The following is a 136805-nucleotide window of genomic DNA, read 5'->3' as shown; positions in this document are numbered from 1 at the left end:
GATCCAGTGAGTCCAGAGCTGGCTGGAAATAAATCCATGTAGTGAAGAGATCCTGCATCTGTGGGCAGATGTTTGTGAACCAGTGAGGAGAGTCCAGAGCAGTCTGAGAATCACAGAATGGTTTGAGTGGGAAGACAACTCACAGCTCATCCAGTCCCACCACCTGCCATGGGCAGGGACACCTTCCACTAGACCCAGGTAGCTCCAAGCCCCGTCCAACCTGACCTTGGATGCTTCCAGGGATGGGGCAGCCATAGCTGCTTTGGTCAACCTGTACCAGGCCCTCCCCACCCTCTCACATCCTCACCCTCCTAACATCTAATCTCAGTCTCTCCTCCTCCAGTTTAAAACCATTCCCCATTGTCCCCATCACCATCTGCCTGTGTAAAACGTCTCTCTCCATCATTATCACAAGTTCCCCTTAAGTCCCAAAAGGTCATGAGTCCTTACAGACTGTTCACTCAGTCCTTGGCGTTTCTCTCTTGTTTAAGCAGGAAAACACATTTCTCCTGTCTCTCCATGTCACAGCATCTGCTCTTGTGTCACTCTGGGACCATTCCTCACCTGCTGTCATCCCACCAGCCAAGATGCTAAAATAGAGATACAGAGAAGCCTGCAGCCTCTTGTGTCCACCTGATGCCATCTCCCAGATCTCCACCCTTCCCAGCAGTCTGGGAAAGCTGTCCACTCCATGCTGCTCCCGGGGGCTTTTCCCTACTACCCATGGGGAAGGAAAGTTGTTAGGCAGAGCCTGTGGCTTCCCTGGTGCTGCTGGCAGGAGAATGGGACCATGGGGTGGGACACGGTGGGGCTGAGATCAGAGAGCTTGGAGATGTGATGGATGCAGCTGGTCCAGCCATGGGTACCCACAGGGGATTGGGGGTCTGGCCCTTGATACCTGCAGGGGATGAGGGGTCTGGGCCTTGGTACCCCCAAGGGATGCAGGCCTGACCTTCCCAGGCTCTGAAGAAAAAGGCACTTTGAACGCTGGTGGGAAGGAGCCTTTTAGTGAAACCTTAATCCCCTCCAAAGCTTTCCCCAATCCCTGATAATGTGCTGTTCAAAAGCCCATTTCAAAAGGAACCACCACACTTTCTCACTCTCATATCTCTCCTTCCCCAAAGAATTGCCCAAAGGTGTTCCCACTGACTGTTTCCTCTCGTTTCACTCCAATAAATAGAATTAATTCTCTCAAAACATAAGGGAAGGAGCAATTTCTGCAGCAGGTAGAGGTGAATCCGCCTGATTGATTGGGAGAGATTTCTGCTGTCAAGGACACATTTTCACTTCATTCCTCCCCCCTTTCATGGAGGGAATCCACAGCCTTTTCCCACAATATCCGAGTGTAACAGTTGCAACTTCAAAATCAAACCTCAGAAATGTGGAGGAGGGAGAGATTGCAGGAAACCAACATTCACATTTCTTTCAAGAAACTGTTTTTTATTACTAAGATCCATGACATGAGCTGTTTCCTGCAGCCACAGACCTGATCATGGCAGGGGCAAGTTCAAAGTGACTCAAGAGAGGGTCAGTAGGGAAATATTCCAGGGTTAAGAGGTCATGGAAAATATATATGTGTGTGCATGTATGTGGAATTGCTGCAGCACCTTTGCTCAGTCACAGGAGCTGTGAGGAAAGACCAAATGATGCTCCTTGGCCTCTCTGCTCAATTTTCCAGCATTTTGGGGCAGAAAACCATGATTTAGAGCTTGGTTGGGCCATGGCCAGCCCAGCTAACTGCCTGCAGCATGACCTAACCATGGCACATTTGGGCACATTGCTCCATCTTGGTTTATTTTTAATTCCTCCTTTTGGTTCCCTGTCACTGCCCACCCAGTGCTGGCTGAGTTTCACTGGGGTTTGCTGTGGGTGTTCCCAACTTGTGGGGTTACCTGTGTCAGAGCCAGTGCTGCCCACCAAAGAAGGCAGTCAGTGCTCAGGGCAGGACTGAGACTGGGATTTCTTGTTTGCTCCCTTTGATTTTGGAAACAAAACCACAAGTCTTCCAGACTGCCCCAGAGCTGACAGATGAAGGGTGGTCCAGACCCTCACCAGATCTGCCCTGGGACAGAGGAAGGGAGAGGGGAGGCATTTGGGCACCTGCCCTTCCCTCCAGGTCTGGTGGGCCTCTGTGTGGCCCCGTGTAGGTTTGTGTTTGGCTGGTGCCCCTGAACTGGCACCCACAGGTGTACCAGGGGCTGTGTCACCCACGAAGCCCGATGGGTTTCCAATGTGCACTGGGAAAGGTCCAGGGTGCCCAAGGGGCTTTGCAGCCCTTGGCTAGTGCTGGCAGGGGTGACACAAAGGGGTGACACAGTGGTTGTCCCCAGTGTCCTCCCCATGCCAGCAATGGGGCTGAGCCTGAGCTTTGCCCCAGCCTGGCTCTGCTGTGGACAGATGAGAAGCTCCCCAGCACCCCACAGTGCCCCAGGAAGGGGTTCACCTTCTGGCAGATTTTGTGGTGCTGGGGCCTTCCCTCCTGTCCTGCTCCTGTCTTCCTGGATGTCCTGGTGGGAAAATCCCCATCCTCACTGTCTCTGTTTCCCTGCCCATGAACCACATCTGGGGTGCAGCTGTGAGATGGCTCCTCCACAAAAGTCATCACTGCTTTTTTATCCCAGCAGAGAGAGCAGAGAGTGGTGAAACTTATGCCCCACAGGCTCTGGGCTGGTATGGGTTCCTGCCTTGGTGTTGCCCTGGAGATAAGTCCCTAGTCATGGAGGGGAGTGGAAGGGGAAGGGGAGACACAAAGCATGAGGAGATGCAGGAGTGACGCTCTTGGGGCTGGAGCAGGAGGGGGGATGTCCCCTGATCCCTCAACGCTGCTGTCACGTGCCAGAGCTCCAGCAGAAAAAGTATGGAGTGGGTGCCTTTGCTGTGTATGGACACACACCCCAGCAGGCAGCTGTCACCCCCCGTGCACCCCACTGCACACCTGGCACACCCCACACCCCAAGCACACCCCATCGTAACACCCTGCACACCCCACTGAACACCTGGCACACCCCACACCCCGTGCATGGCCCACCATCACACCCACTGCACACCTGGCACACCCCACACCCTGAGCACACTTCACTGTCACACCCTGCACACCCCACTGCACACCTGTCACTTCCCATACCCCACCATCACACCCACTGCACACCTGGCACATCCCACACCCCATGCACGCTCCATCATCACACCCACTGCACACCTGGCACACCCCACACCCCATGCATAGCCCATCATCACACCCACTGCACATCCCACTATACACCTGGCACACCCCACACCCCATGCACACCCCATCATCACACCCTGCACACCTGGCACACCCCAAGCACGCCCCATCATTGCCCCCTGCACACCTGTATGTCTGTGCACACATGGATCTGTGTGCATGTATGTGTGAGTGAGTGCATGTTTGGGTGTGTGCCTGGGCACACGTGCACACATTTTCATGTGTGTGTCTGTGTGCCCCCATGTCCCTCTGTCCCCGTATCTGTGCCTCATTCCCATATCCCCATATCTGTGTCCCCATGTCCCCTTATCTGTGTATCCCCAGGTTCCCCTATGCCCAAGTTCCTGTGCTGCCATATCTGTGCATCCCCTGGTTCCCATATCCCCATCTCCACGTATTCCCATTCCTGTATCCCCATAGCCATGTATCCCCCTCTTCCTGACTTCCCATATCCCTGTATCCCTCTGTTCCTGTATTCCCATCTCTGTGTTATCCCCATTCTTATTTCCCCATATCCCTGTATCCCCATTCCCATACCCCCATACCCTGGCATCCTCGTTTCCCTGTCCCAATATCTATTTATCACCCTGTCCCCATATCCCTCTATCACCCGTTCCTATATCGCCATTCCCATACACCTGAATCCCCCACTCCTGTACACCCCGTTCCCATATCCATGTATCCCCCATTCCCCCATTCCCCGTTCCCATATCCCTGTATCTCCCGTTCCCTGTATCCCCCGTTCCCATATCCCTGTATCCCCCATTCCCGCATCCCCCGTTCCCATATCCCTGTATCCCCCATTCCTGCAACCCCCGTTCCCTGTATCCGCCGTTCCCATATCCCTGTATCCCCCATTCCGGTACCCGCCATTCCCATATCCCTCTATCCCCCATTCTGGTACCCGCCACTCCCATATCCCTCTATCCCCCATTCCGGTACCCCCCGTTCCCATATCCCTGTATCCCCCATTCCCCGTTCCCATATCCCCGTATCTCCCGTTCCCTGTATCCGCCGTTCCCATATCCCTGTATTCCCCATTCCGGTACCCGCCATTCCCATATCCCTGTATCCCCCATTCCTGCATCCCCATTCCCTGTACCCGCCATTCCCATATCCCTCTATCCCCCATTCCGGTACCCGCCACTCCCATATCCCTCTATCCCCCATTCCTGTATCCCCCGTTCCCTGTATCCGCCACTCCCATATCCCTCTATCCCCCATTCCGGTACCCCCCGTTCCCATATCCCGGTCCCACCCCCGCACATGTCCCGCCCCGCCCCTCACGCACGCGCAGAGTTCTTTCCCTTCCCGGCCGCGTGTGCGGCCGCGGATCCTCCGGGACCCCCCGGCCATGAGCGCGCCGGGGCCGCCGGGCCGCGGGATGCAGTTCGCCGAGACCCAGCTGCGGCGGCACGGCTGGCGCCGAGGTGGGGCCTGCGCTCCCCGGGCTGTCCCGCCGTCCCCTGACCCTCCCTGAGCGCCCCGGGCTCCCCGCGAGCGCTGGGACCTCCCGGGCGCGGCACCGCTCAGACCCCCGACCCAGCATCCTCGCAGCCCCGGCACCCCCCGACCCAGCACCCTCCACCCCGGCACCCCCCGGGCCCGGCACCCCCCGACACAGCACCCCCCAGATCTGGCACCCCTCAGGCTCTGGCACCCCCCATGCCCGGCTCGCCCCGCCAGGCCCCAGCCCCCTGCAGCTCCAGCTGTCCCCAGGCCCGTGCTGCCCCCCAGGCCCCGGCTCCCCCCAGGCCCGTGCTGCCCCCCAGGCCCGTGCTGCCCCCCAGGCCCCGGCTCCCCCCAGGCCCTGGCTCCCCCCAGGCCCCAGCACCCCCCAGGCCCCGGCACCCCCCGGCCCCAGCACCCCCCAGATCCCAGCCCCCTGCAGCCCCAGCTGTCCCCAGGCCCCAGCACCCCCCAGGCCCGTGCTGCCCCCCAGGCCCGTGCTGCCCCCCAGGCCCTGGCTCCCCCCAGGCCCCGGCACCCCCCAGGCCCCGGCACCCCCCCAAGCCCCAGCACCCCCCAGGCCCCGGCACCCCCCGGCCCCAGCACCCTCCAGATCCCAGCCCCCTGCAGCCCCAGCTGTCCCCAGGCCCCAGCACCCCCCAGGCCCGTGCTGCCCCCCAGGCCCCGGCACCCCCCAGACTCCAGCCCCCTGCAGCTCCAGCTGTCCCCAGGCCCGTGCTGCCCCCCAGGCCCGTGCTGCCCCCCAGGCCCGTGCTGCCCCCCAGGCCCCGGCACCCTCCAGATCCCAGCCCCCTGCAGCCCCAGCTGCCCCCCAGGCCCCAGCACCCCCCAGGCCGCAGCCCCTCGCCCCGCAGTTCCGCAGCCCGCGGTCCCGCCAGCCCGGGACAGCCCTGCCCGACAGCATTTGTGATGGGTGGCTTTGTCGGCAGGGCAGGGGCTGGGCAAGCGGCAGGACGGCATCGCCGAGGCCATCCGGGTGAAGGTGAAGTGTGACACGGCGGGGGTGAGTGCAGGCCCCTGCCCGGCCCGGGCCCCTCGCCCGCCGGCGGCCGCGGCCACTCCGGCGGCTCCTCTGCATCCCACAGGTGGGACACGACGCGGCCGAGCCCTTCACCTTCCACTGGTGGGACCACGTCTTCAACAAGGCAGCTGCCAACATCGCTGTGGAGGCCAGGCAGGTGGGAGCGCTGGGGGACTGGAGAGGCACCCTGCTCGGGCAGGGATGGGGTGGGAGGCAGGGGAGGGTGTTGGGGTCCCTCTGGCTGTTCTTGTACTGCCACTGTGTGTCCCCGCAGCCCCTCTCGGCGAGCAGAGAGCAGTGACAGAGAAGTACTGCCAGATGTGTGAACCCCTTGGGCAGATCATTCCCAAGCCCTTTGTGTCTCCCCTGCAGGATGGCATCTCCGTGAAGGCACTTTCTGAGCAGGGAGGCAGGATCAGCAATAAGAAGCCACGCAAGGCCAGCAGCACCAGGGACCTGCTCTATGGCCGCTTCGTGAAGGTAACCACCCTGGGGATGTGGCTTGGGCAGCAGCTGGTGGTGACTGCAAAGGCTGTGGAGAACTCTGCACCCACCTCCCAGCACAGCCCCCAGCCCACTGCTGCTGTACCCCCAGGGCCCCCTTTTCCCTGTCCCCCTTTCTCACAGCCCCTCTGTCTCCCTGTGCAGGCGGCCACACTCACAGCCTGCGGCGAGGAGTCCGTGACGCTGCCCACCAGCTCTGAGAGCAGCGAGGAGGAGGAGAAGCTGGACCTCTCTTCGGCCAGGAGGCAAGGCTGAGCCCCATCCCCATGATGTGGAGGGATGAGGACTATCAGGGGGAGCCCTGTGCTGGACTGTGCCCCTGCCACAGTGATGCTGGGGGTGACATGTCCTCTGTGTCCCACAGGCTGACGGATGAGGAGCTGGTGCAGGCGTGTGGGGGCCGCACGGCACACAAGTGAGTGGCTGGGGGGGCTCCAGGGCTGGGCTGGGGGGCACATTCCCTGCCAGGGAGGTACCAGACCCCACTGCCTGTGGTTATTACAGGGGTGCCCGTCATGGCCTGACCATGAGCGCCAAGCTGGCACGCCTGGAGGAGCAGGAACGAGCCTTCCTGGCTACATACCAGCACAAAGAGAGGCAGCAGGAGCCCCTGGAGAGCAGCCCCCTGGCAGAGAGCCAGGCCAAGAAGAAGAAGAAAAAGAAACAGTCCAAGGACAGAACCAACCCTGAGGTGCCACAAAGCCAGGAGCCCAATGGAGAAGAGGGGGAGGTATCAGGAAAAGAAGAGAAGGTTGTGAAGAAGAAAAAGAACCAGCAGTCAGGCAGAGAAGAACAGCTGACAGGAGAGGAAGAGAAGGTCCTGAGGAAGAAGAAGGTCACAGAGCCATGTGGAAAAGAGGAGGTAGCAGGAGAGGAGGGAAAAGTCAGGAAGAGGCGGAAGAAGCCAGACCCAAGCACAGAACAGGAGGTGGCAGGAGAGGAGGGGAAGGCTGCAAAGAGGAAGAAGAAGAAGAAAAAGCAGCAGCAGGAGGAGGACAAAGAAGAGCTTCCTGAGACAGACATACCTCTGGAAGACACAAGTGGGCCAGACCTCAGACACAGCCCCAGAAAGAAGAGAAAAAAGAAGAAAAGGAAGAGGGAGCCAGAGTGAGCAAGTGCCATAGTTGCTGTGTTGTGCAGCTGCCAGTTCCACCTGGCTGTGAAGGTCCTGATCCTGGTGCTTGTGGGTGTCCAGGGGCGCTCCAGGCTCATCCTGGATGGAGCCCAGCACTGTCGCCCAGCTGCCTGGGGGTGCTGGGCTGGGCTGGGTTGGTCTGGACCTGCATCAAGCTTTATTTCATCCCCTAAGCCTTCCTTGGTCAGGGGTGACACCAGTTCTCCCCATGCCCTGGGGCAAGGACCCATTTGCTGTGGGCTCATTGCAGAGAAACACAAAAGGACAGACCCTGCAGAGTATTGAAGTATTTTTTTCAAGGGCACAAATAAATCTTTTATTGCAGTGAGACTACCCTAAGAGTGAGTGGTCCTGTGAGTGGCAGAGCCCAGGATCCCAGATCACTTGGTTTAGGCAACAACCCCAAACAGAGCCCCCCCCCAGCAGTCCCTCATTGCTTTGGTTTGATCCTGCTGGGTTGGGCTGGAGCCCACGAGGTGCTGAGCACTCTCCTAGCAGAGGCATGGGCAGAATTTGGCCTTGATGTGCAGTGCTGAAGCCAAGCCCAGCCCTTCTGACCCCAGCCCTATGTGAGCTGCAAGACACAGTCTGTGCCAGGGTAGGCTGGCAGGTTTAGACCGTATTTCTCCTGGAGCGCAGGGGGCACAAACCTGCCCCCAAGGAAGTGGTACCGCCCAGCAAAATGCATTGCTGCCTTCTTGGGCGCCGTGAGCGAGATGAGCATGTCGGGCTGGAGACCATCTGCCTTCCCCTTCTCCACGTCCCAGCCTGCAACGAGCCCCATGGCCAGGCTGGAGCCGGGACCACCCCGGCTGGGCACCCTCCTGCAGTCGGTGTGGCCATTACTCACCCGAGGGGATGTCGATGCTGGCGATGGGCACTGTGATGTGCTCGAGGGTGCTGAGGATGCTGCCGAAGGGCTCCCGCACTGCTCCCTTGAAGCTGAACCCGAAAATCGCATCCACCACCACACCATAGACCTCGTCGATGAACGCAGGCTGTGGCAAGGATGGCAGCAGGTGAAGGGGAGCCCTGGGCACTGCTCTCCCTGCTCCCAAGCCAGCGGCTGTTCCTCACCTCAGTCGGGAACTCTGGAAGGAAGGGGATGTCCATCTTCTCGCATTGGGTGGTCAGACCTTCAAAGAGGGGCTTGCTGGGGCGCTTGGGGTAATACACGGTTGGCTGGTAGCCCTACAAGAGCACAGGGGACCTGAACTAATCCTGCTCTTGCAGCAGCATCAGCCAGAGGAACAGGACCCCAAAGCCCGTGGGTACAGGGACACATGGGGAGTGGCAGCCTCATGGGGAGTGGGCAGCTCACGTGCATGAGACTCACAAACATCTTCAGGTGCCGAGCGCAGACCAGCCCATCGCCGCCGTTGTTCCCTGGCCCACAGACCACCAGCACAGCAGGATGGCTCGTGGTGAAGGAGCTGGGTGGGTAGGCCTGGCAGGGGGCAGGAGGTACAGAGTTATGATCGGGAAGTGAGGCCACACCATAGGACCAGAACCTTCCCAGGACCCCAACCTTGACACTGGCACAGCGCTGCCCATGGGACTGGGAGCCCTCCTAGGACCCTTCCCAGGATCCCCACCTGCCTCCCTGGTGCCCACCTTGGCAGTGGCACAGCTCAGTACACCATGCTGGGACCCCCCCAGAACCCCTACACTGGCAATGACGGTGGTGCAGCTCAGCCCAGTGCTTGGACTGCTCTCGGCCCAGGACCTTCACCTGCCTCCTGGGCAGCCAACTTGGCAGTGGTGCAGCTCAGCCCATTGTGTCAGGACCCCCACCTTGCTGATGGCAGTGGCACAGCTCAGCCCATGGTGTCAGGACCCCCACCTTGCTGATGGCAGTGGCACAGCTCAGCCCATGGTGTCAGGACCCCCACCTTGCTGATGGCAGTGGCACAGCTCAGCCCATTGTGTCAGGACCCCCACCTTGCTGATGGCAGTGGCACAGCTCAGCCCATGGTGTCAGGACCCCCACCTTGCTGATGGCAGTGGCACAGCTCAGCCTATGGTGTCAGGACCCCCACCTTGCTGATGGCAGTGGCACAGCTCAGCCTGTGGTGTCAGGACCCCCACCTTGCTGATGGCAGTGGCACAGCTCAGCCCGTGGTGTCAGGATCCCCCAGGGACCCCACTCTGGCACTGGCACAGCCCTGCCCACAGGAGGCTGCCCTTCCTCGTGGGAGCCTTCCCAGGATCCCCACCTGCCAACCCCGGTGCCCACCTTGGCAATGGCAGTGGTACAGCTCAGTACACAGTGCTGGGACCCCCAGGACCCCCACCTTGGCGATGGCGGTGGCACAGCTCAGCCCCGCCAGCTCCATCAGCTGGTCCACGCTGAACTTGTATTCCGTGAAGAGCTCCTGGTCGATGGCCTGGGCCTCCTCCTGCCTGCAGGGAGAAGGATGGCACCCCTGGGGACCGCGAAACCCAGCCAGACACAGGCTCTGCAGGGCTGGGGCCAGTCCAGGAGTGCTGTGATCCCCCCGTGGAGGACACACACAGGGTCCCGCTCCCCCCGGTACATCCGCCCCCCAGCCTCACGTCCTGCCCGGCCGTCTCTGCTGCCTCGTGTCCTGCCCGCTCCCAGCAGACCCCCCAAGCCCACTGTGCCCTCCATCCCCCCGCCCGCCCCCTCGGCCCTACCCCAGGAAGCGGAGCCCCGTCGGGGCGGACCCCGCGCTGGGGCCGTGCATGGCGCGGCGGGGGAGGCACCGCTCCCGGTCCCGGTCCCAGCCCCAGCCCCGGCTCCGGCACCGCCCGCCCGCCCGCGCTGCTGCCACGAGCAGCCCGAGCCCCAGCAGTGCCCGCGGACTCGGCATGCGGCGGGCAGGGCCCGGTACGGCTCGGCACGGCTCGCTACGGCTCGAACGGAGCAGGCGCGGGGCCTCCCCCGGGCGGAGCGACCGGCACCGAACGCCGGGGCGGAGCCCGTGCGGAGCCGCTCGTTCATCCTTTGCCGGGACGCCGCCGGACATCCAGTGCGCTCGTCCCTCGACAGTGCCCCCGGGACCTCGCGGGGCATCCAACCCCGTCCAGGACCCCGCGGGCCATCCAGTCCCTTCATCCCCTGCCAGTCCTCCCGGTACCCCGCGGTCCACCCAGCGCCCTCCTCCCCTGCCAGTCCCCCTGGAACCCCGCGGTCCATCCAGCCCCGTCCAGGACCCCGCGGTCCATCCAGCCCCCTTGTGCCCCGCCAGTGACCCCGGGACCCCGCGGTCCATCCAGCGCCCTCCTCCCCTGCCAGTCCTCCTGAGACCCCGCAGTCCATCCAACCCCGTCCAGGACCCCTCGGTCCCTCCAGTCCCTTCCTCCCCCGCCCCCGGGCCCTGGCATGGAAAGGATGGCAGAAACAGAGCAGAGTCAAAACCGTGTTGGCTCAGTGGGCCTCCCTCTCCAGCTTGGGCTTGCCCAGCCCCCTGAGAAATGGCATTTCCCCTGTGCCCTCCCAGTCACACGAGGCTGCAGACAAGGGACAGCGTCCTGGTCCCTCTACGGGGTTCTCGGAGGGGCCAGCAGCTGGTGGTGGCGGCAGTGGGGTCATCGTCAGGGCTGCAAGATCATGGAGGCATCCCGGGTTGTGGGGGTGTCCAGCAGGATGCAAAATGGAATTATGGAATCACAGACTGCTTTGGGTGGGAATGGACTTTAAATCCCACTTCATCCCACCCTCCTGTCATGAGCAGGGACATCTTCCATTAGACCAGGTTGCTCTAAGCTGTGTCCAGCCTGGCCTTCAACACTTGCATGGATGGGGCAGCCGCAGCTGCTCTGAGCAACCTGTGCCAGATCCTCACCACTCTCACAGCTTAGAATTTCTTCCCAGTATCCCATCTAACCCTGCCCTTTCAGTCGGAAGCCGTTCCCCCATATCCTGTCAATCCAGGCCCTTGTCCAAAGTCCCTCTCTAGCTCTCTTGAAGCCTATTTAGGCACTGGAAGGCAGTAATGGGCAGAAGATTCATAATGCGGTGCTGGAAACCACCCTCAGATCTGCTGCCCCGTTTATAAGACAGGGTTTGATGTTGGCTACAAGGCATAAAAACCCCCAGACTCTGTGATTCTTTGCTTGGTGACATGTCCATTGCAAGGATCAGGTGTGTCCCAAGCCCTGCTGGGGATCTCCACCCCTGAACCCTCCCCTCAGAGGACACCCTGGAGCCCAAACCTCCCATGTGCTCCCTTGCCTGCTCCTCAGGGGCATCACCTACCGCTCCAGAGGCCCTGGCTGGAGGGTTTGGTGGTCCTGATGCCCTGTGGAACACAGAATGAGACCCACAGCCCTGGGCTCACCAGGGAATTGATGCTCAGGTTGTGTTCCGTACTTACGTGGCCGGGGGCCTGTGTGGGGCGCTGGGGCCGAACACAGTGGGTGGGTCCCGTTACTGGCAGAGTAGTGAAGCTCATGTGGAAGTGATGAAGAGCATCTGCATGACAAACTCCCCCCTATCACATCATGACCAAGCCTTCCCCAGGTTCCATTCGGAAGTACCCCAAACTCACTCGCCAAAATTATGTATCTTGAAAAATCCCTGGATTTTCACCATTAACCAAGAGCAGTCCCTGGATAGATGCCCTCATTGTTCTACATCTACTGCAGGGGTATTTGGGTGCCAGGGGCTGTACTGAGGTGACTCCCCCTCGCTCACCCACCTGTTAGCCTGGGGCTGACTCAAACACCCTGGAACTGTGCTGAGACCATCCTCATCCTCCCTAGAGGTGCCCAGAACACCATGTGGGCTGTGGGGCTCCAGTGCAAGGCCATCAGTCAGGGCCACTCCTCTGCCTCCGGGAGGAAGGACAAACAGGCAAGAGCACAGTATCAGACTGTACTGAAGCCCCAGCTCTGGCAGGAATCCCCTGGATTGCTCAATCCTGCATTTAGTTCTCACCCTCTCACCTGAATGCCTGGGACGTGCTCCTGGCACATACAGCTGGTCCCCAGCCTGGGCTTTCCCCCTGAAGGATCTGGAGTGAAGGAAGGAAGGTTTGTTTTCTGAGTGGTGCTGGGAATTCATCCCACAGGAAGGAGGGAGAGGACAGCAGCTTTCCTACTCACACCTCGCTCCCCCGGAGCCGTGTCCCAATGGCCTGGGGCAGTGTGGAGCAAAACCGAAGCTGGCTGAGCTCCTGCTGGGATGGAGGGACAGGGACAGCCAGGGTTCACGTGTGGCCCTCTGCCCACCAAATGTGGGCACATCTTGCCACCAACCCCTACTGGGGTTCCCAGTCCCCAGCCCTCCAGTGTGTCCCATGCCCTGGGTGATGCTCACCGAAGCTGAGGTGGGTACCCAGCCCCTTTGGTGGGAGAGGCGGGCACTGAGGCAGAGCTGGTGCTGGATGGCATCCGTGAGCTTGTGCACAACCCGCTTGCAGGCACCTCTGGGGGTGTCCTGTGGTGGACAGAGCCCACATGGATGATCTGTCTGCCCCAAAGGGCTGGGGCTGGCACCTGTGATGCACGGGAGAGTCCAGCCCCAGAGGTTCCACAGTGTGCCTTACCTGGCACTGAGAAAGCAAAGTCAGGGCCTCCTGGTAGTGCCTGATGGCTTTCTGGGGGTCTCCCAGGTGGAAGCAGGCTGTGCCCAGCCCCTCACACACTTGCCACTGCCCCTGCATGTCCCCTGGGAAGCAAAGGGCAGTTGAGGTTATGGGCAAGTAGCATTGCCTGGCTTGAGTCCACCCAGCACCTGGATGCTGCAGACCTGCCCAGGGCAGAGTTTGCTTGTGCCTCCCCTTACCTGAGTCCCGGAAAGCTTGCAGGGCATGCAGGTAGTTCTCTGCGGCAGCCTCGTGGTTCCTGAGCTGGCTGCAGGCATATGCCAGGTTCCCAAAGCACTGCCCCTGTGCCCTCCGGTTCCCCAGAGCACCTGGAATTGGGAACACAGGGCTCCATCCCAAGCTGGTACATCTGGCAAAGCCAAGAGCCAGAGATGGTGGTGTGACTTACCATGCAGTGTGGCTGCACGGTGGTGCCAGCCCAGCGCTGTGCCAAAGCTGCCCAGGGCATTGTGGGCAGCACCCAGGTTCTGCAGCAGTGCAGCCTCTCGGTGCCAGTCCCTCTCCAGTTCCCCTCCACAGAGCCCAAGTGCCTGCTCAAAGCTCTCAGCAGCCAGGGAGAAGATGTGGAGCTGGGAGTAGCCAAGGCCGATGTCGTTGTAGAGTTTCCCTGGGAGCAGAGAGGAAAAGTGGGTGCAGGAGCTGCTCCCCAGGACCCTGGAGAGCAAAGGGTGCAGCGCAGCGTTACCTCGCAGGGCCGGGTCGGGGATGTTCTCACAGAGTGAGCGGCACTGGGCGAGGACCCCCGCGATCTCCGCCGCCTGGAACCGCCGGCTCTGCAGCATGGAGCCACTGGCCCTGCTCAGAGCCACCGCCGCCGCCCCGGGGCTCTCCGCTGCCACGAAGGACTGTGCTGCATCCAGGAAGCAGCGTGCAGCTCGTGCCAGCTCCCCCATCCCCAGGTAGCAGCAGCCCATCTGCATGTGGGTCCCTGCTTGGCTGCCAGCCTCTGATGTGCCACTGTGGCCAGTGGCTTTGTCAAAACACTCCAGAGCCTTAGAAAAGTCCTGGAGCCCTTCCTGAGCTGCCCCAGCATTGAAATAAAGCTCCTCCAGGTGCTCCCTGCTCTCATTGTCTGAGAGCTGGGATTGAAGGAGGAACTCAAGGGCCTTTTTGGGCTTCCCAGTTTCCACATAGGCAGCCCCCAGGTTGAAGGCACAAGCCCTGTGGAGCCGGGGGCTCACCATGTCCCTGGAGAGAAGCAGGGCCTTCCTGAAGCACCCCACTGCCTCCTGCCCAGTCCCCAGTGCCAGAGCCTGGCATCCGGCTCGTGTGAGCCCCTTGATCGCAGCCGCCCGCCCCGCTGCCTCATCACCTCCCTCCCGGGCACCTTCCCTGGCCTCCGCCTTCTCCTTCTTTTTCTTCTGGCTCTTCTTGCAGCTGGCAAGGGCAATGGGGGCTGTGGAGGCTGCAGGGGCTGCAGGGCTGGTGGTGGTCGGGAGGACAGGGTCAACAGGAGCAGTGGGCTGCACTCCCAGGTCAGCAGCCTCCTCTGAAGCCATGGGCAGGGGCAGTGACCTGCCTGCAAGAGAGGCAGACGCTTGGGCAGCTGAGTTGGCATGATTCTGCCAGGGATCACTTCAAATGAGCACTGTTATTTTATATTATTTAAGAAAAATTGAGGAAGTCTTGTAGTTTCTTTGCTGCTAAAATTTCAAGGAGGAAAAAGGCCTTTCCACGGAGGACCCTGCAAACCTTGGTGGCCACTAAAGATGAGAGAGGTCACTGGAGGAGGAGGGGAGGTGCTGCAGCCCAGGGTGGGAAGTTCCCGGGGCACCTTTTAGGGAGGCAGAATAACTGGTTGCACACACTTACTGTTTGCTCTTCAGGTGCGAAGGGTGCTGAGGGTGGGGAGGGGAGGGGCAGGGCATCCCCACCACTGCAGCCTCGTCTCTCTGAAGGGGAGGATGGAGGGTGTCCAAGGGGCCTCTCCACCTGGGCTTCCTGGAAAGTCACCTCAAGCAGGTTCTGAGCGGCAGGAGCGCAGCAGGAGCTGGCACAGGCTGGGACAAAGCGAGGCCTGCTCATGGGGAAACACATCCCACAATGGCTCCGCTGGCTCTGGTTTCATCCCTGTCACCAGCGTGGTGTGCAGTGCCATGGCAACTCCGTGCAGCAGCACCGGTGTGAGTGTGAGACCTGTGATGGACGGATGGCACAACCAGGCGGCACAACTGTGCAATGGATGGCACAGATGTGTGACGGTGTCATGGTTTAAGTCCAGATGGAAATTAAGTACCACACAGCCACTCACTCAGTCCCTCTCTTTTCCCCCCAACCCATGGAATGGAGAGGAGAATCAAACATGAAACTTGTAGGTTGAGATAAGAACAGTTTAATAATTGAAAACAACGTAAAATACAATAATGATAATAAAAAGGGAAAGAAAAAACCCCAAGTGATGCACAATACAATTGCTCACCATCTGCTGACTGATGCCAGACCCCCTTCTGAAACCCAGATCAGCCCCTCCTGGGTAACCCCCCCGGTTCACATACTGGGCATGACGGTCTGTGGTGTGGAATATCCCTTTGGCCAGTTTCAGTCACCTGTAGGGGCTGTGCTCCCTCCCAGTATCTTTCCTGAACCTTCTCACTGGCAGATCATGAGGCACAAAAAACAAAAGGTCCTTGACTTAAGGCAAACACAACTTAGCAAAAACAAAACCATCAGTGTTATCAGCATTATTCTCATTCTGAATCCAAAGCACAGCACTGAACCAGCTGCTGCAAAGATTTCAGCTCCGTCCCAGCCGAAACCAGGACAGATGGATCGTACAACTGCACGATGGAGGGCACAGCTGTGTGTTGGGCGGCACCACCGTGCCATGGACAGGACTCCTGCACCATGGACTACCCAACCACGCCATGGACGGCACAACTGGCCCCTCGCTGCCTTGGCAGCTCATGGTAGGTGCTGGGGGCTTGGTTCATGGCAGGGCAGGTTTGTGCTTTGGAGCAGGTTGATGGACAGGTGCAGAGCAGTGAGGGCACAGGGACCCCTGGGGCTGGCTGGCACATCCTGGGCCTGGCACATCCCTGGCCCCTGGGCACAGCCCATGCTGGGGGCTCCCAGCGGCCCCTGATTGGAGGACCTGGAGGATGTGTTTCACCCACAGGTTCCCCCCTCACCCCAGTGTGTGCCACCCCTCCACCCATGGAATCCCCCCCACCCCGGCGTGTGCCACCCCCTGCACTCATGGGCTACCCCTGCAACCCGGGGCTCCCCTTGCTCCCTGGTGGGTGCCACCCCCCACACCCACGGGGTCCCTCCACTGTGTGCCATCTCCCCAATCTCCCGGTGTGTGCCATACCCTGGTGTGTGCCATACTCTGCTGTATGCCACCCCACCACTCCCCTGTGTGTGCCATCCCCCGGTGTGTGCCATCCCTGGTGTGTACCAACCTCCTTGCCATGTGTCACCCCCCAAACCGTGGGGTTCTGCCCCGCCCCTCGGCAGTGCTGCCACCCTCCCTCACCTCAGGACTTCCCCTGCCACCCGGTGTGTGCCACCCCCAACACACATGGCTCTCCCCTTCTTTCGGGGGTCTCCACGCACTCCACTGTGCACCATCCCCTGGACCACTGGGGGGGCCCTCGCTCCCTATTGTGTGTCACCCCACTCACCCGGAGCTACCCCCGCCCGGTGCCCGGTGCCTGTGCCCGGTCCCGGTGCCAGGTGTTCGGAGCTGGTGCCCGGTACCTGTGCCTGGCCCCCGGTCCGGGTGGCCGGTGCCTGGTGCCCGGTGCCTGTGTCCGGTTCCGATGCCCAGTTCCCGTGCCCGGTGCCTGTGCCCGGTCCCAGTGCCTGTGCCCGGTGCCCAGTCCCGATGCCTGGTGCCCAGTCCCGATGCCTGGTGCCTGTGCCCGGTGTCAGTGCCCGGTGTCGGTGGCCGATGCCCAGTGCCCGGTCCCGGTGCCTGTGCCCGGTGTCGGTGCTCGATGCCCGTTGCCTGTGCCCGGTGTCGATGCCCGGTGCCCAGTGTTGGTGCTCGAAGCCCAGTGCCCGTGCCCGGTGTCAGTGCCCGGTGCCCGATATCGGTGCCCGGTGTCGGTGCCCAGTGTCGCTGCTCGATACCCGGTGCCCGTGCCCGGTGTTGGTGCCCGACGCCCGGTGCCAGATGCCCGGTGTCGGTGCCTGTGCTCGGTCTCGGTGCCCGGTCCCGGTGCCCGTGTGGGTGCCCGGTGCCCGGTGCCGGTGCCTGTGCCCGGTGTCGGTGTCCGGTGTCGGGTGTCCGGTGTCGGTGCCCGATGCCCGGTGTCGGTGCCCGGTCCCGGTGCCTGATGTCCGGTGCCCGGTCCCGGTGCCCGGTCTCTCAGTGCCTGTGCTCGGTGCCTGTGCCCGGTGTCGGTGCCCGATGCCCGGTCCCGGTGCCCGGGGTCGGACTGCAGCGCCCGGCGGCCCCCGCGCTGAGCCACGTGGGCGGCGGGAGATTCAAACCGCGGGTGGAGCCTCCGCTGCCACCGCGGCCATGGAGGGAGCGGGGCCGGGGCGCTGTGAGTGACCGGCACCGGCAACGGGGGGACTGCCGGGGCGGGGGGGAACGGGGAGTGCGGCGGGATGGGGGCACAGGCAGGTCTGGGGGTGCAGGAGGGTCTGGGGGGACAGGCAAGTCTGGGGGTGCAGGGGGATCACGGGAAACAGGTAGGTCTGGGGGTGCAGAGGGATCGGGGGAACAGGTGAGTCTGGAGGTGCAGGGGGTGCAGGGGGTACAGGTAGATTTGGGGGTGCAGGGGGATCATTGGAACAGGTAGATCTGGGGGTGCAGGGGGATCACGGGGAACAGGTAGGTGTGGGGGTGCAGGGGGATCAACGGAACAGGTGGGTCTGGGGGTGCAGGGGGATCAACGGAACAGGTGGGTCTGAGGGTGCAGGGGGAACAGGTAGGTCTGAGGGTGCAGGGGAATCAAGGGAACAGGTAGGTCTGGAGGCTCAGGGGGATCAGGGGAACAGGCAGGTCTGGGGGTGCAGGAGGGTCTGGGGGGACAGGCAAGTCTGGGGGTGCAGGGGGATCAGGGCGACCAGGGGGATGTGGGGACAGATATGTCTGGGGGTGCAGGAGGATGTGTGGGGACAAGCAGGTCTGGGGGTGCAGGGGGATCAAGGGGAACAGGAGGATGTGGGGGCAGGTGTGTCTGGGGGTGCAGGAGGATGTGTGGGGACAGGCAGGTCTGGAAGGATGCAGGAGGGTCTGGGGGTACAGGCAGGTCTGGGCATGCAGAGGTCTGAGGGTGTGGGGACTGAGGTTGTGGGGACTGAGGGTGTGGGGACAGAAGGGGCAGTAGTAGTAGGACCCCAGACACCTGGCGACAAAAAGGGGGACATGTTTTGAGGAGTGGATTGGTGGGCTCAGCCGAGTGCCCCCGGCAGCCATGGGTGCCTCCAGCACCAGCAGTGCCAAAGGATCCCAAATCTGCAGTTGTGTCCCCCTGAGTGCTACCTCTGGGCCCCGCCCTCCCTGGTTCCAGCTCTGGGCGCCAGTTGTGGCCGTTATTTGGGAAAAAGGGAAGTTGGAAACTTTTCTCCAACTGCCAGAAGGGCCTGGCTGATGTCACCGTCATGCTGGTGCCTCCCCCGCGTGGCTGCGGGAGGCTGCTGTACCCAAAGCCTGTCTCCCTTTCCAAAATCTTGGTTTGGGTGCCCATGTGGGCTTCCAAAAGCCCTCCCGAGCAGAGGGCTCTGACGGGGACCCCCATCACTGCCCAGGTGAGCGCCTGACCGCGGCTGAGATGGACGAGCAGAGGAGGCAGAATGTTGCCTACCAGTACCTGTGTCACCTGGAGGAAGCCAAGCGGTGGGGCTGCATCTGGGGAGCTCCTCGAGCTCAGATTTGGGGGGAAAAGGGGTGTGAAAGGGAGGGGATGGGGATGGTTATAATGCAGCAGAATTCTGCCCAGACCCTGGGGCTCTGTGTCCCTCAAAGATGGGTTGGGGGTGGTTTTGGGGGGGTCACTCTCAGCCAAGCACCCAAACTGAGAACCACCTGGTGGCAAAAGGCTGCAGGCCAAATTCCTCTCAGGGAGGATTTACAGGGAGGGAGTTGGGAGGGTCTCCTTTGGGTGCTTTTCCTGCCTGATGGGGTGCTGGGGGTCTGTGATGTGCCCTATTTCTGCCCTGCCAGATGGATGGAGGCCTGCCTGGGTGAGGGGCTTCCTCCCCCCACAGAGCTGGAGGAGACCCTGCGCAACGGGGTCCTCCTGGCCAAGCTGGGCCACTGCTTTGCCCCCACTGTGGTCCCACTGAAGAAGATCTATGATTGTGAGCAGATGAGGTACAAGGTAAGGCTGTGACACCAGGGGTGTGTTCCTTAGGGTGTACCCCAAACCAGGGCTCCTTAGGGTGTACCCCCAAACCAGGGCTCCTTAGGGTGTACCCCCAAACCAGGGCTCCTTAGGGTGTCCCCCCAAACCTCCCCATTGCTGGTGAGTGCAGAGCAAGGAGGGATTTGCTGACAGCATCACTGAGGGACAATTTTGTAGTGAACGGCTGCAGTGGGGTCCTTGAACTGTGCTGCCCAGCAGGGTCACTGAATTTAACCTCCTGCCCTGGCTGTGTGGGTTTGGTGGGGGACCCCAGGGATGGCGAAAGGTGAAGTTCAGCCTGACCCCAGCTTCTCTCTTCCAGGCAGCTGGGCTTCACTTTCGGCACACGGATAACATCAACTACTGGCGTGATGCCATGAGCCATGTGGGGCTTCCCTCGGTAACGTCCCCTCTCTGCTCTCCCCGGCCAAGGCCTTTGCCCTGTGGCAGCACTGGAGGGGCTGCAGGCCACCAGCGCTGTGTGGGCAGTAATGGTGTGGCAGGGGGGCTTTGTCTCTGCCCCTCACCCTTGGACACTATCCTGATGAAGGACTGTCTCAAGGCCATCTCCTCATGAGGTGTCTCTTGTCTTGCTGGCAGATCTTCTACCCGGAGACCACTGACATCTATGACAAGAAGAACATGCCCCGGGTGGTCTACTGCATCCATGCACTCAGGTGGGTGCCCTGGCCTGGCTGCCACTGCTCATGGTTGTGCTCACGAGCCCTTTGGTGACCTCACCCTCCAGCCTGAGCTGCCACAGAAGCATCAGGAGGGAGAAGCAGGTGACGTCATGGCGTGGGTCTGTCTTTCAGCTTGTACCTCTTCAAGCTGGGGCTGGCTCCTCAGATTCAGGACTTGTATGGGAAAGTGAATTTCACAGGTATGCTGCTGTTGGGGGAGGCCTGGGCTGGGGGCTGGTGAGGGGGGTTTGCAACTGATGATCTGGGATCCTGTGGCAAGGAGGGATGTGGAGAGTGAAAACCTTGGGTGAGCTTTGACAAAGCTACCTCAGGGATGCTCACCCCACTGTGGGGATTTTCTGCACCCCTCTGGTTTGGGAGGGGAGCAGGGGCTCTGCTGGCTGCCCCACTCCAGTGCTGCCTCTGTGCTGTGCTCTGCTCCAGAGGAGGAGATCAACAACATGAAGCGGGAGCTGGAGAAGTACGGGCTGCAGCTGCCTGCCTTCAGCAAGATTGGTGGCATTTTGGCCAACGAGCTCTCAGTGGATGAAGCAGCAGGTGATGGGTGACTAGCGAGGTGCAGGGCTGGACATCAGCCTGTAGCAGGATCTGGGCTCAGCCCCTGAATACCAAACCTGGGGCCAGCAAACGGGAAGGTGGTGACCTGGGAGGTGATGGTGCTCTGGGATGCAGTGGAGGCACCTGGTTGCTCTCCTTCAGCCCCACACATGGCTGCAAGGGCTGGCACAGCCCTTTTCCAACCTCATCAAGTCCATGATTCTATTCAATAATTTTTGCAAGATGTTCTCCCTTATCCCCTCACACGCTGCCCTGGCCCAGCTGCTGTATCCCCCCAGATGGATACAGCACATGGAGCACCTGGGCCTCTGCATTACCCGGGCTTGCTGTGAGACACTGAGACTTTCTGGGTGCTGGGGACTGTAGGTCACTCTCCGAGCAGGGGCGGTTCCCACCATCTTGCATGGAGTGGCTCTTGTCCCACTGCATGCAAGGATACAGTGGATGGTCCATCTCCCCGCTCGGTGTCCCATCTCACCTGCCTCCTTCCTGCCTTGCCAGTCCACGCCGCGGTGCTGGCGATCAACGAGGCGGTGGATCGGGGGGTGGTGGCCCAGACAATGGAGACCCTCCGTAACCCCAACGCGATGCTGCTGCACCTGCGTGAGGAGCTGGCGGGCGCCTACCAGGAGGTGCTGCACCAGGCGAAGCTGGAGAAGGGCAGCAATGCCAGGAACAGGGTGAGGAGGGCACGAGGAGCTCTGGGGATGCTGGGAGAGGAGCAGACCCTTTGCTTATGGGCTGGTGGGGTCCCTTGGCCTCAGATCCATACAGTGATTGCTGGGTGAAACAGAGCCTGGGAGCTCTTGTACTGAGCAGAACATGGGGGAAATGATTCCTCTTTGTGGGCCTGGTTGACCCCCAGGGCTTGGGGTTGGGAAATGAGCCCAGGTGTCTGCAGAGGGCCCTGGTGTGTGCTGTGGGGTGAGCTTGGGCAAAAAGCTCAGGGTGGGGCATCCCTCTCCAGTACCTGCAGGTGATCCCTGAGGGAGAGGATGTCTACGACCGGTGTCTGACCCAGGCTGAAATCCAAGGGAATATCAACAAAGTGAATGGTGAGCAAAGCTGGGGCTTCCCTCTGGGGGGCTCTCTAGAGCTTATGGTGGGACCATAGTACCCCAGAGCATGAGAAGAGTGATGGATATAGCAAGAAGGAGTGATATCCTCAGGCCAGGCGCAGACCCATCAGGGATTAGGGCTGGGTGTGCATTTCCAAGGTGAAATCAAAATAATGGGTATGGAAGCTTCAGCCATAGCCACCTTTGCTCCCTGGTGCTGTGGGATGATTGACCTGCTCAGCTCTGGGATGAACTGGCCTCTTGCAGTGCATGGGGCTCTGGAGGAGGTGGATGATGCCCTGCAGAGACAGGATGCACTGGCGCTGCACCGGGCTCTGCAGGACCCTGTCCTGGCCCTGCGCTGCTTCCAGCGTGACAACCTCCAGCTCTACTTGGAGCAGCTCAGCACTGACCGGGAGCAGAAGGCACTGGTAGGGGCTGGCAGAGCCTGTGGAGTGGGGTACCTGTGCTGGGGGTGCTCCCCCATGGTCTGGAAGACAAGGGGTCCCCTGGGCAGGGGTCGCTCTGTGATTTGGCAGCTTTCTGCCAGGGGTCTGAGCACAACTCCTCCATCAGTGTGAGCAGGATGACGTGCGGACCCAACACCCCTCTCTGCCCACTGCAGGACCTGGGCTACCTGGAGCTGCTGGAGCAGGAGGAGGTGCAGGCAGGGATCCTCACAGCGAACAGGAGGGGCGAGGAGGAGAGAGCCAGTGAGTGCCTGTGGGGACACAGTGCTTGTGGTGCTGTGCTGTGAATCCCCGGGAGCTGGTGGCTCTGCTGGCAGCCTGGCCAAAGGGAGACAAGGCACAGCCACCTCCTGCAGACCCCTTGTGCCAGCTCCCCTGCTCTGCCCCTCAGTGCTGCTGGCTGTGAGCCGGATCAACGCTGCCATCCGCCGAGGGATGCCGGCGGAAACCTTGGAAGCGCTGATGGACCCTGCGGCGCAGCTGCCCGACGTGCACCCCCTCGCTGCCCCCTTGTACCAAAGCCAGCTGGCCCTGCTGCAGCACCAGCACCCACGGGTGAGAGATCCCCAGGGACAGGTGATGAGGGAATTGGTGCTTCCCCTGCACCCAGGGGTGCTGGGGCTGGAGAATGGGGTTATGAGGGATAAGTGACTCTGCCTGCTCTGTGCAGGGTGAGCTGGCACAGGAGGAGCTGTTCGTGGCTGTGGAGATGCTCTCAGCTGTGGCACTGGTCAACCAAGCTCTGGATGCCAGGGACCCTGATGGGCTTTGGAGCAGCCTGGTCAGCCCTGCCCTGGGCCTCTCGGGAGTTGAGGATGAAAATGCACAGCGGTGAGGAGATGGGCTGTGTTTGGGGTCAGTGTGGAGAAATCCTGTGGAAGGGGATGGCCAGGGGGCCTGGGCTTTTTGTGGGTTTGTTCCAGCAGCTTCCCTGCACTGTGTCTTGCCTTTCCTCTCTGAAGAGCCAGGCAGCTGGCTCTGACAGCTGCCATCCTGCTCGGAATGCCCTGAACCCTTCTTGGAATGCACTGAGCCATTGCCCTCTGTCTCTCCTGCAGGTACTTTGAGGACTTGCAGCAGCTGAAAGACCAATCTAGAGAAACAGGAGCTGAATTCCTTAGCTGGAATGACATTCAGGACAGTGTAAACAGCACCAATTCATCAGTGCAGGATGAAAATGACAGTGAGTCCTGCCCACACGGGGTCTGCAGACATGACATCCCGGGAGGGAGGTTGCACTGGGATTCCAGACCCAATGAAACACCAGAGAACCTTGCACCACCCTGGGCCGTGACTCCCTTGGGTGTGTCTGGAGCACTGTGGGGGCTGAACAGCGTGTTCCTTCCCTCCCACGCAGGAGTCCACGCAGTCCGGCTGGTCAACGAGGCGCTGCTGCAGGGGGACCCTGAGAAGACTCTGGCGGCGTTGCTGCTGCTGGCCCTGCCCGACATCACCCTCCCGACCGCCCAGCGCTACCACGACGTCCTGTCCCGGGCACGGAGGCAGAAAGCCCAGGTAGGGTGGGGGTCATCAGCTGTGGAGTACCTGTGTGGCAGCATGGTATTCCCCCCTGGATGTGGAGTACCCCACTGGCTGCATGGCATCCTCCCCTGGATATGGGGTACCCCACTGGCTGCATGGCATTCCCCCCTGGATGTGGGATACCCCACCTTTGTAGCATGGCATCCCTCCAGGTTGTGAAGTACCCCCCCACCCCAGCAGTGCAGCACCCTGCAAAGCAGAAGGTGCTCAAGAGGGGGGTGCCCAGCTCTCTAGACTCCATCTGCCCCCATGCCCATCTTCTCTGCCTTGCAGGCCACGGGGGATGATGGAGCTGTGCTTTGGTGGGAAGAGATCCAGGAAGGGGTCTGCCAGGCCAACCAGGACTCGGTGGCAGCCAGAAGGAGTGAGTGCTCTCCCAAAGTAGGCTCTGGGTGCTGAGCCCCCATGGGCTGGGGTGCTGTTGCAGGAGTCAGAGGATGAGAAGGAGCTGACATGAGCACCTTCTGCTCCCTCAGTGGCTCTGGGCACTGCTGCCATCAACCAAGCCATCAAGGAAGGGAAGGCAGCGCAGACACTGCGAGTGCTGTGCAACCCTGACGTGGCCCTGTGTGGTGTGGTGAGCGCCTGCGCCGGCACCTACCAGGAGCAGCTGGCAGCTCTGATGGCCACCAAGAGACCAGCAGGTAAAACCCTGGGGGCTGCAAAACCGTCTTCCCACCCTGGGAGCCTGGGGTGCACCACTGCCCGAGGGGAACAGCACCACCCAGCAGCTCCCGTCTGTCCCACCGTGCAGGGAGTGAGAAGCCGCACTGGATCCGGCACAGGCTGCCAGACGGTGCCGAGTACTACCTGAGTTTGAAGACCTTCGAGGGCAGCTGGCAGTGCCCATGTGATGGCAGCCTCAACACCACACACCTGAGCAGGGAGGAGATCCAGGTATGGGCAGGATGGGGCTGGGTGGGCATCGGTGGCACCTCTGGGGCTGAGCTGGTTCCTTGTGTCCCCACAGTCGGTCGTCACCCGAGTGACCGCGGCGCATGACCGGGAGCGCCTGTGGGTGTCCAATGCTGCCTTCGTGGTGAGGCTGCAGGCTCGGCTCCGGGGCTTCCTTGTTCGCCGGGAGTTCGCGGCACGACGGCACGTCCTGCGGGAGCAGCAGCCGGCGGCCACCAGGATCCAGGTGACACAGCCAGCATCCATCCCAGCTCTGGGCATGGGGACACAAACATGGGCAGCTGCTGGCAGCATCCTCTGGCTGCTCTGCCATTCCACTGCCGGGACCCGCTGAGGTGCTGCAGAGGGTGGTGTGGGGCTTGGTTCTCTCACAGCAGCTGCTTTGGGTGCTGGTTTCCTCTTTTTCCATGCTGCATTATCCTCTTTCCTTGTGTGCTCCCTGAAAAACCAACTGGGAGTCAGAGACCTCAGGCAGGTCTCTCTAGCTGGTGTCTTCTCTTGTGCCCAGGCTTGTTGGAGGGGGTACAAGCAGCGCAGAGCTTACCTGGAGAGGCTGCACTACCTTCGAGCCAATGAAGAAGCTGCAGTCAAGGTTGGGAAGACTCTTCCTTCAGCCTTTGTTTTCATGTTAGGCATTGCCACCCTCTTGCTCAGATGCAAGAATGGCATCTGCCCCCTGCTCAATGCAGAGTAGCCCAGAGGGATACAGCAGCTGGGCCAGGGCAGCATGTGAGGGGATAAGGGAGAACATCTTGCAAGAATTATTGAATAGAATCATGGACTTGTTGAGGTTGGAAAAGCTCTTTAAGATTATTGGGTTCAACCATTCCACCAGCACTGCCACGGACACCACTAACCCATGTCCCCAAGTGCCACACATCTGTTAAATTCCTACAGAGGTGGTGAATTTACCACTGCCCTAGACAGCCTATGCCAGGGCTTGACTGCTCTTACCATGAAGAAATTTTCCCTAGTATCCAATCTAAACCTCTGGAAACCCTCACAGATTTCTCCCTCCACCCACTTGCTTTGGCTAAGTGAGGCCTTCCAGAATGTGACTGAATGTCTCTTCCAGATCCAGGCAGGTGTGAGGATGTGGCAGGCTCGGAAGAAGTACCAGGAGAGGCTGCGTTACTTCAGGCAGAACGTGAGTGATGGGATGGGAGTGAAACAGCTTCTGGGAGCGTGTTGATGGGGGATGGAGGGGAATGATCCACAGCTCATGGCTGGATCTCCTCCCTCGAGTGCTAATGGTGCCGCTGGAGGGAGAACTGCTGCATCCTGGGCAAGGGGGACAGATGGGAAGGAAAATGTGCCTGGAGGGTCTGGAAGCCACCCTATCAGGCTCTGTAAAGCGTGAGGAGAAAAAAACCACTCCAGTTCCATCAAAAACCAAGGAATTCCAGATGCCCATTAGAAAGGAAGGAAATGTGGGGGGAAAGGGAGGTATTGGCTGCAGGAAGTGAAGTTGCACCTCTGGAGTTGCTGCAGCTTCTGAAATATACTGAGCACACAAGGGAATGACAGCTGAGGCGGGTGGAATCCTGAAATCCCTCCTGGGTTGTGGAGACCCTCATCCTGGGCCTTGGCACATTCCCAGCAGTGGGAGCAGGCAGCCAAACGCCTGTCCAGCTCTCCTCAACTCCCCACATGTGTCAGAGATGCTATGGGGAAACATCCCCCACCCCCTTGTTTGTCTTGGCAGATTAAAGCTGTAATTAAAATCCAGGCTTTTGTGCGAGCGAACAAGGCCCGTGGGGATTACAGGATGCTGGGTAAGTGTCTGCTCATTGCTGCTCTGAAGTGTGATGGCTAATTGGGAAGGGGACTCTGCCTCCTCCCTTGCTGGCCTTGCATGGTGGGGAGACGGTGGCAGGCTGGCCACCAGTGACCTCACATGGCAAGACAGGAGTGACAGAGCCTTGGTGTTTTCTGGGCATCAGCTCTGGGGCTCCCTCTATGCCTCCAGAAGCTTCCTGGGGGCTGTTGTGCAGCATGGCCATGTCCTGGCCCATGTCCCAGTACTGCAAGAAGATGCTTTTTTGGGGGAGAATGATGAGGTGTCTGGGCATCCAAGGGTCTGCGCTGTGGGTGGCTGCTCTGTCCTCTGCAAGCATTCATGGTGTCACTGTGGCTTGCCGTAGTCCATGCCAGGAGCCCACCACTGGGCATCGTCCGGCGCTTCATCCACTTGCTGGAGCAGAGCCAGCGCGACTTCTGGGAGGAGTCGGAGGTCCTGCGGCTGCAGGAGGAGGTGGTGAAGAGGATCCGCGCCAGCCGGCAGCTGGAGAGCGACCTGGATCTCATGGACATCAAGATTGGGCTGCTGGTCAAGAACAGGATCACGCTGCAGGTGGGGTGTGGAGCAGGGGGAGGACCTTGGACATCTCGTGTGGTCCTGCCACAGAGCCTGAGCCCACTGGTCCTGTCCTCTGCTGAACTGCAGCTTGGACTTATCTCTGCTTCACTTTTCAAGCAGTTGGAGGGGTTAGAGAGGGCTTGAGGAGCACTGGGATGCCTCAGGCTCTCCCCAGAGGCTGGTTGGAATGCCAGAGCCTATGGCAGTCCCCAGCACTTCTCTCCCTGCCCACGTGGCTGCAGGAGGTGGTCTCCCACTGCAAGAAGCTGACCAAGAAGAACAAGGAGCAGCTCTCGGAGATGATGTCCATAGACAAGCAGAAGGGGCTCAAGTCCCTCAGCAAGGAGAAGCGGCAGAAGCTGGAGGCCTACCAGCACCTCTTCTACCTGCTGCAGGTGGGGCTGGTGGGGCTCTGCTGTGTCTTCCATAGCTGGAGCAGCAGTGCAGGGCCCCACTCCACAACACTTGAGTTAGCTTGGTGTTCCTTGTGCCTGCAGACACAGCCGGTGTACTTGGCCAGGCTGATCTTCCAGATGCCCCAGAACAAGTCCACCAAATTCATGGAGTCAGTAATCTTCACGCTTTACAACTATGCGTCCAACCCACGGGAGGCTTATCTGCTGCTCCAGCTCTTCAAAGTGGCAATGCAGGAGGAGGTCAGGTGGGTGTCCATGGGTGTCCTGGTTTGGGGACAGGCCTGGGGAAAACCTGAACCAAGGGCATCCTCTTGGATGGAGTAATCTCTTCTGGCTTCTCCCTCCTGCTTGGAGAACACACACACTGGTCCATCCCCTCATCCATCCACCCTGTCTCTCTCTCCAGGTCCAAGGTGGACCATGTCCATGATATCCTGACGGGGAATGCCACGGTGATCCGGTTGGTGGTCAGCTTCTACCGCAACACGCGTGGGCAGAATGCCCTGCGGCAGATCCTCAGTGGCCCAGTGCAGGAAGTCCTGCAGGACAAGACCTTCAGCATCCGCACCAGCCCTGTGGACATCTACAAGGCGTGGATCAACCAGACTGAGTCACAGAGTGGGCAGAGAAGGTCAGGCCCTGGGCAAGGATGCTTGGCCTGACTGCAGAGTGATGGGTGCTGGGATGGTGATGGGGATCTTCCCTTCACAGCAAGCTCCCGTATGAGGTCAGCCCTGAGCAGGCCCTCAGCCACCCCGAGGTCCAAAGACGGTTGGATATTTCTATCCGCAACCTCCTGGCAATGACAGACAAGTTTGTCTCTGCCATCACCTCTTCTGTCAACAAGATCCCGTACGTATCCTGATTGTTTATGTGCATGCCCTGGCAGCACTGCTGGCTCAAAGGTGACTCCAGCAAGGCCTTAGTAAGGAGGCTGGATAACCAAGGGCTTCTTGGCCCCTTCAGTGCAGCAAGGCTGGGTCACTGCACTGTCAGCAAGCGGAAACCCAAATAGCAGCAGCGCATCATGGGCTGGCTCTTCGTGCTGCTCCATGTGAGTATTTTACTGCTGGTGTTGAAGTGCCTGCCAGGGAGAATCTGAGCTGTGGTCATCTTGGAGGAGGAAGGCTTCCTCCAGCAGTGCCTGGGCTGGCAGCAGGGTAGAGGAGGGAGCTGAGGGATGCTCCAGCTGCCAGGACTTCCTGTGAGCTCCTCCATCACCCCAGGGCTGGGGGTTTCCTGCATCTGGAATGGTGGGTAGTAGGCTGGGGCAGAGTGGCCCTGCATGCTGACAGACCTCTCCCTGGCCTCTTCTCAGCTATGGGATGCGCTACATGGCCAAAATCCTGAGGACATCCTTGACTGAGAAATTCCCCAAGGCCCCAGCAGAGGAGATTGATAAGGTACCCCAGGACTGGGGGAGGTCTGTGCTCTTTTGTGGGGTTCAACTGTGTCTGCATATGAAGGGCCAGTATCCCTCCACAGAAAGTCAAGTCCTCTTAAGAATGCCTCCAAGTCAGTATTTTCTGTGAGCCACTAAGGAAATGCCAAGGGTGGGCTTTTCTCAAGGGTGCCACAGGCAGCAAAGGGTGCAACACCCTTCCCTGCTGAACTACCACCTTGGACTCCAGCTCGCCTGCTCCCCAACACCCAGCCTGTCCCCTGCCTTAGATTGTGGGGCACCTGCTCTACTACCGCTTCATGAACCCGGCGGTGGTGGCCCCCGATGGCTTCGACATCGTGGACATCTCGGCCGGGGCGACGCTGCACCCCGACCAGCGCCGCAGCCTGGGCTCCATCGCCAAGGTGCTGCAGCACGCGGCCGCCCGCAAGGCCTTCGACGGGGAGAACGCGCATCTCTGCGGGGTCAACCAGTACCTGGAGGACACCCACGACAAGTTCAGGTGGGCAGCACGACAGCATCACGATGGGAAGGAGGCTGTGAGCCAGTGGCAGCGTTTTGGGGCTGACTGAAGGGGTCCTTCTCTGCAGGAGGTTCATCTCTGCTGCCTGCTGTGTCCCTGAACCAGAAGAGAGGTTTAATGTGGATGAGTACTCAGAGATGGTGGCAGTGGTGAAACCAGTCATCTACATCACTGTGGGGGAGCTCATCAACACACACAAGGTAAGGACATAAAGCTCACAGCAAGTGAGCTCTGTTTCCTCTGCTCCCACCTCCTGGGCTTTTTTGTTGCATTTCCTCACACTCTTCTGTGTCCCAACTCCAGCACAGCTCCTCTCCTGACCCTCTTTTCTTTTTTTAGTAAGGAAATAACCCAGATTCTGTAGGTTTGTTACTGTTTGTCCTTCCCCAAACCTCATATCTTCTCCATCCCCTCTTGGGTGCAAAGGGTGTTGCATTGTTCCCAACTTGCCCTCACTCTCTCTTCCTTTGCATCCCCCTTTGCCACTGACTCATCCCTTGCATTCTCCAGCTCCTGCTCGAGCACCAGGACTCCATCGCACCGCACCATGGAGACCCTCTGCATGAGCTCCTGGAGGATCTTGATGAGGTTCCTACAGTCCAGTCCTTGGTTGGTAGGTCAAACTGTGACCCACCACCCACTCTGGCAGGAGGAGGGTGAACACTGGGATACTTTCCTTGCATGAAGCTCGAGCTGGATTGCTTTGGGCACAGGAAACTGGCCCTCTGGAGCCCAGCACAGCTAGCAGGGCTCTCTCTGCCCTTGTAGGGGAAAGTGTTGCCAGCCTGGCAGACAACAGTGCTGAGCAGGTGCTCTCCCAGCTCAGCAGAACAGAGATCTCCCTCACCCTCACTGGCAAACTGGTGCCAGTGGCCAGCAGTGAGGAGAGTGACACAAGGAGCCTGCTGCTGAGGTGAGGATGGGCTCTGCAGGTGTCAGGATTGTCCTGGGGGCTGGGATACTCTAGAGAGGCCAGAAACCCTTGGGAGGCAACTAAATATTGTGAGGAGGGTGGTTGTCTGGAGTGGATGTCTGACATCTCTGGTCTCTAGCACCAAGCAGATGCTGGTGGATGTGATCCAGTGCCAGACAGGAGATTCTCTCCCAGAAATCCTCTGGACACCAGCCTCGGAGTATGAGGTGGGTTGAGTGAGGCTGCTGCTGGGGATGAGCTAAAAAACTTTGAGGGGGAAATGGCAAAGTCCTCAGTAAAAAGCTGCCCTGCTCCTCTTGGAGCCTTGGCTGCTGCTCTTGTGCTCCAGCAAGAGCTCTATTTTTCAGAGAAAACACGTGTTGTGGACCAGGAGAGACCCATATCAAACTGCATCCAGGGCTTTGGTTGCTCCATCTCCTCATGCCCCATTTCAGCTGTGTCCCCTCCCTAGGAAGCTGCCCATGACCGCCTGGTGCACAGGAGAGCGCTGCAGGATGCCCAGACACCCACCCAGCTGAAGCGGCACCGCTCCCTGGCTGCCAACGGGCAGCTCTCCATGGAGGAGAAGAAGCGCAAGATCATCCGCAACCTGCGGCGCTTGGAGAGCCTGGGGCTGGTGGACTCTGCCCACCAGTACCAAGAGCTCATTGATGAGCTGGCCAAGGTGTGCTGGGGGGACACCGAGTCAGGGGTCACCTCTAAGCCCCGCTGAGATCCTGCTCTGGTGCTCTGGTAAAGCTTTCTCGCCCGGCTTTGTTTCCTCCAGGACATCCGGAACCAGCGGCGCCACCGGCAACACCGTCATGCAGAGCTCCAGAAGCTGAGGCAGACCTTGCAAGGCCTTGATGCCAAGACCCTGTTTTATGAGGAGCAAATTGATTATTACAACCAGTACATCAAGACCTGCCTCGACAACCTGGCAGCCAGGAACAAGTACAGTTCCCTACCAAAAATCAGTACTTTTTAAAAAAGCCATTATTTCCTTTCATTTCTCTCTGGTTGTTGTGACTTCTGGAGATGCTGGGGGTCCAAAGGGTCACAGGTGGCTGGAGATGAGCTCTTAGCACGTGGTTCCTTCTCTTTCAGGGTCAGTGGGAAGAGCAAGAAGCTGCCATCGCTGCACTACACGGCAGCCCGGCTGTTGGAGAAGGGAGTGCTGCTGGAGATCCAGGACCTGCCACCCAGCCAGTACGTAGCCCTGGCTCTGTGAGAGGAGCTGTTGCTTGGGGGGTTGTCCTGTGCAGGGCCAGGATTTGGACTTGATGACCCCTGTGTATCCCTTCTGACTCAGAATATTGCATGAAAGCTTGGGCAGGTAGAGGAAAATAACCCATGAGGAAAGTTCACATGGTACCCCAGGGACTGGGCGAGTTGTTTCATGTAGGAGAATGTGGGAGAGTTGGGATGTGGGCTGTTGGTCCAGCTGCTGTGCTGAGGGGGTGTGCTGGGTGGGTAACCTGCTCCTTGGTCATGTTAAAGCCATGAGGCTCATTTTGGTAGCAAGTGGCTCTGTCCCCTCAGGTTCAAGAATGTAATTTTCGACATCATTCCCTGTGAGGAATCGGGCAAGTTCCAAGTGAAAGCCAAATTCATGGGCATTGACATGGAGCACTTCCAGCTGCACTACCAGGTGGGGAGCCTGTCCTGGGGTTACTGGTGCCCAGCAAGGTCAGGGCAGCCAGGGGGTGCAGGAGGTGGGTGCTGTCCCCCTGCCTGCAGGTTTTGGGGACACTCGGAGCCCATGGGGAGCCCTGCCCTGAGCTGGGGCAGCCTCGTCATGCATCTCCCACTGCAACCCCAGCTCTGAGCTGAACTTCCTTCCCAGGAGCCGTGCCTGGTGCTGAGCAGGGCCAGCCCCTGCCCTGGCTGGGTGCAGGGCTGGTGGCAGTGACAGTCACTTCTCCCACAGGATCTGCTGCAGCTGCAGTATGAGGGCGTAGCAGTCATGAAGATGTTTGATAAGGCCAAGGTCAATGTCAACCTGCTCATTTTCCTGCTCAACAAGAAATTCTTCAAGAAATAACAAGGTTGGGGGACCGATGAAAACATGCCAAAGACACCTTAGGGTTGGTGATCCTGGGGTAGGGAAGTTGCTGCTGGCCATGGATCTTTCCTGCCTGGACACAGTGTGTGTGAGCACCTGCAGCTGGCAGTGCCCATGTGGGGAGCACAGGGCTCAGCCCTAGCCCTGGGCACCCTGAGCTTGGTACTGAGCCAGTACCCAACCTCCCTGCAGGAGGATGTGGCTGCCAAAGCTTTTGCAGTGTGTGTTGCTTTTAAAATCTATTTTTTATGTGGGTATTTTGGCTGTTTAGTTCCTGTGTTGCCAACAGCCTGCTGCTCAAGGACACTATGGATTTATCGACACTACACAGGTTTTTAGCGATGTAATAAAGGTATTTTAATATATATATATATTTCTTCCTCACACTAAGGCTGGGGAACTGTCAAAGTCAGTCTTTATATGGGGGGGTAGAGAGAGAGGCAGAACATAGAGGCAATAACTGCTTGTGAAGACACCTGTGGCTGTTCCCTACAAATTGAGGTGCCATAGGAGAATGTTGATTTTCAAAGAGGAATTTTATTGCTCTCTAGCCAGGCTGGGAGCAGATACAAAGAAGGGTGACTCAGCCACTGCTGTTCCACAGATGCCTCAGGGCACTGGAGCAAGGACATCTCTCTGGACCACATCAATGCCTGGCACTGGATGTGGAGCAATCCCATGGCACTGTCTCAGCTGAGATGGTGATGTGTCTGTTCCCTCTTGATATCCTCTGGTGTTTAATCAGTTTTCAAATGCAGATAATGACCGAGTTTGGCCATGGATGCCTTTAAAGCACTTTGTCTCCATGTGAGCCCCTTCTTCTCCATGTCAGGATGGGAAGGGAGGCATTGGTGGTCCCAACCTCCTCCCAGTCCTGTTTCCTTCAGGCACGGGAGCAATAAGTTCCAAACCTGCTCCATAAAGGAAGGTTTTGGTGGGAATCATAATTGGAGTCTCCTTCACTGCTCCAGTAACTGCCTTGGCACCTTGAGGCTGCTCAACGGTACCTCATCTCAGGCTCTGTCCTGTCTTTGGAAAGTGATGTTTGTTTGTGAGGTTTTAATGTGTTTTTTTTCCTTTCTCTTCTGTCACAAAAACTGGCAACGGTGCTAGCCCTGTCCCTGTCCCTGCTGGATTGTGTCTGTGCTGCCTCTGCTTGTTTACCCTAAATAAAGTTGTATCAGAAAATGCAGAATTGCTCAGGATCATCATTTCCCCGTGGCCCTCACCTGCCTCTCCCCTTGCTTCTCAGGGTCTTTCAGACTCATGACAGTGTCTGAAGGAAGGTGCCCCCTTGGCTTCTGGCCATGGGCACCAGCCACTGACCAGCATTACCCTGGGAGTGGCTCTCACAGTGGTGCTGAGGCACCAACTCAGCTATTGGATGGGGAATTTAGGCCACTTTCAGACACACTTAATTCTTAAATAAATACTATGATTACATCTAAAGATTATTATTATATCTCTACAGGAATGAAGTGGTATCAAGCTGCAGGACTTCCAGTTTTAAAATAGGTTTGGGCTGCACTGAACCTGTTGACTGCTGTGGGTGCTGCACCATCTGCAGGGAGATGATCTGGGGGTGTTGCTGCTGCACGTTCCCATTACCATGTTGGATTTTTTTTAATGCTGGTTACTATATTTGTTTATATTTTACCTTCCTTGCCTTCAGAGGAGAATCCAGCACATCTGTGGCTGTGGCTTGGTGTGGTCTGTTGCCACCAGCCACCTCCCACAGCTGTTGCTGGATTTGCAGCAGCAGCATTTGGCACCTTGAAACCATTTATTTGGGATGTTTTGGGGATGGAGGGAAGCTTGAGGTAAAGACTCCACATAATAATAATCCTGAGCTCTTTGTTAAGCACAGTCGCAGCATGGGCTGGAGGGGACTCGGTGTTGCTGTGGAAAAGGTGATTTTTTTTGGCTCCTGGGAAGCTGTGCCGTGGCCAACCATGACTCAGAAACGGGGTATTGGCTCTTGCCTCCTGCCCACACGTTTTGGAGAGGAGGTTGCGGGGGAGAATTCAGCTCTGGGAGTGCTGGGGCAGGCCTGGCACTGGCTCGCTGAGCTCCTCCCGAGGTGGCTCCACTAGATGTCATTGCAAGCTGGGGATAAGCACATGGCTGCGGCCACCCGGGCACCAGCCCTGGGTGCTTGGAGCACCCGACAGCACTGCGGGCACCAGCAGGGTCCTGAGGGGACTGTGCTGCAAACACGGGGTGTGGACCTGGCTGGAGGGAGGGATCCATCACAGCGATCGCAGCACACCCCAGTGTGGGACAAAGCGAGACTGAGGCTTGCAAGTGATGGGGACTCATTCTCACAGCACGACCCTTGGCCTCTCCTCTGCCCTGGTGGCTTTTCCCAGGGCACTGGGCTCACTGGGAGCTGTGTGGAGCCTGCCCAGGCTGGGACTGCAAAAGGGGCCTGGGAGGAAAGTCAGTCCTAAAACCATCCTGAGAGGTGTTATTTGGGAATGGGGAGAAAGGGAGAGACTTGGGCTGCCCCTGAAGCTTGTATTTTGTATCACAGAATCCTACAATGGTTTGAATTGGAAGGCACCTTAGAGCTCATCCTATTCCAACCTCTGTGCAGGGACACCTTCCACTAGACCAGATTGCTCCAAGCCCTGTCCAGCCTGGCCTTGAACACTTCCAGGGATGGGGCAGCCACAGCTTCTCTGGGGAACCTCTGTCAGGGCCTCCCCACTCTCACAGGGAAAATTTCCTCCCAATTTCCTCCCTGCCCTCTTGTTAGTGTGAAGCCATTCCCTATTGTCCTGTCAATCTTTAGGTACAGGCAAGTGCTGTTTCACTTTGTTCAGCTCCTGTGGGTCCTGTCCAGTGCCTGGCACCCACACACCATCCAGTGCCTGGCCCATGAGCATTCCCTGCATGGACAAGGAATCATTGTGCTTGCAGTGAGTCCCCTCGCTGCCCCCACACCCAGCTGTGATCCAGCATTCCTGGTGCCACTGGCTGTGCCAGCTGGTACTGCCAAAGGTGTCATCCCCAGGTGCTGTACAACACCAGCCCTCCTCTGCCCCCTTCTCACTGCCCTAGTTGCCTCTAGTTGCCTCTAGGAGCATAAATGAGCTACCAGATGTGTGGACTTTGGGGGAAAAAAAAGAGGAAAAAAGGCATGAGGTGGGGTTAACAAAACTATGTGTGTAAGTATGTGCACGTGTATAGATGTGTGTGTGAGAGGGAGAGAAAAATGGCACCTGGATACTGGATATGTGTTCTGTATTTCACATCTCACCCAGCTGAATTGAGTATAAACCCTGTGGCACCCTACATCTGTAGGAATTAAGGAGACTGGAGGCAGCTGTCAGGTGTAATCCACGAGGAAATGTGTCACCAGATCCCACACTGGGACTGCTGCCCTGGTCTGGGGTGAGAGAGGGGCTGCTGGGGTTTCCCAGGTTTGGGGAGAGAGAGCTGGATAGGATGGAGGAGTGTTGGGAGGTTCACAGCTGGGAGCTCACTGTCCTGGGAGCATCCTCTGTCCACTCCAGCCTGCTCGTGGGAACCCACACCCAAGAGGGATGAAAAGTTGTTAAACTGGGCTTGGAAAGCTGCTGTGCTGATCCCTGTGCTGATAAGCTGCTTGGCCTGGTGGGGCTGAGGCTGGGTGATGGTGTAGGGTACTGGGTGCTGGGTGATGGTGCTGGGTGCTGGAGCAGGGTGCTGGGTGGTGGGTGTTGGGTGATGGAGCATGGTACTGGGTGCTGGTGCTGGGTGTTGGAGCAGGGTGCTGGGTGATGGTGCTGGGTGATGGAGCAGGCTGTTGGGTGATGGGTGCTGGTGCAGGCTGTTGGGTGCTGGGTGCTGGGCACTGGTGCTGGGTGCTGGAGCAGGGTGCTGGGTCCTGGGCGATGGAGCAAGGCACTGGGTGCTGGTGCAGGCTGTTGGGTGCTGGGTGATGGAGCAGGGTGCTGGGTCCTGGGTGATGGAGCAGGGTACTGGCTGATGGGTGATGGTGCTGGGTGATGGAGCAGGGTACTGGGTGCTGGTGGAGGCTGTTGGGTGCTGGGTGATGGAGCAGGGTGCTGGGTCCTGGGTGATGGAGCAGGGTACTGGCTGCTGGGTGATGGTGCTGGGTGATGGAGCAGGGTGTTGGAGCAGGGTACTAGGTGCTGGTGGAGGCTGTTGGGTGCTGGGTGATGGAGAAGGGTACTGGGTGATGGTGCTGGGCGCTGGGGCAGGCTGTTGGGTGCTGGCTGTTGGAGCAGGGTCCTGGGTGCTGGGTCCTGGCTGCTGGAGCAGGGTGCTGGGTGCTGGTGCTGGCTGCTGGAGCAGGGTACTGGGTGCTGGGTGCTGGTGCTGGGTGCTGGAGCAGGGTGACAGAGCAGGGTGGCGGTGCCGGCTGGAAGGCAGCGCTCCCGCAGAGCCGCTGTCCCGGCGTCACGTGCCGCAGCGATGCTAATCCCGTTTTGAAAGCCCGCGCCCCGCACCGCACCCGCTGATCCCCCTCAGTGCCAGGGCGGCGGGCTCGGCGCTGCCTCGGCGAGCCCCGGGGTGTCCCCGCACCTGGGTACTCTCCACCGGCACACCTGTCCGTGCCCACATGCTCTGCCTGCCCCCGCTCCAAGCCCCGAGGATGCTCAGGTGCTCCCTGCCCTGTGCACAAGGGTGCTGAGCGCTGTACCCCCGCCAAACGCGCTGGGCAGAGGCTGTGCCGTACCGGTCAGCACATCTTGGCACAGTCTGTGGGAGCGCCGCGCTGCCCAGGAGGAGGGAGGGATTCACCTGCTTGGCCAGCCTGGCTTCGGCAGAGCCCCGCTCGCTCAGCACGACGAGCTCGCCGGCAGCACCGAGGAGGCAGGTGAGCGGCTCGGACCTGGCCATGTCGCAGCCGGGGCTCCCCGCGGCTCCTCCCCGGGGGCAGCCGCTTCCCGGCAGCGCCGGGGGCTTTTGCACCGCGGCCCCCGCTGGGATGGCGCAGGCTTCGTGCGCTTAAGAATAATATTGTTGTTCCCTTCCGATGGCAGCAGCTTCCTCGTGGGAGAGGGGAAAAAGCACAAACCGATCTGGGGAGAAAATAAGAGGGGAATGTTTGCCGACTGTCTGCTGTGTGTTGTTGCTGTTTGTTGTGTTTCTGCGGTTGCTTTGGCAACGCCGGGAAGATACGCCAGGCTGTAGCATGGCGGGTACCAGCGTTGTGCTGTTCCGCTCCACAGGGCCGAGCTGCCGGCCCGGGGGCAGCCCCCGATGGGCATGGGGGGCTTCAGGCAGGGGATCCATGAGGGCACGTTTGTGCCTGGCTCAGCTGCTGCCCTCCTGGGTGCGCCCGGGGTGGGCACTTTGTTCGCACTGCATGGACCTTCCGAGAGGGACCTGGCTCAGAGAGCAGCGAAGGAAGAGTGACTGAAGGGTCCCATGAATTCTGCCTGCCCATGGGGACAGCAGCCACCCCTGCTGTTCCCCGGGAGCCTGCGAGTATCTGGGTTTAGCCCCTTCCTTCTTGTCCAGAGGAAAGGGAGTGAACAGCCATGTCCTGCCATGGAGAAGCAACTGCTGCCATGCAGCACCTGCCAGAGGGGCTGTGAGAGCTCAGGCAATGCCAGGTGTGGAGGCACCTCTGTCTGTCCAGGACAGGAGCCATTCCTCTGGTCCTGGAGCACCAAACCATGGCCTAATGCAGGCAGGTTCATGCTGCTTTCTGTCTCCTATAGTTCCGTCTCCTGCTTTGCTGGGCAAGGGCTGCTGCCTGTGTGGCAGTGGGGGATGGAGCCAGGATCTTGAGGGGCAGTGTGGGACTGGGGGGACCAGGGCAGAGGAGGCTGGCCAAGGAGGGGACGAGGCCAAGAGCAGCTCAGGGAGGATGGTGATGCTCCCAGAGCTTCCTGCTCCCTCCTGCAGCCCAGGAGCTGTGTGAGCTGACATCCGTCAGAGCAGGAGTCTGTGTGCCCCGCGGCATCCCCAGGGCAGAGCAGTCAGGGGATGGGTGAAGGCTCTGCCCCTGGGAGCCAGGAACATTCTGTGCAGCTCCAGAGATGCATGTTAACTCTTTGGGGGCTGCAGAAGGAGAACTGAACTCCTCGAGGATGTGGGCACCCTCTGCCCAGAGCCTGCATATCCCAGAACTTGGATATTTAGTTATTTCTGCAAACTGATGGTCTGGGGGCTCTGCTGCTTCTCATCCCACTTTGCATGAGAAGTGCTGGTATGGAAAGGCTTCAGCCTGTTGCTGGTCAGAAGTGCCAATTTAATGAAATTATTTAATCTTCGCATCTCCAAATGGTGCTTTTTTAACTGAAAGGAGAGGCCTGATGAGGAATCCTGCCCTGAGCTGGAAGCTGACTCATTCTCCTCCCAGTCCTGGGGTCAGCGCTGGATTGCAAATAAACACACCAAATTCCCACTGCTGGGTTCTGGGAACGTGCTCCCAGCCCTGTGCAGAGGGCAGGGACCCAGGAAGGGGCTGGGTGTCCGCCTGCCTCCCACTCCATCCTCCCACCCTTGCAGCGGGGGGGGCTTTGGTGGCACCTGGAGCTGTCTGGGGTGAGGGGAAACACCACATTGCTCTGATGAGGGTCTGAAAAATCTCAAAGTGCAGAGATTTGCTGCCCTATTCCCTCTTCCAAAAGGAGAGAGCAAGGATCAGGCCCCAGCTCTGTGGCTACCAGATGAAACCCAATTCCCATTTCTTTGCTTCCAGCTCTGGTATCTCCATCCCCTCCTTGGCACATGGTTTCCATCACATCATCTCTGGATGCAGCTTCAGCCCAAGCCCAGGTCTTGAGAGCAAAGGAAAACTGAAGCAATAATAGGTTAGACTGGGACTTGAATCCACATCCCAGGATGGGAGGGCAGCACTTTCCACCCCAAAAACTTCCCCATGCAGGGCTAAGCAGAAGCTGAAGCCAGTGTGAGTCACTCTATGTGGCTGCTGCCGAGGCAGGAGTGACCTTGTGCTGCTGAGCCAGCGTGGGTTGGGGCCCGTGGCCCTGCCAGCTGTGGAAGGGGAAGCTTTTGCTCAGCATGGATGCTCCAGGGGAAAGAATGAGCTCTGGGGCTGAAATTGTTGTCTGGAGGGGACTGGAGCAATGGGCAGAAGGTCGGGGAGCATCTGGGGTCTGCCCTGTCTTTGAGGGGAGAGCATTAGGGCCTGCTGGAGGAGGGAGCAGGGCTGGGGCACTGCTGACCCACTGGCAGTGTGCTCTGGGACTTGATGAGCAGCATCTGTGAGCCACCCTAGAATAGCACTCACTTTCCTGTGAAACTTCAGGGGAAAACAGATAAAACCCTGCTCTACTCCTGCCATCCTGTCCTCAGCCTTGGGATCCTTCCAGGCTGGCGCTTGTGGAATGTTTTCCCCCATCAACTTCTTTTGCTTGAATCAGCGGACGTGACTCACTGGGAGGAAAGAAAGGCCTTGGATGAGCTGCTCCATCCGGGGCACCGGGGCTCTTCGGTACAGGGGACGGCGCTGCCGGATGGCACAGGAGCAGCATCCAAGCCCCCCTCGCTGTGAGGAGCCAGACTGTGGGCTAACATTCCCCTTGTCCCATCACTGTCCCCTCCCTGTGCCCAGCCCAGTGGGTGCAGCAGAGGGGGAACTGGTTGAGCCGGTGCACCCCGTCCTGGCAGAGAGGGGAGATTCCTGTGGTGGGGGTGGACACTTGGGGGGCTACGCCTTTGTCACTGGGGTGGCTGAGGGGACTGGGTGCTGGGAACATACATCACCTTCCCAAGGGACCTTTGGAGAGGAGCAGCAGGCAAAGCCTTTCTGTGGCAGGTCTGCGCTTTGTGGGGGGGGTGGAAGATGGGAAAGTGGCTCCGTGGGGGGGTTACTCCTCCTGGCACTGGGTTAGGGGAGCAGCCAGCCAGGGTGCCGAATCTTGGCTGGATTAGTTAAAGAGATCAAGCTGCTGAGGGATTAGGGAGTCAAGAGAGACTGGCCACCTGCGGGGGGCAGGGAAACCTATGGAGGAGAAGGATACGCCAGAGCTCCAGAGAGAGGTGTGCAAGGCCTGGGCTTTGGAGTGATTAGATAAGTGAATCAGGGCCTCGGAGCGATTAGAGAAAGAAATCAGGTTTTACACCAATTAGGTAAAGTCCCTAAGCGATTAGACACAGAGGTGGCTGCAAGCAGAGGTCTCCTGGCGGTCTGAGGAACTGATAGGGCCAAACATTGATTAAAGGAGCATCAGAGGGTGAGAGCAATTTGATAAGAAAACAAAACAGTGGATCAATTAGCCTGGGAAAGAGGAGGAGGCTGGGTGATAATGAGAGTAGGGGCCAGTCAAACCAACCCCTCCAGGTCTGAGTGTGGGGCTGGTGGAGCTGCAGCAAAGGGATGGAAGGAGGGAAAATGGTCTTGGCTGGAACCTCCAAGGGCTGTGGGCACTTGTGGCACTGGGCTGAGATTGGTGGGCTGTTTCAATTTGGCCTTATGACAGGTGAATTCACACCTGGCCTACAGTTGTGTTTATTGTTGTCTGTGGCTGGTGTGAGCCCCACACAGCTCATCAGGGGCTGCAGCAGAGCATCTCCAGGTGGCTTCTCCTCCACCCCAGAGAAGCAAAATGTTTTGCATTTCATAGAATCATGGGATCATGAAATGATTTGGGTTTTAAGGGACCTTAGAGATCATCCAGTTCCAACCCCCCTGCCCTGGGCAGGTACACCTTCCACTAGACCAGTTTGCTCCAAGCCCTGTCCAACCTGGCCTTGAACTCTTTCAGGGATGGGGCAGCCACAGCTTCTCTGGGCAACCTGTACCAGTGAATTTCAGGGAATTTCCTTCTTTCAAGGAGGTTTTGCTCTGGGCTCACACCATCGCACACCTGGAGCAAGTTTATCCACTGGGAAGGTGATTATACCAGGACAACTCAGCCCTGCACCCTGTCCCAGAAGCTCTGGGAGCTTCCAGATAGGGGTGCAAGATGAACAAGCAATTAAGTAACTCAACGGAGCCTTGAAATAATTAGACCAAGGAATGCAGTTCTGGCAGATGAGTTTAGTAAAGAAATGGGAGTGTTGGAGAGATGGAGATGAGAAGGGTGATCAGGTCTCGGCATAATTATCTAGAGAAAGTCTGCTCCAGACTGATTAGAGGAAGGGAAAAGAGCTTTCCGGGCAATTAGGTGAGGGAAATCAACTCTAGGCAGGAAGAAAATAGACTATGGAAGAGATTGGGGTGGGAGATAGTGAGTTATCTCTGCCCCTGAGTTGGACAAGGGACCTTGATATGAGCTTTCCAACACAGAGGCAGAAATGAGGATTAGAGGGATTAGGGAGCAGAGGTGGGTGTGCAGTGTGTGCCCGGTGCTGGGACAGAGGGAGCGGGGAGTGAGGTGGCAGGTTGTCCCTAGGACTGGGAAACTGAGTCCTGCCCCTGGGGAATGGCAGGACTGAAATCCTGGGGTTGGGGCTAACACCATAAAACGAGGGTGCTGGAAGTTGGGAAGACTGTGGATTGGAGCAGGGAAGGGAGCCAGGCACTATTTCCAAGCCATCACGTGCCAGGATGCTTCCTTAATCTGTAAAATGGGATTAGTCCCTCGTGCCCAGCGATGTTGAGAGGCATCAGGTTCTTTCTGCATGAGTGACTTTGACTTTAGGACAGAAGAACCTGCAGGGTGGGAGCGAATTTGGGGATGAGCACAGGGCAGGCAGATCCTGGGATGTGCCCCTTGGCACCTCATGGTCTCCGGCTGAGCCAGTGGGAATGGGCAGGCGGTGGGGCAAATGGGATGTCCACAGCAGTGAGCTTTACCTGGGTTTTGGGGTGCTGAGCCACCAGGAAAGAGGTGACAATGGTTGGCTGCAGCCCAAGGTTGTGCCGCAGGTCAGCGGCAGCTGCAGCTGGAGATTGCTGAATCCTTTGAGAATGGCTGCACTTGCTCTTTAATTAGCCCTGACGGCTGCTGGAGCAGATTTTGCTGGTCCTTTCCTCTCTGAGGCTGGCCATGGCTTGAAGTCGCAGGGTTCCGTGAGGTCAAGCTCCTTTTCCCTTCCTTGCCTTTTTCTTTCCTTCAATCCTTGCACATACAAAAGGCAGCGGAGGGAGGGAGCAGCATCTCTGAGGCACATGATGCTGACTCTGGTGCTGCGGGAAGGGGAAGCTGTGGTTTGGCTGCCGGGTCATAGTTTAGCCTCTGGAAATGACCTTCTTGGAGAGGGAAGCAGTGTCTTGCCAAACTCGGGCAGGGACTCTGGCAGGGACTTGGCAGGTCCCCCAGGACAGGCAGCAGTGTTGGTGGTGGGTGGCTGGAGAGGGAGTGAGGGACCTTGTGAGCAGTGACTGAGGGTGATGAGGGAACAAACCCCAGGTTAATCCAAGCACAGGTGCAGGTCATGGAAAAGTTTCTGATTTTAATTTTTTTAAAAATTATTAATTTCATTTTTAATTTACTATTTTTCCTCCCAGTTTTGCACGTGTGAGGTTTTGCCACAGCTCCCAGTGGCTGCTGGTGAGTGACAGAGAGCAGTGCCCGGGCCAGCCAGGGAAGGTCTCATGGACACTCATCCCTCTTGGGCATCACAGTCCTGCTTTTCCCAGCGGGAGGGTGGCTCTGACATATCTCCTTCACCCCTTGGCCTCTGCTGAGCTTGCTGGGACAAGCCTGGTTTCTGTGGGGTGACAGTGTTATCTGGGACACCAGCAGAGCCAGGCTCCACTCCGGTCCCTCTTCCCTGGCTGGTGTGGATATCCTCGGGAGATAGCACAGTAAATTGTCCCCTTGGGACTCCACGTGCTTCACCTCCCTTTGACAGGATGGAAACAGGGCTTTATGGATCGCTACAGCCAAGCAAAGCCCCAGAGGTGTGGGGATCATCCCTTGGGGCCCCACGGGTGTGTCCTCCTCCCAATGCTCACACACTGCTTTTGTTTGAGCCCTCATGTGGATTTCAGTGTTGTCATAGGTTTTTAAATTTTTCCCCCCCCCTTTCCAATTCTGATAAAAAATGTATTTGGGGAAAATAGAAATATTTAGACATTTCCCTGACAGGCGGCAGAGCTGGCAGAGCTGCAGTACAGCCCCGTTCACGTGTGCTGATGAAAGCTCAGCACAAAGAGTTGGGCTGGGGGACGCAGCGTCCTCATGGGCCCCACGGGGTGGAATGTTAGTGCTCACCTCACAGGTCATTCCTCCTGCCAGTAGCCCAGCACCAAGTTGCCTTCAAAAGAAAATGAGTTTGAGCTGGATTTGGGGATGTTTTTAGCATATATAAAAATAAATGTATGTAAAGTCTTGTATATATAAAAATATTTGTAGTATATTAAAATATACTATATAGAATATTAAGAACCACTGCAGTAGGAGTTTTGTATTAAACAAGTAGTAGTATATGTATTAAAATATATATATTTTGCATTACCTTGTGCATCTGTCAGGGCTGGAAAGGGAGTTGGTGTTTGTGGTCCATACCAGTCCCCCATTTTCCTGTTGACAGGTGTCTGGGTCAGATGTACCTTGAAAGGGCCAGTGAAAAGCCCACCTGCAGCCCCAGGATGCCGTGGGGACCTCAGAGGCACCAGCGAGGGACAGAGCTACCCTCCTGCATGCTTATGGCTCTGGGATGAGCCCAGACCTCCCTTTCCAGGAGCCACACAAATCCCCAGCCTCTAAACTTGCCTTCCCCACCCCATTTTTCTCCTGCTCACACCCTCAGGTTTTGGTCTCGAGGACATGTCAGCTGCGTCGCCCTGAGCAGAGAGGCCACCGCGCCCTGCACTGGGGAGGGGACAGTTCCCATCCTGTGCCCCACTCCCTTCATCCCAGGCTTCACCCCATCGCTCTGCCTCATTCCAAGGGGGTGCAGAGCCTCCTTCCACACCCAGCAGGTCTGTGCCTTCCCAGGGTCGCCCCCTGACCCACCACCCTCCCCGCTGGGTCTCCACTATGTGAGCTCCCTGGATAGAATGCCACATGCACGAGGCATCTCTGCAGCACCTTGTGCTTGGGGCTGCTGATCTGCTTCCTGGGGAGAGAGAGGGACTGGAGGTCATGGAATTGTGGAATCATGGAATGGTTTGGTGCTGGCAGGAAGGCCCTTTAAAGCTCATCTCATTCCACACCCTTGCCGTGTGCAGGGACATCTTCCACTAGACCAGGTTGCTTCAAGCCTTGTCCAACCTGGCCCTGGACACTTGCAGGGATGGGGCAGCCACAGCTTCTCTTGGCAACCTGTGCCAGGGCCTCACCACCCTCATTGTAAAAAGCTTCTTCCTTATATCAAGTCTAAATAAACTTCTTTAATTTAAAGACGTTTCCCCTTGTACTATCTGTCCTTTTACTTGGATTTAGGAAGAGGAGCTCGAGGCCTCTGTGCTGGGAGGCCTTTCAAAGGCATTTTCCTGCTCAGGTTTTGGGGGGTTTCTCTGCAGAGCCATTCTGTTGCCCCCTCCCTCCTCTCTTTTCTAACGTGTTGCTGGAGTGAGGGAAATAAATGCATTTCAGAGAGTTTTATGCCTGCAAAACCTCTGCATTACACACAGGTGTGGAACTGCCAGGGTGGGGAGATGCTGGAGCAGGGGGGCAGCAGTGGGAAGAGCCATCCTGGTGGGAAGAACAAGGAGGCTGTTCCTAAACCACCTGAAAACCACCTCGGCATCCTTGTGTCCCTTTGGGAGAGGACCTGGAGCTGTGGTTTTGCCCCACAGCCATGTCTTTTCTGCCTCAGCCACCTTTGGTCTAGATGGAACCTCTGGTGGTATGAGGGACTGGAGACCTGGACAGGCCCAGAGGGGACAGGAAGATTGGAGAGGGGAAGGGGTGAGACCGTGGGATAGGGTGAGTTGTGCATCTTCCCCGTTAGTGGGTCAGGCTTGCAGGGGGCACACTCACCCTTGGGCCATGCAGACATCCAGGTGTTGAGGCAGTGTCAGTCCCTGGGTCAGGGGAGCACGGCAGTGGTGGTTTTCCCATCTGTTGGTGCTGGTTTGGGGGTCGGGGAGAGGTGTGGGGGCCGTGGGCTGATGGGAGCACTGGGGCTGGTCACCCCTTCCTGCAGCCCCCACTCATCCCACTCCATCGTCAGCCTGACCCCTGATTACACTCCACAGGCTCTGCATCGCTGCCGTTGCCCCAGCAACGTGTCGTCGCCACAGCAACCATGACAACCTTATGTTCATTAATTTAAAAAGGTTCACAGTGTAACAAATGAAATAGTTATAAGCTTGTCAGGGTGTTAAGGAGCAGCAGCTGACAACTCGTCCCCCCACCTGTGCTGCTGGAGCAGCTCAGCTTTGCCAGGAGGTCCCCAACCCAGGCCCAGCTTCATCCCACCATCCTTGAGCGCAGCAACTCCTTCAGACCACTCTTGGAGCATCCTGGCAAAGTGACATCACTCAGTGACCTCCCCAGGGATGACCTGGCACTGGACACAGGCGGGGGGGGGGATGTCAGAGGTGGCTGGGGGGGGGGTTCAGACCAAAGATCCTTCCCTTGGGGCATTCCCACTGCAGCATTGCTGATGTCTGGGATGGAGCTGGGATTATCCCACCACCCTTCCCCGAGGTCAGTATGGGGGCTCTCATGAAGGATAATTATTTTCATGCAACCTGTAGCACCTCAGAATCTGCATCATTAAATTAATATCTTTACTTTGTACTGAATATGGTTGAGAGGGGGAGGATGAACAGATCAAATACATGACTATATACACCTATAGTCCTTAGGAAACCTGGGCACATCACAGATGCCCTGGATATCCTCAGCTGGTGGAAGTCAATTCCATCTGTCTGAGCCCAGCACCTGGGGCAAATAAATGTTTCCCTTGAAGTCCTAGGTCTGGTTGCTGGCAGGTATGAAGAGGTGTTGGAAAGCCGAAGCTGATGAAGTCTGAGCAGTGCACACCAGTTGAGGATTTGCCTTGTACTTTATTATGTGCCATTTTGCTGAAATCTCAGTGGACTTCAGGTTGACCAAACCCCTTTAATCTCAAATAAAGGTCATTCTCTGCCTTTTTGTAACTGGAAACATGAAAGCAAGCAGTTTACAAGACAATCTCCTGCCATTGCAATTCCACTTGGTGAGCTGAGAATAAAGTCACTTTTTGGCAAGAAAAGTGGCCATTTTGGTTAAAACTAAAAATGGTGAATTCTGGGCCACATCTGTTCCTGGTGGAAGACAGCACTTGGACTGCACTGGTTTTTGCTGGACCCAGCATTTCCCAGCTCCAACAAAGTGCTTTGTACCAGCCTAGAGCTGTTCTTGTGATGGGGTTTGCCCCTTGTTTCAGCCCCTGAGCTGCTCACTCCATGTGCACAAGGTGGTTACAGCTCACCCACCAGTTCCAGAGCCCAACCCCGCTCCCTCCATCCCTGTGGCCATCCCTGCAGGCAAATGCAGTGCAGGCTGGAGCTGCTGTTGGAGGATTCATGTGGCAAAGGGCAGATGGCATCTGCCATTGGCCCTGCTCTCTGGGCCCTGCTCTCTGCCCTGTGCTTTGGGAAGGGAAAACTAGTGAGCACCCTGGGTGCTCATCTCCTCGCCTTCAAGAGATCCTTCAAAATCTTTCTCAATAATTAAACAAGGAAAGCCTAAAAATAGCACCAAGATCTACTATATGTGGCAGGATAATTTACGGGGAGAGCAGGGAACAAAATGTCCTCAGTGTCCCAACCTTCCCCCCAACGCCTCGATGGACTCTGGCTGGGTGCAGGGAGGCTGCTGGGTGTCAGGAGCAAGGGTCTAGTGGCAGGTGGCTGGGATGCCTTTCAAGGAAGCCTCATTTGTGAATGTTTTGTTCCCTGGAAGAGGCTCTTTGGCATCTTCTTATGCCATGGTGGGTTTTGGAAGGTCATGGCAGCCTCAGCTGGGGGTCTCAGGCTGCAGCAAGGAAGGCACATGTTTGGGCACCCGATTGTGAGTTGGAGGCATCTCCTCTATTATGGGCAGTGGGCACCCCAGATCTACCCAAAACAAGCTGGTGGCACAGTCGACCACCCAGCCCACGGTGCAGAAGCCGCCTTGTATGTGAGCTCAGGAACAGCATTCCCAGGCACGGCAGCTGGAACTGTAAATCCCTGCTCTCCTGAGCTCTCACTTATCTCCAAAGCTCCTAGTGTGGAAGAAGGGCTAAGGTGGAGCAGATAAACCCATTGTCTGTAAGGGGCTGCTGGAGCCTCTGCTTGCAGGAGAGGAGAGGGGAGGCTCTGGGCTGGGGAGGCTCAGCTGGGATTCGTGGCTGTGTCCCATGGTCCTTGGTCGTAAGGTGCTCCTGCTGCTCTGATCTGTGTGGAGCAGCAAACAGGACTCAGTGTCAGCATGCCAGGGCACTGTGGTGTGAGACAGGGCTGCCACCACCACATGGAGAGTCAGTGATGATCCTGACTGGGAACCAACAGGGATAGCCAGGATCTTACGTCAGGAGTTGCTGGGATGTTGTGCCAGGGTTAGCCAGGATGCCATGGCAGGGTAAGCTGGGATACTGTGCCAGGGTCAGCCAGGATGCTGCACCAAGGTTAGTTGGGATGCCATGGTAGGGTTTGCTGGGATGATGTGGCATGGCTCTCTGAGATGCTGCAACAGGCATGCCATGAGATTGCAGCAAGCTCTTCTTGCAGCATAGAGGAGCCCACATGGACAGGGAGCAGGGCTGAACCCTGGGGGATGCCTGGAAAGAGGAGAAGGGGAATGGATTAGGAATGGATAGCAGCCTCAGGGACACAGCAGGGAGGGGAAAAGGGGTGCTGCCCCTTTTGGGGCATCCCAGGACCTGCCCGCTCCCCAGACAGGGTACCTGGCCCAGCCTCCCAAAACTCCTCACAATGAAAGGCAAACAGCTCAGCCATGGGTTGCATAACCAGGAAAAAAGGCGTCCTCGGAGCCGAGTGGCTGCCGGCCAACGTTTGGCATTAAAGTGGAGCAGAGGATACCGGGAGGGGAGCACGGATTAGGCGGGGAGGAGACGGGATCAAGTGAGCAACAGCGAGGGCAACCTGGCCGCAGCCTCACGGAGGGTCACGCTCCCCAGTGCTGCAGCCAGGAGAGATGCAGCCTCCCTTTGTGGTGCAGAGCGGGGCGGCACACGGCTGGACGGGTGGTGTGGAGCCCCGGGCACCTCCCATCCAAGCCAAGGTTGGGTCAGACCCACAGCAGCAAGGCTGCCTTGACTCATGGGTGATAAGGACCTCACCCAGGAGAGGCTTTTTGTGTGCATTGGGCTCAGTTCATGCAGGTTTAACTGGCTGGGCGATGGGGAGGCACTGGGCCCTTTCATTAGGGCCAGGTGTGCGTGCAGGAATTGCAGACAGTGTTTCGAGGAGGAGGGGATGGAGATGCTCGTGTTCAGCACTGAGATTCTGGCTATAGAAACCCAGATATTTGCTTTCTCCGAGCTGCAGAGTGTGGAGCTGCTCTGCATCTCGCACTGATTCAGCAGGACGTGAAGGCTTGTAACTTTTGGGAGTTCCTGGAAATTGGGCTGCTCCCAGTCAGCAGTTCCTCCTACACACAGAGGAGATGCACTTGCTTGGGGTGCTGCTGGAGCTCTACCCACCGGCTGCCGCAGCCACCACCTGCACCAGAACAGCGAGAGCAGAGCTGCAGTTTTCTCTTTGGGAAGAAAAAAGGAGAGATCAGGTTAATGTGAAATTGCAAGGTGCTCCAAAGTGTTCCCAGTCTCCATTAGCTGATAAGCTTCATGCTGGGCTTAACCCTCAGAGGCGCTAAAAGAGCCTCCCTGGCTGATAAACCCCCAGCAGCAGATGGGGGAGGGTCTGCTGTGCCTGCTCTGCCCCAGGCACTGCTGCTATCCCAGCTGGAAACTTCCAGCACAGACCAGCAAAGCTGCCAACAACTTGGGCTGAACTAAACCCCAGCTGGGTTTGCTGCCTGCAGAATCACAGAATTACAGACTGGTTTGGGTTGGAAGACACCTTAAAACTCATCTCGTCCCTGCCATGGGCAGGGACACCTTTGACCAGACCAGGTTGCCCCAAGCCCTGTCCAACCTGGACTTGGACACTTCCAGGGCTGGAGCAGCCACAGCTTCTCTGGGCAACCCCTGCCAGTGCCTCACCACCCTCACAGGGAAGAATTTCTTCCCAATATCTCATCCTTTGGATTTGCTCCAGCAGCTCCACATCCTTCCTATGCTGGGTACCCCAAAGTTGGAGGCAGGACTGCAGGTGGGGTCTCACCAGAGCAGAGCAAAGGGGCAGAATTCACCCCTCACCTATTGTCCATGCTGTGAGGATGAGCACAGGAGAGCATTTGTTGCCTGGGATGTCAGCATGTGTTTCCAGGCCACATTGAGCTTCTCATCCCCCAACAGCCCCAATCCTTCTCTTCTGGACATTTCCCACCAGGGCTTGGCTACGGCGGTTACCCCACAGAGCACAAGCTGTGGTGAGCAGGTCCCTCAGTGTCCGTGCTACAGAGGGGTGGAGGCAGCCTGGGCCAGGTCAAGGTTACGCTGATGCTTTGGAACAGCAGTGGGGTCCTCCCTCAACCCCCCATAATTTATCAGGTGATCTCCAGGCTGGTCTAAGTTTCGAAGCTGTGGTAGCTCAGCTCAGGGCAGGATCAACCTCCCATTGCCTCAGTCCTCCATCCAAATAGGGCATCAGGGAGGATGAAAATGTTCCATCTCCACAGTGAGTGAGGTGCTCGCCTTGGAGACACTTGTGCAGGGCTGTTCCTGCCTGTCCCCCATGAGGGGTGGCCCCCACTGAGGGTGGTTGCCATCTGCAACTTGAGTTTTTTTGATTTTTTCCCCCATCTCTTGTGGTGGCTCCTGTTTGAGGGCTCACCATGATGGTTCCATCTCTCTGCCTATGGAAGCCGAGCATTCCACAGGCTGGCTGCAAGCGCAGCAGTGCCGGTGCTGCAGGGGCTGGGGATGCTCCAGGGGAGGAGGTTCAGGGCTGCATTTTGTGCCCTGGGGAGCTGAAGGGCATCATGTTTGCACTCAGCTTTGCATCAGAGTCAGGGTCAGAGCCAGGAATCTCTGTCCCCCAAGAGCCTTGTGGTGCCAGTGCTCGTGGCACACTGCCCAGACTTCCTGGCCTTGGGTCCACGATCAGGGCGAATCCCATTTTAAGGCAAAAGGTTATGGGCGGGAAGGAAGTAATCACAAAGCAAACACCACAGCCTTCTCCAGCAGCACATGGCTCTGGCACAATAAAGAGAAGGGAAGGGACAAAAATAGCCCCCCAGGTTGCAGTGTGGTCACAGTGAGGAATCAGGGCTGTGCTTTGGGGCGGGGGTGCTCCCCTGCCCACGCTGACACCCTGAGTCACGGGGAAGGTGATGACCTGCAGTGCTACAGCTGTGAGACAATATCCTGGAGCAGAAATGATGAGTGGGCTTCATGAAAGGTACCTGAGCTCTTACAAACCTCACTGCACCCCACACCTGAGCCCTCGTGAAACTCAACCCACTGCATCCCATGTCCTGGCAGAGCTCCGGTACTTCCCCTGCGTGCAAACCCTGTTCCCAGCCCCAGGGCCCAGCCGAGCTGCACCGTAATTCGGGCAGAGGCAAAGCCCAGATGTAAAGGCACAGGGACTGGCTGGGGGCCCGGCAGCCGGGAAAAGGCCCCAGGAGTCTGGCTCTGGCTTTGGGAGTGGGGTCGGGGAGCTCGCACATCTAATGCAAGCTGCCTTCCCTGGCTGCCAGAGCTTCTGGTCCCCATTTAGGGTGGGTTTGGAGCATGGGAGGGAGGAGAGGAGGATGCAGACATGGACCTGGAAGCAAAATGTGTTCATGCTCCCGTGCAAGCCTTGCGACTAGAGAGAAAAAACCCTCATCTCCCCGAACCTGCGCTGCCTCCCCCCGGGGGCGAGGTGGGAAACACCCCCAGCAGCACCAGCACCCGCGTGCCATTTGGGTGGGGGGCAGAGGGGCAGAGGGGCAGCCCTGCCTGGCGGCCCCGCTGGTGGGGGGCGCAGCTGGAGCCCTCCCAGGGCCCTGCCGCTTTAACCTGCCTCTCCCACGTGCTGTCTGGTTGTGCTGGAGACGGTGACGCAGGCAGGACGTCAATGGACGCTGTGGGAGAATTTAGACTTGGAGAGGAAGGGGGGCAGGGAGGAAGGCAGCGCTGGCAGGAGCGGGGGGCCGGCGGGGGTGCGCGGCCGGGCAGCAGGGACCCCGCACCCAGCCTGGCAGAGCCCCCCGGGCACAGCGCCGGCAGCTTCGCCCTGTGCAATGTCCCCCCCCGCCCCGCCCCGGGCATTCTGGGGCCTCCGCCAGCTGCGAGGGCAAATAATCCTCCTCCCGAGCCAGGGTGGGAGCGGGGGCTGCCGGGGGGGCCACGTGAAGGCGATGCTTCCTCCCCGCCCGCGCTCCCCCCCGCCTCATCCTCACACGTGTGCCACCCTTGTCCTCCTGCGGGTCGGGCGTGCAGCGGGTGTGCTGAGCTGTGCCCTGGCCACGTCACCCCCGCACGGGCACGGGGGGCACGGCAGCCGCAGGGACGGGGCTGGCAGGGGCTCTGAGGGTCAGCGGGGCTGTCCCTCAGCTCGGGGCTGTCCCTCAGCTCGGGGCTGGAGAACTGGGATTGACCCTGTGAGTGTTACCTGTCTGCACAGCTCTGCTGCTCTCCCCATCCCCAAAGACAGGCTGTGTGACCACCAAGGGCATCACCCCAGGCCAGGGTCCAGCTGATGTGGGGCTGACAGGACCCCCACCCCTTTCCCTCAGTTTCAGCTCTGCATCCCAAGGGCATGGGCACAGACGGGGATGAGCTGGCAGTGGCATCTCCTCGCCAGCAAGTGATGAGATGAGCCATGAACTTTGATTCCTCCCTGCATCCAACTCCAGTCTTTTAAGAGCCAAACTGGTCTCCCCAAAACTGGCATGGGAGCTCTGCTCCTGCTTGGCTCAAAAGGAGGAATGGCAGCAGGGAGAGACAGAATGTCGTGGCAAGGAGGGTGGAGATGCTGCTCCATGCACAGGATGCTGCTCTCAGGCTCTTGGCTTGGCCTCCAACCCCCACTCCACTCCTCTCCCTGTGCTCGGTGCGGGAAAGGAACAAATGTTTTCTCACTTTAGGTTTTTGGGTGTCTTTTATGGTTTTGTTTTAATAGCCTGAGTGTGTAGGTGGCTGCATATCTTGGAAGACCCAGGAGTCCTGCCTTCTTCCCGCTGGCATAGGGCAAGGGAAAGCAGTTTCCACTGTCAAGATGCTGCACACCAGCTGTATAGAGCAGCAGCCTGGTGTGGGAAGGGAGTTACTCAGCATTCAGTTCCCAAGAGACCAAAAAAAAAAAACCAGCTCAAACTGACTTTCCAAAATACTTTGAGGTTCATAGTAATGTTCTTGTCTTTGTCTCATAAATATCCTGGGTTGGATCCTTCCCTTGTTTCCATCCTGTAACTCACAGAGAGGCACCAGAGTGTGGCTGCTGTGCATTATCCTGACTATTTTTATTTTTTATTTCTTTGGATGCATGATCTCAGTTGATTGGAAAACAAACCCCAGAGAATCCTTGAGGAGAGACTGCAAACAGCTCTTGGTGAGATGACTAATCCCATCTCTATCTAAACCAACAGTGTGCTAAAAATAACCCTATTTCTAACAATAAATATAATAAAATAACTAACTGACAACAAACAGCCCCAAAAAGCCAAACACACTGAAAAGTCCACCAGAAATATGTATTGGGATGGGGGAAGGAGCCAGCAGGAAACTGTGTCACTGAGTCAGAGGGGTGGTTGTGGCTGAGATGCCCATGACACCAGTGATGCTTGGTCGGATCCGGCCTCTCCATTGAGACCATCTTTACCTCTTGCCCTATTTGTGCTTTTGTTTTGTTTGCCCCAGATCAATGTAAGAAAGGTGCAGAGGCACCAGATCCTGAGGAAGCCCATCCCAGAGTCACCATCCTGGCTCTCAGCACCTGCTGTCCTGCTGAGAGCCCTGGAGCGGGACCACCTCCCCAGCTCAGGCTGCAGGTCTGTCACCCCCCGGCCTGCTCCCTGCCCACCAGCCTCCCTGGGCCCTGTGCTCACCACACACCTTCAGTAATTTGGATAATTTGCTGCCTACTTTCCATGCACGAGCCTCCCACACCCATGGTGTTGCAAAACAACCCCCTCAGCTGAGTCACTGGCATCGGGGAACCTCTTCCTGCTCTCCCGGCCTGGGATGGGGCTCAGGGCAGAGCCAGCTGTGACAAAGAGTCCCGATGGGAGCACACCCCAGACCCATCCCATGTCACCCCAGGCCTTTGGGGAAGGAATAGGGTGTTTTGGGCTTGTGAAGTGCTTTGTGCCATGGGGGCTGGCACGGGGGGACCATGTGATGCTGCATTAATGGCTGCGGGCATCGTCTGGGTGAGAATGCAGTGATTCTGCCACCATCCCCAGCAACTCCCATATGGCTGGTTTTGTGCTCCAAAGACACTGGGAGTGCCTGCATTCCCAGTGCTCCAGCTGGATGTGACCCAAAAGGACTTAGACATCCTTGTGTCTGGCCTTCAGTCCCCCTTGTGCTGGGACAGTGCATTGTATGTGACAGAGTCATCACTTGGTGTATCCCTGTCTTATGGGGCACTGGAGTTCCACTGGACTTGTGCTGGCTCTTTGCTGCTGGTATGGGGACCTGTGAAACATCTCCTGTGGAGGCTCTGACCCCTGGCACAAGTTTTTTCCACTGGGAGCAGTCCCACACCAGCCTGATTTTTATTTTTGCTTCTTTATGTGGCGCATGGGAGCCAGCCCAGGCCTGCCATGCCACATGCGTCCCTGGGAAAGGAAAGCCTGTGCCCCATGCTGAGCCCCAGCTGTGCCATACGGCATTCCTCCAGCATTCCTGGTGCTGGGAGAGCTCATCTGGTGGGAACACAAGCCCCCACTGTGCCCTCCGTTGCAGACCTGGGGTGCAGGCGGGAGGTCCACAGCCCACCAGCCATCGGCTCTGTCCACACGCCCAGGGTGCTGGTGCCCACCACCAGCAGTGTCCTGAGCCTGTGGATGCACAGCAAGACAGGGACAGCACCGGGTCCCCCACGCCCTAAAAACCAGAGTCCTGCCCCAATCCACAGCCCCCAACTGTCCTGGCGTGAATGTGGGAGTTGCTGTTTGACCTGGTGCATTTCTTGTGGGTAGCGCAGAGCAATTTATCCAGGTGGGAGCTACTGGAGGAGATGGGAATGTGGTGTCCTGGCTTTGCCCTGGCTTGGAGCAGGGCCCAGGAGCTGCGGCCCTGCCACCAAGGAGCACATGGAGCCCACCCGGGGTGCTTGGCTGAGGTTGTGGCACTGCAGGCAGGGCCAGGGTAGGGCTGGGAGCCCCAGGAGTCCCTTGGAGTCGGGATGCTGGAGGCAGGAACAGCCCCTGGGCTGTGTCGGGGCACTGCGGGCACTGTCACACCCATGAGGGGTCTGTGCTTGTGCTGGACACTGCACCTTCTGCTGCCTCCCAGCACCAGGTCCAGTGTCCTGGCAGCAGAACTGGGACCTCCATGGGCAGCAAATGTCCTCACTGTGGTTTTCAGGACACCTGGACCCCAGAGACACACTCTTTGGAGCCTGACACCCTATGGAAGCTGGGGCAGAAACCCCCGTCTCCCATCACCCCCGGGGGGATGGGCTGCACCCCCTGCCCACCCTGCTGCTGGGGGGGACCAGTGATACGGGGGGGACAGCGACACGGGGAAGGCACCAGCACGGGGTGACATCGACATGGGGGGGGACCAGCCATATGGGGGGACACCAACACGAGGGGGACCAGCGACACGGGGGGGACCAGCGACATGGGGAGGGCACCGACACGGAAGGGACACCAACACGGGGGGGACCAGCGGCACGGCGGGGGAGGGGGGGGGCACCAGACCCTGTTGGTGGGAGAGAGGATGTCCAGGCTCAGCCCCCGCAGCCCTGGTCCCCTCCCGGTGCCCCCAGTGCAGGCTTAGTCCCGGGTCCTCGGTCCCCTCCCAGTGCCCCCGGCCCCTCTCGCTCCCCCCGGCCCCGGCTCAGTCCCCCAGCTCCGATCTCCCCCCTCTGTGCCCCCGGTCCCCTCCCGGTGCCCCCGGCCCCGCTCGCTCCCCCCCGGCTCCACTCGCTCTCCCCAGCCCCGGTCCTCTCCCGGTGCCCCCGGCGCCGGCTCAGTCCCCCCAGCCCCGGTCCCCCCCCGGTGCCCCCGGTCCTCTCCCGGTGCCCCCGGCGCCGGCTCAGTCCCCCCAGCCCCGGTCCCCCCCCGGTGCCCCCGGTCCTCTCCCGGTGCCCCCGGCCCCGGCTCAGCCCCTCAGCCCCGATCCCCCCCCCGGTGCCCCCGGTCCTCTCCCGGTGCCCCCGGCCCCGGCTCAGCCCCCCAGCCCCGATCCCCCCCCTGTGCCCCCGGTCCCCTCCCGGTGCCCCCGGCCCGGCTCGCCCCCCCCGCCGCCCCCATTGGCCGCCCGCGCCGCCGCCGCCGCCCCTGACGCTGGGCCGGGCCCGGCCATGGTCGCTCCCCGCCGGCTCCGCCGCAGCCCCGGCAGCGGCCGGTCCGCGCCGCGCTCAGGTGGGTCCCTCCCGCTCTCGCGCTTCCTCACTGTTTTTATTTTTATTGTTTTGTTTTTGTTTTTTTAATTGTTCTTTTAAATTATTTTTGGATTTTTTTAAGCGTTTCGCGATTCTGGCGCTACTTCCGAGAGCCGCTTCCCCCGCGCTGCCCCGGGGGCGCGAACCCCGCTCGGCTCTGCCGGTGCCCGGGGCGGGGGGCGGCGGAGGGACCCCCCGAGCGACCCCTCGGAGCCGCCCCGGGCCGGCGGGGCTGGGCGGGGGCGGGCGCGGCGGCGGCGGCGGCGGCGGCACATCCTCCCCCCGCGCCCCTCCTGCCTCCTCCCCCCGCCGCTTCAAAACAAACCGTCACCAAAATGGTGCAGAGGTGAAGGAGGGAGCGGGAGGAAGGGGAAGAGGTGGCGGCTCGGCCGGGGCGCTGCAGGGACAGGTGAGGGGGGTGCGGGACGCGGGGCGTGGGGGGGAGCAGAGCGCGGGGTTGGTGCGGGATATGGGGGGATGCGGGACACGGGGGGATGCGGTTGCCGGGTGCGACGCACCGGGATGGCCCCGCTGGGTGCTGCCGATGGGGTGGGGGCAGCGCTGGAGGTGCCCGCCCTGCTCCGGGGCAGTGGGTGCGTCCCCGTGGAACCCCCGCGGTGACAGATCACGAACCCACCCGCGACACCGCGGCCACCGCGGCCTGGCAGGACCCGGGGAGAATCAGGGCCCGGCGGCTTTCGGGGCTGGGGGCTGCGCTACCATGCGGGGATGGCACAGGGGGCTGCGGGGGGACCCGCCGGTGAGGCTCGAGGTGCTGTGTGGGCTGCGGTTTGATTGGCAAGAGCAGATTTTGGGAGAGCCGGCGATAAACTGAGACCCGGAGCGTAACTGCCTTGGCCGTGCGCCGGCTCCGGAGCCGACAGCTGGGATTGTTTGTCCGGGGGGCCTCCGAGCCGCGGCTCCGTTCCGAGCGGGATGCCGTGGTGGGGGCCGAGCCCCAGCGCTGCCGCCGGGGCATGGGATGCTCCCTTGGATCGGTGGTGCGAGGGGCCAGCGATGCCGGGGCAGGGATGCAGTGACAGGGCGTCCAACATCTGCGGTGTTCAGCATCCGTGATGCCTGTTTGCCCGCTGCTTATCCCTTCCCTGCAGCTCCCAAACTCCTTTGGCTTTGTCATTGAATTTTATTTTTTTATTTATTTCCTTTTCCCCCCCTGTGCACGAGGGCAGCACACGGTCAGTGAGACACTCCTGTGTGCCTGCACAGCACGCAGAGCTCTTCTCTCTGCACCCCGGGAGCCCCATGGCATCCCCCCAGCTCTGCACGGCCACCATCTGGGCTGAACCCCCCACGTTTCATCCTCCCTGGCTGGCGGAGCTTCCATGAGCTTTTGGCTGGTGACTCTCCCCTGCTGAGGGGTCTGGGCAGACACAGACACTGGTGCACATTCCCCTGGCACTTTGGCTCAAGACCTCTGTCTGTCCCCCTCCCAGGGAAGGCCTGATCTTACCCCTCCAAAGCCCTTTCTCCTGGAGCGCCTGTGGCCACGTGTAGATTTTTGGGCTGGCGTTGCTCCACCAAGGTGGGTGTTCTCAACGCACTGTCCCAGGACAGCCAGCCTGAGTCCTTGCTGCTGACAGGGACAGGGCTGTGCCGACCTCGGTGCAACGGGGATGCTCACCAGGTGAGGCTGCAGGTTTTGGGTGTAGGTGAGGGGTATTTTGGCTATGTCCTTTCCTTCCCTGACCTGATTCAATGCTGGTGGCCCCGGCCTGGGCGTGCTGGGGGTGCCTGTGTCCCTTGGGAACTCAAAGTGAGCTGCCTGCCCTGCCCTCAGGATTGCTGTCATGGGCTGCTGAAGGTCACAGACCTCTGGATGGGCCTCATGGCTTCTACTTTCCTCCCCCACCACCTTGTCCTTCAGCCCCTGCAGTTGTCGTGGCTTTGCCAGGCTGAGGCATCCACACTTGTGCTGGCTCGGAGCAGGTGGCCGCTGTCCCTGCAGCAGTGGGGCCGCTGCTCAGGTTTCGGTGCCTCTGCCACGGCAGGGATTTAACGTGCTGGTGTTGAAGGGTCATCGGCTCCTGTGTCAGGTGACTCAGTGCTTCCACTCCTGCCTCAGCTCTCCCCTGGGCACAAAGTGGCTTGGGGGCTCCTCATGCAGACTGGTCACATCCCTGTGTGTGCTCCATCCTGCCTGGGGTTCTGGGAACCTTGGGAAGTGCTGACCTTGTCAGCCGGTGACCTTGGGCATATCCCTTTGCTTCCCCATGCTTTGGTGTTGCTCTCGGAGCGGGATGGTGGTTAATGGATTTAATTCCCCCCTCCTCACTGCTGTGGGGGCCTTGGCCCTGCTTGGGAAGTGCAACTGTGGAGCTGGAAAGGGCTGTTGCTATTTTGTGCTGTCCCTGAGCGGGCAGGGCGGAGGCATGGACGGTGCTGGAGTCACCCGGGGTGGATTTTTCCCAGGCTGCCAAGTGAAACAAGTGGGGTCTGAGTCTCATTTAACGCTGCAGCCCTTTACTGAGACTCTGGCAACGTAAAGGAGCCTAAATATGGTCATAAACCACATCCACTTCAAGGTCCCTCCGTGCTGCCAGGGCAGCCTCACGGCGGCTTTGTGCGAGGGAGAACAAAGCCGAAAGTGTCGGACGAAAAGTACGGGAGTGGGACCCAGCTGCTGCGGGGCTGGCGTGTGCCGGGAGCCGGTGCCGGCAGCTGCCTGCCAGGGAGGTGTCAGTGCTGTTGCAGGCCCTGGTTCATGGAGAAAGAATGGACGTGAGGATGGGGGGAGATGCTGCCTGGCTCATCCTGAAGGACCAGGAGAGCTTGGACCAGGTGTGGAGGGCTTAGCTATGGGCTCTTTCACTGGGACCCTGGGTGAATCATTTAAGTCTATAAAAGCATCTGTGGTGAGGGGCAGAAAATGCTTTTCCCTCTTCTTTCCAATCCAGAGTGCTCCCCAGCGTCAGGTTGGCATTGCTTGGAGCGTGCTGGGAGGGATCCACCACTGGGTGCTGTGTGGTGTCCCTCCTGTGTGATGGATTGCAGGGCCATGGCTGTTTTGGGTACAGAGGGGACAGAGGGGTGGGATGTATGTCACTGGCATCAACTCCACTTCTGTGGACCACTGCTGCCTCACCAGGTGCCCCCAACAGCCCAGTGCTGGTGAGCTGCCATGCAGAGCCACGGTGCTGTGAGCTGTCCTGGCGGGTGGTGCCTGAGGCTTGGGAAGTGAGCAGGCAACATCCCATTTAAATCCTGTTAATACCTAGGAGTGCACACGGGGATGGCCCAGACCACGGTGAGCTGCATGGGCAGTGATGGGGCTGCCATGACCATGCCATGTTGATGCCTTGCTGGACTTCCCCATCTGCAACCAGGGCTAAAAATATCCCCCTGCCTCACCCTGCCGCCGTCCCATCTGTTCGGAGGGCAGACTCCTCAGGCCAGGGACTCTTTCTTATTTTCATCACTATTTTCGCAGTTCCTGGAGGCTGAGCCGTCCCGAGTTCAGAGGTGACTCTATTGCAGATGACAGTCCTGCCCCCAGGAAGGTTTGGCTCTGCTGCTGAGCCCGATGCGGTGAGCAGAAAGCAAGTCAGAGGAGGAGGAGGAAGGCAGGGGAGGCACAGAAACCCACGGCCATGCTGATGCCACAGGGTGGGCACTGGGTGACCCCAGTCTTGCTCTCCCTCCTTGTGCTCCCAGGACTGGGGTGCATCACCCCCCGCCTTCCTCCAGCAGTGTCTGTGACTTCACCACCTGATGCACCTCTCAGGCATTTGGTTTTGTTTTTTTCCTTGCCTTTTCTCCTCTAATTGGACAAGCTTTCAATAAAAGGCTGAAATTTGTTAATCACTTTGATCAGAGCTTAGGCAGTGCTGAAGACCTCTAGGTTTTTCCCTCTGCCTGTGTGAGCAGCAGTTTGCTTTTGCTTTCAAGATGGATCTCGCCGTCTGCCTGCCAGCAGCTCTGCCTCCCCGGATCTGTCGCTTTGCATCTCACACTCCACTTTGCTTTGCCCGTGGTTCTTTAATTTTTGCTTTCCCCTCACTCTTGGTGTCTCCCTGCTATAGCTCCCCACTGCTTACAAAACAGAGAAGATCCTGCATCCTTTAAAAAAATCCTAAAAAAAGTGCCCACGTGGAGCAAGGGTTTGTTAAAGACGTGGCAAATCAATTTGGAGCAATTTATTTTGGGGGATTGGGCTTTATGTTTGCTTTATTTTATATGGGGGCTAAAAAGATGGCCGGGCAGGACCACTGAGCTGCACGGGGAGAGTTTTTTAGGGAAACTCGGCCTGTTTTTGTGTGGGTCAGGCTGAGGCTGAGGCTGGGGGGATGCAGCCAATTCCCTGGCTGCTTTCCTGAGCTGTAGGTGAGCTCTGTATGAAAGGGGGTGATGAGATGAGGTGGCATGTGATGGTGGTGGGGCTGCTCACCACCATCTTCCTTGTCATCTGAAGGCACCTGGTCACCGTGACATGTCCCAGTTGTGGTTGAGTGCTGGGATGCCAAAGCAGCTGCCAGGACCTGTTCACAATTTTGGGGGCTGTGTGGGACTTTAAACAGCTTTGTGCCACTCCAGTGACTGGGGGAGTGGGCATGCAGTGCCACAGCTCCCTTGCTGCCAAAAGTGAAGCCTGGATTGGCAGGAGTGGTACCAGGCAGTGTCTTGGTGCATGTGGTGAGGCCAAGCTGGAAGGGCAGGATGATGCCAGTGCCAGGATGTGTCAGGCTCCGGCCACCACCCAGGAGCCACCGTGGTGTCCCATCCTGAAGCAGCCGGACCAGACCGTGCTGGGGCTGCACGTTCTGCTCTGTGATGAGCAGGACATGTATGATTTCCCAACATGCAATTAGCTGTTGGTTTTCCTGGAGGTGGTGCATGGCCATGCCCATGGCTGCGCGTGGAGGGGGTCAGCAGCACCCACAGCCCCAACCATCCTTGCTTTAATTGATCAGTGCTAATTGGAATCCAGAGGAGGGGAGCTGAGGCCCTGCCATCTGTGCTGGCTGTGCCCTGACGCCCAGGTCCTGCTGGCACAGCAGCTCAAGGTCAAAGCCATGCACGGTGGCTTTGGCTGCTGCCGGGCACGAGCTGGTGTGGGGTGGAAGTGCTCCCACCTCCTGTCCTGAGTCAGTGGTGCTTGGGGTTGGAAAGGGGGTAATTAAGTGACCTATTTCTGGGCAGGGAGGAAGAGAAGGAGGAGGAATCGTTTCTCTTTCCAGAGCTTCAAACAGTTTCCAGCAAGTGTCCGGCACAAACCCAAAGCCGCTTCCAGGAGGAGGTGCCTCAGTCGCCCCCCAGCCGGGGGGCTTGGGGCACGGGTGGGGGGCTGTGGGCTGTGGGGAAGGGTGACCTCCCACTGCAGCACTGCTGCTGCATCAGCCTTCTTTGAGGCAGGGCGAATCCATGGCTCCTGAATTCTTTTTTTTCTCCTAGCCCCAAAGATTAGTAACAAGATTTGGGAGGCAGCACCTGCCTGCAGGGCCGGGACCCCAACCTGAGCCCACCCCAGGTGGTTGCCAAGGAATAGTCATAGAATTCATGGTAGGGTTCCTCCTCCTCCTCCTCCTTTTGCAGTAGGGGAGATTATCAGCCTCACTGTGCTGTGGGTCCTGCAGCCCTGGAGGTGCTGGGGCTGTTGGCACAGGGTACCTGCTCCAGAGGATGAGGTGGAGCTTTGGGTGGAAGGTGCTGTTGATGGATATAAGCAGTGCTTATAAATAGCCCTGTTTGAAAGTTTTCATCTTCCGTTTTAAATGGAAGTGCCTTTTGGAACAAAGTGACTTTCTTCAATCCTTTTGGAAAGCATCTTTTTTTTTTTCTTATTTTGAAGATGCAGTTTTTGCTTTAAATGTTTTCCTTTCCAATTATTGGAATACTTCAGGGAAAAATTACTAGGCACTATATTCAGGAACACATCCCATGTCATGCAGATGGGGAAAATATGTGGGGTCAGATTGGTTTGATTTTCCTGAGAAAAGAAATTGAGAATCAAAAATGTTCAAGGTGTCAGTGAGAATTTTCTATCAAAGCTGAAAAAATGTGGGGGACTGAAAAAATCGGAGTTTGCTTAAAACCTGCTGCATCAAGTGTAAGAAAAAAAAGTTAAATAAATTGGATGAAGAACTTCAGTTTAGTGAAAAACTGGCAACGTTTCTGGACTTCTGTCTGGAATTTTTCAGTTGTAAAACCTGAAATCCTCCCCCACCCCAAACAGTAACCTTGAGACACAGTGCCGGGGCAGGAGTTTCCACTTGCAGGGAAGAAAAAAATTAAAATAAAGAATGTGGATGAATTATTTTGACCGACCAGCCTTTTTTTTCTCTGGAAGGGCAGTCACTGAGACCGTCCTGCCCCTGGGCTGTGTTGGTCAGTGCCGGGAGCAGGAGATAAACCAGTGTGATGCAGGGCTGGGGCAGGGAATGGCTGGGATCAGGCTCCAGGCACAGGTGCTCCTGGTCCGTGGTGGCATCTGTGGGAGAGGACCTTCTACAAGCTGGGAACTGCCAAGAAATGTGTGTTTTTCATCAATCTTGGGCAGTCTGGAGGCAGAGAGGGGCCATGTGTTTGTGTAACCATAGGTGGGGGCTGAGCTGTCGTGCGTTGTCTAAATATCGTGATAAATGACCCTGTGGAGCTGGTGCCCACAGGCTTCCCACTGTCATGAGTGCAAGCCTTGGGAGGAACAGCCTGTCTTGTCTGAATGCCAGCGGTTGGGAATGGTGTCCATCCCTGGGGTGTGGTGTCCTGTGGCAAATGTGACACCTCTTCTGGGATGGGCCCTTGGTGCCACTCAGCTGGGCAATGAGTGGCAGGTTGGTGTGACTGAAGACCCCAGACCTTGTTAAAAGCCTTGCATTGCTGGAGCCTGGCTCTGCCACCAGCACCTTCTCCCTACCAGGCACTGTTGGGGAGCTTTTGCCCTTTAAAATTCCACTGCAAGGAACTCTGGCTCTGGCTCTGCTGTTGAACATGGAGCCTGGAATGTGGCACTTGGGCCAGATCAGAACTCACTGGAAAAACCATGAGGGAAAGCAAAGCATTTGTGTGTGTCACCGAGCATCTCCTTTGGTGCTGGCCCCACCAGAGAGGTCATGGCAGAGGCGAGGAGGTGCCTTCAGGCACAGTTATCACAGACTCATGAAATGGTTTGGGTTGGAAGGACCTTCAAGATCATTTCGTTCCAGCGCTCGGGTTTATCCCAGGGAATAAACTACATGTTCCCTGGATATGTGTCTGTCCTTAATAAAGCCCTGTGATAGCAGCAAATTTATGTCAGTAACTGGGATGGGGTGGAAGGGTTGGGCAGGGCTTGCTTGGACATGGGCTTAGGACAGGTTTCCATCTGGTATTCCAGTGAGGAGCAGCACTTGGGATCACATGGACAGTGTGTGCATGCCAGGCTTTCCTCCAAGACCATGGACCAGTGTGAGGCCTCCAAGGAAGGGCTGAGGGCTGTGGGTTGGGATGCAGCTGGAGTCAGGCCTCATCTCCAGCCTCGGTTCTTGGGTGATGCTTTCCCAGAGAGCTCCACGTGCTGATGGACGTCTCACTTGGCGCGACTTGGGAGGACTCGATGCCACATCTCCAGGGTTTTAAGCACAAGGATCAATCACGGATCCATCCTCAACCTTCCCTGACTCGGCACGGCCGTCCTTCCCACGCGCCGGCAACGAGCTGCCGGGAAAACTTAGCACCTCCCGGCTCGCTCTTTCAAAAATATCCCCGGCCCCGCGCGGAAGCCGCTGCCAAGATGGGGAGCGGAGCCGGCGCTACCTCTTTGCAGAAATCTGTCGCCTCGCTTGGCAGTGGGGAGGCTGGGAGGGAGCCTGGGAGGGAGCCTGGGAGGGAGGCTGGGAGGGAGCCTGGGAGCCGTGGAGAGCTGAGCCCCAGCGCTTCTAAAATAGAAGCAGAACAAATGGTTGGAGCAGGATGCTGGTGGCAAAGGCAGCCAAGGCTCTTCCCGTGGCAGCTGGTGGCTGCTTCTTGCTCCTCCATCAATCCTCTCCCCAGAGCTGGCGTTTCCTTGTCGGGGGGAGAGGTGAACATCTGGCTCTTGGGGTGGCCTGTGGCACAGCAGTGCTTTTTGGGGTTCGGTGTGACCCCCTGGGTTTTTGGAGTGGTTGAGCTTTGAGCGAGCTGTGAGGATGGTGGGGCAGGAGGTGGTTTGGTCAGTGTGTGCCCCAGCGGTGTGCGCCGGTGCAAGATAAGGACGAGACGAGTTGGGTGGCGCCGGTTCCCGAAGGGACTTTGTCCCAAAACAGTGACACAGGTGCTGGGTTGAGCCGTGGGCACGGCACGGACAGTGGGCACTGACCTGGAGTGTCAGACGGCTGAGCACGGAGCTGCTGTGGCTCCCGCCTGCTCCATGGGAGGGGTCCCGGCAGGGTGAGTTCCTGGGGTCCCCAGCTGTTGGGAGCCCAATTCAGGCCACCCTCTCCTTCCTCCAAGGGAGTGCTGCTGGGGAAAGGCCAAGGACTGGATTCCCCACCTCTCTGCTCCCCTGCAGACACTGCTCCCGAGGGGACGAAGCTGCCTGCCCTCGCTCTGTTCACTGGCACCCAGGAGAGGAAATGGTGAGCCCGGCTCTCCTAACAAATTGAGAGAGTTTGTAAAAAACCTGGTAGTTGTCCTCAAGTCTTGGAGCTTTAGGGCCAGATGTGAGTGTGTATTTTAGAGAGCAGGATTTCACTCCTGCCTTTGCACCAGAGAGGGCTGTTCCAACTGGGCAAGGTGGAAGTGGGAAGGTCGGGAAGATGTTCTTGCCTTGTCCTTTCTAGTGGAGAGGACCAGCCATGGTGAGCTCAGCATCTGCTCAGGTGACCTTCAGCGTTTTTGCTTGGCGAGGGAGGCTGCTTTGCATGCCCTGTCCCCACCGAGGATCGGGGTCTTTTTGTTATGCAAATGCAGCTTTGGTTTTAGCTTCTCAGAGATAAATACCTTTGAGGCTAAATCTGGAGCTTGGGGCTCTGCTGAAAGTGCCCTGATGGCCCAAGGGCTGAAAGGTCGGATGCTGAAGGTGGCAGTTTGAGGGTTTGGCTCCCCTTTGGGCATGGAAACAAAACGGTCCCACTGTTTTTCCCCCTGGGGTTATATAAGATGTTTTTGCAGTGAGGAGCATTGCAAGCCCTGGTGGGGGGTCCTCGGCACCCACTGCCCCGTGCCTGGTTTTCCCACTTTTGCAATGTTGTGCTGTGGATTTTTCTAGGCGTTTAGAGCTCAGGGGAGCCTTTTGTCCCAACATCACCCTGCCCTTTGAGGATCCCCACTGAGCTGTTCAGGACCAATGGTGATGTCCCCATGCTCCCCAATGCTGGCCACCAGGTCTTGCCATTGGGGTCTTTCTCAGAGAGAGGCTGAGGGGTGCAGGCTGCTCAGACAGGTCAGTGCTGGGCACTGTACTGGGTGCTGTGCATTGGGCTGGAGGGTTTTTTTCACCTCCCTGCTCACATGTGGGCGAGCGTGGTGTGAGCCTGGTGTCCCCTGGGGCTCTCTGGCTTCCTTTGGGACCCCATGAGCCCCTGGCAGCCTGTCTCCCTCATGATGGGTGTCACAGGCCGTTGGGCTGGGTTTGGGCAGGGGTGTTTTGTGTATGATCTTATTTTTATTTGTGTGTCTTTCGGAAATTTTTCGTCACAGCGGGTGCCGGTTCAGTGCCCAGCGATGGGGCGAGAAGGGGTGTGAGGGGATGGAAATGTGGCTAAAGCTGTTTTAGCTTCTACTCATGCAATTTTGCTATTTCTGTGCTGCAAGAGAGCTTGAGGCCCCTGGGATTTGTGGGGGTCTGAAACCCTCAGGTTCCCAGTTCATCCCTCCTGTGGGGTCACAGGTCACCTACCAGCCCGAAAACTCATTTACATCAGCCCACGGGCTCTCTGGGGCTGAACCACGATAGTGTGACTCTGAGACCACCCAGAGGTATCTCATGGCCTTGCAAAAAGACAAGGCAGTGGTGGGTTTTATTCCGATTGGGAGCTGGAAAGGAACTCAGGGTCTCCCACATCCTGCTGCTGCTGGAATGCCACCGATACCTCCCGTGGGCAGAGCAGGGCAGAAAGGAATGGTGGTGGGAAGAAAAGGTGAAGAGGTAAGGGTGGCTCTTTTGGAGCTGCTTCTTTGCAAAGTAGATTGGTTTCGGCACTGGCTGGGTGCTGAGCTTGGTAGGCAGGGCTAAAGCCACTCCAAAATAATGTTCCTGCTTGGGGCTGCCTCGGGTTCCTCAAGGTCTGCTAAAGATTTAGGACTTGTTGCTTTGTCTTGGCAGGGTGGCAGCTGCATCCCCCAAAGCCCTGCAGAGTCTGGAGCATCCATGCCTGGGGAAGCTGCTGCCCAAATAATGCCCCAAAGAGGGTACTCTGGCCCAGGGACAGGAGCAAATCCCCATTCCAGGGAAAAGAAAACTCCAGGGAGAACTTAGAGCCCTTTTCCGGTGCCTCAAGGGGTTCCAAGAGAGCTGGAAAGGGACTTCGGACAAGGATCCAGAGTGACGGGACAAGAGGGAATGGCATCCCACTGCCAAAGAGCAGGGTTGGATGGGATATTGGAAAGAAATTCTTGACTGTGAGGGTGGTGAGGCTCTGGCATAGGTTGCCCAGAGAAGCTGTGGCTGTCCCATCCTTGAAAGTATTCAAGTGTTGTATGGGTCTTGAAGCAACTTGGACAGTGGAAGATGCTTCTGTCCATGGCAGGGAGGTGGAGCAAGATGGGCTTTATGGTCCCTTCCAACCCAAAGCATTCCATGATGCCTTGATTCCCTGCATCCCTCCAGCTGCAACACAGCCCTGCTTCTCCAGCCTCTGCTGCCCAAGCCAAGATGCTGCCTTGGTTCTTCCTTTTTCTAAATTCTTTTTCCCTAAATGCATTACCAGTGCAGCTCGTCCGTCTTTCCACCACCTTCTCCCTCCTGTTCTCACGCTGAAGTCTATAATGCTGAAATTATAGCATCCCCCTCGTCACCATGGCAACGTGCAGGGATGTATTTAAAAAAAAAAAAAGGGCCAGAAGCCCTCCAAGGATTATGACTTCAGTGAGGGATCAGGCTGGAGGGGAATCTGGGTCATGGCTGGAGCAGGCTTTTCTTCCAGCCTGTCTTCAGTAATTCCCCTCACAGCGCCCGGGGCCGCGTCAGGGCAGGGCAGAGCTGCTGCTGGCACCCATGGGTGCCTGGGGGTGTCCAGCTGCCCCAAGAGCTTCTGCCTTCCCTCTGTATGAGATCACTCATCACCCGTGTACACCCTGGGAAGGAACATCCTCTGAAGTCTCAGTATTCCCACCCAAAATCCAGGCATTTTAACCGAAAGTCTTGATTCCCAAGTGTGTGGTGCCTGCAGGATTACCAGAGCCTTGGTCCCCTTCCACCCCTCTTTGTGCAGAGCAAGTTTTCTCCCCCTTCCCCCCAAATAAACAGGACTTTTTTTTTAATGTAATTTTTTTCTCCTCTTCTTCTTTTTATTTTTTTTCCTCCCTTTTTCCACACCCCCAGAGCCGCTGTTGCTGGTGGCAGGGAGCCCAGACTCCGTAGGAACTCAGAAATGCTGCAGATCCAAGCCCCGGCTGCCCTCTTGGTTTCGCAATCCTTTGGAGTGGAGGGGGGGGGGGGCGGTGGGAGAGAGAAGGGATAAAATAGGAGGGGATTTTTTTTACTTTATTAGAGATTTATAGACTTTCCCACCAGTAGGGACAAGGAGCTGGATCCGAGCATCCAATTTCCTACAGAGAGTTTCCAACACTGCTCCTCTCCGGCCTCTGTGAAACCCTCTGCGGCCTCGCCTACGGTGGGTTGGGTTGGTTGAATTTTTGGAAAACCATTGGAGATGCTGCTGGGGGGGTTGGTGGGGCAAGAGCTGCTGGCGGGGGGGTGGTGGTGGGCTCTGTGAGCTGGCACCTCCCACGGGTTAGGTGATGCTAAGGGCCAGGAAAAATCAGCTCAGGTGGGATTTTTGAGATGTTAAAGCCTTTTTTCTGCCTGTTTTTTGGTTGCATGTGAACCCTTCGGTTTGGGCTTCCTGGCAGTGTTGTGGCAGCTGTTTGTAGCTGCCCATCCCTCTGGCTTGTTGGGCTCGGTGCTGCTGGGGCACCTTCCCTGCCATCCTCATCTCACTCAGTCATTTGGCCTCTTGAGGTTTGTGGTCCATTTATTTTTAGGTAATTGCAGTGTCCAGGCACTGGAGTGGCTGGTCAGTACCACACAGCCGGACAAGGGAGGGGTTTGTTGGTCAACATATTTTAGGCAGTTGGTTTCTTACAGGCGAAAGCCTGGCAAGCTCCTTATGCTGATGTGGAGGGGCCCAGCTGTTGGCATGGTGGCTCCTGTCCCCACATATGCCACTTTACCTATGCCAGGGTTTGAGGGTTCAGCTCCTGGCTCTGCTCTGCCCCTTCACTCAGGATCTGACCCTCTGTCAGTGCTCCCACTGGGGGAAAAATTCTTCCCTCAAGCTGTGCCTGTATGAGATCTGAGTGCTGGCAGCTCTACTCCCAGTGTCCAGTGATTAATGGGATTAAATTGGTGCCCCTAGTGAGGTTTTTTATTTTGCATCTGGTTTTCTCAAGACTTTTTAAGGGGGGGGAGGCTGGGGCCGTGTCGCGCTGAGATCTGATTAGATAAGGGAGAGTTGCCTGTGAACAAAATTCCTACCGGATAATTATTTATACCTCCATGTGCGTCACTAATAAACATCTGGATCTGCTCCAAACATCTTCATTTGATTTGTTTTGTAGTCTCTCAACAAGGATGTTTCTCAGCTCCCCACCTCCCTCTCGGCATGTGGCTTTTGAGGACTTGGTTGAAATGAGAGGTGGGCTTTGAGCAGTTGCCCCACTGCCCGTGGGATGAGCCCATGCCCCGGCACCAGCCTTGCTCACCCCTTACCCCCTGAGTATTACCAGTCTTGGTTTAGCAAATTCCCACTCCTGGATTCCCATGATGGGGTGACAGTCACGTTGCCCTTTCTTGGGAGGAGAAAATTTGTGGTATTGGTGGTTGCAGAAAAAAATACGAGTGGCCAAAGCAACCCAAAAAGCAACCCCAGATGTGTTGCTTTCTATTTTAAACATTCTCGTTTGATTTGGGGGCGAACCAGACTCCTGACCTTTCAGAGCGCGTGGGGCTGGCAGTCATGCCGAGCTCTCCGAGGCCAGGGCTGACTTCTTGCTCTGTTTGTGTAGAGCCAAGAAATTACTATTAATAACTTTCCCTGAATGAGAGTTGAGTACCTGCTTCCCTGGGGCTCCTTGGAAGGCTCCGGCGGATAACATCAACAGTCATTATGAACAGGACTGAGAGCATCGCGCGCAGCTGGGATGCAGATGGGAAGGGACTGGTGTGGGAGGGGAGAGATGAAGGAAGCCTCTGGCTTGCTGTGAAGCGCCTCGGGCAGGGCTTGCAGGCGCCACGAGCCATTTTTTGTGAGTTCTTCCACCCTCTTTGCAGCCCCGGCCCCTCTTTGCACGAATGCGATGGAAAAACCATCCCACTGGATGCTGGAGCTGGTGGCAAATGCCAGCGCCATCCGAGCTGGCTGCAATCCGGGTCTCACCTCTGCTGGCTCTTAGGAAAAAAATTAAATAAATAAGAAAGTTTCAGTGCTGCACCCAGCCTTAATCTCTTTAAACTGTATTTCGCTAATCCTTCATTAGGATCTCATTGTGAGCTTGTTATCCCGTTAGGGCTGAGCCGTGCGCGGCGGCGCCCACGGAGCCGGGTGGGAAGGGGCTGTGTCGGCCCTGCCGAGGCCACGTGCTCTGCTGGGACGTGCTGGCAGTGCTGGGCAAAGTGGGCTCTGCCTGTGGGGATGGATCCTGCCCTTCAGCCCCACTGCTGCAGAGGAGTGGGTGCTGGGCAGGCACCGAGCGCTGGCAGTCCCAGGGTCTTTGGTGTGGGCTGTGTGGACGCCATTTCTGTTCATCTTCCCCTCCATCCCTGGACGTGCCCATCTGGGGTGTGAGAGCTGGGGATGGGGTTGTCATGTGAAAGGTGCTGGTTTTGGTTTGCACCAAGGCTTGGTTGGCCTTGGAAGCATTTCTGGAAGCCCCCACTGGAGCAGGGCCGGGTGCTAAAGGTGAGGTTTTAGCTGGGGTTATCTGGGGAGCTGGTGGGAGGTGACCCCGAGGGGCTTGCCAGGAGCCAGATGGGCTCAGTGCGCACTGAACCTCCTTCCCGCTGCCACAGGAGCCTTAAAAAAGGGCATCATTTGGGCCCAGCGTGCATGGGCAAATTCCTTCCCTTAGTGAGTGTCTGATTTCCTGCTGGGAGGCTGAGCTGGTTCCCTGCTCTGAGCCGCCTGCTCCCCTGTCCCAGCCTGGCACAGCCACGCTCCCTCTCTGCAGCACCCAGCTTTGACACCCTCCCCTCCACACAGGGACCTTCTCAGGGTGCCTGGCAATGGCAACAGCTCTGCAGCACCCAGCTGGGATACCTGCACACCATATTTCTGGAAGTTTTTTGGGGGAGGAGAGAAAATTCCCATGAGGCTAAAGCTGGAGAGATGGGAAGTCCACCCCGCTCGATAGTGGAGCAGGGCTGAGCCTCTCAGGCTGCGATCTGTGAGAGCAGGAGATGGTCTGCAGAGCGGGTGCAGAAAGCAAAACAAAACCCACACACCCACACATTCCCACATGCGCAGGCACACAGGCAGCGAGCAGGCAGGGAGGGGATCCGCCAGCAGCCAGAGTCGAGACTCAGTTTGGTTTGGTGGAAAATGAAAACCATTGTGGCAAACAAGAGGGTTCCTGGCTTTTCTTTTTCCTCCCTCAAGAAAATAATAGGTGGGATTTTTACCTTCTCTGGGTTTTGTTTTGTGCAGAAACCTGGCTCTGAAGAGGAGCCTGGTGGCTAAATGAGTTACTGCCTGTTTTGTGCTTTCCTGGCCGGCTTCCTGCCTGCTGGAAGGTCTCGTGGGCACGTGTGTCTCCATGTCCTTGTCCACTTCTACAGAGGGTCGGGAGAGGGAGGTGGCTCCCGTGACATTGCCCAGCAAGTGACCATGAACTCAGCTCTAAGCCTGCACGTGGTTTTGCCCAAGAGTCTTGGCTGGCGTTTGAATTAATGCACATTTATTTGCCTCCAGGTTGGGGAGCATCTCTGCAAGTTGAGCTTTTGGGCAGTGCTGGGGCATGAGGTCATGGTGAGAGACTTGTGGCATCACTCAGCCACACGATGTGGGGTCTTCACAGGCAACCCAAACTCAGATTCCCAGTGTAGGACTGAGCCACCCTGGTTCTTGCCACGTGTATTCCTGCAACCAGGGCAATGCTGTGGTGGTGCTTGACCTGTGCTGGGGCACCTGTGGTCCCACTCCCCATGAGGGTCTTTCCTTCTACTCCAGAGCACGTAGGAATTGGAGAGTGTTGTGAGCTGAGAGTTATGCTGGTTTTTATCCTTCCAGGAAAGGGGGATAGTGATGTCCAGGAGCACTGTGTCTCTGGCCTTTGCTCTCCTTCCCTGGGTTTCACAGCCCTTTGGGTGCTCTGCTGTGGGCTTGCCCAGGGCCATGCCACCCCACTCCCTGCTGCTGGGAAGGTAGAGCTTTTCCAAACGCCTCTCTCCCCTTTTCCTGTGCCTATAATTAGCCTTGGCTCCCCGCCACCATATACTGTACGATCCTGGAAAGAGGTCATGGCTTTGCTGAAATTCTTGGGAACAGAGCTGCCTTTGCAGCTGGGAAAGCGGTGCAATTTCCAAGCAGATAAGAAATAGGGCAAATGCAACTCTGTTCCCTGCTGTAATTTATGGGCTCTGGGGATGGCATCTGATGGCCTCCTCCCTGCTCTGGCTCTCCACGTGCTTGGGGGAATGGATGAGTCTGTCTCTGGGTTGGCAAAGAGGTTCCAACCAGCTCCTGACTCTGCTGTGCTGCCGGACACTGCCCCAGTGGTGGGGGGTGAGGAGACCCCTGTCTTCTTCTGGACTGTCATGTCTGGTTTTCCTCTTCTGGATCCTGTTGAGGTCTTGCCCCAGTCTGGAGAAGGATATCCATTCTTGGGTGTTTGTGGTTCTTTCCACTTATAAAACTTACCATTTTTACAAATTTCCTGGGAGCAAGACTCCCTTTGCAGAAGGATAAGCATCATCTTGGTAACCTGAAAGATCTTTTCCAACTGAAATGATTCTGTAATTTTGTGATTCCATGACCTCTGGGCATATGATAAATAGGATCTGGCTTTTTTCCCAAGAAGGGACAAAGCCCATGGTAGCTGTGGGGGCTGGGGTGGGTTTTCCTGCCTCTGAATCCTCCTGTGCAAAACTCAAAGTGAAAAGAGTATTTTGAAAGGAGAAAACTCCACTCTTCAGAAAATATAGGCAAAAACCCAGCAAAATCCCCTGTTCAGAAGTTTCCCAAAGCTCTCTATTGTTTCTCTGCCGCTGTACAGCCATTCTGAGAAAAAGCCAGGATAAATCCGCCCAAAAAGGACAGGAATGGAGAGCAAGGGCTCGAGTTGCCATCCCAGCCGGGACTCTGCACGGGCTGTATCCCCCCAGCAGCATCCCACTGCTGAGCCCATCAGCCCTTTCCAAAGGAGAGATTAGCTAAAAAAATCATGAGATTAAAAAGCAAAACACTTTCCGTTTGTTGTAATTGGCTCCTGGGCCAGCAAGCTGCTTCTCTTCCCTTCCTGCCCTTTTACATCTGAGCACTCTGATTTTTGCTCTGGCTGACAAAACTGCGGGATTTTCAGGGGAAGAAGCACCAAGGATGTCGAGGTCTGTGTGGCCACTGCCAGCTCCCCTTTGGCAGCACCAAGAGTTTTTCTGGTGATTGCAAGACTTGATAAACACGGGGGGGGTTTTTTGCATTTGCTGGTGCCAGTGTGTTCAAACTGGGAACTGCATTTGGGATTTGGGTTTTTTGCAAGGGTCTTTGGTGTAGATGCTTTAGGGGGAGGTGATGCTTGTGCTGACCACGGAGCTTTCATTGCCCCACAGGAGACTGAGTTGCTTGGGGATCACAGGGCAGTTTCCTATGGATTCGTGCTGCTCAGTTGACTGATTAACCACATTACATAGAAATCATCTTTTTTTCTCTGTAGGTGCCTATAAAGCCCTTCTACTCCCCCCTCACAGTGGCGTACGTGGGGGGTGGTGTAGGAGTTGCTGACGACGGCACCGAATGTGCAAGTGTTTCTCTGCACCTCACCAGGGAGAAATATTTTAATCTTTTTCTTCTTTTTCTTTGAAAAAAAAAAGTAGTGGGTCTGAAGTTTGGGGTGTAGGTGCCGTCCCCACAGTGATTCATGGAGGATACGACGGGATCTGGGGCTTGAACCTGGAGATTCAGGTAACCCCGAGGATGATTGTAGCCTCTGGCTTGGAGTTTTCTCCTGCTGGGTTTTTGGAACTGGCTGGGTGGCAGAGTCTCACTCCATCAGGATGTGACTCTGTCTTTTCTGGGTGCATCCCCAGCTTTGCAGCTGGTGAGGAGCCGTGGTTGGCTGCTGGACCCAAAGAGTTTTGTGAGGGGTTGGGGTTTGCACAGTGGTTGGGGAATGAACCCCTTGTTGCCTCCCAGGCTGAGCAGCCCTGGCTCTGGCCCAGGTCACACCTGTGCCAGGTGGTTTTCCAGCCCCTCTCAGGGGTTTGTCTGGTGGGTGCTGGTGTCAGTGGGTGGCACTGGTAGACTGGGTGCTGGAGCGAGGCCAGGAGAGGTTGTTGAAGTGTACTGGGGCCTGGCAGGGAACAGCAACCCTTGCCATGGCCAGCCCTGCTCAGGACACATCAGAAGGGCTGTAGCACAACCCAGAATTAAGTGTGAGTCTCCAAGGCGCCAGCATTTGACCACGGAGCCACTTCCCCTCTGCACAAGGAGAAACCTTTTCTTTCTTGTTTGCAAGTCGCCTTACAAGTAGGTTTAAAAAAAGCTCTCAGCCTCCAACAAGGACCTGGATCTGGGCTGGGATCTGTCACCATTACTAGGATGGGGGACAGCAATGAGGGGCAGGTGGATGTGTGCCTTATCCTGGTTCCTTGTGAGTGCCCACCTCCTCCCTCTGCCTGTGCAATGGTGTTGGCATGGCGTTTTGGAGGGTTGGCTGGAAGTCCACCCTGGGAAAGCTCTCTGCCACCTCAGCATGTCACCCAGTCACGGCCCAGAGGTGACTTAGGACCTGCCACCATCTGTCAGAGCAGGGAGATGGATGGGCTGGAGGTCTGGGACGTGGGTGATGGTGTTTGTTTGGTTTCCATGGGGAGAGGCTGTGCCCGGTGGCCGGTGGCAACCTGAGCTGCCTGGGGTTTCTCTGGCAATGAGGAACGTCCCTGGGGCCGGTAGGTGCTGACTCAGGTGACAGCAGAGCGCGGCCGTGAGGGGTCTGGGCTTTGCTCTTAATGGTGACAATTGTCTTCCCTCCTCCCTCCTGCCTGGTTTCAGTGCCACACCTCACCCAGTGGCCCTGGAGTTTGGACCTGCCTTGCTGAGCCAGAGACGAGGCTGGGGCTGAGCCGGCCTTGATGCCAGTGGGTGTGGGGACACCCAGACTGGTCAGGTTCCTGCATTCTGGGAGAGGACAAGAGCTGCATCCACATGGGTGAACTCCCTTGGGGTCCTTGGGCAGCTGCCCAAGGAGGGGTCTTTCCCAAAGAGGAGGTGAGGGGAGCTGGCACCCACTTGCTGGGACTCCGTGTGCCTCACCCATGCTGGGCACACACACAGCAACTCCTCATGCCTTCCTTGAACCCTTCACGTGAATCCATGTCTGTGCTGCAAAGACATGAGCCCTGCCTGGCATGAGGTCACGGTGGTGGCCAGGCTGGTGCCGATGCATGCATGGCACACTGGAATGGGGTCATGGATGGGGTCCCTTCCAGGATCCTCTGCCTGGTCCTTGCTCCTGCTGCTCCTGCCAGGGCTCCTCTGGACATGCCTCCCTCCAGGGGCACTGGTGGCTCTTGATGTGTGTGTTGAAGAACCAAACTCAGTGTTGATTTTTGGCCAGCAGTTGCAGAGCGTTGGTGATGAATTGCTTGTGTACATTTGTGTGCATTTGTGCAGGTGGGATTTGCATCCCCCCATGCCTCATGTAGGGTATTTACATTGATGTGAAGTGGCTCTAGAGCAGTGACAGAGGATCCATCCACCTGTGTGACAGAAGGGAGAGCTTGGCCTGAGAGATGACAGAGAATCGGATCTGTGGCCTCGTGGGATTGGCAGCAGAGGACAGGAGGGGTTAGTGGGGTCTCAGAAGGGCTTGGAGAGAGTCTGGGGGGCAGAACAGCTGATGGTGCTGTTTCTGCTGTACTTCTGCCTTGGAAATGCAGAGGAGCTGGAATTACAAGTCCAGAGTGGTTGTCGCTGCTGCTGAGAGGTCTCCTGCATCCCTGGTGCCTTTCACATGATGCCCTGGCGAGTAATGGGGGGTTTGAGCCATGGTGGGGATACCCACAGCCTCTCTTGGCACCTCCAGGATGGGTTTGCACATGCATTGTTCAGGCTGCTATGAAGTTGGATAAAATTAGTTCAGGAAAGCTGCTCCAATCGAGTGTGTCTGCAGCCAGTTGGACCCAGACCTGGACCTCCACCCAGACCTGGTGCCCAGCACAAGGTCACTGCTTCCACTGGGAAAGGTGATGGTGCCCTCAGATCCTGGAGCTGGTGCCAGCAGGTGGCAATGTGGCCTGAAGCATTGTCACTGTCACCAGGGCAAGGGCAAGCACTGAGTACTTGGGGTACGGGACACCCACATCTTGGCATCCCTGTGCTCTCATGGAAGTCCCTGCAATGTCTCTGGGTGTTTTGGGGTTAGTTTTGGGGTCTTCCTGGTGCTGGTAGGTGAGCAGAATGGGACAAGGAGGGAGGCAAAGGGCTTGCTCAGGGGCACATATTTGGGGTTTGGGCTGGGGATGCTTGTCCACTCTCTGTGCCTCAGCTTCCCTGCGCTGGAAGGCTCAGGTGGTGCAGCTGGCGGGGAGACCACCCTGTGCAGGCACTTGTGATGGTGCTGATCAGCACTTGCCCAGTGTGCAGGGACGTCCTGCCAGCGCTGTCAGGCCCTGAACGGGCTTGTGGAGTGGGGACATGCCAGCTGGAGTCTGCCCAGGTGTGGGCACCTGCATGCCCTGGCATATTTCTGCTCACACCAGATTCACTGGGTGCAAAGAGATGGGTGGCCCAGCTGTGGAGAGAGGGCAGAAGCACGGTGGGTGCTGTGAGGCAGAGGAGACCCCTGTCTGTGTCTCGTCATGTGCTCCACCATGTCCCCTCGGCACCCCCTGGCCACTGGTGTGACAGTGCGTGGCTGTGCTCCAAAAGCTGTGCCAGTCCCCCGTCCTGCTGTGCCTCCAGCCGCCCCCGCGTCCATACAGCTGGAGGTTTCAGTTCTGCATCTCCACTGCCCAAGGGGGAACTCAGCTGGCGAGAGCGAAACTCGGTGGCTCCAACGGCTGCACCCGCCCCCCCGACACCCCCTCATGTCCCCCAGGTCCTGGCAGGGCCAGCGGCCGCTGTCGCAACACCTGCGGCGACAGCTGTGCCACACTCAGCCCCTGTGACCTTCCCTGGAGCGCAGCTCAGCAGGGAGGGGTGAGTGGCTGCCCTGGTCCTGCCCAAATCCAGGGGCAAGGCGCCTGTGCTGGGACCCTTTGTGACACTAAGCCTGTGCAAGGTGACCTGGAGGAGCAGGGAAATGCCCTGCCACGATTCCCACCCTGCCTAGAGCTGGGGGCACCTTCACCCCATCCCTGTGCAGCTTCGGAGGAGCTCCAGTGCTGGTGGTCACACTCTGCGTGGTGTGAATGTGCCCTCAGCCCAGCTGGATTGTGCCATCACTCTTGGGCCATCGCTCACCCCTGTGGTGTCGCGTTGGACAGCTGAGCATCCTGTGCCATTGGAGGTGGGTTTCTCCCTCCTGGCTTGACACACTGCCCTCCTGTTCCCCTTTCCACAGCCCCCTGTGTGATCCTGCTGTGACTCAGGTGCAGCTCTGCATGATGGAGTGTCAGTTCCTTGCTGCATTTAACCACCAGCCTGTTGTGCTGCCCAGCACTCCTGCCCGGAGTGGGATCTCTCCCAGTTTGTCCCTTCCCATCTCTTGGTGTCAAGCCAGAGCAAACCCAGCTGTAAAAGACTCATCAGGTCTAATTAAGCCCTAGGGATATTCCCAGTGGTGGGTTCAAACCAAAGGCTGGGCTATGGCTGAGGTGCTTTAGTTTCATGGGCTGGAGAAAATTGGAGAAAAAGGGAGAAAGTTCTTTTTTTTTTTCCTCTTATTTTGCCTGCTCCTTGCTGTTGCTGGGACCCCCCCAAGACTGACTCAGCACAGCCCTGGGAACTGGGGGTCTGGGTTCTCCTTGGTTTGGAGTGGGCATCCATGGACTCCAGGCAGAGGAGTGGCGAGCTGGGTTGGGAGCACGGGGTGGGGAAGTTCGGGTTTTGCATCCAAACATTTGCAGCCCTGAGCCCGTTGCTAGAGGAAACATGAAAAAAGAGGAAGGAGAGATTGCGGTTGCTGCTCTTCCCCTCCGCAATCTGCGCCTCCCTCTTGGCCCCTTTGGCTCTGGAACTGGTTTTGCTGCCAACCCATTTCCCCTTGGCTTTCCTGCCGTGTGCTCTGAAGTCCCCGTGGCAGAGGCCATAGGTTGTTTATTTGGGGGTATTACATGTATATAATGTAGGCAGGGGTTGTATGTATTTGGGGGTTTATATATATGAGAATAAATATATATTTGGGGAGGTTATATATATGGGAATATGTTTATTTGACGGGGGGTTAATGTCTGTGGGAATGGGTATTTTTGGGGGCTTATTTAAATATATATGGGAATATGTATATTTGAGGTCCTTATATATATATGGGTTTATCCATATGTTTGGGGGTATTAGCAAAGACCGGCTGTGGCACAGGGGCTGCTGAGCATCAGCTGAGCAGATATCCAGGGAAGTTTCCAGAAGCCATCCTTGCACATCCTCTGGGATCCTTCTGGGCAGGTTGGAGCATCTTCCAGCATCCGCTGCCTTTGCAAGGCAGGTTGTGCCAGCCCAACTGCACCAGTTAAAAATGGGGGTCCCAGGAGGTCCCCCCCATCCTCCTGCCCTGAGGAGTTTTGGTTTGTCACTTGGTGAAACTGAAGCTTTGGTTGTCAAACAGGAACAATGTTATTGCCTGCTCAGCATTTCTGCCCCAAAGCTGGACATAAAGGTTCTCTCCTCTTTCCCCCTTTTCCTCCCCTCCTTTTTTCACTCAGAAAGGGGAATTCACTTGCTTTTGCCGCCACAATTTGTCCCCTACGTGATTTTTTCCCCATAGCTTATAAAATAACAGAACATTTTGAAAATACGATACTTTTCCCCTTTCCTGGGCAGCATTTCTTTGTTTATAACAAGAAAACTTCAAAGGCAGATGTGTGGTGCTGTGGAATCTGTGGGGGCCCTGGGGGCTGCTGGTGGCCCAGCCCCAGCCCCTCACTGGGGGCCAGTCACCTTCAGCCACAGTGGGTCAGACAGTGACCTTTCAAAATACTCCAGAATCCAGAGTTTCTGGGAGCAGTGCCAGGATGGTCATCCACCGGGGCCCAGGATGTACATGGATTGACACAGGGAGGTGGCAGTGCTGGCAAGTGGGGCTTTGCTCCTTTGCATCAGCTCAAAATGCTTCAGAATGGGAACTGGGGGTTCACTGGGGTTTACTGGTGCTGGATGTCCCACTGGGTCCAAAGAGCAGTGGCTTCTGCAGCTTGGTCAGGGTGTGAAGCAGCTCTGGAGTCACAGGGCTGGAGAGAGTCGAGCACTTGAGCTGGTGTCTCTGTGCACTGAGGGCTCCAGACTGTCACCCCACAGGCACCATTTATCCCTGTCTGGGGTGACACTGGGGAGTGACCCTGCACTGTCACACCTGTGGGCCAAACACCCCGAGAGTGATCTTGGTCCCCCTGGGGTTTCTCACTTCGCCTCGTCCTGGCAAAGGGGGAGCTGGGCTGCCAGAGGGGTGAGCAAAGGCACTGCCAGTGGTTGTCTTGACCTGAGGACTGTGGCACAGCCAAGGGCTTCATGGAGTTGGATGTTGTCCGGCAGTTGTTGTCCTGAGGGGTGGTGGGCTCTGGGAGCTGGGGATGTGGCTGGTGCCAACAGCCAGCCACAGGCAGTTCTGTCGGTGTGAGGGTCTGTGTGAGCAGTCACTGTGTGGCTGTACCAGCTCTCCCGTGGCACTATGTGGGATCCTGGAGCCCATGGAAAAGGACACCCAAGGCTTGTCTGGTAGCATCCCCCACTGAGGGGAACAACTCTATGCACAGATAAATGAGGTCTTGCTCAGCTTGCATCCCAGAGAGCTGGCAGGGCTGGCCCCCAAGCTGCCTGAGGCACCGGGGGTTCAGCTGTGTGGAGCAGAGCCAGCCCAGGCCAGACTTCAGCCACATCCTCCACCCAGCCCAGCCCTGGTCCCTATGTGGCCCTGCAAGGCACTGAGGTGTTGAGACCAGCGAGAGTGGCTTGGACGCTTAGAGAGGGTTCAAGAGCCTGTCAAGGGACCTTTTGCAATAAACCACCTTCCCTCATCCTGGCTGGGAGGGTGGCACTCGCAAGGTGGAGCTTCTTTTGCGGGTGCCTTTGTGGTCAGTCATTCTGTAGAATACTCTGTTTTATTCAAGGAGATAAAGGGGTGCTTCTGAGAGGGCAACAGGTTGGTCTGGGCATTAATGGGTGCAAGTGGGGCAGTAGCTGGAGCCCTACATCTTTGTGCCCACTGCTCCCCCATTGTGGAGATGGTGGAGACAGACTCATCTGTCTGCCCTGATGAGAGAAATCCTGCAACTGGTACATCCACAGGACCCCAGTTGATGTGGCATGATGTTTGAGGCTGGAAAGCTGTTTAGGGATGTCCCCTCTGCTTGGCTCCTTGGGAGCCAGACAAAGGTGCAGCCCCGGCCGGAGCCACACGCTCCTCGCTCCAGCTTTGTTCAGGCTGAATTTTGTAATGTCAGGAAATGAGCTGGCTGTGGGAGGAGAGGCAGCCGGGGGAGGAAGGCTGGTTTTGTGGTTGGAGCAGAGGACGAGGACGCCGGAAAGCTGAGCACAATTCCTCGCTCTGTTGCAGGCACTGGAGGTGAGGCTGCAGCTCAGGAGCTCACGGTGCGTTCAGAGAGCGGCTGTTTGGGCCTCTGTGCCTCAGTTTCCCTTTTGGCCAGCAACGCTCCTCATGCAGGAGCGTGCCCTGGGGATGGGTTCTGCACAGGGCAGGTGCTGTCCTACGCCAGATGGTCATGGCCACTGGTAGATGAGTGACCAGCACAAGAGTGGCTGAAGTTGCTGGGTCTTGCCCTGTGGGTTGCCTCCCATCTCCCAGTGGTGAGTGGGATGAGTTCAGCAGCCACATTTCCTTCTGGGCCATGGTGGTTTCTCCTCATGCCAAGCACTTGGGATGTGCTCACTCTCCAGAAGTGTCCAAGCACATGGGTTGGTGCTTTTTCCTGCAGGGTGTGTGTGAGGGTCTTCACAGAAATCATGAAGTTCACCTAAAACCTTGAGTGACTCGCTGCTGGCCCTGCTGCCGGCCTGGGCATTAATTAGTGATCCTCATTAATGATAACTTTTGATTTACCATTTGTTTCATTCCTGAACTCTTTAGTTTCTTTCCCCCTGGTCTCCTTATACATGTCTCCCTCACTCCTCCTCCCCGTTTTCTTTCGTGGTCCCCACCTTGGACACTGGGATGCTCTCCACATTGCACAGCCTCAGGGCTCTGGTTCCTTGCAGGCTCGCCACCAGGTCCCACCCCACCTTGCAGCAATGATCAGGTTCAGAGCAGTGCAGGAGGGGACCCTGCGTCCCCTGTCCCCTAAGCCAGGACTTCAGCGGGGGGGACTGGAAGCCCCTCGCTGTCCCCTCTGTCCAGCCATGCCAGATGGATGGAGTGTGTGGGGAGCCCTGTCCTTGCCCCCATCCCTCAGACTGATGGCTGCTTGCTTTGTCTTTGCAGTTGGATTGAGGAGCGCTGGCTGCAGCTCATCGCTGGCAGGAGTAGAAGATGCAGGAGGCTGTGTAGCAGGTACGGGGAAAATCCCAACCTCAGGTTCCTGCCTTCCCCTTTGGCTTTGCATGACAGGGGCCATGTGTCTCCAGGCTGGGGGCAAGCAAGGGGTGCCCACAGAAGTCACCCCAGCTGGATGCAGCTCAGGGACTCAGAATCCCACAGTGGTGCCAACTGGACCCTGCAGCCCTGCTCTGGTGGCTGGAGAAACAGCAGGTCCTGGTGCTGGAAGGGCACAGGGAACATCCTGCCCAGCTGTGCACCCCTCACATGCTGCCACACCTGAGGGTCCCAGTGAGGGGATGGGGCAACAGAGCTCCCAGAGCAGGGCAGGGAGGCAACCAACAGTTCTCCAGTGCCCGTCTTCCTCTTCTCTTCCCTGCCTTGCACAGCTCTGCTGTGGCCACAGCAGTGATCTGGGGTTCTCTGGGTTTTTTGCAACACCCCCCCAGTGTATCAGTGCAAAGGAGGGTTTTCCTGCCCTGATTTCTCCCTGTGTGGAGGAGACTTGTGGGTAAGCTGGCAGTTACTTTGTCACTTGCATTCCTCTGAAATAAGGTGCCCCTGGGAGAGGGTGTCATGTCCAGGTTTTTTTCCCTTCTCAACCTTCTTGGCCTGTTTATTGCTCTTACAGTAAATGTTTGTATCTCCCGTGTCTGCAGTGAGGTTGTGGTGCAGACACCACCATGGGCCTGGTTTATGAGGGATCTACAGTTTCATGTAATGCATCTTCTGTACCTGAGAGTGAAATCAATAAAAGGAAAGATTTTTAAAAATAATCTGCCCCCAGCTCCTGAATGGAGGGAGCTCTGTCGCTGCTGCTTAGTGAGCAGTTCTGTGGGGTTGTGATGGCTTTTTAGTGCCGGAGAAAGGGCAGGTAATTTATGTGGAGGCCTGGTGCTGGGAGATGGGAACAGCATTGCTGCTTCCTCTGCAAGGTCAGCACCAAGGGCTTCATCTGCTGATAGAAGCCAAGAGCAGCTCCCCAGGCTGGGTTGGGGTGAGCACGGCAGAAGGGCCCCGCTGTGTCTCAGTGGTGCTTGGTGGGTGCCAGTGATGGGCTGTGGTGTGTCACAGGAGAGCAACGCTGGAGGGCTTGGCTGGGTCTGTCCTGCAGCAGCTCAGCTGAGCGGGGTGTTGTGGGAGTGTTCCAGGGGCTGGTACAGGACCATCTCTGGTCTGCTGGCTCTGGGCACAAATAAATACCAGCCAAGGGGTACGTGTTTTAGTGCAGTGAATAACCACACAAAGCACTGGAGTGATGGGCCTGTCTGCTGTGGAGTGTGTGTGAGGGCAGGACTCCCCTTGTGTCCCAAGTACGTGTCCTGGTGCACTGTGCACGTTCTGTCCCCAGCCCGGATGTTGGTGGGCGGTGGCAGGATCTCGCTGTAGCTGCGTTCTCCCCCACAGCATGGTTTGCTGCTGGAGACAGGATGCTCAGCTCCACTGGCTCCATCCTGACCAGTGACAATGGCTCCTTATTTTTTAGTGTTACACAAATTCTTGTTTCTGGGGTCGGCAGTGTCCTCCCACAAAGCCCCGGCACAGTTTTGAGCAGGGGAGGAGCAGTTTAGTGATTTCTGCCACTGCAGAACTGCTCGTTCTGAGGAGCAGTGCAGCAAGTGGTGTGCTTGGGGAGGAGGATTTCGAAAAGCATCTCCAGGGACTGCTTTGAGACTCGTTCCCTTCACTCTGCGAGCGACAGGAGCTGAGCAATTAGAGGAGCAGTATCGACTCAGCCTCGGAAGCGTGCGACAGCCGGCACCGGCCGATTCCATCCCAACGAAGCCACGTCCTCGCATCCTGGACGTGCAGCATCGCTGCCCGTGATCAATAGGCATTTTGTCTTTCTGAGGCCAGCCCTTTTTGAGGCACACCAGGAAAGCCTCGTTCTGTGGCAGAAGACTCTTCTAGGGCCTGTGACCTTAATTGAATCGACTCTTTCATGTCCTGAAGACGGTCGCATCGTCTCACTGCAGCCGCGCTCGGTAAATCACGTGTCTGTCCCCGCATGCACGTGCCCCAGGGTCTGTACCAGCCTGCTTCTCTCCTGATGAGATTTTGCAGCCCAAGGCTGATTTCCAGCTTCTTGGGAAGAGCCCTTGGGTCACTGGGTCTGCTCTTCCGCCGTCTGAGGCCTTGCCTGTGTTCTCCTGAAGGTTTAGTGCTGGTGGAGACTGGAGCTTGCAGTTTCCAGGCTCCCGCCATGCTCAAGGTGTGAGTGTGCCGCCTCGCCTGGCACCTCGGTCTTTGCATCTGGTGGGGTCTTCCCAGTCTCCAGGGAGAGCTTGTAAAAGCCAACTGGTGGGCACACCAAAAGCAAAGCCCCCACTTCTTGCCCCTTTGGGATGTGGGATCTTGGATTTGGTAAAGCTGTGGGTTCCCGCTGCCCTTGTGGCAGCTGAAACGTGGCTGTGCTGCTGGAGGTCACCTTTCCAGTCCCCGCGGAGCTGGGCGGCCTTTCCTGGTCACGGCTCTGCCCTGCGCTTTGGGTTCTGAGCTCATCCGCTATTTTGCCACTGGCAGGGGAAAAAAAAAGTCTTCAAAGCCCTTTTCCCTTGGGGAAAAGCCAACTTGGTCAGAAATGTCCGTGCAGAAATGTCATCTGACCCAGCAGCTGGCTCATCCTCCCCGGGGGTCCTGTGGCGACCGTCCCCATGTCCCCGTCCCGCCGTGTCCCCCGGTTTGGGGTGGTGGAGGAAGCGAGCCCAGGGCGCTGTTTTTGGCAGGCTCTGGCTGTTCCCTTCCCCCTACACGCTTCACCACCCTCTCCTGCCTCCGCATCTGCCTCTGCCCTTCAGCGGCCGCCGTGCGCCCCGGTGCGCCCCGGCCGGGGTTTGGAGGGGACTCGGGGGCTGGGCAGTGGCCGCGGTGACGGTGACGGTGGCTCGGGCACGGAGCTCCATCCCATCCCATCCCGTGAGCTTCCTGCCGGCCGCCAGCGCGCAGCAGCCGTGGAGAAGGACGCAGCCACTCTGTCTCCTGTAAGTACCTCTCACTCTTTCCACTGGAGAGTTAAAATTAGCAACTTCTTTTTTTAAAGCAGGCGTCGCTTTAAACCTCGCCAGCCCAACTGGGTTTCCTTTTATTCCCCCCCACCCCACCCCTCGGCTCCTTTTCTCTTGATTTTTTTTATTTTGTTGTTATTGTTGAACGTGTGAGTGCACTTTTCTCCCTTTTTATTTCTTTATTTATTTTTTATTCTCCCCCTCCCTTCTTTTCGTTCCTTCCTTTTTTAAACACGAGTGACGCTGCAGTGTCGATGCGGAGTTCGGAGCCAAATAAACAGCCCGGCTCACCCCCACCCCGATCGCCTTTCAGAGCCTGGGGCAGAGCCCAGGGCCGAATTTAGACCCTTATCTATTGTCAGCCTCCGCGGTCGCCGCTGCTCTGCCGGGGGGGTTGCCCCGGACCCCCTTGTTGCTTCTGACACAGATCCTCGCTGTGAGTTTGCCTCTTGTTTTTCCCTCTCCTTTGTGTTCGTGGTAAAGCACACAAGTGCCCGTAAATCAGGACCCGTTGCTTTTTATCGAGGGCTGCGTGGGCAGGGAGGGAGAGAGGGGCTGGGTGATGGGGAGGCTCCCCCGGTGGAGAGAGGGGGAAACTGAGGCACGGAGAGCGGGCACAGCGCTCACCGAAGGGCAGTGCGTGAGCCGGGATTTCCTCCTCTTAAAATCAAAACAAACAGACAAGGAAGGAAAAGGCAGCAGGCGTGGGCTCGGACGCAGGATCGGTGCCTGTCCCGGGGGATAAATCCCTTGGGGAAGGTCGCGCGCACGGTCCCCTGTGGCAGGGGCGATGCGGGGACTGGCACTGTGCGGGTGGAGGGTGGCACGGCCCCAGCTCTGCAGCGCCGGGACGGGGCCGGCACTTGGAAGTGGATGTCCCAGCCCGGATCTGCGAAAGCAAACAGGAAGGCGAGTGGGGAGCAGCTGCCGTGTTACTCGGAGGTTATTTACCGTGGTTCCTCTGAGGATGGTATTGGGGGCTTTTCTCACCCTCCCGCTCAGTGCTGGATCTTTCTGGCCAGGGTTGGATGCCGGGGGCAGCGGGGACGGCCACGCTGGCCACACCGGAGGTGAGCCGGGTACCACTCACTGGACATCAGGCGACGGCAGGGGTGTCACGCTGGGGCTTTCCCTCCAGTTCCTTCTCCTCCCTTGACTGTTTCCTAAGTGCTTAGTTTGCTCTAGAGCCCAGCCTGGCCAGGGTGGATGTGGTGGGGATGAATGGGATGGTGGGCTGGGACCAGTACTGGGCTTGGCTTATCCTAGAAAAAGCCTTTTTCCATTTGATTTTTTCCAGGGCTTTTGTGCTGTTGCTGCTTTGGGGTGAGGGCTAATAATACTGATAATCTGCATATCCATGGCTGTGAAAATGGAGGTGTGGAGCCCATATGAAGGGGGTCAGCATTCTTCAGAAGTGCTTTTAGTGTTTCCCTCCCAAAAGGGAGGGGTAAGTGTTCCCCTTCCCACACGTGCACTGCCCTGGCTCCAGTGCTCATGGATGGCTTGAACACAACCAGAGCTGGAGGACAAATTGTGCACTTTGGGTTAAAAATGACCCTTTACCCACCACAAGGGGTAGATGAGGTGGGTTCTGCCCTCTGCTTGACTTGGGGGAACTTGTCACAGGGTGGTCCCCATTGTTGTGGGAGCTACTACATGATCCTGGGTTTCTTCTTTTGCAACCAAGTGGCTGCCCACAATACTGCCCTGGGCAATGGTGGCTGCAGAGCCCTTTCCTTCTCCTCCTCCTCTTATGGACAAACAACCCATTAGGGCAACTATTGACCCAATTTTACATTTCCACCCTTCAGCAAAAATTTTGACTGAAATATTTTTATTTCTACCTGCAAACTCATGCCTCACTTTTTTTCTCCCTGCTTTTTCATGTATGCACAAGAAACTGCCTTGGTTTTTTTCCTGATACTTACACTTTTCCAAGAGGAATCATGACCGGTGTTTGTTTGTGACAGTCCTGCACTCATGATGGCTCTGCCCTCAGGATGCATCTCTTCTGCAGATGCAGGAGCATCTCAGTGGCTTTGCTGCCATCCCTCATCATCCAACTGGGACCCATGACCAAGCCCTTGGCCTCAGCTGTACCCATATGTCGGTGGTGCTCCAGAGTGGGATTGTGGAGTGTGCCAGACATGGGTGCTTCTGGAAGGTGTCAAATTTTGGCATTTCTGACAGTGGCTGGGCGTCCCCATCGCTCTCCCAAATATGTCCTGGGATGTCCTTGAGGGGCACGTGGGCAGCAGCTGCACCTCCAAAGCCCAGGGCTGGTCAAACTCACCCCCTCTGGCGTGTAGCTTTTGATGCCACCACGGGGAAGGGCTCAGCTTAATCCTAAATCATCCTTTCTGAAACACAGGATTTGGGATTAAAAAATCCCCTTTTAATACTTTTTTCTACTGTTCCTTGAGGATGTGTGCTGGGATGGGCTCTGGATGAATCTGTGTCTCTCTAGTGGGAACCATCACACAGCAGGTCTGTCTGTGGCTGACACTGATGGCCACGGGACTGGCAGACGTTGTGGCCTCACTGTGGTGGCCCGACCGGTGCCGGGGAGCCGGGGAACAGGATTTGTGCGCCTGGGACTAGAATGTGCGTCCTGTGAGTGAGCAGCAACAGCTGAGAGCCAGCTGTCCCGATGGATTTCGGCTGCCTGATGAGCTGGGGCTGGATCCTCACCCCTCCAGCTTGCTGGAATGCGGCTCGGGATGCATGTGGGTGCAAGCTGTGGCTGAGCCGGGAGCGAGGCCAGATCCTGTCCCGGCTGACAGCAAAGCCTTCGGGCACAGTGGGCATCCCCCAGTCCCAGCAGCCAAGATTCGTGCTGGGGACAAGGAACCCTGATGTGGTTTGTGCCCACCCTGCCTTTGGCTGCCACAGTTCTGGGCACCCCGGGTTGCTCCAGTGCCTGGGCTCTGGTTCAGGATCCCTGGAGCACTGGTTGTGGCTGATGTTATTTGTGTGCTGGGTTGGAGACGCCGTGTTTTCAAGGCAGTGCAGGAAAAGAGGAAGTTTTTACCATGTGGCTTCTTGTCCTGATTCTTCCCTTTTGCTTAGAGTGAGTTCAGTCTGGGTTTGATGGCAGTCAGACTGTGGTTTGTGCCTCCCAATGGGCATTGGTGGCTCCTCCTCCTGCTTGGGCTGTAGATCTTGGGGCCAAGTGAAGGCTCTTCATGCCCAGGACCTTGATCTCTGGTTGTGATACTGTTACAGTCTGAAATAACTAGCATTGGGTTTGCCCTTTGTTTCCTTTATTCAGTGAAATACCTCTGTCTGGTGGTGAGCTCCCAGCTGTTGGATGTCAGTGCACTCCGAGTGTGATCCTGTGACTACAGACCAAAGTGGGTTTTGTGAAAGTGTAAAGATGGATGGGCATGTTCAGCTCTGAGAAAAGCAGATGGCCAGGATGACAATTTTTGTGGGTTTGTTTCCAGGCTTATAAGTGCCAGGTTCATGTTGGAGCTGTGATGATTGAGTCTGAGCACTGGGATGGAGGCAGGAGCCTGGTTCTGCCCATTCCTGGTGATGTTGGCCAGATCTCGCCCATCTATCACTCCAAGGGACTCTGGTGAGCTCTGCTGCAGCATCACCCTCCCAGTAATCAGCATTCCAGTAATCAGCATTGCTGTATCAGTAACAAATTAAGCTCTTTTGCTTCTTATCCTTCTTATGGTCAAGTGGAGCTGGTGACCACCATCTCCTTCCCAGCAATGGGAAGCTCCTGGCTTCTTCACCAGCTGCTCCACACCCTAGATGGGTTATGGATCCTGCAGCTCCTGAGGAACCTGGTGCTTCCTTCCCAGGAGCTCAGGACGTGTAAACCCTGATGGAGAGCCTGGAATGGGGCAATGCAGGAGCAATATCTGCTTCTCTGTTCCCTCCATGTCTTTGGACCCAGCAGAAGTGGCAGTTGCCTTGGGCATGGATGCAGTCAGCAGTTGGTAGATGCAAATAAAATCAGCAGCCCCATGATTTTGGGCATCACAGCTGTTACTCACCAGTGCTTGGGGGTGAAAAACCAATAAAGAAGTGGTTTTGAGAGGCTGGTTTGGAAGATCTTGGTGGCCCTTGGGAAAGGGCTGAGCCTTTGGGAGCAGTGCTGCAGAGGTTGTGCACTGGGAGGGAGGATTGTGTTTGAGGGTGGCAATGGGGGACCTTTGGCCTCTCAGCAGCTTTGGCTCCCAGACTGACCTTGCACTGGGCTTTGGTGCTGGAGGTCTGCAAAGCTGCTTTGGGGGAGTCCCTCTCTAGGTGGGGATGGGATTCCCCTGGGTGTGGGACGGGAATGGAGATGAAGGCAGGCTGAGAGAGCTGGGGCAGCTCAACCTGGAGAAGGAAAGAGTCCAGGGAGACCTTAAAACCCCTTCCAAAGCCTAAAGGAGCTCCAAGAGAGTTGGAGAGGGACTTTGGATAAAGGCCCAGAGTGACAGGACAAGGGGAATGGCTTCCCACTGCCAGAGGGTGGGTTACATGGGATATTATTCTAAGCTGTGAGGGTGGTGAGGCTCTGGCACAGGTTGCTCAGAGAAAATGTGGCTGCCCTATACCTGGAAGTGTTCAAGGCCAGATTGGATGAGCCTTGAAGCAATCTGGTCTAGTGGAAGGTGTCACTGCCCATGGCAGGGAAGTTAAAACTAGATGAGTTTTAACTTCCCTTCCCACCCAAACCATTCTAGGATTCCATGATTTCTGCCACACTTGCTCTTGGGCAAAGGGAAGGTGACAGCAGGATGCTCCAGGCTGGCTGCATAGGACACATCCCTGATCCCTGTGACATTGACAGGGGAGGGAGGAGCAGTATTTCCCCTGGGACATTTTCACTCTCTGCCATGTCCCACGGAGCTGCCGTGGATTTCCAGGGCTCTTGTGGATGGCCCGGACCTACAGTCAGGTCTCATGGAATTTCCCCTGGGTAAAACCCACCATGGGAGAGTTGTCCCCTCTGCTACTGGGGGAAATCCCATGCCCTTCATGGAGAGTCCCTAAATTCCCTGCAGGCAGGGTTTTGCCCTGATGCTGCTGAGCTGCCCCTGGGAGCCCCACTGGGTCCCAGTGGTGGGATCCTGCCCCCCATGTGGGAGCTGAAGTCAGTGGTTGTCCCCCTTTGCAGTGTTGTGTTTTGGGACTCAAAAGTCGTGGACATCCTTGGTGACCATAGTGGTGACAGTGGCCATAGTGAGAGTGCTGGCAGCAGGGTCCTTGCTGGGCTGCACTGGGGGGCGGGTGCACCCTGGAAGATGGGGGTGCCTCGGAGAGGGTGGGGAATGATGTTGGGAATGTGGGGAGCCTTGGCTGCCCCCACCCCCGAGGTTTGCATCTTGCCATACTGTTCACTGAGAGAGGAGAACCCTCAAAGTGTGACACGTTGATGCCATTGGGCACTGAGGCTTTTCCTGGGCTCAAACCTCCCTACCCCAGAGGGGAAGGCAACTCCCTGAAGAGCAGAACTGGGTGCCCCCAAAATCTCTAGCCACATATACCTTCTTCATGCCTCCCCTTTCCTCTCCATGGTCTCAGCACCTGCTAAGTCCCCTCTGTGGGGCTGGGTTGAGGTGAAGAGCTGCTCCTGCTCCCCACTGGTGCGGGGATGTCTGTGACAGCCTCCGGATTTACGAGCACAGGATCCAACCCCAAATTCAGCTCCCTCTCCTTCTCGCTCTTCTTTTTAATGAGTCAACCTCTCATCTGTCATATTAAACCTCCTCATTACCAGGTATCTAAATTTTGCTCTGACAATAGTGACAGGGGAAGCTGCGATCTCATTGCCACGGCGCGGGGCTCCGGGGAGCTGGCAGGTGGTTATTTCATGCCCTGCAGGGAGCCGTGGGGGTGGGCGACGGAGCCGGATAATGGGCTCTCGCTTCCCATCATTTAGAAAACCCTACTTAGTGCAGAGGGGAAAATTATCCCTGGTCTTCAGCTCTGGAGCTGATTATGGATAGAGAACATGGGGGAAAGGGAATGGCTTTTGGGAGGTCTGGTTGCTCCACTGTGGGGATGGAGGGTGGTTTGGGATGAAAAGGGGTGTGATGGGCACAGAGGATGGGTGGGAAATGAGGGTGGGTGGGAGTGAAGTGAAGGTGGATGGGGATGGAGAGTGGATGGAAATGGAAAGTGGAAGGGTGGGTGGTGATGAGGGTGGATTGGGATGGAGCATGGATGGGGATGGAGTGTGGATGAGGATGGAGCGTGGATGGGGATGGGGATGGAGGTGACAGGACTGCCCTGTGGAAGTGGTTGGTCCCAGACAAGAAAGAGGATGATGGGACCACATCAGGGTGCCCCAGCCTGGGTGTGCACACCCAGGGAAGCCACTGAGCCACCTTGGAGATCAGAGCCAGGTTCAGGGTGGTGGATGACTTCTGCTGTGAGTATGCCACTGCCAAGGTCACTGCTCAAGGTCATGGGGCTTTTCTGGCAGCTGCATCAGCCTTTGGTTGCTGTTCCCGGGGTGCTTTGAAGGTCACTTTAGCAAGGGGCTGTCTCAGCCCTCCATTTCAATGCCAAGCTATGCAGCAGCTCGTCCCTGCCAGTCCCTCCCTACGGCATCTCCCTCCAGGAGAGAGGACCAGCTGCCACCCTGGGAAGCCACGTGGCATGAGGGGCTGCAAGTCCCTGCTTGTCCTGGTCCTGTGGAATTTTTCCTCCTGGAGGCTGTGTCCTGTCCTTGGCATGGGGTGACAGTGGTTCTCAGGTTGACTTTCAGCCAAGCAGGACTTTGGGTTTGCCAGTGACCTTGCCCAAGGCTCCTGCCCAGCCTCTATTTCCCATGTCCCCTCCAGCCTCTGCTGTCTCTGGCCATGCTGGCAGTGCAGAGAAGGTCACCGGCTGTCCCTGCTGTCACCCAGACTCTGCAGAACATGTCCCCATCCTGGGATGTGCTCCTGGTGTGGTGGATATGATGGCATCCCTGTGGTGTGGGATAAAAGTGGGGGATTCAGGGATAAAAGTGGGGGATTTGGGGTGCAGGGGACCAGGGTGCCTGGTTTGGGTGCTGCCTCCAGTCCTTGTGCTGACAGCCTTGTTTGTGAGTGTTGCCTGGGTCCACAGTGCTGCAGGTGAAGAGAAGATCAACCTGGTTTAATAATTGCCCCTAAATCCTTTCTTTCACCTGCCCTTGTGCAGCACACTCTGGCTCTCCAGCACCACATCAGGGCTGTGCTTCTCCCCGTGCTCTGCCGGGCTTGGCACCGCGCGAGGTTTTGTTACAGCTCAGCAGAGCTGGTTGTGCAGTTGGCATCTGCTTCTCTCCAGAGAGCGCCTGAATCTGGGTCAGGAATATATGTGTCTTTTTCGAATTCCTTGGAGGCCTGACTGAATGCTGCCTCTCTCCTACTCCCCTCAGCTCCCAAGGTTTGTACCTGCAGCCGGCGGGACCGATCCTGTACAGGCAGGAGGAGTTGAGTGCTGGTTTGGTGCCCAGCTCAGGGAAATCGGGGCCCTGCCATGGGCATCAGGTGCGTGGGATGGATGGCAGCCTGGCACTGGGTTGGCACCTGCCAGGCGAGTGGGATTTGGCCCCTGGGAGGGTCAAACAGCTGCATTTCCAAGCGGGAGGTGTGCTCTGAGGCCATGTTTCGGCCGCCTTCCTCTCCCCTCCCCCTGCCTGCATCTGGAGGCTCGACACAGGAACCCAGATAGCATCATCCTGAAACCAGAATAGAAGCTTTGGAGGAGACTTGAGCGTGTTTGTGCGGTTTTGATCTCGGTTTGTAGATAAAGAGGTGCTAAACAATGCTAAGCTGGCAAGTTGAAGTCCCTCACGGTGTGTGCAGCGGGGCTGGAGATGCGCTGGCTGCTGCCTGCTGGCCTGCCAAGGACTCGCCGTGTGGGTACTGCATTTCTGCCAAGTGCCACATCCCTCCGGGGTGCCACATCCCTCCGGGGTGCCGGAGCTGCTTCTGCCAGCACTGCCCCCCTGTCCTGCAGCAAAGCTGGCTCGGGTCTGTCCCTGGGGTGATGGCTGGCACCGTGCTGGTGCCTTTGCTGGAGAGGAAATCCAACATTAACATGAGTACAGTCACTGTATTTTAGGGAAGAGCACTTTTCCCTCTCTGCAGAGGAGAAGGAAGTTGGTCCTGCAGATCCAGAAACCACCAAGAAGGAAGCTGAGAGTCCTTGGTGTCATCACAGAGGATGGTTAAAAAAACAACAATTAACTCACAAAAGGCAGCAAGAAAGGAAACAGGAAGGCAAGAACTGCAGTTAAACAGGCAAGTTCAAGAGGTGACTTGAGCTAAATCCTTGTTCTTAAAGGAAGGGATCCCACCCTGGTTGTGGATGGGGAAGTGACTCTATTGGTCTGTGCCAGTGCAGGACTCAGTCGTAGCTCGGAGACTTTGGCTGCGGTTGCTGCTTTATTTGCAGTTGCTTTTATGGCTCTTTGCAGTGGGTGGAGAGTCAGAGGTGTGCTGGGGGCTGCTGGGGCAGTGTGGCCAGACTGTGCTGCAGGTTTGTGGTGGGGAGCGATGCAGCAGGGCAGGGGGGCTGCACTCACCACCTCCAAGGTATCACTGACACCTCGAGAGCATCGTCGCTGCCTCCCTCTGCTCGGCCCTTTCTCCCACGCCCAAGCACAGGGCGGTGAAGGACTTGGTGTGGTGGATGGAAACCACTTCCGTGGCAGGCCGAGCTTGTGGGCTGGTTTGCAGCACAGCAGCTTTTCCCAATGTGGGCTCTTGGACTGTCAGTGGATGGACAGGGTGGGTTGTTGGTGAACAAAAGGCTGGACATGACCTGGCCACGTGCACCAGCAGCACAGAAAGCCAGTGCTGTGCTGGGCTCATCCCCACAGAGTGGGCAGCAGATGAGGAGCAGATTCTGCACCTCTGCTCTGGGGAGACCCCACTGCAGTGCTGCCTCCAGCTCTCCAGCACAAAAGGAATGTGGAGCTGCTGGAGTGAATCCAGAGGATTCATGGAGGAGCCTCTGAGGGCTGGAGCCCCTCTGCTATGGTGAGCTGGGGTTGTTCAGCCTGGAGAAGAGAAGAGTACAGGGAGACCTTCCAGTGCCTAAAGGGGCTCCAGGAGAGCTGGAGAGGGACTTTGGACAAGGGCCTGGAGTGACAGGAGAAGAGGAAATGGCTTCCCACTGCCAGAGAACAGGGTTAGATGGGATATTGGGAAGAAATTCTTGTTTGTGAGTGTGGTGAGGCCCTGGAATAGGTTGCCCAGAGAAGTTGTGACTTTCCCATCCCTGGAACTGTTCAAGGCCAGGTTAGACAGGACTTGGAGCAATTTGGTCTAGTGGAAGGTGTCCCTGTCCATGACAGGGGAGTGGGATGAGATGAGCTTTAAGGTCCTGTCCCAGCCAAAGCATTCTACAGTTCTGTAACACCCTGCACCTTGTACCCCATGTGCCCACTGCTTGTGTGCCAAAGCTCTCTTGCGATGACCCTCCTCCCACGAGGATGCTGCAAGACAGGGATGTGTTATTGCAGTAATTTCTGTATGTGAATAAACCCTGAGGCCCCCCAAAATGTGTTGGTCCCACTGGGCTGGGGTCAGTGAATTCAGTCCTGTTGGGTGCCTTGTTTCTTGGGGGTGGGTGCTTGGTGGGGAGGACCCTGCCCCTGCATTCAGACCTGTTACTCTCAGCCAGCCCCTTGTCTTGGTGGAACCAAGTAATAACAAACCCATCTTTGGGAGAATTCCTGCAAATCCTGGGCAGAGGGTGGGTTGATCTCATGGTGAGACCATTGGGGGCCTGGGCAGAGCAGGTGCTGGGTTGGGCTGTGCTCTGCCTGTCACCTGCATTTCTCCCTCCGAACTGGGACTTTCTGTGCCATGATCAAAGATCCTCCCATTCACCTCCTCCATCAGATGAGCTGCCTCTTCACAGGGCAGCGTTTTTTCTTCTTTTCCCTTTTTCATCCTTTCTTTTCCCAGCCTCTAACTGTCCTTTGAAGTGGCTTTGCAGATTTCCTCACAGCCAAGGACGTCCCCATGGCACCAGCCCTGGTTTGGGGATGGAGGTGGGGGAAACATCCCTTGAACCAGTGCCATGTTGAACCCACCTCAATTTTGCTGTCACTCGTGTCTCTGCCTCTGCTGGGTGTTCCTGCACAGGCACAAGTGGATTGGGGAATGTGGTGCCACACACCGGGAAAAACAACGAGCTCCCAAGAAAAATACGTTTTTGGAAAGGATGCGTTTATTTGCCTTTATTTATCTTCCTAAAGCTTTTGGATTCGTCTTTTTGATGTTCCCCCTGCAGCTGCGTGGCCAAGGTTTGGTTTATCTCAGCTGACATTGTGCTGAGAGCACACGGCTTTGCAAGGTGGGTGTTAAGGAAGGGCAGCTGAATTCCTTCGCCCTGGAGAGGGTTGGTGTGTCGTGCTAACTTTAGTAAGGAGCAACTAAAAAGGGATGCAATAAAAGTATATTAAAAATAGCAAATGGCCGTAGAAAGTGGATGTGAGACTCTGTCCCTGCTCACGCCGAGAGAAACGTGGGGCTGTTCAGGAGGAATGAAAAAGTGACAGATTACAGAGCGGTGCAGAGCACCCCACTGGTTGTGCAAAGCCAGGGTGAAACCACTTTGAAGTAGGTAGAATAGATCAGAAATATGTACAGTAAGTTAAAAAAATCCAGAAATAGAGACTTGGAAGAGTTACCAGCTCTTCTGTGTCCCCAGCTCTTGGAGCTGGGTATCCAGCCCCCCAAATGCCTTGTTTTGTAAAAACATCTCCCAGCTGAGGTTCCTCTTTGCTTTTTCTTTCTTCCCCCATTTGCAAAATGCTAACTCCGCTCCCTCTCCCGTCTCTCCAATTTGGAGCAATTTACTGTGAGCCGGGGATGAATTACTCAGCACAGAGTTAACCAGCACCTGCTCGGAGTTAATTGGCATGTGTGCTAATTGCTGTGATAGTCACACTTGTTCGAGCGCGGGGGGGCGCGGGGCGGGAGAGGGAGATGCGGAGCTGGCGGCTCCCTCTCTCCCAGCGTTTCTCGCTGCCTCCCCCGGGGCGATGCTGAATTCCCTGATCCTTGCCGAGATTCCCCTGAGCAGAAGAGGGACAGGGTGGCTTTTTGCCGGTGAAGTGCCCGTGATTTTTTTGTGGTCCCCTTCGATGCCCTTGGACCCTCCTCGTTGGGATGCTTAGCGGTTTCCTTGGAAAACCAGGCTCAGGAGAAAGGAGCTGCTGTCTGAGAAGGAAGAGAAGGTGTTTTGATGACTGGGGTTATTGTACTGAATAAAACCACCTGAGAACCCAAAAGTTAAAAGTTATTTAGAAGCTCAACTCCTTGTAACAGCCCTGCACTCTGGGGGCTTGGCCATATACGTGTTCAGGTGCTTAAATTGCACTTGATCATGGAGGAGGATCTTGGGGAATCCTGATGCCTCAGGCTGGGCAATCAGGGACCAGAGTGGTTTGGTGATGAAGGAGAGGGAGCTCCAGGGGCAGAGGGGGTGCTCTTGGGTTGGGGCTGAGCCTGCAGTGGCAGTGCTGGCCTGGAGGGACAAAGGCGGCTCTCCAGGTTTTTTGTGCTTCCAGGTGCTGATCAGAAACTCAAGTCTGTGGTTGGACTTTCTGAAACAGCCACCTGTGCAGGAAACATGAAAATACCTGGGTTTAAAAATACGATGGGGAAAAAACCCAACCTAAAAACAAATAAACTCACCCCAAAATCCCCAACTCCAACACCAGAATTATGAAGAGAAAAGGGAGGAGTTTGAAATCCCCTCTGTTGGGTGCATTTGGAGGGCAGCAAACATGCCATGCTCTTCTTCATCCTTCCTCTTTGTCCCATCTGGTGTTTGCCCTTGTAATGGGGTGTTTTCCTTCCTGTGCAGGGGAGAGGGATCAAGAGCATCCCATGGCAGCTCCTTTTCTCCCTGTGATGATGAGCGAAAAACTGTTAAGTCGCCTTTATCCAAAGGAGAGTTTTGCCCAGTGGCACGAGCAAACCCCGAGGCTGGGACAGTGGTTCTCATCCAGCTGAGGATGCAGGAGTTGTAATTCAGAGCAGCAGGAGGAATCTCTTTTGGTGGTTGGAAAAGGGGTTTTGACTTGAAACACTTGGGGGTTATTTGTGGCCCAGGGAGGAGAATGTGGTTTGAATCCTGCCACTCCCATGCAAGAAACGCCGGCTCGTGCAGAGGTCAGGGCAGGCATGAGCAGCACTGGGATCTTCTCAACCCTACAAACATCCCAACTCCTTCTGAGCACTGTGGAGCTTTTGGCTGCAATAGCATCCTGTGAACAAGTCCCACAACGAAATTGTGTTAAAATATGTTTCCTTTCACTCAGTTTAAATTTACTGCCCGTTGTTCTCCAGTGTTTATTGTTGCTTCTGGAGAGTTCCTCTCTGGTTTGGACAGTAAATCCGCCGTCTTTCAGAGGGTTTCTCTGTCCAAGAGCTGCAGCACACGGAAAGAATTAGCATCTTGCCCTGGGTCCGGATGCAGAGCTGTTGCTACTTTGTGTTGCTGCTGGTGGTTTTGAAGATGCTGAAGGTGAATATTTTTCAGACAGTTTAAAGAAATGGCAACTCCAAAGGGAAAAGCAGCAAAGCAAACCTGGTGGAAGGTTCCTCCTCTGCAAAGTTTCTCTGTGCATGCAAAGTCCTCACCTCGGCCCTGAGCCTTGGGCTGTGGAGTCTGTGCCGTGTGGCCTCACTGAGAGGGAAATACTGAGCAGACACTCCAGGTGGATGAAAGAAAAATGCTCATCTTCCTTTTAGCTCTTCCTGTATCACCAACCTTTGGGGAATAATTTTGTGGCAGCCCAGAACCTGCACCCCCTGCTCATTGGTGCCATCCAGAGCAGTGGTGCTCTGGAAGTGCCAATGCTGTGGGACCAGTGGTGCTCTGGAACTGGTGATGCTCTGGAATCAACAATGGTCTGGCACTGGCAGTACTCTGGCACCTGACTTTTTGAGGCTGCCCACAGAGGAACAGGGAGCAGCAGCTGAAGGACATCCCCCTGCCACTGGCAGAGTGTTGTCCATGGTGACAGTGCTCCTCACAGCCCTCCCATTCGCTGCTGAGAGGGAAATATGCATCAGTTTTGGGAAATAATGATCCTAGAAGCAAATGTCATCCCTGTATGGTCTGTCCTCGCAGAGAGTATTCCTGGTGGGATTTACAAAGGGAAAAAGCAGGTTTTGCTGCCTTTTGTCTCTCCAGTCTCCGTCCTGTGCTCCCTGTTTCTCAACCTCCCGGGAGGGCAAATGGTGGATTTGCAAGGAGGGAAAAGTCTCCCCATTCTCCTTTGGGCTCCTCAAGCTTGCACTGAAACCACAGAATATGATGCACAATGAATAATTTTGCCCCCAAAAAGGTCAAGTGACTGACATGACTCAGTGACCTCCAAAACAAGCGTGTGAGGGAGACCATCAGAGCTTGTTTGTTGTTGGAGCATGGACTGATGAGGAGGCAAAGGACGGGGCCAAGGTCTCTGAGACTGCTCTAGGGTGGCAGAGGAGCAGGAGGAGCTTGGTCAGGTTGGCTACAGCTGCTGTAGTGGACTTGGGATGAGGGGACAGAAGAAAAAACTTTTTTTTTAATGCTTTTTTTTAACAAGACCAAGGGCTGGGGACTGCCAAGTTGAGGCAGATAGGAAGCTATTTTGGGACTGGCTTTTCCCTCTGCCTGACTCTTGGCACAGGGCACCTCCTCTTAAATGCAACGTTATCACTTGCTGTTATCCAGCCACTCAGAGAGAGAGCCAGGAGAAAAACATACCTGTGGAACTGGCTGAAGTTCCCTCTTTGTCCCCCTCACTGCACTGCAGCACACACTGAGAAATGGGGTGAAATGGAGCTGGGGGGCTGTGTCAGAAGGTTCCCTGATAGATCTGGAAACTGCCTCAGGCACTGGGGGATGTGGGTGCCCAGGGAGGCTGAGCCTTTGCCTGTGATTCACTGTGGGGTCCCGGATTGAGGCTGTGGAAGGAGCCATGTGGGTCCCCTGGGACCTGTGGCACTCACCCCTTTGGGAGAGCTTAGGGCACAAGATACTCCCAGTTCGATCCACACCCCCCCAGATCAGTGGAAAAATCCAGTGTCTGGCTGTGGCTGAGCTCCATGGAAGGCTCGGCTGTCTCAGCTGCCTTCAGAGTCCTCCTTCCTCATAAGAATTAGGTTTCTGTGCCTGGTTATAAGGTTTTTTTAAGTAATCAAATAAAGACATTTTAAAATTCCAAACTGAAGATTAGTGCAGAAATTGGAGACGGATTTAAATTGCCCAAGCTAATCACCAGCCACTCGACTACTTATGACTTTATTAAGAGAAAAAAAAAGTCTGGAGTGTCAGGGAGGAATAATGATTCATGGGCACGTTGCTGCCGTCTCCTCCTCCCCCTGAGCGTCGCCATGCCTGGCCCACACGTGTCCTGTGGTTCAGGCAGTCTTGGGCTGCATCCTTGGGGTTCTTTGACACCAGGGGGGATAAATCCCTCTGCAGCCTTTCTGGCCCCAGAGCCAGGCGAGAGGAAGGACCCGAGACCCCCCTGGCATGGGGGGTGGGATCCACACTGGTGGTGGGAGGGTGCTGGGTCCTGTATGGGATTTGGGAACAGACTGTCTCACCCTTGTTTCTCTCCTTGTGCAGGTTTCTGAGCAGCTGCTGACAGCTCAGCCCCACTGGATCCGGCCACGCACGAGGGTACCATGAACTGAGCACGGAGCCACCCAAAACTCTCTTTTTTTTTTTTTGTTTTGGCTTTTTTGGGTTTGTTTTCCACCCGAGAAAAATCCCCCCACACTCTTTAATGAAAGTGTTCTAAAGCGAGTTACTTCTCCCCTCCCCTGAGCCGAAGTCATCCCGGGTGCGGTGAGGATTTCCGGAGAAGATGGGGAGAAAAAAGATCCAGATCCAGCGGATCACGGACGAGCGCAATCGGCAGGTTGGTGCTGCCCCTCCCCGCTCATTTCTTGCCCCTTCTCCTCTCCCATTGGGGGTTTTAAGGGTTCTGTTTCAAAATGACCCATTTTGGGCCGCGGGTGTTGGTTTTTTCCCAACCCATAAAACAAGCAGATGGGTGAGACTCAGAACCAGGGCCAAATCCAGGCGGATCCAGCACCAGGCAAGCAGCCCCACTGCCCCACAGCCCCCACCCAGGCGTTGCTTCTCGCCTTGGAGCTCCTCACGCCATTTCCATCTAAGTGCTTTTCCAGAAGAAAGTATCTTCTCCACTTGGTTCTCTTTATTTTTTTTTTTGTCTTGCAGAAAATATATTTCAGTTGACATTTTCCGTGTGGTTTTTCCAATAAAAAACAGCCACAACAAGTATCCATTTTGCTGAACGCAAACAACCCAAATTATTCCTTTTTTTTTTTTCAATTGAAAACTTACATAGCTCCAGGGTTTTTTTCCTTGGGCTGTGTTGAAGCCAAGCCTGAGACACACACACACACATGGGCATGTGTGTAGAAATGCATTTGTGTATCTCAGAGGGGAAAAGAACCAACAGGTTTTCCCCAAATTTCCGTGTTCCTTGGGCTGGAGCAGTAGAGCAGCAGCTGTTTGCTGGCCCAGGTTTGCTCTGGGATGACTGCATCAATGTATTCCCCATAACCACAAGACTTCCAGGCAGGTCCCTTTGCTTCCTGTGCTCCTGGAGTTTGGCTCAGCAGATCCAAACCTCTCCCCTTAGTCCAGCAACCACCACACCCCAGTGTGGCCTGCCACGCTTCTTTCCTGATGCTTTTATTGCATAAAAACAGAAAAAAAACCCAGAACAAACGTGTGTGGATATATTCCTAATGCTTAAAGAGGGGCAAAGAACAGAATTGGATGAACCAGTTTATTGCTCTGCAGCAAAACAATAGGAAAAGGCAGGTTTTCCTCATTATGGTGTCATTTGGTGATGGGGGCTGGGATGAGCATCAAAAGGGTTTTGGTGATGTCCCAGTTGCTCCTGGGGTGGTTTATGTCCATAATGAGGAGGAAACAGGGCCTTAGGGGTTATTAAAGGAGTCAAGCTGTATTTTATGGGGCAGCGCTGCAGAGGGGAGCGAGGGATCAGCAGCAACTGGAGCCCCATTGGAAGTTAAACAAACAGAAAATATTTGGTATTGCTGGCAGGGGTGGCACAGCCTGGCCCTGCTGGATAAGCCTTTGGGAAAGGAAAGAGGCACTTCCCTACTGGAGGCATTAGTCAGGGTGGTGGGACTGTTTATGGGGGTCTTGCCATACCCGGTGGGATTTGGCAGCAGGACTTGCTCTGCACAGCCACGTGCTGTGGGTTTATCTTGTCTCCCATGTCAGGTGTTCTCCTCAAAGCTCAGCATCCTGGGCTGGGGGACACTGGTTTTCCCCTGGCAGCAGCTGCAGCCCTGGCTGGGCTGGTTCTTCCAAAACCCAGTGTGGGATCATTGCTCCCCATCCCAGCAAGGCTTATCTCACTTTGCTTCCCAAAACTCCAGCCTTGTTCAAGTTGGGTGTCAGCAAAGCTGCAGCTGTTTAATTGGTCATCAGTGCAGCTTTGCAATCAGTTACTTTTGCTGCTCCCTTTCTTTGGGAAACAAGGACACACCAGGAAAATGGGACATTTTGTGATGGAGGGCTGCTCCAGGCAGTGGGTTGCTGATCTGCTCCATCCCACCACAGCGGGAGCTGCAAAGGGGGTGAAAACCCTCCTGTTCCACACTGTACTTGAGCAATGCCAGAATCTGCTCCCTGGAGTTGGAAGTGTCCCATCTTGCTTCATCTCATGGAATAATGGAATGGTTTGGGTTGGAAGTGACCTTAAAACCCATTTCTTCCCACCCCCCTGCCAGTAGGCAGGGGCACTGTCCACTAGATGAGGTTGCTCAAAGCCCTGTCCAACCTGGCCTTGGACACTTCCAGGAGAAGCCACAGTTTCTCTGGGCAACCTGTGCCAGGGCCTGCCCACCCTCACATGGAAGGACTTCTTTCTTAATATCCCACCTAAATCTCTCCTTTTTAATTTCAAAACCCTTGTCCCATCACTATTTGCCCATGTAAAAAGTCGCTCTCCATCTATTTTATAAACCTCTTTAAGTACCAAAAGGCTACAGTGAGTTCTCCTTGTAGCCACCTCTTCCTTCTCACTGCCCTCCCTCTCCTGCTCTTGCGGATCAGCAGGAGGAAGTGTCGGTGTGTGCGTGCCCGCCGAGGCTGCGGGCTGGTGGCTAAGCTGGCTCAAACCCAGAGTTTGGGAGCATCCTCAGCCCAGCCCTGCCTCCACAGCAGCCCCCCTGCTCCAGCTCGGTGCAGGGGGCACGCTGGGCTCTCCTGTGCCACACCCTGGGAGCAGAGCAGCCTGGCGCTGATGAATTATGGATGGGGCTCCCTGCCGCGCGGCTGCTGCTGGAAATGTAGGGCTGGCAGCTCCGTGCACCATCCCTGGCATGCCCGGGTGGCTCCCACAGCACCTGCGCCATTGAGAGAGGGAGGGTGGGGAATGGGAGTAGGGCAGGGATGTGCTGGAGAATGGCTGTGCAAGGAGGTGGAGGCAGAGCTGCTCTCGATGCCTGCGGTTCTGCTCATGCTGCTGAGGATTTCACCTCTGACTGTGATTTGGGGTTTCTGAGGCATCAGGAACCTTGCGGAGAGTTAAGGCTTAGCAGGGGCTCTCCAGAGCCTTTGTTGTGAGGTGAAGCTCTTCCCATGCATCTCACACCAAGCTGACATCATCAGCGAGTCCCACTCTGCTCATGTCCCATGTTCTGCCTTCCATAGGGACACAGACCACAAACTCAGATGGAGGCTCCTGCTGGACATGGAGTTGCTGGAGCGGGTCCAGAGGAGGCCATGAAGATGCTCCGAGGGCTGGAGCACCTCTGCTCTGGAGACAGGCTGAGACAGCTGGGGGTGTTCAGCCTGGAGAAGAGAAGGTTTTGTGGAGACCTTCCGGTGCCTAAAGGGGCTCCAGGAGACCTGAAGAGGGACTTGGGACAAGGGTCTGGAGGGACCGAACAGAGGGGGTATGGTTTTAAACTGAAAAGGGGGAGATTTAGGTGAGATATTAGGAGGAAATTCTTCTGTGTGAGGGTGATAAAGCCCTGGCAGAAGTTGCCCAGTGAGGCTGTGGTGCTCCTTTTCTGGAAGTGTTGAAGGTCAGGTTGGACAGGTCTTGGACCAGTCTGGTCCAGTGGAAGGTGTCTCTGCTCATGGGAGGGGGATGAGACAAGATGAGTTTTTAGATCCCTTCCAACCCAAACCAGTCTGTGATTCTGTGAACTACAGCAACAGCCAAAACCAGGGGACGAGAGCAAGTAAGAGTCACTAATGTCATTAGAGGAATTACTGGAGAGGATTTGCCACAACAGATCAGGCCATCAGTCCTTCAGGGCCAGGCTGCTGACTCTGGCAACCGCCAATATGGTTTGCATCAGGGGAAGGGCAAAAATCCCCTGCTAGTGTGGGGCAGTAATTCCTTCCTGACCCCTTTGGTGATCGGCTTATGCCCTGAAGCATGAGATTTGATTACCCTCTTAGACTTACAAGGTTAATTCTTCTAGATCAGGCTCGTGCACAGCGTCAGGGGTAGGTTTGGGGTTTCTGTCCCTGGTCACAGGTGGATGCCCAAGGCAGTGTTAGGTGATGCTTTTGTGTGGTGTGGTGGCTAAATGGTAAATCTTTGCTTTTCGCTGCAAGAAGCAGGGGTGCTGAGATAGAGGGTTGCCCCTCTGCCTTGTCCCTGCCTACAGAGGGAATATCCCCTCATCTGTGGAGTGGTAATTTGGTGCTTTGGGTTCTGCTTGGCTCTGCCCAGGTTGCTGGTTGTTTTGGGGCAGATGACCCCACACTCTCTTTTGCTGCTCAAGGGCAAAACCCAAACCAAGCTTGTTCCTGGTCTTGGTCAAGAGCTGCCCCTTTGTTCACACACCTCATCCTCACCCTGCTGCCTCTGATCTCAGTGGCTGAGAGGGTTTGTGGTGCCTGGCAAGGTGTGTTTTGGTGAGATAACCCCAACACTGGCAGCTGCAGAAACAACCACCCTCGGCTGTTCCCTCTGCCTTGGCAAAGACACCGTGTGTTTTTCCTATGAGGGGCTCCTCGGGCTGCTTGGAGGATGAGTCAGAGCTGTGGGGCCGTCCTGGCAGGGACAGCAGGGCAGGTCCTGCCAGGCCATGTTCCCGCTGGAGCTGTGGTGGAGTGTCTGGTCTCTGGCAGGGATGTGGCACCAGAGACACTGCTGACACAGTGCTGGGGAGGTCTCGGTGGGTTTCAGCGCCTGTCCTGCCATGGAGGAGCAGAACCACAGCTGGGTCCCGCCTCAGGGCATACAGTGTGGCCATGATTGCTGTGTGGCACGGCCACCTCTCAGTCTTAGAAGCAGCCAAGTCCAGCACGGGGCAGCAGAGATTTTGGGTGGCCAAGAGGCCCAGGATGCCACTGAGGCAAAATTGCTGATGACACCAGAGCTGGCCCTCAAGTGATTGAATTTGCGTCAGAGCGTGCCAGGGCTGGGGCAGCGTTGGCAACGTGAGCTCCAGCGCTCACAGCCTGGCTGCGGAGAGAGTGGGCAGACATGGAGGGCACAGCGGTGCTGGGTGCCAGCCGTGCACTTTCCAGGGGATGAGGCGATTAGAGCTGAATCTCGTTACTGCTTAATCATCCCTGGGAGATGGTGAGGAGGGGCAGCAGCTCCCTGTGCCGAGAGCACCCAGAGCTGCTCCTGCTCTGCCCTCTCACCACATGTGGGGTCTTGGCTCCATCTCAAGGGGTGTGGGGCCCTGGGGGGGGATGTGCTGGTGCTGCTGGCAGCACTGTGGTGGCACTGCTCCTCATTGCTGGCGTGGGCTGGGAAGCTCCATGTTGAGCTCTTTGCACTGTGGTTGTGACGCCACTGACTTGTGTTGAGCAAAGGCAGCTGCCTCCTTTACTCTCCTCCCTCAGCTCTGCAAATTAAAGCTGCTCAGATGCAAAATTGATGCTGTGGTAGAGGTCCAAAGTGGGGTTGAGCCCTCCTGTGTGATGAAGGAGCAGCTCTCGGCACCCAGGGGCATCTCAGCTCAACTCCAGCCCTTTACCGGGTGACTGCTTCACCCCCAGAGTGATGCTTAGAGCAAAGCTGTGACCTCTTGCCTTTTATTGTCTTGTTCTGCTTTTTATTTCCTGAGAGGGCATTGGCCAAGCATCATGCCTTCCCTGGCAGCGTGCCAGGCATCCCAGGGGCTGAGGGACCCTCAGCAGCTGTCTGTGCTGCAGCCAAGACTGGGAGCCCCAAACCAGCTCTCTCCCCACCAGCTGGGTCCTGTTAGGAGCGTGGCAGTGAGAGCTGAGTGTGGGCTGGGAATTGCAGCCCAATGTCTGCCCAGCAGCTGGAGTGGGTGTTGGAAGCCAGCACCCAGCTCTGGTCCCAGCCCACAGCCAGCTCACCAGGATGAGTTCTGCAGAAGCTGCCTCGTTACCCAACAGCTCTGGTTCCAGCTCACAGCAGGGCAGGGTGGGGGACAGGGGACCCCTCATAGGCAGGCAATGCAGAAAAATTCCCCAACAGGGTTACGGGGACAGCAACAGTGAGGTGACAGCTGGGTGAGCGTGGGGGGCTCGGGGTGCCCTTGGGGAAACACAGCCTCCCAAGAGAAGCAGGGGCTGGTGAGCAGGACAGTGAGTCAGGGGTGGGGTGGGCACCCCATGGCAGCCTCAGGAGGCTGAGCCCCCTGCTCTGCAGCCCCTAAGGTTGGGTGCTCACAGTGCTGCTGCGGCGAGCAAGGATGAGATCTCCATCGTTTGAATATTAGACTTAAAAACCGCTGAGAACCCACAGCCCCCGGACAGATGGCAGCTCTGCTGGGGATTTTGCTGAAATTTATTTTCTCTTGATTTGGCAATATGTGGTTTCCAATGCTGATAATCATCTTTGTGCTTGTGAAGTGTCTGCTTTTGGAGGATCCCAAAATAGGCAGGGATATGAACCAGTTGGAAGAGGGAAGCGAGTGAAGAGAGCTTGGGGTTTGGTCCAGTTGGGGAAACTGAAACATAATATTCCCTCATTTTGCTCTTCATCCAGTGGTCATTTTAGTTTTCTCTGAGAGGTGTCAGGTCCACGGCAGCATGGACAGAGCTTCTCACCATGGCTGTTCCTGCTTTCAGGTGACCTTCACCAAGCGCAAGTTCGGTTTGATGAAGAAAGCCTATGAGCTGAGTGTCCTCTGTGACTGTGAGATCGCCCTCATCATCTTCAACCACTCCAACAAGCTGTTCCAATATGCCAGCACCGACATGGACAAGGTGCTGCTCAAGTACACCGAGTACAACGAGCCCCACGAGAGCCGGACCAACGCGGACATCATCGAGGTGAGGCCACCCATCCACTCCCCTGCTTTGCCATTGTGGTGGAGCCAGGGCTGGGTCTGGCACCACATCGGGTGCAGGAGGTCAGTGCAGGGTGGGGATGGAGCGAGCAGACCTTCCATACTCAGTGCCAGATGGATTCTGCATCGTTTTGGTTCAGCCTACAAAAGTACTCTGTTCTGGCTGGTGGAATTGAAGCTGTCTCGAGTGATGTGTTGACCTATTGCTTTGAAACTGAGGTGCAGGTTTGCTTTGTGGGACTGTGCTGTGTTCCACACAAACCACAGGCTGTGTTTGGACGCAGCTCACAGGGTTGCTACAATGGGGAGCCTGGTGTAGCTGGTGACATTGCCCCAGCTGGATGTTCAGACAGGAACACTGGTGTTGTGGGAGGCGTGAGCAGCTGAATCACAGAGGAGTACAGGTGGGATGGACTTTGGGTGTCTCTGATCCATCCCCTGCTCAAAGCATGGCCAAGCTCCCAGGTGGGTGGGGTTGCTCAAGGCTTGTCCATCTATATTTTCTGGGTCTCAAGGAATAACCCAACCAGTCTGACTCACCCCCTCCACTGCCACCAGCACCATGTCCGGACTGTGCTCACGCCAAGGCCTCTGTCCTTCTGGCATTGCAGGAGATGTGCAACCACCATGTGCTGTTGATGCCTCTGTGCTGGCCCTGTCCACTGCTTTGTCCTTGTCCCTGCTGCTGACAGGGCATCACTGGGCCTGAGCACACGGTGTTTGGCTCACACAAAGGTGCCAGCAGTGCCTCAGCCGTCAGTCACATCCTTGCCATTGGCAGCACCCGCAGAGATGGAGCTGTGGGGTCATCAGTGTGGGGCAGCTGCTATTAAATCTGGGCAAATGCAGGCAAACAAAGGGCTTGGCTGGGTAATTAGTGGCATTACGGCATCAATTAACACCTGCAGAGCCACCATTGGTGGAGTGGCACAGCCCCACGTGCTGGAGGATTTGGGCTGAGCCACTTTTGCCTTCGAATCCCTTGGCCAGCATGCTCAGGCTTTGGTTTCATGAAGGAGAAGTGAAAAAACCCAACCTGTCCCCTAAGTCTTGCTTTCTTTTTCTTTTTTATCCTCTGTGAAATGTGTCTTTTTGAGAGGTTTGGACTTGAGGTTTTCACCCGGTTATCTGCCATGGCCAAGCATCTGCCTTCCCTTGCTGGGGTTTGGAGACTCTTCTGCCAGCACACGTTTGTGTAGGGCCTCAGAAATGGTTTAGAAATGTCCTTTTTGACCCATCTGATCCAGGTAATGCCCCTTCACTGTGGAAATGCTGGGGTTTTGCAGGCATGTTTCCCTGCCACGCTCGCCAGCGCAGCCTCTCCGGGATGCTCAGACTGCGGCGCTCGCAGCGCCGAACAGATTTGTCTTGGCCTAAAAATACCGTAAACATTTTGGGCAGCATTCTCTGTTCCCGTATGGTCCAAGATGCAAACACTCCCAAGCCGACAAGTTACACACAGTCCTTGGCACCCAAAGAAACACTGTGTTTGCACCACATGAAAAGCTGGATCTGCATCCAAAGCCGAGGAGGGGAACATCGGGAGCGGAAGGATATTGATGGATGGCAAGAAAAAGAGCCCAAACAGGCTGGGCTCAGCACAACTTGCTGGCAGAGCTCTTGCAGAGTGAAACCCACTGGGGTGCAGGCAGGTCTGGAGGCAGCTCAGGCTTCCCTCCTCATCCTTGTCTTGTCTTGGAACAGGGTTAGGGCTGCTTTAAGACTTTTACTGGTTTCTCTCCCAGGTCCACCCCCCCAGGAGACCGTTCCTGCTCCTGACGCTGATTTCCATTTCCCTTTGCCCAGGTCAGGTCCCACCAGCCCAGCTGTGTCCCCACTGCACACAAACCCAGTTTATCTCATGGTACTTGGTGGCTCCCGGTTGAACTTGACTCCCAGAAAGTATCTTCACATTCTGGAAGCTTCCCATATCAAGCATTTAGAGACTGTGAAGGTCCAGGCTGGGAATTTGTCACCAAATACAATTTTAAGTGAATTCCCAGGGGCTCCTGCGTGGGCCCACCTTCCCTGTGATGTCTGCAACCCCTTACTGCCCAGGGATGCAGCTCTGAGTGGCTGTGGCAGCATTTTGAGAAGGATGAGGAGCAGCTGAGCCCTGGGGAAATCAAGGCAGAAGCCTCTTAATTTTGTTTTTCTTGTGAAGGGGAAGTGGGCAGTGGCTCGGGAGGTTGGACGCTGGTACCACAACACAGGACGAGTTGCTCTGTCCAAATTATGTTTTAAAACAACAGTAAACATGAGATCTCCTGATTTTTGGTCTTGGGGAGGGGCATCTCTATGGGGGGCACCAGAGGCACCCTATCCCATGCTGCACAGGAATGCCCTGGAGGGGTTTATTCCCCTGGATGTTTAGTGGGAGGCAGAGCTGCTCTGGGATGAGCACACACAGCCCCAGTTCAAGAGAGGGTTCCACACCTCCTGATTGCCTTTAGGGGACCATCCCCTGTGGGGGCATCCCCATATTTCAGCCCTTCCCAGGCTTGGCAGTGGCTGTTGCAAGTGAGATTCAGCCACGCAGCCCCTGCGGCTTCTCCATGCCCGGCAAAGTCCTGGCCATTGTGAGCTTTTAAGTCTGAGAAAATCTCTCTAATGCAGAGAGGGGGGTTTCCTTAATCAGGGGGGGACAGCTGAGCCCCCAGACAGGCACGCTGGGTGCCACGTGCGCGCCCGGCCTGGGATCATGCCGGCTTTGCTCCTCGCTGTCGCTTCTCGTTTCCTCGCAGCCCGGCTGACGTGCCAGTTTCTGATAAGGGACTTGGACAGAGCAGAGCTCAGCAGGCACAGGGATGCTCTGCAGCCAGTTAAAGCCACACAGCCATTTCTGTCCTTTCCTTGGTTGAATGTTCTGGGAAAGGGGGCTGATTTTCCTGTAGTTCTCCTTTCTGGGGTTGTCATTCACCAGGATGTGTAAAATCAGGCATTTTGGAGGATGCTGGGGAGGTGGCAAAGTGCAGAGGCAGCTGCCAGTGGTGTGTTTTCATCCTCATTCTCATCCTCATCCAGACTTCCCCAAAGCCAAGGGCGGTTGAGTTTCCCTCCTCAAAGGGAAGTCAACCACATCCTGGTCAGGCATCGTTTCCTTTCACATGTTCTGCATTTCCTGCTGCTCTCTCACCCTCTTCAGGTTGGAAATGTGCTCCTGTGTGAGCTGGAATCATGGGAGTGAGAGTATTTCCTGGAAAAGAGGGACATGCAGTGGATCCTGGTACAATGGGGGGTCCTGGGGGTGGCAGCAAGAGGGGCAGATAATGAGCTAGGTGGGTTTTTGCCATGGGAAGTTCTCACCCTGGTTTTCTCCTCTGAAAGTTTTCTGCTGGAAAAGAATTGCTTTTACATCTCTTGTATATGAAAAGTAGTTGTTTTCCACTGGCTGCAGCCCAGCGACAGAAAGGTTTCCTGAAAACCTCTTTGTGTCTTCTGTGTTTACCCTGGCAAAGAGAATGAGAAGGAATGAGAAGGAAAACCCTTTTCTGAAAGACCTTGCTGAGATCCCCAAAACAGGAATATTTAGGTTTCATTCCTGCTCAAGTAGGATTATTTTCCTTTTACATCATCTTGTTAAAAAGCTACAAATGTGGGACACATTTTTTTGTCAAAAAATGAAAGAACCAGCAGCCAATGCCTGTATGGCTGGAAATGGCATTTTGTTGTCCCAAACCTCTTGCTGAGCAGCAGATTGCTGTGAGCTGTGCTGCTCTAACTCGTGTCCTACTGTGACTCAGGCCCTGGTCACTCACTCACTGCCGCCGGTGCTTCCCGTCCCACCGCGCTGCAGATCAGCCCCGTCCTTGGCTTGTCCCCATCCCCTTCCCTGCAGCTCTGGCAGCCCCTCACTGTGGCCAGGGTTACAGCAGGGTTACAATCCCAGCTTGGGTCACAGTCTCAGTTCACAGGTTACAGCTCATGGGTTATAGTCCCAACTCATGGATTACAGTCCCAACTCCTGGGTTACAGTCCCAACTCATGAGTTACAGTCCCAGCTCATGAGTTACAGTCCCAACTCCTGGGTTACAGTCCCAACTCATGAGTTACAGTCCCAACTCCTGGGTTACAGTCCCAACTCATGAGTTACAGTCCCAGCTCATGAGTTACAATCCCAACTCCTGGGTTACAGTCCCAGCTCTTGGGTTACAGTCCCAACTCCTGGGTTACAGTCCCAACTCATGGATTACAGTCCCAACTCATGGATTACAGTCCCAACTCCTGGGTTACAGTCCCAACTCATGGATTACAGTCCCAACTCATGGATTACAGTCCCAACTCCTGGGTTACAGTTCCAGCTCATGAGTTACAGTCCCAACTCCTGGGTTACAATCCCAGCTCCTGGGTTACAATCCCAACTCCTGGGTTACAGTCCCAACTCCTGGGTTACAGTCCCAACTCATGAGTTACAGTCCCAGCTCATGAGTTACAGTCCCAACTCCTGGGTTACAGTTCCAGCTCAGGGGTCACAGTGCCAACTCACAGGTTACAGTCTCACCTCAAGGGTTACACTCCCCGCTCACAGGTTCCAATCCCAGCTCATACTGTTACTGTGGTGCCCAGGAAAGATTTTTTTCCCCATGGGCAACCACCTTGGTGCTTCCTGGGAGTTCCACTGAGTTTCCTGTGGGAGCCGGGATGGCAGCACTGCAGCAGCCCCCTCACAGCTCGTGATGCTCCAGACCCACCCTGGCAGGGAACTGTGGTTCTCACAGACGATGAGGGTACAACTGATTTAAGAAGTTGATGGCTGGGAAGAGCGAGGAGACCAAGGCACTACTACTTAGTGTTGGGCACTAAATGTATTAGACCCACAGAGAAAGACCTTGGGAAAGGTGAAGGATGATGCTGGGAGCTGTTTCAGGGTCTGGGTGAGCAGACCCATGTCCACCCCATTCCACTGCTTTCCTTGACAGACTTGCTGAGGGAACCACTCTGGGTTGATTTCATGTGGACTTAGAAATGGCAAAATACTGAAGGTGGTGGCAGCAGCCCCTCACTCGTCCCCGTGCTTGGTTTGGGTGGCTCGTGTGGGACAGAGCCGAGGGCACTGGGAGCTGCCTAAACCTCCCAGCCTGTGTCACTGCTGCAGGTTTTAGAAAGGAGAAGGGTGTTGTTGCTCGGCTGAAACCTTGTGAAAATTCTGTTGGGAGGTTCCCTCCTTTGAGGGTCCCAGGGCATGGTGGTGGCTCATCTGTGCCTGCAGCTCCTGAACCTGCCAGCAGCTGTTTCTAGAGAAGAGGAGCTTCCAGGGATGTGAGGGATTGCCTTCCCGACTCCCTGTCAGGGATGGGAGGGCAGAGATGAGAGGTCCAGTTCCTGTCCCTGCGAAGGGGATCATGACAAGATGGGCACAGCCCCCTGTTAGATACTGGAGAGTCCCTTGAGCCCTCAAAGGAAATGCAGCTTCATGCCTTCTGCTGCTCATGGAACAACGTTTTCCATTTTGCCTCTGGAAAAAAAAAAAGGAAAAAACTTTTCTTGGAGAAAAGCTCAAGTTTCCGTCTTTCAGCTGCACCGGTGAAACAAAAGGTTTTGGGAAAAAATCCACAAAGAACAGTTTTGAAATATAAAAGGCAAAGCTTTTCCTTCCCCACCAGCAGCACCTCTTCCTCTTTTGGGCCATTCTGAGAACAAACAAGGACACGTACAAAAATAGAAAAATAATAGGGAAAAATCCTCAGGAACCTGCAGAACAAGCCCTGGGAATCGCCTGCTCATGGTAGTGACTCTGATTCCCACTGTCTTTCTTTATAGAGAGACAACAGGGGAATTGGGGGTACCAGGAATTATTAGGAATATTATTATTAGGTATAAGAATTATCCAGGGTCATTATTATTAGGTAATTAGTTAATAATTATTAGGTAGCAGGAATTACTGGTAATGCCACACAGTGTCAGGAGCGAGCCTGGTCCTTCCCTGCTGGAGCTGGACCTGGATGAGGATGTTCCCTCTCTGCGACTGAATCCCATAACAAGAGTGAAAATGGCGCCTGGGAAGGAGGAATTTTAATGGAAAATACTGTGAAAAGCTTCAGCTGGGTGGGGAACAGTCTGGGGGTGGGTGTGGTGCCCATTGCTTGGCTGTGGCCACCTGGCACAAGCATCCACTGAGCCAGACCTGTGGGAAGAGTGGAATCGTGTGGCACCGTGCGGACCAGTGCCGAGTAAATCCTGGCTGCAGCATTCCCAGCCCTTCTGGAGACATCCTGGTTTTCATTCGCTCCAGCAAAACTTCCCCTCCAAGCCCTGTGTTTCCCAGAGCTCACAGGTAATTGAAGAACCACTCCTGAATACATGTTGGCATTGGCTTCAGAATGGAGATGTTTATTGCTGTTTAGGAAGACAGAGAATTGTCAAGGCTTTCCCCCCCACCCCCCTGCTGAATTTGGCATGAAAAGGGACCAAGACTTCCAGGAAATTCTGTAGCTTTGACTTCTAAAAAAAACCAAGTTGGCAAGTGCTGGTTCTGCCATAACGCCTGAGTGATTAAATGTGGATCTCAATTGGCTGCTGAGCACGAATGAGAGACTTTGGGGTGTCACTGTCCCCTGTGCGTGGCCCGGACAGGCGGTCACCAGACTCCTCCTAAAGAGGACATGTCACCTCATGTACCTCAATGCAGCAGTACCCAGGACCTTTCTTGCTTGTGCATCCAGTCTTGGCGTGGGGTTTGCTGCCCAGTGTTGTCACCATCAGCCCCCTGTGCCACCCCCAGCAGAGCTTGCAGCTGTCACTGTGCCACATGCCCTGTCCTGCAATGCTCTTCCTGTGGCACCTTTGTGTTTGGAAATGCCACCCATCTGGTTTTGTCAGGGATGAGCTACTCCTTGCTTATTATTTTGGGGTTTATTTTTCTGTTTATCAGCAGATTTTCCCTGGGTTTTGTAGGAGAGCAGAGAGTATTAAGGTCTATTTCCCTTTCATGATGTTGTGGTACTTGAAGGTGACGAATGTGTCTGAGCTGGTGTGGGGCCAAATTCAGCTCTGGCATAAACAGAGCCTTTGAAAGCAAGGAAGTTTCTCTTCATCCCTCCCCATGCTGTAACTCCTAAATTAGAGACAACACGTCATCAAAACTCAGGGTCCATATCCTGAACTTTTTGACCCTGTTGAGGTCAACAGCATCTTGGGGCGATGGTGTTGATTTGTACAGGGGCAAGTCCTGGTTCATCCGGGCTGGTGGATGTCCCTGGGGGGACCTGCCCATGTTCCCCATCCCCACTCCTGGATCTCAGACTGTCACGGTTGTGTTTTCAGACATTAAGAAAGAAAGGTTTTAACGGCTGTGACAGCCCCGAGCCTGATGGTGACGACTCCATAGACCAGAGCCCTTTGATGGAGGATAAATACCGCAAAGGCAGCGAGGATCTGGATATCCTGTTCAAGCGATACGGTGTAAGTACCTGCCTGTGGCTGGAAAACCTTCATTATATGTTCTTTTCTGTTTTGTTTCTCTTCTGTTTGACTTCCTCCCAACCTCATCCCCTGCTCCCTCCCCAACACCCCCCCGTGTCCCCCACACGTAACAGGCGCTGAACAAGAAGCACAGGGAGTGCGAGAGCCCAGAAGGGGATGAAGTGTTTGCACTGACCCCGCAGACGGAAGAGAAATATAAAAAGATTGATGAGGAGTTTGATAAAATGATGCAGAGTTACCGGCTCGCAGTGAGTAGCTGGTGGCCTGCAGCCCCTGATCCCCTCCCCGGTGCCTCCAGGTGACGGGGGGATGGATTTTGCATGGCTTTGCTTCGGGGCCATGCCATGCCTTGGGAGCCGATGCCCGCAGCCCCCATAGCCCGGAATGCACCCGGATCTGATGGGTGAGGTGTATGAGGGGCCTTGAGGGTCCCTCCTGTTTCCCACCCTTAGGAAAACGGTTCCCATTAGCTCCAGCATTCCTGAACTTTCCTAGCTCTGGCTGAGCAGTGTAGGAGGATATTGCTGTTCTTGCCTCCTCTGCGGCAAATACTGAATTAGGGCCTCCTTTTTCACGCTCTTTTCTCCCCAAAGAAAGATTTTTATTTGGGGTAAGATCCCAATGTCCATGTGAGCTGGTGGTGGGGGCCAACCCCTCACATCCCTTCAGAGCTCGGCCCAGTTTGTGCTATTTCACAGTAATTCCCCCCAAATCCACCAAGCCCTCGGGGCAGCTGGTGGCCGTGGCAGAAGTCCAGGGAGGTTTTAGCCTGTGATCCTGGAGCTGTCACCGGCACCAGGGTGGCATCAGGACAGTGCTGAAAGGGATTTGTGTCAGGAGACAGGAGGAGGAGGGGGACATGTTTCAAATTAGTTGTTAGTTCAAGGGAGCAGAGACTATCAATGCAGGCAACGGCTTTTCGGGGGGATTAACCCTGAGTCGCTGCAGGCATAATTAATGCTGTGGGAGCAGGAGGGAGGATCATTTTCCAGGGGTGGATGCAGCACAGCAAAAATGACATGCATATCCCCATGCAAAATAATCTGCCCTCCTGTGCATTGCAAACCCCCACAGGTTAAAATTCTGTATTTTCTTGGGAAGTAGGTCTTGTGAAATCCCTGCGTTTTATGTTGCTGACTCAGCACTGTGTTGCTCCAGGAGCGTTGCAGGGACCCCAAAATCTGCATCTCCATCCCCTGCATCTTGGGGTGGAGGGCATGGGGCAACTGCCCTGAGACACGAGAGGGCAGGGGAGGTGGAGGAGAGTGGGATGCAGGACGTGATGGTCACTTGCAGCTCTGCTGTGACAGCGAGCCCAGCCCCAGTGGTGGGTTCAGGGCAGGATTAGCTCTGGTGAGGCTCGGATCTACCTCATCCTCCCTGGTCTCACTAGTGGAGAGCAGATGTCCACCCTACCAGTGCTTGTGTCGTGTGGGGACACAACCTCAGCTGGACATGCACCTCCCTAGCACCTGGCACAAGCCCTGCCACTGGCACAGAACAGGCCCAAAAGCCACCTGAGCTTTCCCTTCAGGAAGCAGGGGCTGCTGAGCATCACTATGTGTCTGCTGCAAAGGGAGGGCTCCCAGCAGGCTCCATCATCCAGACATGCCAATCCAAAGGGACAGTCCACGCTTCAAAGTCCTTATGGCTGGTGGCATTCAGGTGCTGGGTGGCTCCTAGTCAGGGCGTAGCATCTGGCTCCCCCACTAAACCTCCCTGGCAGCGAGGGGCCGAGCGGTGCAGGTGGAGCGTGTGTGGTTGAAGAAGACGCTTTTCCATTTTAACTGCTGGGTTGGTTTTGTGTGTGACCAGAACTAACGTGGTGGGGTGGCCGGGGCAGCTTAATGACAGCCGTGTCCGCTAACGAGAGGCCTTGGCGGGGCTTCTGCCTCTGTTGTTTGTCCTTGCTTCTAACGAGAGCAGAAATCCTGTAGTTTGGCTGATGTGTGCATCTTGTGCCCCAGATTTTGGACCGATGTGCAAACCACTGTCCCTAGTTGTGTCCTCCTTGGGGCAGGGGGTCTGGTGACCTGCGTGTGTGTTGCTGCACGTCAGGACAGCATCAGCCTGATGCTTGTCTGCAGGTGCAATGAGAGAGCTGGATTAAGGCGAAGCTCGGCTCTCCGGCCAGTGTATCCACCTCTTGGTTCTGTCATGGTGTGGCTCATGCTGTGATGCAGAGGGGGTTTAGCTCTTCCTCTCCCCCTCCCTGGGGACGTGCACGTGCACAGATGTGTTGGCACTTGGTTTGTTACACAACGCTGCTCTGGTGTTCATGCAATACCCAAGAAACCCTCCTCCTCCTCCTCTAGTTCTGCTGCCATGCAGGATGAGGTCGTGGGGCTGAGCAGAGGGAGCTCAAGCTCTCCCCAGCAGTGCGGGAATTGCTGAGCCCTGCCTCTGTGAACAGAGTGGTGCTGCAGCGCAGGCTCAGAGCTGCCGTCCTCGCAGCTTGGCTGCAGCCCCGGGGTATCTCTGAAGGACAGGATGCCCTTGGGAGGCAGGTGGGGAGGGTTGCTGGCAGCGAGGAGTGGGTGAGCAGCGTCCCACTCCTTCCTGCCATCCTCCCCTCTGCCTCCAAGGAGCAGCATCCATCCAGGAGCAGATTTCTGGAGGGGAAGGGGCCACAGGACAGCATCCCCCAGTTGCAGTGGGGAGATTCTCAACTCCCTCTGCCCTCACCAGTGCAACCTCTGGGGTACTGGGTCTGGCCCTGCCATGGTCCCATCCAGACCTAGGCTACTCTGCTTCTGTGTCCCTGGGCAAATTAAAGTGGGACTTTAGCAAAGCCCCTGCTAAAGCCTCTAAGCAGGTGCCGACTCCTGTTAACGAAGAGCAAATCAGTGACATAAGACAGACAGCCAGGATAATCGCAGCGGGTCTGGCTCCCACGGGGACACTGGTAGGTGAACCTGGTCCTCGACCTGTGGCCAAGGATAGGGCTTTTAGCAATGCTCTCGCTTTCCTGGGGTCAGCTCCTCCTTCCCAGCAGCTCCCAGAGGAGCCAGGATGGATCCCAGTGTGACCCAGGGGCTGTGCAGAGCAGAACGAGTCTTTCCCAGGTGCTCAGCCACCAGCAGCAGTGTCAGCCCAACCTGGGATCCTTAGAGGGCTCTTCCCACCCCACTGGCTGAGGAACAGCCTCCTAAAATCCTGCTGGCTGCTTGGGGTGAAGGATATTGCTGAGCTTGGCCACTCCTAGTGCTGGTGAGGGCAGGCCATGGATGTGCTGCTCACCTTCACACTCTGGGGTGTGCTCAGCCTCTCCTCTGTGGCTGCCCTGAACACACTGAGAGTAAATGAGTCCAAAACAGCTGGTTGCAGAGTTCTGGTGTGTCCAAGGGGACAGCCCGTTGCTCTTCCTGGTGTTCCCCAGTGAAGTCTGGGCTCTGGTGCATTCCCCTGAAGGGCCAGTGTGGATTCAAGCACAGCAGTGCATGCCAGCAGTGAGATGGAGGTTTGGGGGCCCTAACTGTCCCCCCTTAATCAGCAGGGGGTGTTGCTGCTGCTGTGCTGCAGGAACTTGGCCCTGGCTGCCCTTTACCCCCTGCTCTCTGTTCAGTCCGCAGTGCCCGCTCCGAACTTCGCCATGCCCGTGACGGTGCCGGTGACCAACCAAAACACGCTGCAGTTCAGCAACCCAGGCAGCTCTCTGGTGACCCAGTCCCTGGTGACCTCCTCGCTGACAGACCCTCGGCTCCTGTCTCCACAGCAGCCAGCACTGCAGAGGAACACAGTGTCCCCAGGGCTGCCACAGCGGCCAGCCAGTGCAGGTGAGCCACGCCATCACCCTTCACACCCTCACCTCCACATCCTCTCTGCCCAGAGCCTGGCTGGCCATGCAGCACCGAGCGTGGGGCTCCCCAGGTAGCAGGAGTCACCCCTGCTGCCTCCATCCCCTGCCCAGGGGACTGTGTCCCAGCATCCATGGGTAGCAGGAGCAGCCTGGAAGGGTTGTTGCTCCTGGATGTGTGCTGCTGTCCTCCTGCCAGAGGTCGATGCCTCCAGTTTATGCCTTGGTCCCAAACTGAGGGCAACCCCCTGCCTTACCCAAGTCTCTTTCAGAGCTGGATCTGTGCAGGGATCTGTTTCAAGGTTGGACAGCGCAAGATGAGTCACCCAGAGCTGTTCCCAGCCTTGGGGGTGGCTGCCCGCGTCCGCTTGCTGGTGGCACTCTGGTGACATGGGACTGCTGCCTAAAAAGGGCTGTTCTGAGTCGGGCCGGGCTGGTTGCAGTTGGTCGCCAGTGATTACTCATGTGGCTCTGCTGACAGATTGGAGGAGCTGTCATTTCCAGTGGGGACTGGCAATGGGTGGTGTAAGGTGGGGTGGGGGAGAGGAGTTGTCACCAGTGTCCCCTGCAGTGGTGGGGTGGAGACAGGGACGACGTGTGACCACAGCCCGGCTCTCCTGCAGTGTGATCATAAATAATAATAGCTTGCAGAAAAGCCCCTGCCTGCTATTTTGGGTGTCACAGATGGTCTGTAAAAGTTGCACGGGCTGCAAATGGCAGAGCTGGTGCCTGTGACCGTCTGGATGGAGGGTGGGCTCTGCAGAGGGGTTGGATTTGGGGAGAAGGGCTGGGACAGGGCATGCCTCCAGAAGCAGGTTGTGTGGTGGGTCAGGGCGAGCATGGGGAATTGCCTGGCTGGAATGCAGCAGCAGCAGTGATTTGGGGACAGCTGGTTTGCTCACTGCTCTCCCTGCAGGGGGCCTCTGAGGTGCCTTGGAGTGCTCAGGTATCAGGATGAGGCCCCAGACCCCAGACAAGGGTCATTGTGTTCCACGACATGTCCCATAGAGCAGCATTTCACTCCAGGCAGGGCAGCAGGACCCTCCTGTGGCACAGGCAGCCACCACTCTGGCTGCAGGGTTCTCCTGCCCTCTCGCAGGCCCCTCGGAGGAGAACAGAAGAGGCTCCGTGGTAAAGCAGACCCCGCTGGGGGCTCGGCATTTCCAGCTCGCTCGCTGCTCATTTGAGGGGGAGCATTTTGTGGTTGTGAGCGCAGAGGTGTTCCAAGTCCAGCCATCTGTGTCTCATTCGCTCACTGCCTGGGACATGGAAGAAATCCTGTTTATAGGAGCCAGGGCCTTGCATGTTAGAAAAACTCTTTTTTTCTTAGATTTTTTTTTTAGCACTGCACTGGAGCCGGGCCTGTTGTTTCCAAAGCAAACATGCAGCAAGCGCTGGGTGGGTGCCTTGGCACTGGTGAGTGCCATGGGCTCGGGGGTGGGAGGAGGGCAGACAAGGGGGTGTACAGGGCTGTCAGTAGGGTTGGCATCACTCACCCAAGGGAGTGATCCTGCTTCAGCAGCATGGGCACCGGGGGCTGGGATGCAAGTGGAGTCCCACAGCAGGGCACAGTCCCAAAACCCTGGTGGGGTCCCTCCTGCAGGAATTTGGAGGCACCAGGACATCTGGCTTTACATCCCTGTCTATTAAAGGGAACGTGCTGTAGTGTCACGTCTGCCACATTTTGTGGGTCACTTTGCCCTTTCTCAAGCTGTACAGTTTCAGGGGCCACTGTCCAGTCCTGCTCCCATGTGGGGAGCAACTGTGCTACCCTGCAAGGCAATGGCTCAGCCCTCCCGCCCTTCTCCTGCTGTCAGGGGCTCACTTGCAAGCCTGAAGCCGAGAGCCATGGGCTGAATAAAGGTTTCTGTCTCAGGTTCCCCCATCTGGGTTGAGAAGGGCTGGGTGGTGGTTAGAGGTGGGGTTTGGGATCGGAGGCTCCTCGTTCCCCAGCCCAGGGCTCCGGGATGACTGTGGTTGCAGCCTCAGAGCCTCCGCGCCGGCTCTTGGCCGCAATCGCCGCCTGCGGCGTGGCCAGGCAGCCCCAGCTGGGGAATAGGTGGCTTGAAGAAATAACTCCCTAAGATGGCAGAAAGAAGTCAGATCTTGCAGGCAAGGCCAAATGTTCAGATTTTTGGGAATGAAAAGGCCTCTGGTCTGGTTTTTCCCGGCCTGGTGGGGAGTGGCGGCACTTTCCAAGCGTTGGGACCGTGGGAGGCCGGATCATAGCAGAGTCCTGGCAGCACAGGAATGGTTTCCATTCGGCGTGAACATTACAGGGGGGATAGTGTTTCACGTCGTGCTGCTGGGGCTCTCTTCCCCGGCAGCACCAGCCCTGTGTCCCCCAAAGGGGAGCTTGGAACAAAATAGCCACAGTGTTTTCCAAACTGCCTCCTTTGGAGCAGGCTCCTGTGTGCCTGGCTCTTTCCCAAAGGAAACGGATCTGCCTGGATAATGTTTCCCAACCTGATCACCAGGAATGCTGCTCATTTTGCCCAGGACTTTCTCCCTAGGAATGCAACCCTTACTTACATTTCTCTGCTTTCCTCCTTTGTGCTCCTCCCCCACTTTCTGCCCCCAAAAAGTAGGGATGCTCTCCCTGTTTCTGCAGGGACAGTGACCGTGTGTTTCTGGTTGCTTTGCAGGGGCAATGCTTGGGGGAGACCTGAACAACACAAATGGAGCCTGCCCGAGCCCTGTGGGTAAGTGAGGAACCTTTCAGCCCTGTGCCCAGGGTTCTGTGTGCCACTCCTGCCATTGGTTTCCCCACGTGTCCCATAGGATTTTGCTTTACTGTTCAGCATCACCAGTCCATAGGGAAGTCCTGGGGAAAATTTTGCTGCTATTGTCAGTGGGAGGTGTTGGCATGTGGAGCTTCAGGCCAGTGCCTTTTTGTGCAGTGCTGGTTGCAGTCAAGATCTCAGAGACTGAGGCATGTCCATCTCCCCTAGGTCTCTGGGAGAGCTGAAGAACAGGGAAGTGACCCCCAAGGACCAGGATTTAGGCAGCACTGGGTTTAGCTCCTTGTCCTGCACCCAGTTCCCCCCAATCTTGGGTGATGAATTAACACCCAGTTCCTCCTCATGCTTGGGCCTTATAAAACCACTTTACTGCAAGGAAAAAAGCTCATTAAGATCCCTTTCCACTGCGAGAGCCTCAGTGCTAACAAGGCTCAGGCCTTGTGGCTCAGCTCCCCAGCTGTAAAATGCACTAACAACATCTCCATCCCCACATCTGGGTGTGTCGCCGGCGGGCTGAGGACGTCGGGCTGGCGCTGGTGTGGCCACAGCCCAGAAAACCAGTGATGGTGCCGGGTCCTGCTGGGAGGCTGCCACGGGCTGCAGTGCTGGGCTTGGCACGGTGGGTGCTGTCCGACCCAGGGCACAGGCAGCTTTGCTCCAGCAGCCTGGCTCCTCACCCCCTTCAGGTGTTTCTGCAGTGGGGCTGCGGCTGACAGAGGAGGAGTGTGAAATTCCACATTGCCCCAATTAAAACCAAACCAGAGCCAGGTCCCACCGGTTGTGTGGATGGGGCTGTTCCAGCTGTGGATCAGCAGCGCTGTGGCTGCCCATCCTTGTGCCCTGCACCACAGCCACTCCTGGGAATAGTCTATTCCTTGTGCTGGGCAGCAGCCGTGACAGTGCCACCTTGAGTGTTGTGTTCAGTTCTGGGCCCCTCAGTTCAGGAAAGATATTGAGGAGCTGGAGCAGGTCCAGAGAAGAGGCTGGAGAAGGGACTGGAGCACAAGTGCTGTGGGGAGAGGCTGAGGGAGCTGGGGGTGTTTAGCCTGGAGAAGAGGAGGCTCAGAGGTGACCTCAGCACTGTCTGGAACTGCCTGAAGGGAAGTTCTGGCCAGGTGGGGGTTGGTCTCTTCTCCCAGGCACTCAGCAATAGGACAAGGGGGCACGATGGGCTCAAGCTCTGCCAGGGGAAATTGAAGTTGGAGATCAGGAAGAAATTCTTTGCAGAGAGAGTGCTCAGGCATTGGAAGGGCCTGCCCAGAGAGGGGGTGGATTCCCCATCCCTGGAGGTTTTTCAGCTGAGCTTGGCCGTGGCACTGAGTGCCATGATCTGGTAAAGGGACTGGAGTTGGACCAAGAGTTGGACTTGATGATCTCGGAGGTCTTTTCCAACCCAATCCATTCTATGATTTTATGATTCTGTGATTTCTTCCCAGCTGTGCCTCCAGAGCAAACCCTGCCAGGGCGGTTTGTGGGGCTGCACCTCCCCAGGGCCTCGCAGTGCCCAGCACGGAGCTTTGCTGCTCCTCGAGGACAGAGGGAAGGGGCCGTCGTGCCGAGGCACCTCGGCGGCCCCTCTCCCCCCCAGCCGCCCCCACGTCAGCTGTCGGGAGCAGCCGTGGCAGTGCCGAGCTTGGCATGGCCCCTGAATGTCAGCATTGACGTCACCGGAGCATTCCCCGCGTTCCTGCTGCCACTGCAGGAAACGGGCGTGAGGAGCAGGGACAGCCCGGCCGGGGCCAGCCCCGGACCTCCCGCTGTCCCCGGACCCCTCTCCGGGGCTCCCGGCGCGGCCGCAAGGAGCGGAGCGTGGCTCTGGCTCCGGCTCTGGCTCTGGCGCTGCGCTTTCGGTTTTCAGATACCTGGGACATCTCTTCCTTCTCCTCCTCCTCCTCCTCCTCCTCCTCCCTTGCAGTCTCTGCAGCACTGAGTGATCACCTGCTGCCTCTGAGTCATCAGCTGCGGGTGCCTCTGGCCGGATCCTGCAGCGATGCCGGCTGTATCCCGGCTGTATCCCGGCGCTATGCCGGCTGTATCCTGGCTGTATCTCGGCTATATCCAGGCCTGGCTGTATCCCGGCTCTATGGCGGCTGTATCCCGGCTGTTTCCACGCTCTGTGCCGGCTGTTTCCAGGCTCTATGCCGCCTGTATCCCGCCTGTACCCCAGCTGTATCCAAGCTGTACCCTGGCTCTATGCTGGCTGTACCCCAGCTGTATCCCAGCTCTATGCCAGCTGTATCCCGGCTGTACCCCAGCTCTACACCAGCTGTATCCCAACTGTATCCCGGCTCTTATGCCGGCTGTACCGCGACTGTACCCCAGCTGTATCCCGGCTGTATCCAGGCTGTATCCCGTCTGTATCCAGGCTGTACCCCGGCTCTATGCTGGCTGTACCCCAGCTGTACCCCATCTGCATCCCAGCTCTGTGCTGGCTGTATCCCAGCTGTACCCCGGCTGTACCCCAGCTCTATGCTGACTGTATCCCAGCTGTATCCAGGCTGTACCCCAGCCCTATGCTGGCTGTATCCCAGCTGTATCCAGGCTGTACCCCAGCCCTATGCTGGCTGTATCCCAGCTGTATCCAGGCTGTACCCCAGCCCTATGCTGGCTGTATCCCAGCTGTATCCAGGCTGTACCCCAGCCCTATGCTGGCTGTATCCCAGCTGTATCCAGACTGTACCCCAGCCCTATGCTGGCTGTATCCCAGCTGTATCCAGGCTGTACCCCAGCTCTGTGCTGGCTGTATCCCAGCTGTACCCCGGCTGTACCCCAGCTCTATGCTGGCTATATCCCAGCTGTACCCCGGCTGTACCCCAGCTCTGTGCTGGCTGTATCCCAGTGGTACCCCGGCTGTACCCCAGCTCTATGCTGGCTGTATCCCAGCAGTACCCCAGCTCTATGCTGGCTGTATCCCAGCTGTACCCCGGCTGTACCCCAGCTCTGTGCTGGCTGTATCCCAGCTGTACCCCGGCTGTACCCCAGCTCTGTGCTGGCTGTATCCCAGCTGTACCCCAGCTCTATGCTGGCTGTATCCCAGCAGTACCCCGGCTGTATCCCTGCGTCCTGCCCATGCACCACAGCGTGTGCCGCCCTCGGGATGCAGCACCCAGCCCACCCCGCCTGCCCTGGGGAGGGGATGCTGAACCCTGGTTGTCCCTGACTCTTCTCAAATGCACACTGGGGTGATGCAGAGGCAGCCCAGAATGCTTCACTTCTAGACCCATTTTATTTTTTGGTGGGGTGCCCTTTACTGGGAAATCCTGGCAGGAGTGCAGCCCTTCTCTCTCTGGCCCACCAGAATGGCTGGATCCAGGCTGGGTGGACACGGTGATGGCAGTGCTCAAGGCCACCCAACTTTGGGGGTGAGTGGCAGCACTGGAACCCAAACCAGCTCCCCTCCAGCACAGGGGCCACCCTGATCTACACCCCAAGTGATGCACACGATAGTGTGGCATGCCTCAAACAGGGATCACTACGTGTGCACCCATGTCAGTGCCAGCTTGGGAAGGAGAATATCAAGGGATTTCACATTTCTTTAGGCTTATCCATGGCCAGTGGCACTGTGGGTAGTGAAGGTCACCTAGGGAATTTCTGCACCTTTGTTTTTAATAAATCTGAAAGCCAGTGGCTTTATGAATGGGATGCTGCCAGCTCATGGTGCATGGAGGTACCGGGACCTGATGCCCCAGGCACAGGCCTCATGTGTGGCTGCTCATGGTGGTTTAGTCTGGAGAAGAGGAGGCTCAGGGGAGACCTCATCACTGTCTAGAACTACCTGAAGGGAAGTTCTAGCCAGGTGGGAATTGGTCTCTTCTCCCAGGCACTCAGCAATAGGACAAGGGGACACAATGGGCTCAAGCTCTGCCAGGGGAAATTGAAATTGGAGATCAGAAAAAAAATCTTTGCAGAGAGAGTGCTCAGGGATTGGAATGGGCTGCCCAGAGAGGGAGTGGATTCCCCATCCCTGGAGGTTTTTCAGCTGAGATTGGCCGTGGCACTGAGTGCCATGATCTGGTAAAGGGACTGGTGCTGGAGCAAGGGTTGGACTTGATGATCTCGGAGGTCTTTACCAACCCAGTCGGTTCTATGATTCTATGAGACTGGAGGACACCTTGCTGAGGACAGGAAAGCTGGTCCCCTCCCTCCATCAGGGACATGGACAATGGAGTTACCAGCCTGTAGCAGCCTGTCCACCACAAGCAACCCTGATGGCAGCTGCCAGGCACTTGGTGGGGCAGCACCTGCTGGCCCTGGTGGCATCAGTGGGATCAGACCCACGGCTCCCAGGGAGCTCAGCTGTCCCCTGTGCCTGGTTCACCCCATCCCTGCTGCGTCCAGCCCTGGCACAGCTCTGGAGAGGCAGCGGCTGGCACTCGGCCCCCGCACGCCGCGGCGTCACTGCCACAGCCGCCTGCTGAAATGCAGATGCAGCGCAATGGTAGCTGTGATTAATAATGCAATCAGCGACCTATTTTTCCTGGTCTAACGTGCAATGAATATGAGGGCTGAATCCTGGTGATTGCTGAACGCCTTTCTATCTTTGGGGCCTATTCAGGAAAAAAAAACAACCCTCATCAGAACAGTAATCTGATCCAATTTATTCCTTTCCTGATGTTCATCAAATCTTTTCCTTTTTAATTTTTTTTCTTCCTTTCCTTTCTTCTTTTTTTCCCCCTTCTTTGCACATAAAATCCTTATGTGGGGCAGCAGGAGGAGGAGGAAGGAACCTCAGATCTTCAAAGGGACACTGGGAGCAGTGAAATGAGTCCTCACAGAACCACAGCCCCTTTTTGCTTCTCCAGTACCATAAAGAGACCTTAGAAATGAATGTACCATGGCCACAGTGCCTGGCCAGAGCATGTAAAGAGCCTCTGATCAGGTCTCTGAGATGTACTGGGTGTTACTCCAGGAACAAGGGGAAGTTCCTGCAGGTTGAGGAGCTGCCCTGGGTGCTGGAGGCTCAGGGCCACTGCCTGCCCTGTCCTCAGCATGCAGGGTGAGCCTGCCTGAATGTGGGAGTGTTTTGGGGAGCCTGGGGGAATGAGGTGCTGCTCTCCAAGGGAGGAGCATCTGTGGAGCCCCACTGTGACACTGCCTGCCGTGCACATGCTTATCCACAGCTATGCATTCACCATCACCATGGATTTCCCACCATGCATTCACCACTGCCATGTATTCCCTGTCACCATGCATTCCCCACTGCCATGCATTCGTAGAATCAAAAAATCATGGAATGATTTGGGTTGGAAGGGACCTTAAAGATCATCTAATTCCAATCCCCCTACCATAGGCAGGGACATCTCCCACTAGAACAGGTCACTCAAGGCCTTGTCTGGTCTTTGGGCATCCACAACTTTCCTGAGGAAGCAGTTCCAGTATCTCACCACCTTCATAATGAATAATTTCATTATAATATCCAGCCTAAGTGTCCCCTCTTTCAGTCTGTACCCATTCACTGCCATGCACTCACCATTGCAGTCCTTTCACTGCTGTGCATTCACCATCACCACGTATTTACCTCCTTCCTCTGTGTCACCCATTTTTGTGCAGGAAATGGCTATGTGAGTGCCCGAGCCTCTCCGGGTCTCCTTCCTGTGTCCAATGGCAGCAGCCTGGGCAAGATCATCCCAGCCAAGTCCCCGCCACCGCCCTCACATGGGACGCAGCTCGCTGCCAACAGCCGCAAGCCAGACCTGCGTGTGATCACCTCGCAGAGCGGGAAGGGGCTGATGCACCACCTGGTGAGTGCCTGTGGGTTCATTGGGACACCAGGTGGGGTGGGACAGGATCCCCTGCTAGTGGACAGGCCACAGAGGGACTTGGTGCTGGAGCACAGGCTGTGCAGCACCTGTTCCGTGCAGTAGTAGAGGGAGCTGGCTGGGGCCATGCTGGTGGGAAGATCTGAGGAGGAAGGCTTGGATTCCTGTCTGCACCACGCTGGATGGTGCAAACCCTGTGCTGGGCACCGCTCTCACTCCTCAATGCCCCGTGGAGGCGAGGGTGCGGTACCTGCGAGCGCGGGGTGAGGCGGGCACGGGGCGCTCAAGTTAACGGTGCCTCTCGGTTCTCTCCCTGTTCTCTTGCGGGCAGACCGAGGACCACCTGGCTCTGGTGAGTTCCCTCTGAGTGTGCATGGCAGTGGGGTGGGACGTGCGCCACTTGTCCCCCTGGTCCCCGCAGCCTGCCCTGGCTTGGCAGAGGTGTGGAGCATGCAGAGAGGTGGCCATTGGCTCTTTTGCCCTCTGTTGGGAAAGCAATGGGGTGTGGGCACCAGCATATATCCAGTTCTAACTCAGGAAATCACTTTTAGGAACATCTGGTTCCCTATGGAAAAGGAGGAGCTGACATGAGCTGTAAAGTGCCTGTTTCTCCACCAAGGCCAGAAGATCTGTGCTGGTCCCCCCAGGGAGGTCAGCCAGGGTCCCTCTGAGGGCTGTGTAGCCAGGCTGGGCACCTCCACTGGCCTGGGCCTGCCCCGTGGGCTTTGCTGGAGCCACCACAGTTACAGCACGGGAAGACCTGGCCCATTGTCAGCACATGAGAGACAGGGAGTAAATCAGGCTCTTCCCATATTAAGGATATTATTTAAAGCCTGTGTAAATCCACTGGCTGGCTGGTGCACTCCCTAAACCTCCCTTGTGCACGGGGCAGTTTTCCGTGTTATTTTTATGGCTTTTTTTCCCTCTTCCTGCCAGCAAAGTGAATGCCACCTTGTTTGTGGCAATGATTCACTCTGCTCTGTTGCTATTCTGGTGCAGGGCAGATGGGCGACAGGTCAGCACAGCGAGGGAAGGGCGAGAGCTGCTGCAGGATGCAGCTCACAGCCAGAGAAAAGCTCTCCAAAACACAGGAGTAAGCCAATCCTTCTGGCAGCCTGCAAGGAGACACTCTTGGCCAGGGCAAGGATGGGCCAGGGCTTTGGCAGACGTGGATTCTGCTGTTCTTTGTGGCCCCAAACCCTTCCTGCTTGCCCCCTCCCAGCACCTCCCTGCCTTGGTTTTCCTATGTGCAGAGGGAGAGCAGTCACTTGCCACCTCCCCATCTGCTCATCCCTGTTCCCACTGCCCAAGGCGTTCCCTGGCTCTGCACTGGAGCAGCTTTAGGCAAAAATCCACCAGGATGGCATTAACAGCTTTAATTGTTGGTCTGAGCTAACCCGGCGGGATTTTGCCTGGAGTGAAGAACATCCTCTCCCCAGCTGAGGTGGTAGTGGGGAGATGGAGGGTGACAAAATGTGGGCAGTGGAGGAGAGGGACATGGGCACGGCTGGATAAGGAAGGGGAATGTGGAGCCTTGTCCCTGCCAATCCCTTTCCTGCCCAGTTCAGATGCCCCCCTGTTAACCTTCTCCCCAGATTTTCTCCCTCCATGTTGCTCAACCTACACACCAGATCCTCCCTCCAAATGGCAGCTCCCACCTCTTTCCAGGTGGCAGCAGGATGAGTCAGTGGCCCCTCTGCTGAGTCCTGCCACTCTGCCTGGAGCCTCTGCCTGCAGCCCCAGCTGTGCCATCTCTGGCCCTGCTGCTGCAGCTTTGGGCTCTGAGCATGCTCTGCTCCTTTAGAGGGGGCAGACAGGCGTCTCCCCATTTTTCTCCACACTCCTAACATTCCAGGGGGAACAGGATCCATGTAGAGCCCATAGCAACACACCATGGGCTCCCTGGGAGCATGTGCATGGTTTGGTGCCAGCCAGAATGGCAGCACCATGTGTGGGCATGGAGTGTGAGTGGCACGGGGTGGGGAGCTGCTTGCACACTGTTTCCTGCATGATTTGGGGTGAAAATCAGGATGACATCCCTGCATTCACCCCAGAGTATAACAGGGATTCCCAGGGCTGGTACACCTGGCCCAGCCTGTGTCCCACCAGCCCAGCCCTCCAGCCTGGCTGCACTCATCCCTGTGCCTCTGCTCTCCTGGGAAAGCTGCAGAGCTCCAGAGCAAGGGGCAGAGGGGTTGGGGCTCTAAAAGGCATCCCGCTGGGGTGGCTTGGGGTCTAGTAGAGGCAAGAGAGGGACGAGGCTGGGTCCTGCCCTCTCTGAAGGCATTTCTGCCATGTCCTTAACCCATGGGAGTGGGCACGGCTGAGGGTGGCTGCCAGCAGGATGCATGCCAGGAAAACCCACTCCTAGAGCCCAGGGCTTTAGCAATTAGAGCCCTGGTAATCGTCTTCCCTGGGCGGCAGGAGGGACCTGCAGGCTGGGCAGTGTGTGGGCGCAGGGCATGCAAATCCAGCACAGCCAGGTGCTGTCACCCTCTGCAGGTGGCCAGGGCAGTGTTGGAGCCTCCAGCCTTATCCCAGGAGAGTCCTCATGGCCATGAAGCATTACATGGTCAATGCCCAGCCCTCCAAGGCTCTGGGAGCCCTCGGTGCTGGAGAAAGGCTCCTCGCTGTGTGCTGGGGGCACAGCCAGCCTCGTGCCAGGCATGATTTAAGCTGGGCACTGCCCCAGTCTTCACAGGATGACGTGTGCTGGGGTGCTTCGGATTAGAGTCAAGCCTCTTGAGTCTGATTTAAATCAGATCAGCAGAGACAGCCCAGATTATCTGCCTTGTAAACAGGGCTGAATCTGACCTGTAGATCCACCCACATAACTGCATGGAAAACCACGGTGGGAGTCTGTCGTGCACTGGTCCAAGGGCAGAATTTTTCCACAGTGGACCTGCTAATGCCTGAGTCACCAAAACCTTGTGAGGGCACTGAGCTGGCAGGTTGCTGAGCACTGGACTTCAAATTTAGGAATACCAGAGTCCCTTCAAAATCCTGAGGCTGATGCTCAGCATCCCAAGCTTCCCTTGAGGCAGGGGCTTGTTCTTGGCCACTGGAGATGCAGGGAAGAGCATGTGTTGGCTCTGCATTGCCCCAGACGATCCCGGTGGTCTCTTTGTCGCTCCTTCAAACTTCACACACAACCTCTGGAAAACAGTGAGGAACAGTCTGAGGCATCCTGCTGATGTTGCCCTACCACCCATGCAGGGACATGACTGGTCCTGGTGGATGAGGCCCAGTCCTGGGCAGGAAGGGGTCCCAGGGCGAAGTGACCTGCAGATGAGTGTCACAAGGTCCAGAGTGTCAGCATCTGGTGCGGTTTCCACTTTGCTTGTTGCAATATGGAATGGCCAGAGGATCAGTCCTGCTTGTCCCACACTCTCTGTGTTCAGCCCCAGTGCATGCCCAGTGGGTCTTGAGGGGGCCACAGCCCATAAAGATGACAGAGTGCAGCCATCTGTGTTTTAACTCCCTCCCCATTTGTTCCCACAGCAGAACACACAGCGGTTGGGTGTCTCCCAAGCAACTCACTCTCTGACCACACCAGTTGTTTCCGTGGCGACTCCAAGTTTGCTGACACAGGGACTGCCCTTCTCTGCCATGCCCACAGCCTACAACACAGGTGAGAGCAGCGGCCAGGTTAGAGCTCTCCACTGGGTGAGTTAACAGGAGAGGAAATGTGCTGCTGCAGGGATGTGCCCGTGCCCTCCGAGCAGCTGCGTTCTTGCTCGTGGAACTTGCTGCTGCAAGACACGGTTGAGTCCAAGGATTCCACAGGATTAAACTCAAGAGGGAAGTCATTATATAAATGCTGAGAGCTCACTGTTGTAGCCAGAAGGGCTGTGGGGGTTGGTCCTGTCCTGCTGTAGCCCATTGTACTGTGCAAGTGGATGCTAATTACAGCTACACCCATCCCCAGGCTCTCAAAAGCTCAGGGGGATGTTGTAATAGGGGCTTAATGACAGTGAGCATAGGCCCCCAAAAGTTTGGGAAGAATGCAAACCAGCCTGCTTGTAGGCACATCTGATTCAGCCTGGTGGGTTTCAAGCCAGCCCGAGGCAATGGTGACAGTGCAGTTGCCCAAGCAAAGGGATTGTTCATCTGGCACCTGTCAGACCTCCCTGAAAACTCTGAAGACTTGCTGGTTCTCTGTGTAGCTTGCTCTGGCTCAGAGGAAAGTCTGAAAAAATGTAAAAAGCTGCTTGTCTGGAAGAACCCTGAACAGGCATGTTGGGAACTCCCTCTCCTAATTAGTAGGTGTAGCCGTGAAGATGCTGGTTGTGCGTGACAGGGCTCCTGTCCCTGCGTGGCAGCTGGAGTTGGCCCTGTGGTTCACCAGCCAGGCTGGGCACAGCCAGAGTCCTCAAATAGGTTTTAATTGAGCCCTGTGCTGCTGCTCAGGGCAGAGGGGGCTGAATTCCGGCTCTGTGTAGTTATTTTCTCTCACAGTTGACCACGGGCAGAGCCTTGTTCCTGCCTGAACGCCAACAGTGCCAAGGGGTTTGTGGTGGGAGGAGTGTGTGGGGCATCACTATAGGGTACAAACTCCAAGCCTGGAGTGTTGCCACTTGTTCTGCCAGGGCTGTGCTGTTAACTGGGTGAGAATTGCCTCGATTTGTGAACCATCTTGAACACAAGGAATGGCTGAGGGAGCTGGGGAGGCTCAGCCTGGAGAAAAGGGGCCTCTTCTCACTCTCTACAACTCCCTGTCAGGATGATGGAGACATGTGGATGTTGGGCTCTTCCCCCAGGTAACAAGTGACAGGACAAGAGGAAATGGCCTCAAGTTATGTCGAGGGAGGTTTAGGTTGGATATTCAGGAAAATTTCATCGTGGTAGAGGTGGTCAGGCATTGGAACAGGCTGCCCAGAGCAGAGGCAGTGTCACCATCTGTGAAGGGATTTAATAGATGTGTGGATGTGGCACCTGGGGACATGAGTTTAGTGGTGGCCTTGGCAGTGCTGGGGGAATGGTTGTACTCGATGGTCTTGGGTGGCTTTTCTAGCCTATGTAATTCCATGTTCCTGTGATGCTGCCAAGGTGATCATCTTGTAGGTCACTGTGGGGTGCAGATACCCTGAGCAAACTCTCAACCTGGAGCATTTCCACTTGTTCTTTCCAGGACTTACCTGTTAATTGGGTGGGAATTGTCTGGATTTCAGGCTGGTGCAGTTGTGCCAAGCTGCTCCCTGGCCAGAGTTATATGCCCTTGCAGCTGAATACAGTCAAACCCAACCATTCCCAGCTCTGTGATCCGGACAGGCTCCAGCTCCAGCCCTGGTGGGGCTGCAGGGGCGGCCACTGTAACCAGTGGGTGTCTGGAGCTCCCAAACCAGAAGGGCCGGTGTGGGGGGTGAAGGACAGAGTGGGGCAGGGAACCACGTTCTGGGACATCGGGTGGGGTGTGCCGGGGACCTGCCGGCGGCGTTGGCAGCAGTTCAGCACCAGCACAGCCACCTCTGTGTGCACTGCTGGGGTGGGGACTGCTGAAACCACGAGACACCCAAAATTACAGAGAGAAAGGGAGAGGGAGAGGCACGGGGAGGGTTCCATCAGCTCTGCGGATCGGTGCTGTCTTTGTCAGGCGATGACGTGGTCAACCAAGGTTTGACCATCTCGGGGAGGAGCAGCACTTTGCCCCTGCTTTTCCCCCTCGTCATTCCCACCCTTTGTAAAATTCCTCCCTGGTATGAGCAGCTCCCCATTTAGTATGTTCCCGAGGTCCTGTATAGGAAGGGCATCGTCCTGCAAGCGTGGGATGGTACCGGGATGTGGGGTGCCCGTGGCGGGGGACGCGGTGACAGCTGCGTGTCCCCACGGTGGGTGGGGAGCGCCCCCTGCTGTCACGCGGGACACCACATGTGTGGGGATGTCAGGTATGGGTGAAGGTGCCCCGGGCACAGGTGGGGATGCGCCAGGTACAGGTGGGGGTGCCCCAGGTACACATGGGGAATGCCCCAGGCACAGACGAAGATACCTCAGATGAAGGTGTGCGAGGCACAGGTGGGGATGCCCCGGTATGGGTGAAGGTGCCCCAAGTACAGGTTAAGGTGCCTAAGGTAGAGGTGGGGATGCCCCAGGCACAGGCAATGATGCTTCAGATATGGGTGGGTCTCACCAGCTGTCAGGAGGGTAAGAAATGTGTGTCTTTGTACACGCAGCTGGAGGGTGGCTCTGGGGGTGTCTCACACACCTGTGGTCCTTCCTGGGGGAAGCTGGACACAGCTGTACCACGGGGCTGCCCCTGCCACTGCTGTGCCTGGGGGACAGTGGTGACATTTGGGATGTGGAGGGTCCTGCTAGCTTTGAGGCCAGAAGAGAACCGGATATAAGGAGGAAATTGTTTATGTTGAGGGTGCTGAGGCACTGGCATAGGTTGACAAGAGAAGCTGTGGCTGCCCCATCCCTAGCAAGGTTGGATGGGGTTTGGAGCAACCTGGGATAGTGGAAGGTGTCCCTGCAAGTTGGACTAGATGTCCTTTAAAGGTGCCTTGCATGGCACATAGTGCCATGGTCTAGTTGACGTGGTGTTTGGCCATAGACTGGACTTGATGATCTCAGAGGTCTTTTCCAACCTAACTGTGATTCTGTGATTCCAACCAAGAGCTCTGTCCCCTAGCCAGCATCCCTGTGGCACTCGCAGCATGAGCTGATATTCCATATGTGTATTTGTGTCTCTTGCAGGTCTCCATCTTCTCGCAGTGCTCAGGGCACTGTGGGAGCAGGTTTGACATTGAAATGACTGAAGGGCTCCTTCTCTTCCAGATTATCAGCTGACGAGCGCTGAGCTGTCCTCGCTGCCAGCATTCAGCTCACCTGGAGGGCTGTCCCTTGGCAACATCTCTGCCTGGCAGCAGCAGCAACAGCAGCAACAGCAGCAGCAGCAGCAGCAACAACAGCAACAGCAGCAGCAGCAGCAACAGCAACAGCAACAACAGCAGCAACAACAGCAGCAGCCGCAGCAGCAGCCGCAGCAGCAGCACCTGGTCCCTGTGTCACTAGGAAACTTAATGTAAGTGAAACGGGTTCCAGGGCTGCTCGCCCGAGGCTGTAAGAACAAAGAGTGAAATGGGGAATTCCTCCAAGGTGCCAAACCTGCAGAACCCTCCATGGGTTCTCTGGCCTCCCACTGCTGGGCCTCAGTGGTCCACGCTGTGTTTCTGGGGGTAGAAGCAGCTGCAGAAGGAGCCACCCCAGACAGCTTGGGAAGTTTGGGGTGTCCTGTCCCTGCCTTGGTAGGAGTGACCCAGAGTCACCAGCTGTGATCAGGGTGACAGCACACTTGAGGATGCTCCAAGAGCTGTGTCCTGCTACCTGTCCACAGCAGGATTGCTCCCTGCTCTCACCTGGGGGGCATGAGATCCAGCCAGAGGCAGTGTTAGATGAGACAGAAGTTGCAGGATGAAGTGTCTGGAATTCTGCCCTGCTGGTGTAGGAAGAAGGTGGCTTTTAGTATTGCAAATGGATTGCTTTTCTCCAGGGAAGAAAACACAAAACTTGCATATTGGAGGAGGTTTTCTGAAGGGGATTTTCTTTTAGTCTGAAATAAAGCATCCACACACCAAGGTACTTGGCAAAAATAAAGATTTAAGCAACTAGCCTGTGATCACACTGAGGGTGTGGGACAAAAACAGGCAAGAATTGAAGAGGGGGCATCAGTGACTTTGCCCCAGTCACTGAGTCATAAACTCTGGTATCTGCAGCATGAAGTGCCAGGTGAATGGATGGAGAAATGGATGGATAGACAGAAGGAGGGAGGGGTGGATGGACTAGACTAGGCTGTTGTACAGAGAGTTCAGTGAATTTCCTCACTGCTTGGAGCACATTTTCCAGCCACGGCAGGGCAGCAGCTTCCCCAGCAGCCACCCAGACCTCCTGCACCAATATGGAAAGTCTGGGTGAAATTTTGGGTTGTAGTAAAGAGGTTGAGAAGTTTCTCAGTTCGGAGCAAAGCCCTCCACCAAGTCTGTGCAGCCCATGGGAATGCTGGGGCAGAGCCATAGGGACATCCATGGGACAGGGATGTCACAGCCTGTCCCTCTCCTGCTGCTTCAGGATGGTGGGTGGGATCGGGGCTGGATCACAGGGTGCTGGGGAAGGATGGGTGCTGCTCACAGGGTTCTGTGGATCTAATCCCAGGCTGGCAGTGATGCATCCTGGTCAGTGCACAGTTCATGTATTCTGGAGTCATAATGATTCATAATTCTAATTATGAATCCAGATTAATAATCTAATCCAGGTTCATAATCCTGTGTTCACTTGGCTGTGAGATGTGCAGGTTCTGGATTCTGTGGATTGGAGGGTAAAAGGCTGCCAAAAAGCTAATAATGAGAGATTTCCCATTATCTATTTTTTCATCTGTTACGCCCCCTCCTTCCCCTTCTGCTCTCCTCCTTCTCCTCCTCCTCCTCCTCCTCCTCCTCTCCCAACCTCTTCCTCTGCCTTCCGGACGCCCAGACAAGGGAGTCACTTGTCCCACACCACCACTTTGACTGTCAACACCAACCCCAACATCAGCATCAAGTCGGAGCCCGTCTCGCCCAACCGGGAGAGGAACACTGCCACCCCGCTCAGCACCTTCCCCCACCAGCCCCGGCACGAGCCCACCGGCCGCTCGCCCGTCGACAGCCTCAGCAGCAACACCAGCTCCTACGAGGGCAGCAGCGAGCGGGACGACCCCGCCCGCCCCGATTTCGGCTCCTCCCTGGGGCTCCTGCGACCCACCAGCGAGCCCGAGGGGGAGAGCCCCTCCGTAAAGCGCATGCGGTTGGATACCTGGGTCACATAACGGGGCCCTGCTGTCCCTGGGAGCGCCGCCGGCTCCGGTGGGGCCGTGGGGAGGGGGCGGGAGGGGCGGGGGGGGGTGAAACGGGTGATGGGGATGGGCTGGGGTGGGGGGAAGTTATCATAAACTGCCTGAGAAATAGCTTTAGGATTTTGTAGGCATTCATTCTAGCGCAGCAGGCGACGCACGCAGTACATACGGCTCTCCTTGGCCGCGGCCGCAGGCTCGGGAACAGCCGCGTGTGTGGGAACGGGGCACTGGAGTGGAACATCTGTGTCCTCGCCAAAAACAGCAGCCTCTGGGGATGCTCCCCCGCGGGCGGGTGGGCCGGGCAGGTGGTGCCCACTGGCCGGAGAGACCCCCCTGGGAAGTGGGACCGTATCCCTTGGGCAGAGCGCCTGCAGCAGGACAGGGTCTGGGGACAGACAGGGCACCCCCAAAATGCACCTTCACCCCTGCCCAGGCACTCACTCCTGGGTCCCTGTGCAGGAAGAGGCAGTTCAGACATGATCAGCTCTCCAAAAGCTTGAAGGGTTTGGCAGACACCAGTTTTCCTCAAAAACGCTTTTCCTACACCAGTTTTCCTGAACCAGCTGGACAGGGAGGCTGAGAGGTTCAAGGAGAGCCTGGCTTTGGTATGAAACGGGGTGCAGCTGCATCCACAGCCTGCTTGGGCCTCCTGGATGCTGGAAAGCTGCATCCCCGGAGTAAGAGGCAGATTTTTAAGGCTTAATCTGGTTTGCATGACAAGTGGATGCAGACAGGATCCTTTCATCCTTCCTGGCAGAGCAGGAGTCTCCACCATTTCTGACCAGGGTCTCTGGAACACTGGAGTTCCTCTTTCCCAAGAAAGCCTTGCCCTTGCCTGGGTGAAGTGGATGTGCAGAGGGAGGGTCCATTAGTGCTGCTTTTCCAAGAAAATTGTGGGATTTACCAAGCAACATCCATAAAAGCATTTTTAAAATGGATTCCCATCCCACATGGGCCAAAGCTTTAAATCAAGAAAATGGGAAGAAATTATTTTTTTATTGAAGGTTGCAACTGAAATAATGAACCTTTAGGATTTTGCCTGAAGGTTTCTAGGCCTCAGAAAGGTGAGGGTGAGTCTTGACACAGTGATTTAGTGGAAGGAGAAAGGAAAAAGAAGAAATTTCCTCATGTTGCCACTTGCTCCAGCAAGTTTCCCAGGGATGGGTGTCGGTGCCCCCACCCCAAAATGCAGCACCCAGCTCAGGGCTGGAGGATATGGAGCAGAAGGGTCTGTTCCCAACCTGTGTAGGTGTTAGGGATGGGCTTTTTCCCTGCAGGCGCTCTCCTCTGGAATGTTGGTCCCCTCTGCCCCTCCCAGCCTTGTCACCCTGTGCAGGGACACCCCGGCCAGACTCACCCCTGGGCTCACGGTCCCAAACTGGCACAAAACCTGCCTGGAATGCCATCTTTGCCATCTCCTTTGGCAGTTGGAGCCTGGCCAGGCTTGGGGGACTGCAGAGGAGCCGGGAGCTGCTTTGGGGTCAGCTCCTCCCAAACCAGAGCAAAGGGAGAGGAGCAGAGTCACAGTGGGATTTATCCTTCTCCTGGATCCCTCTGCCGGATGTCAGCAGCCAGCTCAGCACTGGAATGAGGCAGATGGCATAAAAATGTCCTGGCATGAGAGCAAACCAGAAGAGAATGAATGAGTTTTTATAAACTTTTCCCAACCAAGCATTTGTCCCAACGTTTCTAATTTGGAAAAACAAGACAAAAAAAGTTGAGGATTATTGGGAAATGAGCAAACTAAAGGGACTGGTTGGAGGAGGAGAGAAAATCCTCCAAGAATTCGGTGAAAATTCTTATCATGAGAAATGATGGCCAAAGAAGGAAAAAGGGACTTCATCCTGCCCAGTTGGGCCTGGCAGCAAAGGAGCCACTGGCCAAAATTCCTTTCAGGGGTGTTGCCCACACATCCCTCCTGAGCTGATGCCTGCCCTGACCTTCCCTCCTCTCCTGGTGGTTCATTGGTTCGGGTATGGAGACCTGGTGGAGAGAGCAGGGTGGGAGATGCTTGGCAGTGGTGAGGGTTCCTGGTACTGGCGTCTCACCAACATCCCCTGCCTGTGGAATGAGTCATGGAGTGACATGTGGAATAAAATTCCCCTGTCAAAATCTTACAATACCAAATTGCTGCCACAAAGGCTTTTGCAAATGATGGTTTTATTCTTTTTCAATGATAAGTTTGGAACTCCCTCTCCTGTTCCTGTGCTCTGGAGGGCCTTGGGCAGATGAAGGGAGGCCCATGGTGCCAGGGAGGGCTCCTGGCAGGCTTTGTGCAGTTAAACTCCCCGTCTCCCCTCCCCAAGCCAAACCCAGTGGGTACCACCGTGTGCCAGGGACATGCTCGGATCTCACCTCCAGAATGCTGGTGTGACATCGGCGGCAGAAGTGGATCTCCCTCCCTCCATCTCCGTTTGTCCATTGGGAAGTGGGAGAGCTGCTGCGGACCGTGGTCCTCCTTGCCCACGCTGACCCCCTGACCTGGTGATGCCGGATGTACCGGACGCGCACCTGAGCTCTTTGCACGGCCTTGCTTTGGAAATTAGGCGGGATAACGATGTCTCATCGCTCTGGTTTTGTATTTCTTTTTTTTTTCCTTCACAAAAAGAAACTCAACCCAACTACCCGGGGTCTGGCCCACTGGGAGTGGCGCAGTGGGAGGGCCTGGCAGGACAACTTACTCCAGAGACCCCAGCAGGGAGGAGACGGCGGAGACCCCCCCGGCACTCGACACCGTCGGTGCAGAGCAACCCCGAGCGGGGGACAAAACCCAAAAAACAGTTTTGCTCATGAACTTCATGCCCTGACTCCCAAGTTCACACTTTTCTGCCTGGAAGCTGAGAGCCTGGAAAACACAAAATCCAAGACACAAACGCTCTGGGTTACGTAGATGCAGGTTTAGATCTGCCTGGCGGGGAAGGCGCCGGCGGTTCGGTGCTGTGCCGGACGGATCGGCAGCAGCGCGGCAGCGGCACGCGACGATCCCCTGTGCTGGTGCCACGGGCAAGTACAGCTCGTGGGAAGGTGGGGATGCCCCGGGTCAGACACGGCTTCACGTTGTGGTGAAAGGGGTTTGGGGGCTGTTTGTCGGGGTCTTCATTTTGTTGGGGGCTTGGGGTTATTTTATTATTATATTCTATTTTTTTTGTCCGGGTCATTATCCTTTATTTCCCCCCAGACTGTAGTATCTGGTAAACTCCTCCTAATTTTCAAAAGACAACGAGAAGAATGACAATCTAAGAAACCAACACCCTCCTTTGTGCTTCTATAAATATGTTTCTGATCTAATTTTATTTCTTGTGCTCATCTGTACTGTTGACAGTTACAATTGTGTATAATTTTTTTTTAATTTGGAATTTTTGCGTTGTATAGGGTTTAGTTTTAAAATATATATATTTTCCATTTTTTAAAAAGGGGTGTTGCAAAAAAAAATTGCACGATTTAAATGACAATAGTTAAAATGCTGCAGTTTTTAGAGATGTGGAAGCAAAATGGAGCT

General features: G+C 56.5%; 5 protein-coding genes across 15 annotated transcripts; 3 read left to right on the top strand and 2 right to left on the bottom strand.

Moving 5' to 3' along the window:
- The first annotated feature begins 4518 nt into the window (after positions 1-4518).
- Positions 4519-7689, top strand: LOC139683998 (G patch domain-containing protein 4). The gene is made up of 7 exons (XM_071579588.1): positions 4519-4656; positions 5626-5699; positions 5782-5874; positions 6090-6197; positions 6366-6466; positions 6586-6636; positions 6726-7689. The coding sequence occupies exons 1-7, from the start codon at positions 4581-4583 to the stop codon at positions 7330-7332; spliced, it is 1110 nt and encodes a 369-aa protein (XP_071435689.1). The 5' UTR covers positions 4519-4580; the 3' UTR covers positions 7333-7689.
- On the bottom strand, positions 7643-10246 carry NAXE (NAD(P)HX epimerase). Its single transcript, XM_071579595.1, has 6 exons — positions 10015-10246; positions 9651-9759; positions 8693-8803; positions 8434-8547; positions 8207-8354; positions 7643-8124 (listed from the first exon to the last, which is right to left on the bottom strand). The coding sequence occupies exons 1-6, from the start codon at positions 10188-10190 to the stop codon at positions 7922-7924; spliced, it is 861 nt and encodes a 286-aa protein (XP_071435696.1). The 5' UTR covers positions 10191-10246; the 3' UTR covers positions 7643-7921.
- A 501-nt stretch (positions 10247-10747) lies between these two features.
- TTC24 (tetratricopeptide repeat domain 24) lies at positions 10748-14428 on the bottom strand. Its single transcript, XM_071579354.1, has 11 exons — positions 14365-14428; positions 13615-14304; positions 13318-13536; positions 13109-13237; positions 12870-12991; positions 12647-12760; positions 12427-12497; positions 12268-12335; positions 11697-11794; positions 11579-11621; positions 10748-10920 (listed from the first exon to the last, which is right to left on the bottom strand). Exons 1-11 carry the CDS (start codon positions 14426-14428, stop codon positions 10748-10750), a joined length of 1791 nt encoding a protein of 596 aa, XP_071435455.1.
- Positions 14429-17376: 2948 nt separating this feature from the next.
- IQGAP3 (IQ motif containing GTPase activating protein 3) lies at positions 17377-33339 on the top strand. Of its 2 annotated transcripts, XM_071579562.1 has the most exons (38): positions 17377-17422; positions 18633-18720; positions 19048-19204; positions 19551-19628; positions 19829-19905; positions 20044-20111; positions 20356-20469; positions 20992-21170; positions 21458-21545; positions 21816-21979; positions 22174-22261; positions 22410-22573; positions 22689-22849; positions 23077-23201; positions 23376-23533; positions 23834-23924; positions 24037-24204; positions 24315-24457; positions 24531-24701; positions 24984-25067; positions 25551-25622; positions 26181-26250; positions 26620-26828; positions 27077-27229; positions 27332-27495; positions 27657-27881; positions 27962-28102; positions 28569-28653; positions 28922-29154; positions 29243-29375; positions 29686-29788; positions 29944-30088; positions 30228-30315; positions 30561-30773; positions 30876-31042; positions 31196-31297; positions 31631-31739; positions 32019-33339. In XM_071579562.1, the coding sequence occupies exons 1-38, from the start codon at positions 17398-17400 to the stop codon at positions 32130-32132; spliced, it is 4917 nt and encodes a 1638-aa protein (XP_071435663.1). In that variant the 5' UTR covers positions 17377-17397; the 3' UTR covers positions 32133-33339. The 2 variants fall into 2 exon arrangements, with proteins under 2 accessions (XP_071435663.1, XP_071435664.1); XM_071579563.1 differs by lacking the exons at positions 17377-17422; positions 18633-18720; positions 19048-19204; ... (1 more) ...; positions 19829-19905; positions 20044-20111 and having other exon boundaries at positions 20367-20476.
- A 22130-nt stretch (positions 33340-55469) lies between these two features.
- Positions 55470-133329, top strand: MEF2D (myocyte enhancer factor 2D). 10 transcript variants are annotated; one of them, XM_071579575.1, is made up of 12 exons: positions 55470-55561; positions 80458-80526; positions 98085-98379; positions 104544-104747; positions 112028-112165; positions 115752-115962; positions 118628-118684; positions 124274-124464; positions 124814-124834; positions 127984-128113; positions 131257-131503; positions 132949-133329. In XM_071579575.1, the coding sequence occupies exons 3-12, from the start codon at positions 98326-98328 to the stop codon at positions 133277-133279; spliced, it is 1584 nt and encodes a 527-aa protein (XP_071435676.1). In that variant the 5' UTR covers positions 55470-55561; positions 80458-80526; positions 98085-98325; the 3' UTR covers positions 133280-133329. The 10 variants fall into 10 exon arrangements, with proteins under 10 accessions (XP_071435676.1, XP_071435683.1, XP_071435675.1 ...); XM_071579582.1 differs by lacking the exon at positions 55470-55561 and adding an exon at positions 55899-55990 and having other exon boundaries at positions 127987-128113; XM_071579574.1 differs by lacking the exon at positions 55470-55561 and adding an exon at positions 55899-55990.
- The last annotated feature ends 3476 nt before the right edge of the window (positions 133330-136805 follow it).

This window comes from Pithys albifrons, chromosome 30 (genome assembly GCF_047495875.1).
Source record: "Pithys albifrons albifrons isolate INPA30051 chromosome 30, PitAlb_v1, whole genome shotgun sequence".
Taxonomy (NCBI): Eukaryota; Metazoa; Chordata; class Aves; order Passeriformes; family Thamnophilidae; genus Pithys; species Pithys albifrons.
Note: the sequence above shows the minus strand (reverse complement) of the source record. Positions and strands in the feature narration are given on the sequence as shown.

Coding starts and splice junctions, on each gene's coding strand:
- LOC139683998 (XM_071579588.1), top strand. CDS start 4,581: ATGAGCGCGCCGGGGCCGCCGGGCCGCGGGATGCAGTTCGCCGAGACC. Junction 6,198..6,365: donor TCTATGGCCGCTTCGTGAAG/GTAACCACCCTG, acceptor CTCCCTGTGCAG/GCGGCCACACTCACAGCCTG. Junction 6,467..6,585: donor GACCTCTCTTCGGCCAGGAG/GCAAGGCTGAGC, acceptor TGTGTCCCACAG/GCTGACGGATGAGGAGCTGG.
- NAXE (XM_071579595.1), bottom strand. CDS start 10,190: ATGCCGAGTCCGCGGGCACTGCTGGGGCTCGGGCTGCTCGTGGCAGCA. Junction 8,548..8,692: donor CTCGGCACCTGAAGATGTTT/GTGAGTCTCATG, acceptor GTGCTCTTGTAG/GGCTACCAGCCAACCGTGTA. Junction 8,125..8,206: donor CAGCATCGACATCCCCTCGG/GTGAGTAATGGC, acceptor GGCTCGTTGCAG/GCTGGGACGTGGAGAAGGGG.
- TTC24 (XM_071579354.1), bottom strand. CDS start 14,428: ATGGCTTCAGAGGAGGCTGCTGACCTGGGAGTGCAGCCCACTGCTCCT. Junction 12,761..12,869: donor CTTTGCTTTCTCAGTGCCAG/GTAAGGCACACT, acceptor TGTCCACCACAG/GACACCCCCAGAGGTGCCTG. Junction 12,498..12,646: donor GGGGCTGGGTACCCACCTCA/GCTTCGGTGAGC, acceptor CCATCCCAGCAG/GAGCTCAGCCAGCTTCGGTT.
- IQGAP3 (XM_071579562.1), top strand. CDS start 17,398: ATGGAGGGAGCGGGGCCGGGGCGCT. Junction 26,829..27,076: donor AGAACAGGATCACGCTGCAG/GTGGGGTGTGGA, acceptor ACGTGGCTGCAG/GAGGTGGTCTCCCACTGCAA. Junction 29,155..29,242: donor GACACCCACGACAAGTTCAG/GTGGGCAGCACG, acceptor CCTTCTCTGCAG/GAGGTTCATCTCTGCTGCCT.
- MEF2D (XM_071579575.1), top strand. CDS start 98,326: ATGGGGAGAAAAAAGATCCAGATCCAGCGGATCACGGACGAGCGCAAT. Junction 115,963..118,627: donor ACAGCGGCCAGCCAGTGCAG/GTGAGCCACGCC, acceptor GTTGCTTTGCAG/GGGCAATGCTTGGGGGAGAC. Junction 124,835..127,983: donor CCGAGGACCACCTGGCTCTG/GTGAGTTCCCTC, acceptor TTGTTCCCACAG/CAGAACACACAGCGGTTGGG.